This window comes from Poeciliopsis prolifica, unplaced genomic scaffold, assembly GCF_027474105.1.
Source record: "Poeciliopsis prolifica strain line A6 unplaced genomic scaffold, Auburn_PproV2 SCAFFOLD016, whole genome shotgun sequence".
In the NCBI taxonomy this organism is placed as follows: Eukaryota; Metazoa; Chordata; class Actinopteri; order Cyprinodontiformes; family Poeciliidae; genus Poeciliopsis; species Poeciliopsis prolifica.
The window spans coordinates 1007528-1110000 of record NW_026562391.1 but is presented as its reverse complement, the minus strand read 5'-3'; the positions used below and the strand labels follow the sequence as shown (position 1 = coordinate 1110000).

Genomic DNA, 102473 nt, shown 5'->3' with positions numbered 1-102473 from the left:
CCTCCAAACTAAATATTTAGCTTAAGTACTTTATAAACAAATTATTTAGTTTGGAGCTAAATATTTAGTCTTCAAACTTAATATTCATAAAACAAGCTAAAAATGTAGTTTATGTTTTATAAACTAAATTATTCAGTTTTCAAATTTAATATTTAGCTCAGATCAAAATATTTTGTCAACAAGCTAAGTATTTAGCACCAAACTAAATATTTAACTTGCCAACTTAATACTTTAAAAACTTAATATTTAGTATGAAGCTAAATGTTTAGCTTGCCAATTTAATATTTGGTTTGGAACCTCAACATTTATAAATGGATGAATAAAATTTTGAAAACATGATTTAGAAAAATTAAACCTTTTTTTCATAATGAAAATTAGCAGTAAAAATTGTTACTGGTCATTTCTGTTGTGTCTAACAAAGTCACTCTATACCAACAAGCCTTACAACATTGCTATCGCATGATCAAATTTAATTATCTTTTGTATCATAATTGTTAAAAAAAATTGACTGTTTTTTTTTCCCACAATCGCTGTAAATGCCAAGACAACGGAACATGTAATCCTGTGAGTTTGATTATATTCAGAACTTTGAAAACGGTACCAAGATCATAACCACTACAACCAAAAACATTAGTTTTGTGGAAAGTTATTTTCTCTAAAGGTAAATACTCTGAAGGTTTGGCTTTGTGTGGATTTATCTGAGGGCTTCTCTTCCATATCTTTTTAAGATCATTTTCTAAGATAACAGCTTGAAACATGAACACATTTTTCAAGCCTGGTTAAAAAGTTTATTCACTTTTAATATCAGTTCTTACTACGAGCTGTTCGCTGGATTAACTCATGAATTCATTTCTATAAAACATTGTAGTTTGTTAAACAGAGAAAATCTGAGCCTTTCATAAGCCCAAAAAGTTGATAATGGAGGGGCATTATTCCATAATCTACATATAAAAACATATAAACATGTTACTGTTAAATAGGCTGTTGATGCCTCTTGGAAGGCATTTAAAGAGAACTGTTCTCAAAAGAGTTCAACTTAAAACCTATCTGCTCTACAAGCACAGAATGGAGTGCTTGTAAATATGTTTTACTTAAAAAAGATCTGGAAATATTTATGAATATTTTACAGAATTGGTTTGTATGATTCATCAACTAATATCATATGATAATGTCATAAAAGTCAAATTAGCTTGATTTTTTTGGGGGGGGGGCTGTTTTCTAAAGGCAGCATCTTTTGGTGTTCTTGATATGAAGCACACCCACCTGGCAAGTTCTTTAATCAAACTGGGACTTTTTTTTTTGTTACACTATTCAGATCTAGTTTGATTTCATTTTTCCCTCCCTCTCCTCCCGAGTCTCTCTTTCTGTTCACCCTACTTTCTCACTTTCCCATATTTGCTTGTGTTACGCTCACAGCCATTGTTCGCCAACTTCTGACTTTTGCTTTGAGTTTTTGCTCGTACGCAGCATCTGACTGTATGTCCTCCGTGCGTGTGTGTGTGTGTGTGCGTGTGTGTTGGGTGGAATGGGGGTTTGCATTCAGCGATGTGTGTCCATCTGCGTTGCATCTCTGCTCATTGATTCGACTAAAGCATGGACTATGTTGGCGGTGTGCCGGCATGTCGTCGTTCTTGCATGAGTTTCACAGCAGACGGGCGCAGTGGGAGACGAAGGGGGAGAAGCTTGTCAGCCAAGACTGTGTGGTCATACTGCAGCTGTAGCTTGCAGAGTCGATGAAAGGGGATGATGCATGATTTTTGTTTCATTTAACCTTTACCTGCCAAGGTTAGACCCATTGAGGTCAAAGATCTCTGTTATAAAGGAGACCTGGTTTCATTTACCGATGAAGATGTCCAGTGAGTTCTAGAGTAGAATAGTGAGAGGACCCCGGATGGTTATAAATCTCAACGCCCCACGGTGTACACCATCTTCCATGCAGCGAAGCGTTCATATAATCTGCATTGGCACATCCCGCTAATTTCTGAATTAATCATTCAAGAATTAATCAAGTCTTGAAGGAGTTATTGCGGATAGCGATGGCTGTTGGCAGAAAATGAAAACTAGGACTACTGAACATTATATAACCTCTGTTTTTAGGTCAATTAAATTAGATAGTTGTATAGTTTTGGAAGAAAAAACGTCTTTCTTGATCAAACAGACAAGTTGCCAAGACCGACCTCAAAACAAAAAGCTTTTATTCTGAAATAAAAGTGCCAGAAAAGGCAGGTATGTCACATCGTGCCATCGTACTCGCGGCTGTTTTAAGTGTGCATGTACACCGGGACATAGACAGCTTCCTTCAACATGACAGCAGCTTTAGTTCATGTTTGTTCCTCTGCATGTTGTAACATGTTGTAACTGTAACTTGTCTTTCTTTGCTGTGAAAAGGTTTGCAAAAGCTTAAAACTGCTGAATGACCGTGACTCTTCACTTCCTTGGTCATGCTCGGCGTAAACCTCAGCGCAAACATTTTTGAGGCCTTCTGCACAAAGTGCATGATGGTAGAGCAGTAGTGTTTTGTATTTCTTGGTGCCCGGACATGAGCGCGTCGCTGGCTTTGCAGAGTTGAGGCTGTAAAATTAAAGATGTCATCTAAAACGAAGACATTTAAATAACAACTTTAACTTCAGCCTTGTACTGACTTATTGACAAACTACACTTATTACTGTAACGTTTTCTCAATAAAGTCAACTAAAGAAAAGGTTATTGTGTTTTTATGATTATTCATCTAAATGTAAAAAGTAAAAATGAGTGTCCTTTGAAAATACCACTTTTTCTAAGTCTATCTGATGAGAATGGCTTTCTTTGAGTTTGTGGTGGCTGTCAGGAAGTACAACAATCCTCTGTGATGTGCATGTGAGGCATGGGGGGGTTTTTCTCGTCCTCTTGCTTGTTCTCTGCCTCTTTCTGTCCTGTCTGTCGGTGAATGTCTCTGTTCGCTTCATTCCTTCATGCTTTGTGAAAATGTGGGATGATTTCCCTCATACATTTTGTTTCGATTGTTTTCGGATTCCAGGCATGAGTAACGAGCAAGTGTTGCGGTAAAAGAGTTAGAGGAGATTTATCATTTGAAACGAGTCGTTAGGTAGAAGCTGAGGAGTAATAAATCCAGTTCTAGGTAACCAACGCACACCGAAATTGCAGCAACACAATTATAATACAGATAGACGTCTAACACGTTCGTCACGAACAAGTCCTCACTTTCGCAACTGAGAATAAACTCCAGCTTTCAAGAGGAAATAACTTGCTTACCTCTCCCCTCTCCTTTGTGTGTCTCTTGCTCCCGTCATCGTCACAAATCTCCCGCCCTCATCTTCCTTTGTCTCTCAAGACCATCACCGACAACAGCCCAATGCGTCGCTCTACCTCCAGTCTGGTCCACGGGCGTTCAGGTCGCGGCGTGAGGCTGGACGACTACTCTCTGGAGAGGGTGGTGTCCGAGGAGGGGAGACACAGCGGCGGGCGCAGGCACAGGGACCGAAGTCATCGCACTTCGCAGCGATCGCTGACCAGATACACAGACGCCGACACAGGTGACTCGGTTGACCGCTCCTATTTTTAATTGAAGGATTAGCCGACGTTAAATGAGTCATACTGTGTCTGTTTTTTTCTTGTTTTTTTCAGCTGTAGAAAATGGGACATTAATCTTTTTGCAAAGCCTTTCAAAGTGAAAAATGACAAGGCAGCAAAACTCTGAACATGTTGAATATCAACTATTATCCTTAAGTAGTAAATGTGCAACTGCAGGATTTGCTATGATAAATCATTTCAGTTACAAAATTCCTGCAGGAGAACCGAAACACTTCCAACATTTCCACATCTTGTCTCAACACAATCACCAACTTCCATGTATTTCACAGGGACTGGCATGAACTAGTATATAATTTTAATCATTTGTGAAAGAAAAATTACACGATTCAAATTTTTTCACATTGAAGTGCACCGATAAATTGGACTGGATTTCCTTAATTTTGGGAGATTGGGAATCGGACGAAACTTTCAAGAAAAACAGACCTTATTTAACTCCAGAAATGTCTGAGAATTAGACAAAATATAACATTGTGGTTGTTAGATTTAGCATTTTTATGACTTTGTTTAAATATTTAGCAAATTTTTAGTGACTTTGATGCTATTTTTAGCAGCAAAATAATTTGTGTCCGTCAAACCCAGAATCAGCAGGTCAGACTTTGCACAGTGGCCCTCTAACAAAACCGTGTGGTTTGCCTTTATATTCAGTTTCTTGACTCAGATACCAAAAACATAGAAGACCAAGGAACACAGCAAGGAAAAGGTTGTGGGCAATATTTAAACAAAGACCACATCAGTATTTATATGAGGTCATTAGGTCCTGCGAAATTAATTTACATGGCTGAAATGTTTTATTCTTATAGTTGTAGAACTGGTGAATAATAATCCTCTAATAAGCTTGGTGGACATCCTGGGAGATTATAAAAGCTGGAACAGTTTTCTTTGAAATCCACTCGACTTCCTATTCCTCATGGATTTTTTTTTCCAGTGTTACTTTTATGTGTTTGTGCTTTAAAGTCTATCATCTTCCTTCTGTGAAACAGAAACCATGATCTTCTGTAAGCGCATCAAGAATCTTTCTTCTGTGACTGGTGCCTGAACTGAAAGCTTTTGTAACCTTCATGTCTGACTTTGACAGGTATCCTATCTATTTCATGTCTAGGTCTGGGTACAGACCTCAGCACCACCACACAGTCAGGCGACCTGCCTCCCAAGGAGCGTGAGCGGGACCGCGGGCGCACCAAGGACCGGCGTCATCACCACCACCATCACCGCCATCACAGCTCGATGGACAAGGAGCGCTATGATCGCCATGACTACCCACATAGGCAACCCCAGGACCGCCACTGGTCCCGGTCCCCCAGCGAAGGGCCAGACGGGAGAGGTCACAGACAGGTGAGCTCTAAGGTCACCAAGATTTAGCAGAAGTTTACCAAAAACAGTCCCAAATAGTTTGTCTGCTAAATTCCCACTCTTGTGAAATATCTTGTTTGTTTGTTTTTTTAATTGACAGAGTTCAATTTAATATACATTATGCTTTCTATTGTCCTCATTATTTTACCAAACCTCGTCTTATGGTAGGTGTTTGTTAGCTCTTTTGTTTTTCTCACCTGGTGAACCTGTAGACTCAGACACAAAGCATTTGTTACGTTTCCTGGTTGTGTTGTTTGCTTTGACAAACCAAACCCTTTGAGCAACCTGTTTACCTCCTGTTTACCGTGATGACGCTGCACCGAGAACCGCTGAAGGACACAACCTCTGAAGAAGACACTTTCTCCTTCACAAAATAGAAACAAAAATTGAGTGGCAAGACATTTTAGCAGTTGGAGGATTTCTCGTTTGTTTTTGGGAAATGTCCACCAGCTATTTCTCCTGCTAGCGTTAGACACGTGCGTTCCTTCATGTTGTATTTACCCAGAATGCCTTGCACAATAGTCCCATCCTACTTTTGGAGTTGTATCTAGTCCACTTGATACAACTCCAATCCATATATGCATTCATACCGCACTGGAGTTAAACCGAACCGAGACATTTAGGCAGACCAGAGTTAGCTATTTTTGTTCACACCTTCCCAAATGAACTAGAGTTTGATTAAAGCGGACTAAACAGGGCTGGTGTGAAGTTGAATAAAATACTAAGACTTTAGGAATGTAACACTACGTCCAGGTTGTACACCCATTTGTGATTGACTCTAGCTACATTTTGTAGCTGTGTTACGAACTGTTCTCTGACCGCTTCCCTCAGATTCTTAAATTCCTGCCCCTAAATCTATGACTCCCAGTTGTCCCATAATCCACGTTCAAAAGTGTCTTGCAACACAAAGGCTGTTTTGGTTGGACAGGAGAAATCAGTCCTCAGAACTTACCCATGTTTTCTCTGTAGATGATCATCAGTGTAAGAATCATTTCCATGACCTTACTTATGGATTTCATTTCATGTGTTTTTATGTTTTTTAAATTCTTAACCCTAACCCCTCTTTTCTGCAATCTCATGTTGTTTATTGCCTCCAATTTCATTGATGTTTTATCAAATTTTCTGTCTATCTTAGTCTAGTCCAATCTATCTCTTTTTATCTCTTTGTGTCCATTGCTGTGTTCTGTCGCTGTGCTGTGTTTTGATTTTCCTTGTTCACATTTTGCTGTAGGGGAGTAGTTCGGTCAGTGGCAGCCCGGTCCCCTCCACCTCGGGGACCAGCACTCCACGGAGAGGCCGCCGCCAGCTGCCACAGACTCCTGCTGTCCCACGCCCGCATGTCACCTACTCCCCCGCCGTCCGAAAGCCCCTGTACGGCCCCCCGGGCCCGGGTCGTTTGCGCTCCCCCTCCCCTCGACACTTCTCTCCGCCGGACCACGACCGGGGCTACCACCACCGGCCCCCGTCACGTCACGCCTCCCCCCACCACGGCGGCTCCTCGTCCAGGCACGGCTCGCCGCGCTCGCCTCGGCACCAGTCGCCACACTCGCCGCTCCACGGATCGCCTCGGTCTCCGCACCGGAACCGCTGGAGCGGCCCCCCGCCGGGGGACAGCCTGGAGGGTGACGGGCCCTTCTACGAGAGGGATTACGAATATGAGCGGCATCATGAGCCTCCCGCCTACGAGCAGAGCCTCTCCCATGGCAACCCTCATCCGCATGGTGGAAACCCTCACCCGCACCCACGCTCACCAAGGACTGCTCGTCACGGGCCCCCGCCGCCCCCTCACCCGCATCCACGTAGGGTTCCTAATGGTTACCGTTCATCCTCACCTTCCCCGCATAGGAGGGGACCGCCAGGGGCACCGCACCCTCACCACAGGCCTCCCCATGCCAGAGGGCCCCGCAAGGGCCTACATGAACCTTACAGTGAGACGGACGAGGATGACTGGTGCTAGCGACGGCATGAGATGCAGACAGCAGAAGATGATAAGAACCCATCACCTCCAGTGCTCTGGCACATTTGTAAACTTTGAACTATGTGATGGTAAAGTTTTGGAGAGCCCCTCTGCTCCCCCTTCAGACTCAAAAAAAAACAATGCACGGGTGGAGGTAGAGGGGCAGTGGTGCTGCTAGGAGCCTTTTACACATTTTGCAGAAAAATCTAATCTTTGACAAAGCAGCACGTGGTTATGCTAATCTCGAGAAAGTCCGGAGAACTTAGTAGGCAATGCAGGGCACAGGTTAACCTCTGGCTCTCAGAACTACAGTTCCCAAGACCAGCCGACACCATCGAGGTCTCGGCTGAAAGGGAAAAGAGAGTCGAGGGAACAGAGATCCAAGGAGGAGCATGGGGTTCTAAAGCAATGTGACGGGATGGTTTCAAGGCCTAACAGGCACTTTGCTCCGACTGGCACCTGACTGCTTAGGTGTGTGCAAGCTCTCACTGGCCGGACTACTTCAGAAAACAGAAAATAAACTGAAGTGAGGAGTACACCGCTTAGACTCTGCTCTAAAACAGACACGTTTAGAGAGAAAAAAAATGATGTAATAAAAAGCCAGGATCCCCCTCACTAACCCTTACATGCCAAGCTATGCCTCCAGATAATGAAACTTGAACAATGAAGAAGACAGAGAAACTTTACATGACAGTGACAATTAAAAAAATAAAATGAAATAAATAAATAAAGGGAGTACTTTTCCTTAATCTTTATGATCTCTCTCTGTGTCCAAGGGGACAGAACCTAGGAAGCTCCGCCTATACTGCAAAACCCAGCCAATCACAGCGCTGGCTGATGATATTCGATGAGTTTTATCATCTCTGTTTACTGTTACGGACTCACTTGATGGGGGATGGAACTGCTGCGACATCACTTCCTGTCCAGATGGCGGCGGATGCAAAGTGGTGACGCCCAACGTTGGCTTCACTTCCTGGAAAAGACGCACCGGGAGGACGGGCCCAGGTTACTGGAGAAGGGGACTGGTCACTCTGTCAATCCTTTCCCTTATCTATTGATCAACCCAGCATACAGAGAAACGGGGACCTGACAGGAAATGACATCACAGATGTTGGCAGGTGGCAAGAAGACAAGAAAGAGGGGATGGGGGAAAAAAAAGAAAAACCAGACTAATTTCTTCAGTATTTCTTCTGTCGATTACTACTTCTTGTTCTTCTTCGGACATTCGGAGCTTGGTTCTTCTGTTGCATTCGCTCAGCCTCCTTTGATCTTTTTCAGAGTTCAAAAATCGATGGAAACCTGCATGATTGATATAATCCATACTAGAGAGGAAATCTAAGCGGTGCGGGTGGGAGTGGGACCAGGGGGGCTTTATAGGAAACTTTAACTTTTAGGTTCACAATAGAAGTTGTCTTTTCAGACTCTCTCTCTCACTTTTTTTGTCTGATTCAAAAGTCGAGTCATTTTTTTAAAGATTCGTTTTTTGTTTGTTTTTTGTTTTCGTTTTACCTGACAGATTTTAACAAACAGGTTTTCCACTTGTCTCAGTTTTCTGTTGAAAACTCAGCTTCAGCAACCAGGCAAAGAGACGAGCAAAAGAAAGCAAAACGTTTACAGGGTCGTGCAGGTGTCCTGTCTTTGGAGAAACACACTTTTAAGAGAGAGAGAGAGCGGACAAAAGGGAACTTCTACCACATTTAAGTTGCTATTGTTGATGATAACAGAACTTAATAATGATTTCATTTCATTAATGTCAATGCAAATGAGTGACAATGATGATACTGGTGACGATTGACTGAATGTTAGAACCGTTGATGTAGACTTGCTGTCATGTTGATTGGAGTTCAGATATGCCGTGTTCATCTATTTTTTTTTTCCATCCCTTATGTTGGTATCCCGTGCTTAGTGATGTCTACAAGGTTCCCAATAACCTTCGTGCAATATTTTATTATTTTTTTGGGGAAATGATGGTTTTACGAGTTGCGTGTTGTAACACAGCTCTAAGCGAAGATGCATTCTCTCTCCAGGATAGTGGAGGGCAGAGGTCAGGGGAGCCTCAGTACCTGTCCTGCAGCGACCCGTAGGGTCTCATCAAGCCAACCCAAAGATCAGTAATGTGTAGAATGAAGGAGTACAACATATTGAGAATGTGAAAGCTGATTTTACATGTTTCTTCTTCTTCTAAGGTTGACATCATCCAACTTATTGCCAAAAAAAAAAAATCTATGAATCTCAAATCTTTTTTTGTTTGTTTGTTTTTAGGTCTATAGTTTAACAGTGGGGTTAGTTGCCAGCACTGAAAGCACAGCATTGGTGGTACAGGGTTGGTGTCAGTCAGCGTTTCGGCCACTAGAGGGCGGTAATCGCCACTGTTTTTCCCCTTCCACTGGACGGGGACTTTTTGGCCACATCCTGATTTCTCGCCGTCCTGCGGTTGACTTTCCACTTTCTATAAAAGTTGTAATAACCATAAATCCGATTCTTCGTTAGGAAACACGGATACGCCCTGAGAGCTGCCGGATCTTTTCATTCGTCATTCCATTTTCCCTGCTGCCCTTCCTGCGGCCCTTTCCGTGAAGTTCAGTGACTTTGTAGCAAGTCGGAATCTTTCGCTGCCAAAACAAAAAACATTTAAAAATGCTTCAGCAACCAACTTATTTTTTCCCATCTAGCTTTTTTGTCGTTTGCTGTTCGTTTAGCTTTTTAAAGACTAACATTTCACCACAGAAGAGAAATAAATACCTTGGAATAATATTTTAACCCCTTATGTTATGAGGGATGACAGTTATTGAATGATCAATAATTCTAGACTAAAAGAATAAGAGCATAGATAGACTTAGTTTATTACCTGAAGATGAATATAGATGTAATGTTCTAGATGTAGTTATAGATAAAACACAAAGTACAAATAGAATTTTAGATGTTTATTTATTTTGCGTACTAATGCTACATTTTCCACGCAAATTGCGAAAATCCGAGACAAACCGCATCACAGACACATTTTGACTCTATGCAGACCTTCTTTACATCTCCAGAGAGGAACCTGCAGCGCTGCAAAAACAAATCCATCAAACAGGAATCAGCACGTAAGAGATGACGTAAAGATCGACACCACGTTTTCACCTCGTCACGCTGCGTCGCATCCACAGTGAGGTTTACTTTTCACGTACCTCTGTTCCTGCTCCTTTTTTTTTTCCCGTGGCTCATCCGTTCTCCCTGATTCATATTTCTCTGCTTTGGCGAGATTATTTGCCTCCCAGCCGTGACTTTTTTGAGCTTAGCATGGTGAATCGGATTGGGGACGGGGCTTATGTTTTGGCAGTTCGTTGGAAGTGGAGGGGTGCTTGCCATAAAACCTTCTGTCCTCACCATCTAAGAAGTTACAGCAGGTGAGGATTGTTCTCCAAAGCCCCCTACAGAGCCACAGTGCCTTCTGTATCTGAGTCACATTCATCACCCCCCATGAGCCCCGCCCTCCTGCCCAGTCACAGTTGCTCTCGTCCGTGACCCCTCGCCCCCTCCTTGTGCAGTCGACGTGATCAACCACGCTACGCCTTAAGATCAGATCTCACCGGCTCCCATGCTAGCATTCAAAACGGGGAGTGTGACGATTTTGAGACTGGGCCACGGTCAGGAAGCAAGTCGATGGACTAGGCTAGATGCACATTCAGAATGGGCTGAACTATTTAATATTTCCCATTCAGGCACTCAGTTTTGTAATGGCTACCAAAAAAAAAGAAAACTCACAGTTTCAATCTGAGCCTTGCGGTTTTTGACTTTTGAAGACTCAACGGCCATCGTCTCCAGATCCCGCTAGCTGGCGAGCCCCTTTTGGCTTCGGCATGGCTCCAGTTTATGTCCGTCCCGTAGTTGTCCTGCGTACAGTTTCCTGATGATGTACTTAGAGGTTTACAGAGGTGCGAAGCTGTTTGCTTACTTCTCAGGTCCCTCTAGAGCTAGGTAGCTAGTTAGACCACGTAGGGAAGAAACCGCTACAGAACAGGCAGCTCCCAGTTTGAGTTAATGTATGGTTTTTACTTGGCATGGTATCTTGATGTTGATCTCACCCCTCTCCTTTCACCGCAAGTACATCGTAACACACTTCAAGCTCTTACATTTCCATCTAAAATCTGTAGAAACGACGCCGAAATGACACACCTTTCATTTTGGCTCCACTCGGTCGTTCAGAATTGTAACAGCGGATCCCAAAAGGTGGACACACAACATTGCCCTTGGGTGAAAGCATGTTGTGTGTGTGAACTTTTTCCAAAACACTTATCCCATTAGTTTGGAAAAAGGCAAACATCTAGTTGGTTTTGTCTGTTTTTTTCAGTATCTAGTTGCTTTATGAAACACAGTTTAGGGGGGAATGCAAGGTTTTTTGTTGTTTTTTTCTCAGTCATTGACTGTCTTTATGTCTGCTTTCTGTCACTCTTCACTGTTAATATCTGAGTAATCTTTCTTTTTTCATTTCTCCTTCCCCATGGGATGAAGGGAAATTTAACAAGCGTACCACCCATCTGCTCAGTCGGCTGTGAAATTGTGTCAGTGGGTCATTTGTAAGGTAACGTGTTGACAAAAACACAAAAAGGGCTCTCTTTTAAAAATGAAAAACAAACTACACTACACAGTGGGGATTAATGTACAGTAGTGCTGCCAAAAGTTGTGCTTATGTAGCTAAAGCCACGCTGAGGTCTCCCCTTTGTACAGCACTAAACGTGTGTGCATGCGTGTGTCTGTAAGGAGGCGGGGCATTGGAGCGGGGGGCCAAAACAAGACGAGTGGCTGTTACCGGAGGGGTTGGGGGGAACTGTTTCGGGTGGAGGGTGGCAGAACTTTCAGTGATGTTGATACACAATTTCACAATGGCACCGGACCACTTTTCAAGCTCACGCTCAAGTCGCCATTTTTCCACCATCACCTGATCCTCATCTACACCTACTTTGAGAGGGACGGGGCTACGGCTGTGACAGGGAGACATTTTACTCTGTGACTGTGTGTGTGTGTGTGTGTGTGTGTGTGTGTGTGTGTGTGTGTGTGTGTGTGTGTGTGTGTGTGTGTGTGTGTGTGTGTGTGCGTGCGTGCGTGTGTGTGTGAGTCGACATGTGTTCCATGGTCACATTTACTAAGGCTGAAACTATTTAATCAAGTTACATTCTCTGTTCACACTAACGCAGACACTGAAAAAACAAAGTAAAGAAAAATCTGAGATTCTTTTTGGGAAAAAAAAAACAACAATTAAGCTTTAATATGGTCTCGATACGTAGAATGATGTAAAAACCCAACCTTGCGCTGGTAATACACCAATATTGGAGGATTTGAAGGGAGTCTTTCTCTTTCTCCTCACTGCCACCATTAAACTTTAAAATAGAAACTCAGGCCGTTACTGGCTGAAATTAGTCTTTTAAGCCAATTTTCTTACATTTTCTTCTAGAAAAATAAATGCATATCCTAGCTGGACAAAGAGGGGGTGAAACATTAACGTGTGATAAGTACAAAATGTGCATGACGGGAACGAGTTGTGCACCGAACGTCCAAAATCACACAGGTTCCAAAACTGCAAGTTGATGAGATGAGCAGCAAATTCATCAGCTCAGCACTGCTTGTGGATGAGCCCCAGGTTGGATGTACCGCACTTATATCAGGATTTATCATTTCTTTACTAAATGCCAACACATATACATTTTCAGAAATAACAAAAAGACTAGTTTTGAATTAAATAGTCACAGCAGATCTGATCTGATTCACCAAAGCTAAGATAACATTGGTGCTTTAGCTGAAAAGTGAAAATTATCAGTTGTTTAACCTTTTAATTTATTTGATTAATGGCCTAATTGATTAGATGTTTCAGCCCTTATTGTGTGAGTGATGTGTGCCAATCATTATCATGCGTGTGTATGTGTGTCGTCACACCATCAGCTGCAGAAGGTAACCCTCAGTGCCTTACACTGTACAGGACATGATGACTCTCCACTCATGGTTATCACTGCATCATCATCTCCTCTGTTTCTCACTCTTACTCATTCCCACACTGGATGGGTAAGAACTGTGGTTATATGAGTGTGTGTGTGCGTGCGTGTGTGTGTGTGGGTGTGTGTTGGTGGATGTGTGAAAGAGTGAACTGTGGGGGAGTTGGTTGATAACCTTGTGGTGTGTCTTACTCATCCTCTCACCATGTCTCATGTCATCAGATGTACATTTTGGCTCTGTAATTTGTGTAGATATTCCATAAAGTTTCTGGAAAAACTCCACTGTGTTCATCGTCAGTAATTCTGTTCTGCTGTTTCGTTTATTTTCCTCATTCCCACTCCATACACGTTCTTCACGTCGTACCATTTGTGAACACTAGGTAGCAGGATTATGCTTTTTTTTAATCATTATTGTGTCATCATCAGTGAGACATAGACGACTGAATGAGTTAATGCCTGTCTGTGTGGGTGTGATTTCTCTCTGAGGGTTTCTCTATCTGCAACATGAATGCGTCTTTCTTCCACTTTATGGAGCCAAAAAATGCTTTAGAGCTGATAAATACGGGCATTGGTTATTTACCTGCATTTTGGGGGCTCTAGGATTCAGAAATTATTTGATATAAAAAATTATATAAATTCAAATTTTTTTGTTTTGAGAATTTGTTCAGCTACATGTAGCAGGCATTTATGTCATTATTTATTGCAAACTGCCTTGCACTCATTGAAATAAAGGCCTACTTCACACGTAGCTGGAAATGTTGGAAAATGATTATATCTTTATGTGTTCTGGCCTTTCATCCACACAAAAAATCTGTTAATTATTATCAAAAATAATTTATAAAAACTCCAACTAAAATGGAGAAAGTTTCCTGAAATGTCCTTTCTTGTCGTTATATTCTGATACGCTATTGAAAAGTAATTCAACATACACATCTGTCCAACTTCCTGCCTCAGTGTTTAATTCCCAACAGGTTGCTTTGAAGCAATCTGATTGTTTGATGTAAGTTTTAGCATTGCGCTACACTGCCCCCTATGTGTTTGGCATGTTAAAACAACGCTCACGTTTGGATTTGAGCGCGTTTGTGTGGCTGAAAACTTTTCTGAAACGGATATTTACAATATTCTTTTGAACAACATGAGATATTCTATTTTTAATAGAGAACCAGCTACGTGTGTAGAAAGCCTTCACTTTAATACTTCTAATCTGACCTCTGAAGCAACAAGTTTGGCTGCATAAACTTTACACAGACGTTCACAGTGTCTCCTATTGTTGCCTCCGCATCTCTGAAGAGCCCCCTCTCCATTTCCATTTCTCTCTCACGTCTTTCATCCTTAGTCTCATCTTCTCCATTTGTTTCCACCAGCTCACCCGAGACAAGTTGCTTCAAGGGATTTTATCCTCAGCACTTCATTCTCAAAGACGCCGCAGGCAGATCTATTTAAAAGAAAGAAAACACCTGAAAGTGCCAAATGTTTTGAACAACAGATCATATTTATTCGTTTTCCTGTTCGTGAAACTATCAGACTTAACATGTTTGGTCTGCCAATATTTTAGATAAACTGAGAAATAAACTTTTGAAAGAAAATAGCTTAAGATAGCCATAATCCACCAAATGATGCTAAGCTAGAAAAAAGTGAAAATCTTCCGGAGGAAATTGTTCGAAACATACAAATTTTGAGAGAAAATTGAATAAACAAAGGCTTCAGGTGAACAGTTTCCTACAAATTGTCAAACATTTCAAGCACAAAGTCGTGTTTCTTGTGCAGAGATGCGGCAGGAGGAACTCCCTGAAGTAACTGCGAAGCATCCATCTCATTTTAAAGCATACATCCAACACTCGAGCCAGTAGAAAACGAACCAGTGCCACACTAGAAAAACCATACAGGATTCATTCAGCAAGTTAGGGGGGTGTGATGGGGAAAGAAAAATACGAGCATACATGGCAATTTAAGATAAAAGAGAAGTATTTAATTACAGATTTGCATGTGCAATGTGCATGCCACTATGTGGGATTAACAAATCAACTTCAGGAACTAAAAAAAATAAATAAATAAAATTAAATATAAAGAAAAAAGGATATATATGTAAAAAAAGAATTATATATATATATATAGAGATAGATGTTTCTAAGAGCAATGTGTTTCTTTTTCTTCTATTTTTAAAAACAAAAAATGTGAAAAATCTTTGCAAAAAAAGAACAAAACTATATCATTTAAAAAAAACAATGACAAAAAATGGAAATGATTTTGGTGATGAAATCAAAGAATGTTTGTTTGTTATATTTGCCAGTTCTTTCACTGGAAGAGGGGTTATAAACAGTGGGGGCAACAAAGTTAGATAAGACTTTAACTAACCTTAGGAGGGGGGTGGAAAAAAAAAAAGAACAGAGGATTTTAAATAGCGGAACAATGCATACATAGCTTTTCTTTGATGAAAAACAATTCCCTTTGAGAGTAAAGAGTTGCCTGAACCTGAATCTGGTGATGTTATTCCCATTTATTCTGGCTATGAAGTCCCTTCTTTTTCTCCCTTTCTCTGACCATCTCTTTCTCTTCCTCGGTTTCTTTCTCTATCCTGCTGTTTCTAAAAGTGCATTTTGTAATTTAAAACTGAATTCTTCCTAAAGAACCAGAATAAACCAGAGAGAATGCATTATATCCACCCTTCAGTCTGCTTCTTTTGTCCAAGCCCTGAACACTCTTACGCTTTTAGAATCGGACTTGACTGCATTCTTGTGGTTTTGCCGGAAGTCTTCACAGATTTCTAGAAGTTTTGAACAGCTGTTATTGTTATTCATTATGAGGAAATTAGGTTTTTTATAATTTTGTGAACTTATTTTAGCCGATGTTAAACATTCAGAGGGCATTCTAAATGACTTGGACTAGACAATAAACTGAACTTAAAGTTGCATATTTGGGCATTTGTACACTTTCTCCTTTTCAACTGTGCCCAACTATGCTAATTATAGTGCAGTTGTCTTCATCTCTGCACCCAAAGTTAAGGAATATAGAAATAGATAAACGACAGAAACCAAAAGTTGCAAATATTATAGTGTATCATACCAAACGTTTGCCTTTCTGCATAACACAAAGAGCAGTGGAGAAAAAAGTAGTAATAACTCATGACTCCACGTTAAATATGAGCTCGTAAGGTGGAGGGTTATATGGCAATTTGTCCTTTGAGGAGAAAGAAATGTTGCTTGAGAGCAGGAGCTTGAAGATCTAATGAACCGGCACCCTACCGGGGGAATTAAAAAGCGCATGTGACGAACCCAGCAAATTCAACATAAGGAAAAATCTCCAATCCAGACACCTAAATTCTGCCAGAGCAGAGGTAAGTCTAAATTCTGCTTCACCTCTTAGCCGTCAGTGTTACTTTAATTTATTTGATTTTGGTTTGACTTATTGTTATTGTACAGTACACTGCACAACAAAATTAGTAGTACAGCTGTTCTTATGGCATTTATAATAAACAGTCAAAACATATAAGGAGAGCTGGAGATTTCAAGGAGCTGCTCTTCATGGTGGATCCAGCATTTGGGACAAGTCGGAGCAGCAGGAGCAGGTTCTGGAATTATGATTATCCTCTGCAGAATTCCCCATTTCTATCAATGTTGCTCCAAACATCGACGATTCAGAGTCCGACCATAATCCACGTGGATCCTGGTGGTCCCGACGTCACCTCCGGATGAAACGAGTCCGGCGGAAGTCGCTCATCACATCAACATGACATCAATGTCCCTTCTCCAGCAAAACTGCTCCACAATCATATTTAACTTGCCCGTTTGTTAAGAGAGTCAAAAGCTGTTGTGTCCTGACAATGCCGCCATGGAAATTGACAAATGAATAATTAATGGTTAAATATATTTTAAAAAATAATTTGAAAAGTAACTGAGTGATAAATTAAAATTAAGCTGTCAAAGTTCCAGCACATTTTAGCTTTAAACAGCATCAGCACTACGTTTGGTCCTTCAGTGGTTGAATAAAACACAGCATCAGTGAATGGAAGCAGCTGAAAATGTTGCTTTTCTCCATGTGTTTTTAGATGGCAGTATGTAAGTATAGTGAGTAAAGTCTGAACTCATGTTTGAATTTAAATGGAGAAGCTGCAGGCTGCTAAATAGGGTAGGCAAGAATAATTCAGCCTGTTTTATATTCAGCAAATTGTTGGTTGTAAAGTAGTATTTTGTTGTTAATTTGCCAGAATAAAGTGAATCAGAACCTGAAAGTGCCCTAAAAAAAGAAACAATGGAGAACTTAAACGAAATTGTTAATTTGGTAAATGCAGTCAAATTAAGTTTATCCAAGGAAATATACTAAGTTCATTTAGTTGTCTTATTAAACAAGCGTAAATAAGTAAGTTTGACAAACTTAATTTTATTGCATGTAATAATTCAGTGCAATTTCTAAATACATAAAAAACTCCTGCTCTTTCTGAAAGTCTGCCTTCAGGAAGGCATTTCATGGCTCCCCAGCTAACACTTTAGCAAAGTTTTTAGCAGCGTTGCACGGAGAATTAATTTGTATGATGAGCTCAGCAGTTCCACCAAGTCTTTGCTAATTGCGGCTGGCTAGTCTTAAGGAGCTGAGTGGCGAGTGGTGCTCTGTAAGACGGAAGCTCGGAAACTGCAGCTTTAAGGAGGAGCTTCATCATTGAAGGCGGGGCTAGCTCCACCCAGGCGCTTTGCAGAGCTGAAAAACGGGGAGACTAAAGGATTTCTCAAACATGCATGAAAGAAGCAAAGCAACGCCCTGGGTATGTTTCTGATGAGGGAAACACATTACATTAAGTAAAGCTCATGTAATGTCAATTTAACATAATACTGCCCCTTTATCTGTAAAACAAGCCACATGAAATGCTGAATATCGTTATTTTAAGGGCTGCTTATGGTTGGTTGACTTTGAGGCAAGTAACAGAAGTTTTAGAAGATGCAAATGTAAACAGTGTTGCAACAAAACCGACTCTGGTTCCTGTTTTTCTCCGTCTCTGTGTTTTGTGCTACATCACTGTTGAGAACAGTCTGTGGATGAATGCGTCTTACCTGCACATTCATGTGCATTCATGTTCTACGCGTTTCCCTCGGGTCTCATGTCTGTGGCATGCCCTCCCCATTCCTACTTTATTCACAGACCCCCCCCCCCCCTTCTTTTAATAATTACTGAATCAATATGCCCTCCTCCTGTTCTGTGTGCGTTCTGCCGCTGACCTGTCCGCTCCTCACCCACTCAAACATACATACACTCAACCCACACTAAGAGCACGAAAACACGCCAACGTGTTCAATTTGATTTGGCTGAAAAGATAAAATTATCTGAGCTTCAAGGTCACTAAAAGCATTACCTCAAGCCAATAGACTGCCCACGGCACCATTCACACACACACACACAAACACCATCAGATGTTTCATGAGCCCCATCCTTCTGCAGCTCGGTCTCAAAATAGTCTCCTCTTACATTTTCAGCCGCCTCTGGGGATCAGTGCATCACTTCCTGTCTGTGCCAGCTCCGCAGCAGCCACACGCAGTCAAATACACTCCCACGTGGACATCAGCGTCATCGTTTACATTCATAACAAGTTAACCTTCTCCCGAAAGAAAACATCAAACGATTCACAGATAAGTGAGCAAGGACAACAATGCTGTCATCTTCTTCTCCTTCCCCAGATAAACACACAAGTCAATGATGCAACTTCATGATCATTGAATCTCAAAATAAGGTCAAGGTCATTCACAAAAAGTCTTTGAGACTTACATTTTCTTTGTCAGAAAAATGGCATTTTGAACTCAGTGATGTTAATAAGGTAACATTCATGCAAAGTGAATGTAAGTTAAACACGAACATAAACATAAACCTAGCTTGCCGAGCATCAGTAGCATATATGAATTTTTGTTAAACCAACATCACAGGTAAGATGCAATATATACTGAATTGCTACAAAATTTCACAATGCTACTCAAACATAGCAGCAAAGGAGTAAAGGCACTTGATCTTGTGCTGCACTACACAGATGCTCTGTCTGCACTGGTGAAGATTTATGGTGTTTCCATCACCTTCTTTTCAACTCAGTAAGATCTGCCATACGACTGGGAGTGGAGTGATGACTCAGTCCCCTATGTTGGAAAAGTAGCTGAATTACAAATTTGTTTGCTAACCCTGCAGCACTGCAGCGCACTTAAATACATCAGTATCTTCACAAGCTAAGTCAAACAAAAACACAACTTTAATTTGTTCAGTCAGTGCGAACAGGAGTATAACAGTCAATGTAAAATAAGTAATAAGCTGAAACTGACCAAAACAACAAGTTGGCTACTTTAGTCAAACATGTAAAAAAAAAAAAAAACAACTTTCAAATGAGGCTGAATAGATCAGGCTCATTGTTATCAATTCCTGATTTAGGATTATATTTCAATATTGGGACTGATACAGATAGTAATGCGAAGTCGTGCATCTCTAGTAGGAATCAAAATTCGCCCAATAAAACCCTTCCTTTAGGTTCAACCTTTAATAGCTCATGATAGCGCTTAACTTTTAAATTAGCATAGTTCTTTTTGGAGTATTTTGTTTCATTTTAGATAATTGGTAGCAAACATTCATCACTTGATTGATATGAAATATGATTCTTGATTTTATTGGTGATTCCCATGTAATTTAACTGAAAATCATTTGTTTTTATTCTAATAGAATTTGAAATCCAGAGGAATAGAGTGCTACTTTTAATGTTAATAATAATAATAATAATAATAATAATAATAATAATAAAAAGACAGCCAGGAAATTCAAATAGATTAATTTTGAGCAGCTGCTTCTCTAAGGATACCTCTTCTACAACATTATTCTAACTATACAGTAATTTTTATACAGTTGCCGCAACAGACACAATTTTAATACAGCCTCATAAATAATTTGATTCTGAACAAATAACCATAATAGAATATGTTATGACCTCATGGTTTGTGCTCCTTTATGCTGCCTTTTAATGTCCATCATTTGTTTACATTTTAATGCCTCTTTCAAATAATAATAATAAAAAGGTTTTGTTGCATAAGATTGGCGATCTAATGCAGCAATAAAACGTGTCTGCACCTACGCACATCTGCACCCAACTCCTCTGTTCGTCACGCTGTTTATCTGCCTCCATCGCAGGCAGGACCGCGGCGGTGGATGGATGAATGCATGCATCCTGTGACATTTCCGGTCCTGTTCTTTTTTTAGCTCCGAAGCTGTCAGAGTTCCACGTCACTGCGACTGTCTGGCCTCTGCACTCTGCATCTTAATCATGCCGCCCTCCCCCAGCCTGTCTTTTGCAGGATCTGGGCAGGGAATTTGTTGCTGGAAACATCTCTGTTGAAAACGCAACAAGAATTTAGGAGAAATAGAATATTCTTTCTATGCAGGGGGATGTTGGAGGGTTGTTTTTCTATCTATCTATCTATCTATCTATCTATCTATCTATCTATCTATCTATCTATCTATCTATCTATCTATCTATCTATCTATCTATATATATATATATATAACCAGATAGATAGATATATATTTAGATAGATAGAAAGATGAACCAGAAAATTAGAAATGAACAAAAAGAATAGTAAAATGTGCATTGTTAATTTTCATTTGTATAAAATTTTGGATATGTTTATGCAACAATTAATTTTCATATTGTTCATTATAACTCCACATTATGAATGAAAAGCCTACAGAGGTCAGTCATACTTTTTTGTCTCTCCAGAGGAAATCTTTATTTTTTTTACTGCATCTCTACAAACAGATTGTTCATTTGAAACGTCTCCAATGTCCTGAGACACTTGTACATTATGAGATTGCTAATGTTGCATCACCTGTGCACATGAATGTTCTCTTTGGCAGCATAATTATCTGTACAATCAGTTGCCAAGAAAATGCATTGTTTGCTCCAAAACTGCAATTTCCAGCTATTTTATGATTTTGCAGACCTAAAGCTTCTTTCACTAAACATCTCCGTCATAAATGCTGGAAGCTGCTTCTAGTCGTTGCCTAACAATGTGTGAATCACAAAGGGAGGTGAAATTATTCCGCTCAGTTGTGAGCATTAAGACATGAAGGTGGCGGTCCAGGATGCAGCGCTGATGTTAGGGCTTCCTATAAAATTTGTTCTGGACGTTTTCCCATTCTCTGCATCTATCTATTAAGAAACAATTGCTTTCTTCACAGAAGAAGCTATTTTTCACACCCCTGAAAAAAAAAAAACACAATCACGTACTTAGTGATTGTCTGCTTTAGCTTTTAAAGCCCAAAGCAGATGAGAAAATCTTTTGTTACTCGGAGCTGCAGCAGTAGGAAGTGTACAATTACCAAGCCAGGCAGCACTTGATAGACAGAGGAAAGTGACAAATTGGTCTGTGAAGTGTTTCAGTATGATTGCTTGAGTAAGACCAGTCATAACACATGCAGAGAACATACGAGAGCAGCTTTCTGTTTTCTTGCTTAAGCATCCCGAGATGGAGAGACGGAAGAAACAAAAATAACAAATCCCCATCATCTTTCCCGCAAGGAACATTTTCACCTCGGTTCATGAAGCGATCGTTCCATTAAACCAGAGGGAGACGTTGGACTCGTCCACAGTGGGCCTCTTTTCAAAACATGCATAATGACGTTTGATTGACCGGAGCTCCTGCGCCTTCCAGGGACACGTTGTTTTCTGAACACTGTGTACCACTTCTGTCGAGTCTGGCCGCCGATGACTTGGAGCTGCGAGACGAGCAGCTCCCCGAGGAGCAGTTGAGGCACATCGATTTGCCAAATCGATGTGGACATCGTGCATCCGAGGGTTCCTGGCGACTGAATGCAAGAGCGCTTCAAACAGGATGGGGCTTGTAGGTTTTATGGTTTCATGAAAAATGTGAGAGGGAGGGTGACTAACACCAGCGACTTTTATCCTCTTAATTCCTCTGTGATGAAGAATCTGACTGTGTGGATGATGTAGAGCGTGCGTTCGTGACTAATCGTGACTGTTCAGGGCCAGGACAACGCCTTGGTTTTTCTCACATTTTCTTTGGGTTTTTTTTTCTTCTTCTTCTTCTTCTCACTTTAGTAAAACAGGTCACAATAATCTAGTCCGAAAGCCAATCTTGTTGTTTTGACGATTTTTTTTCCGTTTTTGATCGGCAGACTGACGAACGCCATCGCGTTCGCTGCAGCTTGAAGGGGGATTTCGATGGATTTCAAAAGGAAACACCGCAGGGCTGAGGGCCCAGATGGTTTGACCCAGATCCCAGATTTTGTTTTTGAATGCTTTAGCCGGTGAGGGATGGAGCTGGAAGATTTACGTAAACAACATCTATGTGGGCATAGTCTTACCAAAACAGAAGTCATTTTCCTCATTGTTAGGACTCAAAGGGAAAAAAAGAGGAGTTAAAGGTATCAGAACAAGAGGGGCGTCTTTGTCATTTGTTCATGTTTTAGGCTGGATTGATTTGATCTGGTTTTACTGTGTTTTGAATTGAGTTTTTAATTGGCTTTGTCATTTATTTTTGTGCCTTCTTTTACCTTACTTATCACAGATGATCCGCTGCTGAGGCTCCACAGCTGAAATAAAATAGCTGAGGACACTTATAATTACGCAGCAGGAAAAATGCCAACTTCTTCCCCGTAAATATATTTCGCACACGACTATTGACTCTGTGTTTTTGACTAGCTCCAGGAAATCAACACACAGAAGCAAACAATAAACAAAGTCCATAAATGAATCAGTGTGATCAAACTGAGAAGTCACACAGGAAAGAAATGACTAGATAGCAAAGAGTTGACAAGTATCTAGTGGGCACGCAGTGCTGAATCATATTAGCTAAGCTCCAACTTTAAAAACAAAATGTTTATCTATCAGTAAACGTCAATAAGCTTTTACAATATCCACTAACTTTAATTACCCTGCATCACAAATGACCTAACTTACGTACAAGTTTTTGTATTTTGCTTAAAACGTCTACAGGCTGTTGGGTATTTGGTGCTGATTTCCTTTTTCATTGCTGCCTTAAAAAAAGAAAGAAAAAAACCCGTATGTTCCCTTCCGTTAATGACGATAACCTGAGCAACCAGACCGACGCCATAATTACCGTCCAGGAGTTTCAGGGTGTAGACTGAAGGCGGCAGGCAGGAAGTCGATGATGAAGATAGCCTCGGGCTGTAAACACCACCTGCTGGCTTTATGACCCTTCTCCCCCTCCATCCACCCCACCACTCAGCAGTGGCGTTTGGTGCACGAGCTGTTCTGACTGTACGTTGCGTAACATTGACCCCCAAAAAACTCCCCCCCTCTCTGTCTCTCTTATAAATCTGGGTGAGATCATGTTGAGGATGTGATTCCGAATTCCTTCCTAATCCACAGGAAGCGACACGCCGAGGGGAAGCTGTTTGCGAGGGGAAGTCGTTTTTGTACGCGGGGAGATTAACGGCACCGAGTCATTCCTGGTGCCGAGTCGTGCCAGCCTCCGCCCTCTAATAAAGGATTAACCCTGTGAGCTGAGCGGCCTCGCACAAATGTGGGAATGTGGGTCGTTTTCGAGACTGAATGAAGACGCGGACAGGGCCGACTGTTTGGTCTTTCGACAAGTTTATTGCGAAACATAAACATTCATCTCATCACAGAATTAAGAAGCAGCTTGACATGTGAGGTCAGACATGAACAAGATGAATCACAGTAAAAAAAAAATAAATAAAAAATGAAACAATGTCCAAACGGGGTCGTGTTTTTGATGTCCGACGTGCGCGAGCCCGTTTGTTGGAGCACCACGTGAGTGCAGGATGTAGGACAGTCCGGCAGCAGTAGTATTGATTTCCCAAAGTCCACCAGAGCGGCTGAATGGGCCGCGGCTGTCCTTCCTCTTTCAGTGTTCGCGGTGGCTTTCCCGTCATAAAAAACTTCCCTGAAACTCAGGCCTGGCCTCTGAGTTTCTGCACGGGTCGACCTGTGTGTGGTCAGCGGCTTCTGACGAGCACCCTGCTGCTGCTGCTGATTCACAAACACACGGTCTGACTCAGCAGCTGCCGCTTGTTTTGGAGTCAGTAAACTGAAGATGAGTCATAGGGAAACGAGAGGCATCCACAACTTCCCCTTCAGTTTCTTCCTCAAACTTTCCAGCCCTCTGGCCTCCTTCCTCATTCTCTTTCTCCGTCTTGCTTCGGGGCTTTTACCTGCCCCGGCAGGTCCAGGCGAGTTTGGCCGACAACTCCTTCTGCAGTCCCTCCGTCCCGGGACCTGGTGGAGGTCATCTCGGTGCTGACACGGAGTTGACGATCATTTTAAACTGTCCAACAAGAGGCTGTTTTGTCTCTTTTTTTCAGAAAGCCGTGTTTTCAGAAGGCAGGTATGACTTGATTCAGAGACAAAGTGGCCAGGGACTCTCCGGCCCCGACGCGACAGCTGGCCAACGGAGCCGCATGCCTTTCCTCCCCGGGCTCCAACCTCGCCCTCTTGCTGGGAAGGAAGTCGGGCGCCGCCGACGCTTTGCCCCGGCGTTTCCTGGACTGCCTTGTCGGGCTCAGGTTCTCCTTTTCTTCGATGATGTCAAAATCATCATCGTAGTCATCTACCTTACTGTCCAGCTCCTCTGCGGCGGTCTCTGCCGAGTTTCTGTCCGACAGGGGCTCCGGCTGAGGCTCCGGAAGCACCGGGCTGGAGCTGGTGTCCATCGGCTCCTCCGGAGCTGGCAGCCCTGCGCTCGGCGCCTCGCTCTCCCGGGAGGAGTGGTAGATGTCCCGGGCAGACTTCATGACCAGGGACAGCAGGAGGCTCCGGTGAAGTCTCAGTCCCCCTCTCTGAGTCCGAGAGGCGTACAGCTTACTGATCGACACGGCCAGTATCCGCCTGGCTTCGATGTTGACTTCCATTGCTGTTGTGGCACTCATTGTTTGATTTCTTTTATATATATATATCTATATATAAACTCGTAATTACGCACGGGTCGACGCTGGTATCAAATGCAGTGAGGGTTGTTTTGCCTCGAAATATCACATCAGTTATGTCAGGGTTCAGTCTTCAGAAGTCGGTCTTCTGTTGTGCTCGGAGAAATGAGAGTACGCGAGTAGTTGGGCGGCGTTTTATTAAGTCTCTGACGTAAAGCGGACTTCATTCCTCAGTTAGTGACAAGCAGGCGCCTCCCACACCTGCTGTGGCTACACCCCCCCACGCACGCACACACACACACACACACACACACACACCAAGTCAGACACACCATCTGTTCCGTCTGACGATTTTCTCTCACACTTAATCTGTCGTTATTTAGATTTTTTTTTTTTTTTTTTTTTGCAAGAGGTGACTAATTGAATTAAATTCAGTGCGGTTATATTATCGGCCATTTTTCTCTTCCTTCTTCATTTCCTCCCTTTGTGCATTAAAGAGATGATGCAGATGCTTTGTATTGAGAAGATATTAGCCAGTGTTGAAATATTATACTTAATTCACACTATTCACGAAATGACTTTATATATATATATATATATATATATATATATATATATATATATATATATATATATATATATATATATATATATATATATATATATATATATAATATATAATTATTATATATATATATATATATATATATATATATATATATATATATATATATATATTAATATTATATATATATATATATATATATATATATATATATATATTATATATATATATATATATATATATATATATATATAATTATTATATATATAATAAAGCATGTTATAATTTATTTATTAATTATTATTATTATTAACAACAACAATAATAATAATACGTCTAATATTTATTATTATTGATCATAATAATTAATAATAATAGAGATAATAACCATTAGAATTTTAATATAGTTAACAATAGTAGTAATAGCAATAACAATGATAATAATTATAGTTTTTATTAGCATTACTACTGTTGTCATTATTATCCTTTTTCGATGTGCTGTAAGTTCGATTTCCTGTTCAGGAGAGGAAACGACATGTACCAAAAAGAGAAGACATCAGTCAGTGTTTACATTCTGGTAAAAACCCGGCCAGCAGTTCGAAGAATTTACGTGGGACAGAAGAAAAACGTGTCTCCGGTTACTGCGGGGACTTTCTTTCTCTCTTTCTGTCAAACACACACATGCGCCATGTCACTATGTCACACACACACACACACAGAAAAACACACGCAGAATAATACACAGAGACACACGGTTTCCTTATAAGTACTATCCGGTAGTAAAACAGCCCCGAGGGATCTCGCGCTCAGTGGAAAAGCCATGACGCGGACTGCTAACCCGCAGCCCCTCCCCCCTACACCGGTCCGCCAGTGCGCGCGCTCTCTTTCTCTTTCTCCTCCCCTCCCCGGAGGACGCGCGCGCAGCAACAGTGATGGCGTCATCCAAGCTCCATATTTGGAGCTGTCGCCGGTGTAAATAAAACGTAACCAGGCAGCGAAACGGCTGGGTTCAAGGAGTACGAGTCTGGCGAATCTGCTTTTATTCGCCTCTTTCGGAAAAATAAATAATTGAAGAACGATAAGTCAGAAAAGGGGACCCCAGTCTGCTTTTATCGAGTGCACAAGACGCTCATTTTTTATTATTTTTCTATGTCATTTTATTGTTTCATTGATCTTTCCAATTCTATTTTTCTTTTTTTCACATCATGGGTCTCAAACTCAGAGGTTGTTGTGCTAGTGTATAGTCAAACTCACCTCAATCAAATGACTTAATTGCCTCATTAGCATGCAGTCAGATTCTGAAGATTCATTTCTTTCTCTGTTTTTTTTTTTTTTTTTTGTATTTTTAATTCAGAAATAGATCTAAAACCCACGGGACATCTGGGCTAGAACTGAAGTTTGAGGCACAGGAAAAAAACGGTATACCTTCAAGTTATCTTGGGACTCCCAGGTCAACATAAAGCAGTGTTTGCCAACCCCAAAATCACAGGTAAAAAATAACAAAAAATAAAAAAAGACAGCTGCAAACTGCCCAGAGACCTTTGGTTCTACTTTAAATACAGATACTTAGCAAATAAAAAGCCTGAACTGTAACTTGGCCCTTTAAAACCATTTTTACTTCCTTGAATGCTGTTCTACTTTGTGACTAACTTTGTGATTCGTTTCCAAATAGTTCAACCATCAGGGACTATCTATGAAAACCAAAATACAAAGTATGCAGATTAATTCCATGTTTTGCTTTTCTTCTTCTTTTCTTTATGCGGGCTTTGAAAATCATGCGTCACCAAGAAGCAGCACAAGCATTCCTGGCTAAGCAATTGTTCAGTGTTGGAAAAAGGAAGAAAAAAGAAGTTGCAGCCATGAAAACCTCTCAGACAGCAGTACTTATGAACCCATATGATGAAAACAAAGTGCTGAACTCCAACAGCACACTATACCTTAATGCTTCTGCTCATACACTGTAGAAACTGTGGATCAGGAGCAGATTCATATAGAAGATCATCTTTCATTGTGGACAGAAACAAATGATTGGAAATAAAATGCCTTGTCTTGTGAAAAGACTTGAAATTTATTTATTTCTTTTTTTCCCAGAGAGACAGATTTTGGAGATTTACATTACATGTGATGTGCGAAAGCGAAGCCCTTGACTTTCACTCTGCAGCCAGGCGTTTGCCATGGAGACGGTGTTGTGTCTGATTATCCTTACACCGCCTCTGCCTGCGGCCAAGTGTGCGGCGCAGTGTACGAACACACAGAAGCAGGGTGGGGCCTGTTTCTTCTCCAAGCTGTGTTTCTCTCTGAAGAACAAACACTGGTTGGTAGGGCCGGGAGTTGACCTAGTTGCAGAAACATGGCATTTACTGGCAGACATTAAAGGAGGAAACATGGGAAACAATGAAGACGTTGACTTTTAGAAACAACAACAGAATTTCAGAGCGTTTCGAGGTTCATTTTATCTCCATATCCCTGCTTATTTTGTCTTCTTTTTTCTTTTTCTTTTTTTCAACCTTTGTAAATTTGCTTGCATACAAATTTACAAAAGGAATAATTGTCTCTAATCAGTTGCAGCTGATTATTTTTCTGCTATGGTGACCAACTGTATTGGTTTTGATGACTCATGCTCTGCTCTGAAAGTCCTTCGCTTGATTCAGCAAAACAGTTCTGATAGCACACGACCAGCAACCACGCAAGTAACACGGACGCTGTTGCAACAGTTACCTCCGCTGCAGCTTTCTAGTAATAATTACCAGAAGTGAGGGGAAAATAAAAACAACCATAGAAAATGGGAAGATGTTTCAATTTTTATGCAAACAGTTTGCAGAAACAGACACAATTGTTGACGGTCCAGCTAACGATGTGTAAAAAGCCATAGGCTAATTTAATATTTCATTGCAGCAGCACAATCTTACAATTGGACGGATTTATTTATTTGGGCAAAATGCAATTGTTTCAAACTTGTCAAAGGCACTTTTTCATCTTAATCTGTGGTGGTACACTCGATTTTGAGCAACCTTGGATTGGAGTTTGAGTCACCCGCTAACTTTAGACCCATCTTACACCCTCACACTCTTTCTCAACTAAAGTCTTTGAATGATTGTTTGTTGACAGGCCGGCCGGTGAGCTGCTTAAAGACAACTTTTTTAGTCTCCTAAAAAAATCTAGCAGCTTCTGCTAGATTTAAGTTGTGCTGTTAGGCATGGGGTCCCTCATGGCACACTGCCCTGCATGTTTTAGGTATTTCCTCTCTTCAGTCCAGCTGATTTCAATTGATGACTGATTAACAGGCGTTTGTTGAACTGCAATCGGTTGAGTCAGGCAGGGGAACCTCTAAAACATGTGGGACAGTGAGCCTTGAGCACCAGGGTTGGGAAACTCTGCACATGGCCCATTGCTGTTTTCTCTCTGCCTCTTTGTCTCTTTCTACGTTCTCTGATGTACCGATGGCCTTCAGCTATGTTTTCCCTTTTAACCATCGGAAGCGTTGCTGCCTTGACAAAACTAGAAGTACGTCCATCAAACTAGAGGCTGACAATCTAATCATTTCCTGCTTCTCAGTAATGAAAAGACAGATTTGATGGTCAATGCCCCTCTAAAATATCACTAATTCTCCCAAAATCACCCTGAAATTGACGACTGTCATAAACTGCTTTGTGCGCGTGGTTAGACTTGATGTACAAATAAAGTCCTTTTATCACAGTGTTTCAATCACATTCATTGGTAAAATTATGCAGGCATGCTTCGTAGAGGCTTTTAAAACTACGTTAAAGACCCACTCATTCACTTTATTCTGTGTGCCATAATTCTGTTTTAAATTGTATCATTTTCTAACAGTATTGGTTTATTCCTCATTGTTTTTGCTTTATCTGCTAGTAACGTTTTGAGCACACTGATTGAAAGTCCTTTATAAATGAAGTCATTATTTAGTCATAACACTTGCAGTAGTAGTAGTTTAACCCCTTAACAATCTTTTACCCAGGAATATAACCATAATGTGACACAGTAGCCAGTTTCTTTTAGCAACCAAGGTGCACACAGACCCTAGTTTATCCTGTCACACCTGGCAGTGAACAAGATGGAAAACCTTGAAAGCTCAAGTGTTTGGAGAACTGCAGCAAACAGAGCCATCTTGACTCCATAATAACAATTAGACTGTACCTGTTTACCAAGTGTTTGTGAGGAACAGCTGGGGTGGATAAAGGCCCTTTTTTATTGCCTTACCATCACATGAACATGTGAGGTTTGCTTAACTGCTCTGAGTCATTTCAAGTTGGGTTGAAATGACCCAACTTGAAATGGGTCATTTCTCATTGTTTTACTTTGACCCATTTCAAGTTGGGCTTGACACAAACAACAAATATGTGTGTGTGTGTGTGTGTGTGTGTGTGTGTGTGTGTGTGTTTGTGTGTGTGTGTGTGTGTGTGTGTGTGTGTGTGCGCGTGTGTGTGTGTGTGTGTGGGGTGTGTGTGTGTGTGTCATGCCCACTGTGATGTACGGGGGAAGAGTCTGTGACGCCGTAGGGCTGGTTCTTTTCCAAACTCCCCAGGAACCTCGGGTGCATGGCATCCTAACTATTTTTTGACAACATGATGAGATTTTAAACAAAATCACCAATGAATATTGATAATGGTTTGTCTTAGGTCTCTCAGAAGATCATGATCAAACACATTTGGCTCATTGGCTCACAGGATCCAAATTCAAATCTGTGTTCTCAAAAGCATTTTGTACAAATTAATGAAGTTACAAACTACTGAAGTGTAAAAACAAGTGTTAATTAAATATGAGTTTATTCTTTAGGTGTTTCACATTGCTGTAACCAGAGGAATCAATACAGCTTGCCTACACTACAAACAATGCTGCTGTTACTGCATTATAACTGGATGCTCAGAAATGATTGATATTGGTTGACGTTCAGCTTAAGTATCAGCATCTATGTACACAACCTGCTATAAAGAGTTTAGGGTCTAGGAAACATTGATTTAGGGAGATCAGTGCTGGTGAAATTCTTTGTATTACAGGAAGAAAAGAAGCCATGTTTCATTCCTGGTTTCCTACGCTGACGACACAAGGAAGACCTGAGGGCGCCACTGCGTAATGGATCTATTTTTAGACGCGCTGCTTTCTCACTCTGGTTGTTATCTCTGCACCACTTTCTTTTGTTATGCTATGGCCCATTTGCTCATTTTTCCCCCAGAAGAGATGATATTCTACATCACTGTCGTTGGGGATGGCTGATGTTTTCCTCGGAGCAGAAAGACACGAATCTGGACAGAAATGATATTTGTAAATCCCAGGATTTAAAATGTTCTAAAAAAAAGAAAAAAAGACATCAAGTTATTGATCAAATTTTCACTCAGGAAAGGACAGATTATGTCCTTTCAATTTTTCTTTCACAACATTGTAGGAAGTTTTTGAAGGCTTCGCTCTCATGTTTTATTTGGGGAAAGTACATGGAAACTAACATGTTCCACCATCTCGTGTGTGTATGGTGCGGATCTGAAGCATGACTTCCTGCTTGACTGCACATTCTGGTTTTGCAACTGGCATTTTATTTTCGATTGGCAAAGAAAGACGCACCTTCTTTCTTTAGGCAGTTCGTGTTAAGCTTTGACAACTAAATCTGTTCCTTATATCCAAACACATGCAAGAAATTCCCACTATTAAACATGGTGATTAAAAAGAAAACAGCATGCTGAGAGGAGTGGGTTTGTTTTTTCTTTCTTTTGATTTGTTTTGGGGGTTTTTAGCAGGGACTAGGTAGCTGAAATTAGAGGCCAAAGATTTGAAATTGTAGCATAATTTTTATCCATAAAACATTTTGAAAATCCCATTGTGATTCACCTCTGGCCAAACACACTGGCTTCCAATAAACATAGAAGTTTGTGTTTGTAACATGACCAAACATGGAAAAGTTCAAGAAATTCTGCAAGGAATGTAGAAAACTGGATAAGTTAAATAGATACTGAGTGTTTAATTGTTTACAATGCTTCCAATCTTTTTTTTTGTTTGTTTTTTAACCTAAATCATAAAAAACAATAAATAATCTCATGTTGTTATGATGGTGATATTAAAGTAAGAAACCAGAATTATAAAAAGGAATATTTCTAAACAGTAGCTCAATAAAGGCAATTTCAACTCCTATTTTTTTTTTTTTTTTTTTTGAAGACATAATGACTGTTCATTGCTGCAGCTTTTGTTACAGGGTGTTGGGGTGGAAGAGGAGGAAACAGGATGAAGTTGGGAGGAAGGAATTGGGGACAGCTTGGGTTGGATTTGAAAGAATAAACCACAGGAACAAAGACAATGGGTGGGACAGGATGCGAAGAAGTGTGGTGAGAAACATGCAGATGGGGATTTGGAGGATTTGCTGAGCTTGGCATCCCCTCCCAATGTAATGTAAAATGATATGCACTGCATTCCAAATCTATTGAAACCCTATGATTTTGTTTTTCACTCACATTTTCCCCATTTTTCTCAATTGATGTTTTTAAGTGAGATTTTATGCCACAGACCAACTCAGAGGAATGTACATGTATACCAAAGATGAGGGAAAAATATTTTTTTTTGTGAATTATTCACAAATTAAAATCTGATAAGTGATGTGAACATCAGCTTTGCTTATTTGGACACTGAAATTGCTGAAAATGGAGGCTGATGATCAGTCTGTGACCAGCAGCTGAAAGAAAAAAGACAACTAAAATTAAACTGTGGCCAGATCCTGTAAAAAAAAAAAATTAAATGCGCTTTTCAATATGAATATTGTCATATGTTTTAAGGTGCTGTGATAAATGCATTCAAATTTTTAAAAAAGAGAGAAAAATAAAGGCTGCACACTGACAACAGGCAGCCATTTAGTTGACTATTTATGTTGTATTTCAATTGTAAATGCGTCCCAAGTTTACCAGTATAAGCCTCATTCTGCTTTTTCGTTTCCGCCCATTGTCCTATTCTTGTACGGAGGAGATGGAGGGGCTGGTTGGCTTTTAAATTATTACATGTTAACTATCTCATGTCTGAATTTTAGTTTCCGTTGTTCCCCGGAGTTTTGTAATGTCTAAAGCGCGCCACGGAAAGACAAACTAGTGAACCAGCACCCAGATGTCGCTGTGTTACGTCGGTGCGTTTAATTTACGTTTACGTGTCGGGAGGGAGAGGAGGAGCGGACGTCTGCTTGTGCCTCACCCGTGCGCATGCGCGAGGCTTACAGAGGAAGGAAGCGATGTCGATAGAGGACCCGTTTTTCGTTGTAAAAGGGTGAGAAATAAGCAGAAAGAAACCGAAAAGCTGTTTTTTGTGAAGACGTGTACTTATAAATTCAAAGTATTATTAGTGATAATCCGAACAGGGACTCTTCGGGGCACTTTGACGGGAGTTATGCCAGAAGAGTTAGCACTTAGCTAGCTGTAACTAGCTTGCTCGCTTGTATACACACACACACACACAGTGGCACAGGGATAGTTTATGTGCTTATGCTTGCGAATGTTATTAAAAGACACGCTTAACATAACCTGGTTCGTTTTTGTTTTACTTGGCTTGAAATGTAATTGGCCTGACTGCTGCGAGTCAGTGCGGTGAAGTGATTTTGTGTTTTCTTTTAGCTGGAGGCGGATCTGTACACAGCTAAGAGTCTATGAAGGGTGCAGTGTATCAGCTGCTATGTTCCGCATTGTAATGCTGATGCCATGTGTGTCTTTGGTTTCCAGGGAGGTGCAGAAGGCCCTGTCTCGGGCCCGGGGTCTGTTTGATCGATGGGAAGAACTGTTACAGGAGGGCACGCAGGTGAGCTGTTCTGCAGCTCGTACCATTCTTGAAAGAGTCGTTGTGGATGGTCATGTTGTAAGCAGGGAGGGTCTCTGATAGCAGTCAGTCTTGCAACCACTCTGAAGAAGCCTCTGACCAAAGACTGCTGCTGAGCATTATGGACCAAACGAGAGAAAAAAAAAAGTCCACTTTTGGTCCGACCCAAACAAGCAGACATTTTCCTTTCTATTTCATACTTATGCATGACTTTGTGTTCATTCATGACATTAAACCGTTACAAAATACATAGAAGAATGTGATTTTTTTAATCTTAAATTTTATTTAAAAAGTACAAAATGAGAAAATGGTGACCTGTTTTAATAAATCTGGTGTGTTTTTCATCAGTTTTCTTTGTCTTTTAGAACCTGTAGTATCTGTCACAATTGCGCCAGAAATGCTGCGTTTTAAAACATTGTGTAGCCGTTTGGTTGGTGAACGTTGGTGTCTGTGGTCTCAGGTAAGCCGAGATGAGCTGGACTGGAGTGCCAACGAGCTGAGGAACTGTCTGAGGGCCATCGACTGGGACCTGGAGGACCTCAGTGAAACCATCAGTATCCTTTAAATCCAGAACCTCACACGTTACTAGATGTACTACTAGATATGGGGAAATATATTATGGGGTACACACAAATGTTATATATAAACATCTAGTTTATTTATTTAATTTATTTTACAGATATAATAATCTCTCTGCTTTTTAAATGAAACACCAATTATGTCAGCTGCTATAGATTATCATGAGTAGGTCGTCTTTGATATAAAAAAATAACCATTTTAAACGAGGATGTCCCTCAAAAAACCCAACCTAACCTGTCAAAAGCAGGCAAAATAATCCAAATATAATAGAAACGGAAGCAACAAACCTTTTGAAAATTTCAGTATGAACTGGTGCGTTTTAGGCTGGGAAGTAGGTGGAAAGAGAAATTATATTTGGAGGAAATATAGTCGGGTGTCATCTGACTAGCAGTGAAATATTTGAAGAACAGGGATCTTGGTCGATAATGAATTAAAGGGACCCTTATAGGGAATCCTGGGGCACACCTCCAGAGGAAACAAACTGAAAAATGGGATTTAAACTGGATGAACTGTGTTAAGCCTGAAAGTGATTAGGACAACCAGCCATGAGGAGTATGACTGGTTTCTGAATCAGTCTGGTTCAGACTGATATTGTCCTTAAAAATGATGCTTATTGAAGCATAACTGCTTGAGAAACAACGTTCTCTAGCATTTTTGGAACAAAAGGAAGGCGTAATGTAATATGTTGAAATGTAAACATTTTTGATAGGTCCTTAACTGGTTCAGGCATTGTGGAGTCAAATCCAGGGAAGTTCCGGCTGGGCGACAATGAACTCCAGGAGAGGAGAGACTTTGTAGAGCGCACCAGGAAGTCCGTTCAGGTAACTTCATCGCCACAAATTTGTCTGTAGAACTTTTGCAGTTTCATTTGTAAGGATATTAGTGACATTTTTGTGTTCTCATTTATCCACCCATATGTTGCTTGTTCAAAGAGTGATAAATTATTTCATAAAGTCTAGTACTTATCCATTAAAAGTTCGCTTAAAAGGACAAAAAAAACTGTCTGGAGAACTTGTCGAAACCCCGGAGTTCAGTACGTTCAAAATACATTTTTGTTGTTTAGATGTTATGTAAATGTCTTTATTTTTACATGTGCAAACGTCATCTCTTGGTCTAAGGTGTGGCTACTTTCAAAGCAGACGATCACCTTCGATGGGGTCGCCATGACAAAAAAAGAGAACCGCATGAACAAAGCCGGCTGTAATTTTACCATTAAGTATTGGCGATTAAACACACTGACTTGAGCTGCACGGCACTTTTTCTGTTTTTACTGTAAGCAGCCCCGAGTTCTCGATACACGTCTCTTTACGTAGATAAAGACAAAAAAATATGAGTCAGCTTCGAGAACCAGTCAAAAGTAAAGCAACCATTTATAAACTAGATCTGAGGAGAACCAAGTCAAACGAGACAACTTTCAGAGAGGAGCTTATTACTGGTTTTACTGGGACAACAGAGAGAAAACTCATGAATGGAATTTGTGAACTGAGGCAAACTTTTAAAATGATTGCTGCGTTGCTATTGGTGATATAATGGAAAAAGTTTCCTTGCAGGAGATGAAAGATGAACTGTCCAGCCCGTCCGCTGTGGCTCAGGCAGAGAAGAAGAACAGACAGGTCAGCGCTTCCTTCAAGACACTAAACACTCCACAGATTTCTCCGTGGATTGTTCAGAACGGCACAGCTTTGTTTTTGTCCTGCGTTTTTTTTTTTCGTATTTGGATCTCACGTGTGTTTATTCTGGGCCTGCTGGCTTTAAAGGAACAGGACCGCTCGACTGGACTGGAGGCTCACCTGGTGTCGGCCAACTCCAGGTACATTCAGGAGCAGCAGGAGCAGCAGCAGGTAAAGGAAAAGGCTGAATGTGCAAATTGGACAGGAAAGAATCAACTATTTGTTCAAAAAAATGTTTTCTATTGTTTAAGTTGCAAAGAAAATAAAACAAAGCTATAGTTATTGGAATTTGCAGACATCTATTTGTATATTTGTCAAAAGTACTGCATATAATGTTTACCTTAGAGTCCCATGAAGTTTTTTTCTTAGTTTTAATTTCCAACTTTTTTCTAAATCTGATAAGAAGTTTTGCCGATAATAATACAGAAACCTTTTGCTATTTATGTTTGGTATATTGTCAAACTTTAATCTTTAGGGGGGTAGAGGGCTCAGCTTTTTTCCCCTTTAAATTATATTTTTAAGAGCTCATTAGAAATTGGGCAAAAATTAAAGTTGTCTACAAAATATGTTAACATATAAACATGATGAACAGAAATTTGCATGCAATTTTTGGTAACACTTTATTTGACAGATTGTGAATATTTCATGAATATTTATGGCTTTTGTCATAAAGTGTCATTCGGTAAATCATGACACTTTTATTACAAAGTTGACATTATTCATAATGTCTTTGTTATGACAACTTGACATTAACCGAGAAATCATGATTTGACATTAATTTGTCATGAAAGTATTACTGATTAAAAAATTATGTAGCTTTATGTTATTAAAGCTAAAGTTTCATCAGTTTAACGTATGGAACAGCATATGCAGTATTTTATACAAAAGGCAACCCAACTTAAAAAAAATGTAAACGCTTCCTGATTAAAATTTTTGATGCGATTCTTTTCTGTTTTGTTATTACTAAGAGATGTTATGAAAGGTATCACACAGAGGACGTGGGACTCACTCTGCGGGTTAAAGATCTGCTTCTGCTTTCACACTGTGAATGAAGTGAAGGATTCCTTTCAGCATCAGACTGAATTAGATGTTTGGGGGTTTTTGTACTTCCTGTGGCGTAGGTTGACAGGGGTGTTCACGATGGAAGTGTGTCATTGTTACACTTCCTGTAAGTTTGTAGTAAAGTCAGAGATGAATTAGAAAAAGAAGCTGCTCGTTCTTTATGCAGTGAATGTAGTTTCTGAGCTCAATCAGAACTTGTATTGCTTTTTTTAGTGACAAAGAATAAGATTTGGATGAAATACTTACATCACTTTATGAGGAGCTCTTAGTTCACAGTTACGTGCAGCAATTTGGGGAAAGGTGACTGTAGAAGGTTGCTAAAGTAAACATCCGAAGAGTGGATGTTAGTCATTGATGAGACTGAAACATGTTTGTGTTTGTGGGTGTAGTTGATCATACAGGAGCAGGATGAGCAGCTGGAGTTGGTGTCGGGAAGCATCAGAGTGCTAAAAGACATGTCTGGACGTATCGGAGACGAACTGGACGAGCAGGCTGTGTGAGTGCTCCTGACTACAGAACGCTGCTCATCTGGATGGTTTCCGCTTTCTCAAGAATTTGTTGAAGTTTACGCTAAATGAACTTTGACCAAATAACCAGCTTCAATGTGATTCAGCGAGGAAAATATAAAGATTGTTTCTTGGTATATTTAAATTGGATTTTCTGCTAAAGGGAAGCTCCAGATTACGTGATTCTGTTAAGATCCATTGTTATAAACTGGCAAAAACAGATACATTTATTTTAACATGAAGCAGCCTTATGGTTGTGATCAATAGTTACCGTATTTTCTGGACTATAAGTCGCAGTTTTTTTCATAGTTTGGCCGGTAGTGCGACTTATACCTGGGAGCAACTTATGTTTGGAAGTTCGCACATCATTTTATCACATCACATGTTATTTTCACACTAAACTGCAAGAGGGCGCTCTAGGCCTGCGTTATTCAACCTTCGGAGTTAGTAGAGTTGTTTTCAAGTGACATCGAGGACAAAGATTTTATTGCATTTAGTGATTTAGTGACACGGATAGTTTGGTAAACTTATGAGCATGTTATTTAGTCATCTGAATAACTCTTAATATGTTATGCTAACATACCAGGCACGTTCTCAGTTCGTTGTTCATGTGTCATGTAATGTTAGCATACCGTACAATTATTCGGCCTGTTGTTGCCTCTATTCTATTTTTATTGCCTTTCAAGGTGACATGTCTCTTTCTTGGTGTTGGATTTTATCACATAAATTTCCCTCGAAAATGCGACTTATAGTCTGGAAAATACAGTCATTATTCATATCAGGAGCGGAGGTGAATTTGTGGAGCTTGCTAATATTTTCTATCCCAACATGACTAATCAAAAATGAAGAAACAGGTGAGCTGTAAAAACTTCCACAGTGGGTGTTGATGCAGCACAATCTGTCAGCATATAAGAAAATAAGTTCTTAGTTTCCAAGCAGTTGGATTAAGTTGTCTCCAATTCTGCTCCCACCCAGATTTCTGTGCTGGCTCCTTTCACATATTTGTGTTTTGACGTCATTCGGTTTAGTTTGTTTATCTGGTCTCCTGTTGTTGTAGCATGTTGGAGGATTTTGGAGATGAGATGGACCAGACGTCATCCCGCATGGATTCAGTCCTGAAGAAGCTGGAGAAGGTTTCTCACATGACCAGCAGTAAGCATCTACCATCCGTTTTCTTGGGGTTCGGGAAGCCATTCTCCCAAAAAAACCAATCTGTTTTACGCCGTTTGACTCTGTGCTTCGACACTTGAGGTTGATCTTCAAGTAGCTCCTATCGTGCTTTTCCAGACGATTGGTGAATGTCAATAGAAAGAAAGACTGAAGGTAGGTAGTGAACAGTACTAGAATGAAAGAAGGGAGGATGGAAGGAAGAATTGGAGAATGATAGTAGAAAGAAGGAAGCAAGGACACAAGGAAGATATGAAGGGATTGTGAAAGAAGTCAGGAAGGAGGAACAGAAGCTGGGAATTAAGAAAAGTGAGGAAGGACATGAAGGAGGAAATGACACTAGGAAGGATAGAAAGGACGATGGAGACGAGGATGAAAAATGGGGGAAACGAGCAGGGAAAGAAGGGAGGAAAGATTTGAAGGAAAGAGAAACAAGGGCAGAAAGAAAAGGTGCAACAGGAGGAAAGAGGAAACTAGACATAAAGGAAGATGCAAACTTTTACACATCTAGATAGGGAATAAAAGGTGGGAATATAAATATTTTACATATACGTTTAGTTTTTCCATAGCAGATCAAACCAGGGGGAAAAAAACATCCAATTTAATTCTGTACTTTTCTAGCTCACATTGGAACCATGAAGAAAACGTAATCCAGCAGGTTATAGCAATAATTGTTTCCTCTCTGCTGCCCCCTCCAGGTCGGAGACAGTGGTGCGCCATTGGCGTGCTGGTCGCCATCATGATTGTCGTCCTCATCCTCTTCCTTGCTCTCTGAAGACCTCTGACCTCTTGATGATGCTCGCCTGTCAGGATGAATGGACAGAAAACCACGGGAAGAAGGAAGTCTCCTCCTCCTCTTCCGTTCCCTCCTAAAATCACTCCTTTAACTCACACCGAGGAGAAAACTGCCACCTGCACTGAAACGTTAGGACGCGATTGTCAGATCTGTTTTTCACCGATCTGGCGGAAAGAAGAAGAACTTTGAGAGAATCCCGGGGGTGTTATGTTTTTCATATTTGTGCGTCGCAATTATTGATGCTAAGTGTTGGGCTACAAACTCAAATCCGCACATTTTCATGCTTCTGGAGATTATGTAGAGCAGTCAGTGAGAACGATGGGGTTTGAGAAATACACTCACGGAGGTACTTTGGTCAAATGTTTTAAGTATTAAATCCATTACAGTCTATCTCTTGGTGTTTTAACCCAACACAAAGAGTGGCGGGCTGTGGCCTTAAATATATTTTTATACAATGTTTGAACCGTGCGTCATGTTCATGTGCCTACCTGCTAATTACAGTGACAAATTACCTGCAAATGATCAGTCAGGCTCCCGGGACCGGGGAGTCCTCACATCCACGTCTCATCGAAGAGGAAAGCGTTAGTCAAAACTGAAAACACTGATTTAAAAAAAAAAAAAACACATAGAGAGAGAGAGATGCGCTTCACGGTTTGTGTGGAAACGAACGGATTCCTGAAGAAAACCGTTTTTATTTCCCGCCCTGAGAGAGACCGAGGGAAGCGGGGGCCGCCGCCACGCGCCTCCTCAACGCCGTCAGACGTGAACCCGCGCGACTGGCCGGGGCTTCATTACTCTCGCTGGATGATGAGAGGCGGCCTCGCCTCGGAGCGAATGGGTTCACCTCTTTTATTTCAAAGCGTCTGATAATTGCGGAGAGAAATGGTTGCTGGGCGAGATGCTTCTTTGTGCGGGCCTGCGTCAGGCTCGCAGCGCCCTCTGCTGGATGCTGAGGGGTTTTGTTTTATCTGTTCAAACGACACTAAGGTGTGCTGAAGCTCTGTATCATAACCACAATGCTTTAATGCGCGTGTTTGAAAGTAAATTAATTTTCCTGTGCTGTCTGCTGTAGGTTCAGTTTTTGTTTTTAACTCAAATTCAAATGTCTTAAATTGAAATTGTTGGGGTCTGTTCTGAGGGAAAACAAACTTGCATACCATTTGCCCACAAATGGGTCAGGATGCATTATTCTCTATGAAGTTTTGGCTTGAAGATAAAAGCCTTCCCACTGCCAGAGCCAAGTGAGATTTAGTCCTCTTGGTGCTTTTAAGTCTCCTAATCTGTGCTTTTTACAAATTCAGTGGAAAAAAAACCACAAAAAATATTTGTAAAATTCCTCAAAACATGTTTTGCACTTCAGTGTCACCTGTAAGATCTGTTGGGGTCAACTGGAGGTCAGTAACCATTAAAGCATCTGTATTGCTTTTATTTTAACTTGAGGAACTCATTTCACAAACATCTCATTTGACTGCGTTGTACAGCAAGAAACGTTTGTATTTGAAGTATCAAGTTCTTTGTTTTTATTGAATTTGCCTTCAGTCGATCCATAGATGAATGTGATGGAGGAAACTGAAGATTGGTTTTAGTCCTGCTTTAATAGGTTACATCAAACTTAATTCAAATTGAAACGCTTTAGTTATTTGGGATTCTTCTGAGTGACGTGTGGTTAAAAAACTGCCATTAAGTGTCTTGGATAATTGCCAGCCATCAGGATTTATGTACCTACAAGACGGCTGCAAAACAAGCATTTGATTTTATGAAACTGACTGATTGAAGTAGTTTTTGTGCCCATAAGCAATATGATTTTTCTTTCTTTTATTGTCACTGTTCATGGTCCTAAGCGGTTCCTTTTTCTTTTTTACATTTTGGCAGTTTTGAGTCCGGTCTGATCCGGTATAAATCCCTGAACATCGTCTGATTGCATCTTCCCGCTGTAATTTGTCTCATCCAATTTGTTCTCCATGAAGCAACCGAATTTATTTAGAGCAACCTTGTACACTGACTGACCTGCGTGTTTGAAAGAATACAGTATTTTGAGTCTCGGTTCCTACTGTGATCTCTTTTTTTTTTTTTTTCTTTTGTAAATGGTTATATATAAGAAAAGCTTTCGCTTGCTGGAAGGACGCCGTGCGAGTGAGTTTTAATTGAGAGGCACTTATCAAAACGGAGACTTCGTCACATCCTTTCTCTGGAGAGCCGAACCATCGTGTGAAATTGCATTTGGTTGAGCTGGAATGATCAGAGTGCGGGTCCCCTGTGCCTGGACGAAGCAGGAGCAGTTCTGAAAATAACCTGGCCGCTGTCCTGAGGCTGGCTTCTATAAAAAGTATTCACCCCTTTGGATGCTTCACCTTTTGTTTTTTTAATTGTTTTTACAGATTGGTCATGTTGAACAAAATTAGGCATTTTTTTTCTGACATCAACGTTTTACTTTAACGTTAGAGTAAAAACCGATTTCTACAAAATTACATTTAGCATAAAATAAGTGCATAAATATTCACCCCCCGCCCCCTTTGAAGTCACTAACCTATTTGAACAGAAGTCCAGCCGATTGCTGCTGGTCGTCTCACAATTAGGTGAAAGGAGATGGACTTGAGTGGAGAGTGCTGGCTGCCATTACAGCATGAAGACAAACAAACACCCAAAGCAAGTCAGAGAACACTTTATTGAGAATAGGAGTCAGTGGATGGATCCAAAAAAAATATAAATCTCTGAGGTTCTGAAGATCCTCGGGAGTTCAGTTAAATCCATCGGTAAATTTGTCTTGGTCAGGCCGTCCTTGCAACACTTATTGCCTGATTATGGATAATTATGACTCGGGGAGTTAATAAAAAACAAAATTCAGGTGCAAATTTTTAAAAAATTGCTCAACCAAAATGCCTCAAATATGTACTGTAAACTTATTGCGATACGGATGCACCGCTATGAAACTTTGGACTGATATCAATATTTTGTACATAGGTCAATATATCTGGCATCAATCACTACAATAGTTTGCAATGTTTCAATCACTGTGACCTCTTGACATTTACTTCTTATTTTATTGTTTTAGACTAGTTGCACCACTAACACACAATTTGTGTTTGGGAAACTTGTGTGAAAAAGGTAGGAGTGCGTAGCATACACTTCAAATCCAACAAAAATTGTGTCAAACATTTGCTAATGCATGATTTTGTCTTTCAAATGCTATTTTGAAGTTATTGTCAGATGCTTAAATAACTTAATGCTTAAATAAAAGGAAAGACGTCAAAGGTCAACCAGGCTCCTTCACATTCTTTAGCTCCGACAAGAACGGTGTCGATGGTTTCTGCCGTCCTCGTCTGAAAGAGTAACGTATTACGGTCTTACAAACGTCACAGTCCAACCAAACAAAAAGCGTTTCACATTTTCTATCCTTTCACACCCAAGTCTATAAAAATCAAAGGCTGACACAGAAGGAATTGCGCAGCATAAACCATTTCTGGGTCCTGGTTGCCCTTCGCTGGACAACTGGGAACGAACTCAACCGGGAGAAAAACCGACACAAAAACAGAACGTCACTCAGCAGTTCAGTTCAGTCTTGTTTTATTACAAATCTTTTATTAGGATATCCATATTTTTCCTCATTTTTAATCATCAGTCTGGTTTCTTTTCCTCTTTACAGTAGTTGATGTGCAATCATCTTTATTTCTGGGTCACAGTTAGGAATTCACAAAGTTTATTGGCACTTTGAACACATGAGGGGGAAGCTGGCGCCGACACGGGGCAGTTCAGGGTGTAAGGGACAATCGGCTTGCATGGAGGTGGCGGGACTGAGGGTAGGAGGTCTTGGGTGTGGGTGTGTGTGTGGAGTGGAGTGGGGGTGAAGGGCGGGTATATTCTTTGACTTCGATGGATGCTACTGCATTATTTTGTGTTTTTATTTATTTATTTTTCTTCTTACAAACCCTCTAAAATCTGTTCTCACCTTTTCATTTATCCGAGTTATGAAGAGTAATAAAGAATAATACCTCATGCTGCGAGTGCACACCTAACAATCAAACTTTGATAGTGCTTCTATTTCGTAATGTACAGTTTATATATTTATATATTTATACCGGAAACTGAGAAAAGAAGAAGTTCTGTAAGCCATCTTCGCCCAACAACACCAGAGACAATCAAGAGGTGGTTTATCTTTTTTTTTTTTTTTGTTTGTTTTTTTGTTGTTGCCTTTTTTCAAAAATGGCGGTAGACGTTTGCTATGGTCCTGTGACAGCCCCGCCCCTTCCCCTGCTCTGTAAATATGATTCTGAGGTAAGACAGTTGACATGAACTCTCGGCTTGCGTCCCGTTTCTGCAAAAGCCCTGCACTGTGTGTGTGTTCAAAATGGCCGTTTTGACCCTCAAAACGAACCTTTTTTTTTTTTTATACACACACACACACACATATATATATATATATATGTATGCATATATATGTATATTAACCTGCTTTGTAACGGCAGCCACAGCAGTCCAGAAAGCTGCTTGCAGAGCTGAGATTAAAGTCTGCTATGGCTGAGAGCTCCAGAGGTAAACTGGTGATTTTTTTTTTTTTGTCTTAAAACTGCATCAGCAACACAAAGACGCACACGCGTATCCTGACGGTGTGCAGGTGCATGGGCGAGCGTCTGCATTTCGGAGGTTTTCACGTTTTTGCGTTTTTTTTTTTTAAATGTGTACATATACAGTGTATAGAGCTTTATATATAGAAGTATGTGTTTTGTCTCTGGTGTGCGGGGATGTCGGGAAAGAGCAAAGTAAACAGACGTGGATTAAAAAGACCACAGAGAAGAAGAAAACAGAAGGAAGTCGTGACGATTTTCGGAGTCCCACAAGGCGGGTGATGGCGGCCAAAGCAGAACCGCCGAGGACCATGGGAGAAAAAGGCTGTGACGGTGAGAAGGACAGAGAGGCAGGGATGAGCTGTAAAGACGTCGCCTAAGTATTGCCATCTTGATTCAAGAAGGTCTTGCATTTCCTTCCTGCCGTTGTCTGTTCTCAAGTCAAGATTTTTTTTCTTTCCGTACACACGTGATCACGCCGTCACTGGCGTTCCTTGTGGTTTTCAAACAGGTACCCACACAGGGGAGAAAAAAAAACGCAAATCCACCCATTGTTTCGGTAAGTTACACTGGGATCAAGTGTTGAAAACATGTCTTTGTTTCACACTTTCCACCTTTGCTTTACCAAATCTGTAAGTCGAAAGCACACACAAGGTTTCCGACGGTGAGGCCACTGTAATTTTATGCTAAAAACGGGATTCAATCCAGAAAATGGAAATGTGTTATCTATTTACACTTTAAATGACAGGTTAAGCGGCGGCCTTCAAGTTCCGCTAAAATGTTTTGTTTGAGACCTTAAGGAGTGAATGTTTAAATCTTGCTTTCGTGTGTATGTAAAAAGGAGCCAAAATGTTTTGTAGATTTATTAAAGCTCAATATCTACGCATGTTCATAATTAAAAGAATACTGGATATTGTGTCTCCGTGCCTCTTTTTTTTTATGTTGTAAAAATTAGAGGGTGAAAATATGTTTGCATAGAGAAATGGTGGCTGTCAGCTGCATTAAGACGCGATTTCAACACTTTCTTGTAGAATTGGACTTTTTTCATTTTTTTTTTTATCTACACTTTTTGAAAGGTGGCGTGATTTCTTCAGATCATCTAAGATTTCGATCAATTGTCAGCTGAAACTAGGAGGTGGGTTTTTCTTTCCTCAAGTTGTGCAGATTTCCAGTCCTGTGTGAGAACCCTGTTCAAGTCACCACCTGCCTTATTCCACCCATCTGGACCATCTCCCCCCGAACCCCAAACCTAACCCCACCTGGGGGAGAGACAGCTTGAAATGTTCATCCTTCATCATTTCAACAATAAACATCTTTCAGAGGAGAGAGAAGGGGAAAGAAATCAAATAAACAGCAATAGTACATAAAAGTAAAATTAATAAAAACAAGAAACTTACATAGAAAACAACTCCTCATATTAAATCTACACCCTTTTTTTACTCCTTCCCCAATCAAAAAGTCCCGCTTCAGATGCCAGCATTCAAATTCCACAGATAGGAAGTGACAACAGTGAGCGTGCTCAGAAAGGTGCAGAGGGCTTTGGCTCCACAGGTAAGTTGAGCGCTCCCCAGAAGGTGCTTTTATTATTTTTTTTTCTCCCACTCTCTACAAGTCACTTTTTTCCCCTATCTGTGGGTCGGATGAGGTCAGGAGTTCACCGATGCAGACTGACGAACGGATGGAGACGTCGGACAAACAAACAAGCGGAGTGCTCTTGTTTGTTTTGTTTGAAACGTTTTGCAGTTCATGTCAGTATTTTTCAATCTATTTTGGCGTTGTTGGCGGACATGTTTGGAAGGCATCCTGTAGTGTCGGATAATAGCGGCGGAGGCTCTATGGCGTCCGCCATTAAGGTGCTCAGATGAATACAGTGATCGACTCTTTTACAATCATAGTTCACCGCTTTTTGGGATCCCCTCCTTCCCGCCACCTGGTGGGTTTTGGAAGTTGCTGCAGTGGTTGAGGCCCGCCCCCTACTCATTCCTCCAAGCCGCAGCACCTGGACCTGGCCACTAGGTGGCGTTTAAAGAAGGATTTTAAACATTCATGTAGCGGTAGCTTATGCTTTGGAGAAAAAGCTGGTTCACGAACCAGTTATTGTAAACTTGATTGGTTCAATTGATGCTTTTAAGAGTGAGTACATATTTATTTATGACATAATTTGGTTTAAAACAGTCATTTAGACTTGCAGAATTTACTTGAAGTGAGCCTCACAGCTTTTTGTCTTCTTATATCCATCCATTCCTCAGTTGGCGCACCCCCTGACCCCGACCCTGGCCGACAAAGTCCTCGGTACAGTAAAAACTAAACATCTGCTCCAGCAACACCCATATCCCCCTCACAATGCCCACAGCACCTCAGTCATACAATTTCAATGTAAAAATATGTGGTTCTCTTTTTCTAAACTATTTTACACCTAACTGTGTATCAACCGCTTACGCAACTCTACATACGGGCATTAAAAGATGAAATATTAGTAGCATCTCTTTTAAAAAATAGCTTGATAACTAAAGACTCAAATGTGAAACAAAAAAAGCAAAATGAAATTTAACATTAACACACACACAAAACATCCTGTGGCCCACCCAAACGCGAGACAGAACGTTGCCTTTAAATAGCTGCCCTACAAAAGGGCAAACAACACGATTAACAGCATATGGCACTAGGAGATCCCATTCCTAAGTTCCTATTAGTGATGCAGTTTTCAGTTTGATCCACCCTGACCATTGGAAACAAGAAGAAGAAGAAAAAAAAAAGGATCTGCTTAGCGAGCACAAATCACAGAGCTGCAAGGACGTGATTGCAACAGCCTTCAGTGGGACCGCTGTTGCTGAGTGAAGACAATTTTTTTGCATCGGTGAAGTGTTTCTAAAAAAAAGTCGGTTTCGGAGGAAGCACAGATGTAAGAGACTGTTCTACTACATGGGTCATTCAGGCTGCAGGAAATGAAGAGAGACCAAGACTTTCAGGAGAAAACTTAAGCTAACAGCAGCTTAGCTCCGTCTGAACTCTTCTGTTGAAAAACATGGTGGATTTGGAAACGCTTGGCAGCCTTTTGGAAATTCTCCAACCCACTCACAGAAGTTTTAGCAATGCAAACTGCACTAATCACGTTTAATGCGAAAATGAAATGTAACGACAGTTTAAATTGTTAACCCCATATTTATTTTCTGTTGGTTTAAAAGTAATTAGAGCATCCCGCTTCACAAAAACTGCTCCAACACTGTGACGCCACAGTTTGTTTCACTTTGCTTAATTGATGGCCAATGATGGCAGGAAGGCGAGACAGAGTATTTTGAATTCTGTGATTACAGTTTAATTTGTGTTAATTGATGTTGGCTGGTCGAAAACTGATCAGTGTGTCTCTTATTACGCATTTTGTAGTTCTGACAAAAACTGTCTAAACTTTTGTTATAACAATCTCCTATTATCTTTTTTCTAATAAAACACAAATACATGATTTATCTTATGTTTTGGAAATATTTCTTTGTTGAAATGCTGTTTTAAAATGTAATTTATTCCTTTTATTTTGTTCTCTTGCCTGCATCTAGGTGATGTTAATCCAATGAGCAGACAGTAAAACTGCACTGAAGTCAGTTTGTCTCACAGTAGTTCCCATCGACTCTGCTACATAAACTAATACTTATTATTGCTTCTTTCCAAATGAAACTTTCAAATATTTTAAGAAAAGCTGCAAACAATGACCTTTTGTCATAAAAACAAAATGTCCAGAGAATTGGGATTATGGTTATTCTTATAACCACTTAAAATGTGTTAAAAATCCAAAATGTCCAAATTAGGGGTGCACCAATTTCTGACCATCACTGATCTTAAAAAAAAAAAAACACCTGGCATGCCAATTCCAATTTTGTCTAATACAGGTAGGTCAGGTCAGTGGAAAACGTAGTTTTTCCATGTGTCAGCTGCTAACCAATCTCACAAATGAAAGAAAATCGAGGTTGATTTTTTCCTACGCCCCTCGTCCAAATAGTAAAAAGAAAAATTCTCACCAAGTGAAAATCTTTTCCCCTCTATCCATAGAACAGATCCTCGAAGAGCTTCCAGCACAAAGAGCTCAGGCAGCGTGTCATGCAGGGTGGCAGATCATTTGTTCCGGCTTTGTGGCTACAGGACCTGGGCTCCAAGTCCGTCGTAAAACTCTTGAGTCAAATGGAGGCCGACTAACAGCCAAAACTTGGCCCAAAGCGGGCCAACCCGCCGATGCCAAACATAGCACATGTAGAAAAATGAAAGAATGTTGAAATCACCCAGTCAAAACCTCAACTTCACTGAAATGTTGTTGCAGGTCCTTTAGCGGGCTGTTTGGTTCTGGATTTCTGTAGAGCTCGAAAGACTGAAACAATGCTGGAAAGATTTGTTCACCTTTTGAAACCAGATCATTTTGGCTTATTTTAGTCAACAGTCCAATATGTGTGTGTTTCCTTTTTGTACATTTGAGGATCCTGGTTGAGATCAGATCCTCATGCAGTGAAAAGAGGTGTACTTTCTTTTCACTGTGACTATGGTGAACAATGCACCTCTCCCAAGAATCATGTGCACGATTATTACTTTTTAATATGAGCCAAAGTAAACTGACACTGGTCTACTACATTTCAGGAAGTTTCCCGCAGTAATAAGAACAAGGACATTTTTTTAAATTGTCTTCTAACGCATTTTTTAAAAACAAGTCTAGATTTAATTAAAAAAATAAAATAAAAGCAATAATTACCTACCCTGCAGCTCAGTCATGTTTTCATCATTTTTCCCATTTTCTAACGTACGACGACAGACGAAGAACACACACGGTGTTTAATATAAAGACCACAGCTGGGAGGTGTGACCGCCAACATGGCTGAACGGCCTTTCCAGCGATGGAAAAAAAAATATCTTTACAGCCGAACTTTTCAGGACAGAGGGGAGAAGAATTCAAACCAATAAGTTCAAGAAAATGAACTGCGGGAGGGATGGATCTGTAGAGCTTTGTGGAGAAGCAGCTTTCAGTTTCTATGCACCACAAATCTGGAAGAAACTTCCAGAAAACTGCAAAAATTCCCAAACACAAAGTTCCTTTAAAACAAGACGAAAGTCGTTGCTGTTTAGAGTTGTCTGGATCACAGATGAACATATTTGATGTATTTTTGCTTTTGACTACATGTAGTGACTATTGCTTGTTTCATAATTGGTTATTATATTTTCATGGTGTAAAGCACTTTGAACTGGCCAGTCATTGAAATGCGCCACATACATAAAAATGATCAATTTCGTTTCTGCAAGCTGTGTTTACTTTTTGGAGTCACTTTAACTTTTTGTGCAGATGCACCAACTGGGCTTTTTCTGCACAGATTTTATTGATTTTTTTTTTTTGCTGAGTTGTTCATTCCCCTTTTGAAAGTTTCCCTTTTTTTTTTACGTCTTTCCACAAAATGAATAAAAAACACAAGAATGTGCTGAGGGTTCATAGACAGAGGTAGTTGTTTTTGAATCAAACAGTAGATTAAGGAATTAAGATTGTCCCTATTTATACTCGATGCACCCCAAACCTTCATGTGATTATTTTAGTACACCCTGTGGGATGGATGCATTTTGGATTGAAAATGGACGACCTTCTCAGTTTGGATGCATTTATCGAACAGGAGGTTAATTCCGATTTTTCAAGCTCGAGGGAAAGTTGGGGCGACTTCGATCTCTGGCGGATTGATCGGTGCCTCCCTGGGTTTTTATTATTTCTACTCCCCCCCACACTAAATCCTGCAGCATTAACAAAAGAGCACTGAGGTGTTTATCTTCCTATAGCAGACTGAGAGAGAGAGAGAGAGAAAAAGAGAAAGAGAGAGAGAATAGGGAAAAAAAAAAAAAAGAATCATCAGCCTCTTCTCTCTCCTCTCACTCTTGTGTCTTTGTCTGGTTTGAAGCCTGGCTCATGTGACGGCAGAGTGCCGCAATGCCTCATCTGTCCTGGGAGATTCTTAACAAACATCTCCTCCTCAGGAGGAGGTGCGGCGCGGCGCCACCTTCTCCTCGTCTTTCTGCTCAAATCCAGGATAATTACAATAATTGTCTGAACCCACTCGGTCACCTGCTTTAACAGTCTGGTTGGTATTCACCTCATGATTGGCTGCGTCTCTTCCCCGTGCGTCCCCGCGATTGGTCAGCGCGCGGCCGCCGTGGGACACTCAGTGCCTTCCTTCGTCAATACTCTGATTATTAGGAGGTGCAATAAGCATAAAAAAAAAAGTAATCTCTGATTCATCTGATTATACGTACCTACGCCCGACGACTTTTCAGATTTGCATTCAGATAGCTCACGGAAACACACACACACACACACACACACACACACACACACCACACACACACACACACACACACACACACACATATTCCCACACAGACAGCAACCTATTTGGCAGCTCCATCTGTTGTTGTAGACAGACCGCCCACACACACACACACACACACACACACACACACACACACACACACACACACACACACACACACACACACACACACGAGGATGCACTTATATTGGCAGGGATTTGCATTCTGTAAAGAAAATGGAGTCGAGACGAAAATGATGGCACGCGTAATGAAGCAACAAGGGACCGACGCCGTTCAGCTCCCTTGCTTTGCGTGTGTGTGTGTGTGTGTGTGTGTTTGCTGAACAGACAAAGAGAGAGAAAGAGAGAGAGAGAGAAAATTGTACGTATGGAGAAAGAAAGAGATGTAAACAAAAAGGAGAGAGAGGGAGGGAGTTGGCAGGAAGTTGCGGCTGCAGGTTTCTTCAGGACGCCTGATCAGGGCCTGGACAAGCCTCTTGTTTTAACAAAGAGCTTAAAATGGAAAAAATTTATGATTTTGCTTGGCTTTTTTACTTTAAATTTTTTTGCTGGGTACAGTACACGCACACTGCAGATGTGGGTAAAAAGAAAGGTACGCCACTCTGAAAAAAACAAAAACAGACACTCATCTCATCCTCTGTGCATATACCACCCACTTTCTCTCTCTCTCTCTCACACACACACACACACACACACACACACACACACACACACCAACACAGACCTTGTAGAGCTAAGCACCCAAACCACCCACACACAGAGGCAGACATGCGCAGTCGCAACGCGAAGCCAGACACACGTATGCAGCACATAGATCCGAGACGCACACAGAGCACGGACGTATGATCGCACGCACACACACACATGCGCCTGCTCTCCCTCGCGAGGAAGCAGACGTTAACGCGCCATAAATGGAGATGGAAGGAAGCGAGAGGAGCACATCCATACATTAATATGCAAACGCACGCTAAAAACACAGCCACACGTTGTTCGTCCTCTCTCACGTGCACCTTGCACACACACACACACACACACATAAACAGACCATACACACAAGGCAGTATGCATGCATGCATGCATTCATACCAAGATCATCCAAGCGTGCCTGCTCCCACCACCTCAGCCTCCTCCCTGTCTATTCGTCCCTCCTCTCCAGGGAGACTCTCGCTGTCCTCTTCCGTCGCCATCTCAGATATTACGTCCCCCGTTTGAGGAGTTTCTACACCCACAGCGCTGGATTTCATTTAAACAGCTGATTTACAAATGGCAAATAATAAACTGTGCACTCCTTGTCCTCTTAGTCTTCTCCTGATTAATTTTTGTCCTGCTTTACTTTGTCATTATTTTCTGATCGAATCTGTACCGTCCTTCAGGTACCGAACTTGCCGTAAACTGTGCTACAACTGAGCAATATGGCCTAAAATCAATATCGCGATTTACCGAGGAGTTCACGATAAATGGACAATATCACGACCCCCGTCACCCGCACCGAAATTAAAGGCTGTGATAAATACCTCGCAGTCGGGTTTATTGACGGTATAATTCTGGTTTTTCGCAGTAATTTTAATGCCACTTTAATGAACGTTAAAACCACAACTAAATAAATTAAGAAAGATTTGCACTTTTAGTTGTTATTGAGCAAATGGACAAACCCAACAAGTTATGAAATAACTTCTAACGTGCTGGCTCAACCCAAAATATCACCTAATGATTGGTGCTTTTTTTTTGAGCTCCTCCACCAGCTCCACCTCTAACAATCCGTATTTCCTCCGTTTCCTCAACATCACTGTCTCTTTTACATCGTTTTGGCGACCCGATGGGGGTGGAGTCACGTGACTACAAACCATACAGGTAGCGCTGCGTCTTAAAGGAACCTGATCCCAGGCTTCGCTTGTACCACGTGCGTTTTGTGCTTCTCAATCTGTTAGTAGAGAAATATTCCTAAAAAAAAGATTACTTATATAAATACATAGATATTTATGAACACAAATGAAATGGTGGAAAGTGGCAGAAAATCTGGTAAATTCCCAGAAACTTTACATCAAATTTGTGGGAGTTAGCTGGCAAATTTGGAGAAAATATCAAATATCACTTCTTTGTTGTAATACGAGATCCATTTAATGTTTTTACGTAATTATTAATGTATATCAAATGTTATTTTCCGACGAGCACATTTCCTTTGGTTGTATTTACCCAGAATGCCCTGTGCCATAGTGCGCTTCCTGCTTTTGAAGCCTTCTTTGGTCCGCTTGGCATTCTCACATGCATTCAAATCACTTCAATTGAACCAAGACCTGGTTTGTAGCCGGACCAGAGTTTGCTTCTTTTTGCTCAACATCAAAGTTTGATTGCGTATTCACATCCTCCCAAATTTTTTTTTTTCAAATCAACTACATAGTCGATTGAAGCGGATTAAACTGGGCCAGTGTGAATGTGCCCTCAAATTCCAGGTTTTTTCCCATAAACTCCTGCTGATGCACATGGGAAGTCTGAAAAATTTGTCCCATTATTTTACCTAAATGTATTTTCTAACCACGGGTTTCAAGACCTTGTTATTTCTTAACACTGATCTGGAAACTGTCAGTTCTGGTCTGAAGGAAAACCTCGGCGTTGTGTTTGAACAACTCTGATTCAATCTGACCAGGAGATTCAAGTTGATTCTTTTTCTCGCTCATCTCTTTCTTTTCAGCGTGGGGAAGACCCAAAGATTTGTTGAAGGTCACAAGCTCCTCAGTCAACTTTCAGGCAATTTACTTGTTGCTTTTTGTTTTGCTACACAGGCAATAAGGTGCTTCATTAAAACAACTAAAATAAAATATTGAACAAAAACAATCATAAGGAAAAGGAATGGACCTCGCTAGCTTATTGTTCTTAGTGATTTAGCCAAGTAGTTTGGATAAATAAACATGGCGGACATGCATATGAGGTCACTGTGCTGCTGTTTGTCTTTTTTGCACCTTCGATGTCTAGTGTACGGATGAAGATTAGTGACACTAAAACTCTGTAGTGCTGCTAAATATGTCTAAAAATCACATTAAAAGCACTGCTGCTGTCATCAACCTCACTGTGCAAAATCCACTTGGGCTTTTATCGATTGTCACCGTTCCTGTTGTTTTGAACGTTTTCATTGTTGCTCTGTCCATCGATACAGGAAGGTTTAGTTTTACTTTGGCGAGATTGTCTTTTCTTGTGGCCATTTCCTGTTTTATGGAGACAGTCACACATCAGCTCTAATTGAACACCATGTTCTCTAATTTTTAAAGTGAGTTGGCTAAAGACATTTCTTGACACCTTTTTTTTTATCTTTGAATTAATTATTCTTAATTAAAGGCTGGGTTTTTCTTGTTCTTACTTCCACGCTGCTGCAATAATAGGGAAACTTATTTATCTATGCGTATTGTGAAGGTTATCGTGGCATACGTCATAATGTTACGTTTTGAATATAACAGTACAGCATACATGTTCATGAATAATATCTGCCAAACACATGTTTTTTGTACCTTATCGCCACTGAACAGTTTATCATGTTTAAAATATTTCTTTTATAAGTTAGCTTAAAATCTCAATATTTAGCAGTAGCATTTTAATTACATAGGTCTTTTTTTTTTTTTTTTTATTTAATACTGGCAAATACACGTGTGAAAACATCGAGTTGAATTCATCAAACTTTCACATGAAGGAGAGGTCTCACTGGTTTTGGGTCTATGTAAAAAAAAATACAAATAAAATAAACTACTTAAAATATGATCAAACATAGCAGAAACAGTCATTTTGAGTTGGATGTGAACATAAACTTCAAATGTTTTGATTGTTGCAGTATCTGTTTTTTAAGTAATAAATGGCCATCCAGGCAATAATCTCGTTGAAATCAGGCATTTTGGCAACATTGTCCTGCCTTTTGTGTTCTGTCCAAAACATCCGAGATCCTTGAGGTTTGTTTGACACACCACAATGCCCTTCACGTCCAAACAAATAGTCTGCGCAGTCGAAAGCTCTTACTGGCTTTGGCGGATTAATCACGAAAGAAAGAAAGAAAAAAAAACTACTTAGACAGGCTTTCAATTTTGAAGGTCATTTGTTAATTTCCTTGAAAAATTTTTTTCGTCTTTTATTTAAATTCTTATATTCAGCCAAAACATCTGTTTCTATGGCGATGTGTTTTTTTTTTTGGTTGGTCTCCCGTTTATTTTGTTGCATCTTTAGTAAATAAATACCGTAACGTTCCTTTAAAAAGCTGACAAAGAACTTTCATAGTGTTCCCAGCATGCTCCGCACACAGAAACAAATCCACGTTCGCTGACCACTTCGATGTGTTTCGTCGGATTGCCGTGTTTCCCTGGTGCGCTGTGACCGATGGGACCGGCAGCGCCCCAATGTGTATTAGCGTGCAGATCTGAGCGGTGAATGAATCGACCAAGCGTGTGTGAAAAACGTGCCGTCTGACTTCCCACTCTTTCTCTCTCTCTCTCTCTCTTCCCAGCAGCGCACACACTCATTCATCCCTCCGTATACACACAGAGCTATATTCCCTGCCAAGAATTTGCGCTTCTGTCAATCCCCAGCACACAACCAGCCAGAAAACGCCTGAGGGAAAACCTGCGCTCTTAGCGCCGCAGCTGCAAATATTTCAATGCAAACGCGAGATAAAAAAGGACCTCACACACTCAGTGCTTTGCAAAAAGTATTAACACTCCTTAAACCTTTCCACATTTTGTCACATTTCAAGTAAAACCATCTTTGTGTTCTATCAGGATTTCATGTGATAGATCAACATAGAGTGGCGCAAAAAAAGCAAAGTGGAAGAAAAATAAACACAATTTTAGTAATATTAGTGTGGTTTGCTTTTGTATTTACCTGCTCCTACTTTCCTTTCCTTACTGTCTTTAAATACAAGCTAGACGACGCGACTGCCTTCAGGTGTTGTTTAATTCTCCAGTCTTTCCCAATTCCATAATCAACCAAAATTTACCACTTTGAAAATCCAAAGAAATTAAATCAAGCTAGTTAAGTTCTTTCTTCCTTCTTCTGTATGTAAATTTGGAAAGGGCTCTCACGATAAGATATCACAAAATCCCTTGTCAATATTTCGAAAGTAGCACCAAAAAAACCCATATTTTGAATGTTGAAATCCATGTACTTTCTTCCTTTCATAATCACAATCCTTTCGTTTCAGCCTGTTGCTAATGCTGAAAGGTGAAAAAGCTGAAGGCGTAGAAATACTTAGCAAAGCACATCACATGCACATCAAAGTAGCTTCGTGAGCTCGGAGGTGGAGACTTGCGGTATTTACAATTTCGAATTTTTCTTTAAATATATTTGTAAAAATGGGTGGTAAACATTGGAGAAAATTGGACGTTAGCTAAAAAATTTGGTTGTTTTTTTTTTTTTTTTTTTTGAGGGGTGGGGTTGGGGAGTTGAACATTAAAAAAAAAACCCATAAAAACATGCATCTTCTGCTTCACAAAAACGCAGCCTGATTGTACTTGTACCACATAAAATCATCGCCAACAAATTTCTTTGACTGCAATCTGTAGCTATGTTGTCCTCCCACAGGAGCCTTGGGAACAATAATAATAATAATAAAAAGAACAATGTAAACAAAAAACATTTTTGTAACAGGGTGTTGGGGGTTTCAGACAGCGGGGCCAGGAGATTGTAAACTGTCAATATACACATCGAAATGTACAACCCTCGACCTCATCGACGCCACAAAACACTAAACAGTCAAAGGAAAATGGGGCTCAGCACAATCTTTCAGTCGTCACTGCCTTACAACGCTGTAGTTCGGACGCTTCGCCTCGCATACATTCAATATCAAAACAACAGTGTTACCGGAGTTTGGGGGAGGGAAAATATCGCTCTCTCCAAACAGGATTACCCTCACTGACAGCCCTCCCCAGGGAATGTCGGTGATTGATTGTGAAGGGAAAGAGCCTTGGTGACAATAAAAGCTTAAAAAAAAAATGTGGAAAAACTAAAAGTTGAGAAAGGTTGCACAGGAATGAAGAGGTGAGTGTGTGTTCGATTTTGGGGAACTAGGGGGGCCACGCTCTTTACTCTGCAACCTTTCTCCACGTCTTTCTGTCAGTCTCTGTCAGAAGAACGAGAACATTCTGATAGAGAAAGACAAAAGCAAGCAAAAGGAAGGAAAGTACAAGAAACTGACCAAGCAGTAGCTGCGTTTCCAGGACAAATGTGCGCAAAACGGTTTTGATAATCTGCTGAAGTCGAAAAAGCACAATTTTGCAATGACGGTCTTTCCCATTAAATAAGAAACGCATTTGAAGCTGCATGTGAATACATCCGTTCACGCGATAAGTCGTTACAAACGTGGTGTCATCATCCACCAAGCGTTTCCCGTCTTCTCCCAACGTGTATTTTCCGCCGCAGGAACATCCAGTTGTTGATCATGCTGCTCGAGTGATGGGACAAATGTTCTTTCCGAAATACGCCAAGTTCAACCAAAAAAAATCTGAAAAACCCCTTCATCCTAGCACAAAGACGTTTTTATTGAAAAACGTGTTTGTTTTTTCCCCAGAATTAGCATATTTCCATTTATCTAATTTACTTTCGTAATTCCAATTTGCGCAATTACATGTCCAATGGAAACGCAGCTTGTGAGAGAAGAAACGCATTCCCAACCACCTGGCAGCTGGGAGGGAAGGGGGGGCGTTATGTGACAACCGTCATGGAGACCACGGCGGTCTAATGTTCTCGACTCTTTACCGCAGGAGAACGAGTCGGTCCGATCCGCCTCCGTGTGATCAAAATAAAGTGCTGCCGTCTCCGCCGGCCCCTGGCATGGCGTCAGCCGGCATGGTCCCGCTGGAAGCTTCGCTGTTATTGCCGGCCGCCGCCACGGCTTCCAGAGAGGCAGGGTCGAAACCCTGCTCCACCCCGAGCACGTCGGCCTCCATCTTCACGCTGTCGGCCAGGAAGGCCGAGTATGCGTCGCTGTCGGCCATCAGCAGCTTGAGCTTGGGGATCCAGCTCTTCCGTACGACGCGCCTGGCGTTGGTGCACATGTCGGCCGCGATGGCGTTCATCTCGCTCTCCTTGAAGCTCGGCGCGAAGTTCTGGCAGTAGACTGGAGGAAATGAAAGAAGAGAAAAGCGGAGACCTGTGAAGGGTATCACTTTAACAGCAAGTGCCTGACAAAAAAGCCAAGATATCACAAAAAAAGATAATACTGTGAAGACTCACATTTGACCGCATGCAGCACTCTGTTGTCCAATGGCTTCCGGCTGGGGTCGTTGGTCGATGAGCGGATGCCGGTTCCACAGCTGTTAGCTAGTGTGCTCCTAACCAGATGAAAAGGAAACAAAAGATCCCTTTAACCTCTTACTCACATATTTGATTCCATAAACTCTAATCGGTTAATTTTAAGGTACGAAACTACCAATAATGTAGAAAATTTATATTTAATGATGCTGTTAAAAGCTTGGAAAGTTCTAAAAAGCCCAAGAGTAGCAAAAGGACAAGGGGTACACCGATTGCAATTTTCTTACCAATCACTGATTTTAAAAAGCCTGACCTGCCAGGACCAAATTTTTTTCTCTTTGTCTAAAAACCTGCTAAAAATAGCAACAAAGTTGCTAAGTTGGCAACAGTGGTGAGACTGTTGTTAACAGCACATGTGAAATTTTATTTGTTTTCAAAACAAATAAAAATTTAGGGCTGAACGATTCATCAGATCAGTCATGATGAATCGACCACTGGGATGTTTGTCAAACAATTTAGTGATAGATTAATCGTTAATTCTAACATGCAGACAGCAAAAAAAAAAAATCATTTGCCATATTCACAGCAGTAATTAAGCCAGAAGTGTACAAAAAAATTATACATTTTGCGTTTAAGGTGGCCTTAGTCTGTAAATAACTTAACTCCTTACGTGACCTAGTTTTAGCTTCACCAAGTTCAAATTCAGTAATAAAAATCTCCCATTGAGCACCTTTTGACATCCAGTTATTAATCTGTTATTCCACAAAATAATGAACAGACCAGCCCTACACTGTGCTGACGTTATGTCAAGCTAATAGAGCTGAGCTTTTCACGTGACGACACTAAGAGTATTTTTCTAGCTGCAAATGGATCCATTACTGCAAATAATAAAGGCTGCTATTGTATATTGTAATGTATATTGTTAAATGAAAAACTACCAGAATATTTTTTATTGATAAATTGATAGACAAATTGAGAACTCAAATAATCGCTGGTCACAGTCTTATGAAAATTTGGGTGTGCATCTGGGATTCTGATGCAAAAATTTAAACAGTATTGATTAAGATCAATCTTCGTTTTTGAAATTCTTTTCATTTTTTTATATCCTTTTTCTTATCCAATTAATCGTCAGAAAAATCAATAGAGTAATAAAGTGATAAGAATTTGGACTGCAACATTATCCCAATCCTAATTTGGGATTATGTTGGTAAAATTTTAACTGTATTGATTATGATCAATCTACATTTTCCAAACTCTTTTCTTTCTTTCTCTTTCTTTCTTCTTTTGTTCTATTTCTTTCTCATGTCCTTCGCAGCTTCTATCATGTTTTCTTCTGACTCCATCCGTCTTTCTAACCACACCTTGATAAAAAGCATCTCCGCAGCATAATGCATGTTTCACCATGGGGGATTGCAAGATGAGCACTGTTTTCTTCCACACAGCACTTTGCATGCAGACAGAAATCTTCAGATTTTGTCACCTACATGACTATCTTATCATGTTTTGATTGAACACGTTTGCAGCGTTTCTAACATGTTACAGAAACATTCTCAAAGCTCTTTCCAGTGACAGCAAAGCTTTTAAAAATAAAGTCAAACAAAAGTTGGTGATATGACATGAGATGATTACCAACTACGTTGACCTCAAAATAAATTCACCTTTCATCAGAAAAAAATTGAAAGAAAGAGTATTTTTCAAATCAGTCATCAAAACGTTTCATCTTTAAAGCCTTCAAGAAGGTTCTTTGATAACAGCTTTTCTTCACTTGATCCATCTTCGCTGCTTCGCTCTCCCTCCCGCCCACCCGCTAAGAAAGTTGACGGCAATCAAAAGCCTCGGCATGGCAGCGAATAGGCAGGATTTCAGCCACTGACCTGTCAAAGAACGCCGCCAGCAGCCGCCTGAGCAGCACTTTGTGGCGGGTGCCAGCGCTGACGTGACAGTTCATGAGCTGGGCGCGCGAGATGAAGACCGAGGTGCCGCTGACCAGCTCCAGCTTCTCCGCCGGGTCGCCTTCCTCGTAGAGCTTCGGGTGGCAGCGGTTGCCGATCTGGCTGATGAGCTCGGCGGGCAGCGACGCCAGGTCCTGCCGGGACCGCCCCCCTTTGCCTCCACGCCCGCCTCCCGAATCGGGGGCCAAGTCTGGCAAAGCCTCCACCCGTTCTCCGACCACTGGAGACGAAGGAAAATTTATTGTTGCTGTGAAAATATTTCTTCCTACTGAGATCTGAAAAACACGGCAAATATTTCAGTTCTCCCAAATGTTTTTCAGAACCCTCCCACGGTCTTAGCGTGACAGCTCAGGAGGAACGCAGCAAATGTCACGGTCGGACACCGAAGCCACAAAAAATAAAAAATAAAAAATTCGGAAAAGCATACGTGGAATCAATGCAACTTCACCAGACTATGCACAGAGTAAAAACAAAACAAAACTGGTGCCCATCTCGATTGCAGGAAGGTTTTAAATTTTTTTTATTTTTTATTTTTTGGGATAATAATAGCGCAAAAAAATTCTAAAATGCAACACATTTTATTAAATATTTGTGAGCTTTAGTAAAATGAATAATATTTTTACATCCCATTAAATTAAAATCCCGGTTACCACTGCTTCCACTAAACACTTTAAGACAACAGCTGTGACAAAGTGCTCTACGGATAAAAGCAACAAACGTTCAAATTATGGAAAGGACTAAAGAAAAAGACAACAATAAAATCAATAAACGCTCAAATGGAAATAAGATCAAAACTCTCAAAATGAACCGGACTTTCCAGGCAAGCGAACCAAAGCACTAAGAGGTGGAAATGCACCCAAAAATAGCTAACTTAGGGGCTTCTTCACTCTGCAACAGGTTTCGTTACAGAAGAGTGTTGCGTGATTTCAACAGGACAGTTTCTGGCTTAAATCAATCCGAACGCGTTGGCCTATTCATTTCCTCACCTGCCGCTCCGGCGTTCAGCATGCTGTACATGGTGTACATGTTGCAGATTTGTCTGTACTGCTCTTCGGCGCTCTCGTCCGCGATCTCGTCCTCCTCCTCATCGTCGTGGTAGCTGATTGGCGAGTCACTGGTGTACATGCTGAGCGTGCCCGGGCTGGTGCCTTCAGGGGTGCCAACATTGTTGTTGTTACTGTTGTGGTTAGTGTTGAGTCCAGCTCCTCCCACTAAAGCGCCGCCGCCACCGCCGGCTCCCATCGCCACACCGGTCGCCGGGCCTCGGCCAGACGTGTCCTGCGTCGCTGCGTTACAAGACGAGGAAGAAGAGGAGGAGGACGAGTAGCGTGCAGCTTTCCTCATTCCACCTCCCCCGCCTCCTCCAGACCCCCCGCCCCCGTCCCGGTTGGCCCCCTCCCACAGCCGCTTGGCCACGGGGGTGCAGACCACAGAGTAGGGTGAGCCCTCCTGCCGGGGAGGAAGGAGGTATAGCCGGTTAATTATCATCACACTCAGACGCTTTAGCAGCTCATCAAATGCTCACGACTACCAAGGACACGGAACAAACAGCGACATGTCAAAGTCCGTTGTGTGGGGTGTCAAGCAGTGAATGAAAGAGATTAACAGTTGATGTTATGAAGGTTGGTTGTAGGATAACTTTGAGAAAAAGCACTTTAAAGTTCCAAAGGCACTGTTTCAACTTTTGAATATACCAAAGCCAACGCTAAGCGTCAGAAATCATTTAATTACTCAGACAATCATAACACAAACCGTCCATGGATACTGAAAAAATGCTTTGTAACCCCGCTTACTGTTGAGGTTCTTCAATCATTTTCCCTTTATATAATTTTCTGCAGAATATTAGACAGTGTTTAAGGCCTTTGGTCAGAGGGTACCTGCTGCTGCTGTTGAGGGACTTGCTGAGGTGTAGTGGCCGTTTGTTCCGACTTCACCTTGGATACCAGGGGAAGAGGCGTCAGACAAGAAGCAGGCCTTCCTACAGGCGCTGCAGCCACACCCATCCCCACACCCACCCCTCCGACTGTCTGGGTGACTGGACTCTGGGGCTCGGAGGACGGAGTCTCCTCAGCATGGAGACCCTGGGAGTCACAGCTTGGGGAAGAGACCTAAGAGGATTGGAAAATGAAAGTTTGATCCATGCACAGTATGTTGATTTTATGCTTTATGTTTTGACGGTTCAACATTTTTAGGAGTTTTGTCCTTCGTAGATCCTTCACAATAATTTTTGTGAATGATTATGGAGGGATGGAGGAGAAAAAGATGAACAGTTGGCTGAATGTTTGGAGTCACAGTCAGATGGATGAAGAAAATGGATGGATGATACATATGTAGGTTTTGTATGGATGAACACACAGACAGACAGATAGATGGATCATTTCTGAATGGATAGAATGACGGACAACTTTTGGGGACAGTCAGATTGATGGATGAAACTTTTAGACAATGGGACCAGGAATACCATCTTTCCACGCTTACCCAGTCCTCAGGCATATTTCTACTTTTATAGACTTTTCTAAACTGTACACATACTTTTGCGAACTTCACTTTAAGCACAATGCAATGTTTGTTCTAGTTCAAAGCTAAATGACAAACTGGTGAGAAAAGGTTCTGATCAATATACAGATCTATGCAGTGAGGTACTCCAAACCCGGTCAGATCACCACTGCTACCTGCAATGTCACTGTCATCGTTCAGTCACAACAGCATCCTGTATCAGGATTGTAATTATATTACGGTAACTAACATAGTTTTCTTTGAACAGGCTCGAGAATACGTACATACACATCTGCCACATACTTAGCTCATTCATTCACTCTGAAGTCACCTTGAGGAAAAACTCTGTGCCTTTCTCCATTATCTGTTGGATCTGGAGGAAACCGGCGGTGTACATCAGCAGGAACTGGTCTCCGATGTTCATGCTGAGGCGCCCCGTGTAGCAGAAGGCCAGAATCTGCTGGAAGCTCTGCGGCTGCACAGCCGGCGGCAGCTCCACCACAGAGCTCTTCCCGCCGGCATTGAACAGATCCCGGAAGTAGGAGCTGCTGGCTGCCAGAACTGCACGATGAGCCTGAGGGGTAAACAGTGTGGGGGGAGTGCGGGCTCGTCAAGGTTCAAGCCGCACAGTGATTCGGGCTGAATATATAAACAGACTGATGGAAACAATGTTGGATCCATTAGATTATGACACATTTGCTACGCCGCTAATGGCAAATTTGTCATCTGCCAAAATGCCTGCCAAACAATTAAGGTGATCCAATTTCATGTTTAGGAGATATGGTTTTAAAACACACAGAACTGTTTGATATTTTGTCATGTGACAGCCACAAATTTCAATATATTTGATTCTACTTCACCATCGTTTTGGCGCCCACTCTAGCTCAGCACCCCATCCATCGTATATAGTGCATACACACTTTTTGCACCACAGGATGAATGTTTTGGGAGGGGCTTAAGACAATTGCTCACTGGGTGTTTTACTTATTTTATGGGTAATTATTTATTTACTTTATAATTCTTCTCTCTAAAAGTGTTAAACAATAATTATTTTTTTCCTATCACAATTATTTTGGTTCTTTCTGCTAAAAAGAAGGAAGGTTGTTGTGTGCCCAAAGACTATTAACTTTCTGATTAGATGTTCATTTTGAATCTTCACCTATTTGATAATACATGCAAGCTTGAGGTTGTAATGTGACTAAGATATGGAGAAATTGAAGTGTTTTGTATGTAAATCCACATTAAAGAAAACTGAAAATAATTATTCAGCTAAAATGTAAAGTACTTCATAATCTACATTTTTCATAAGGCAAGACAAAAAGACTAAACTTTACAGAAAGTTATTAGACAAAACAACTATTTGAAGTTTTAATTACGGAGAAATACTGTTAATATACTAGCGAATAAAATATTTCATACAATCTGACCTTAAAGGCATGCCCCTTGACGACCACGGAGACGTCACAATAGAGGCCCTGCAGCCGCTGTTCGTTCAGACACTCCAGGACATTGTTGCCAAAGTTGGGGATCGCCATCTGCAGCGTCTGAGCCATAACGCTCTGCCCAGGACCACAGGGTCTGCGAAATTGACCACGGCAAGACAGAAAGTCAAAGGCGTACATGTGGCACACAAACAGACACATTTTATTGGAGTAGGAGCCGACCTGATGCAACCAACAAGCAAACTAGTGGTTTCCCAATGCCGATGCTGATGTTGAGCCGATACCAGCGTCAAGTGCTCATACTCAGAAAAGCAAGCCGACACCCCAAACCGATACCACTGTCCTGCTGGACTTTCCTCCTGGGCTGCACTGGGGTGCAACTCTGAATATAAACCACACTTTATACCAGGTGGTGGTGGGAAAAGACCAAAAAGCTATTTGTTGGTCCTCAAAAAAAAAAAAAAACAGATAGGGAAAATGAACGGAGAAGCTACATGGTGGCAAGCTGAAAAAATTTAGAAGTTGTGCTAGACTTATTTGTCTGATTTATTTTGACTAACAGTCAAAAAACGACGGAGGGAAGGATTGCGAGTGGCTAAACGAGGAAGCAAAACAAATGCAAAGGGCAGACAAGGCGGTAAAGAAGACAAAGCGATGAAAGGAATCTTCAGACGTAAAAAGTAGAGCAAAATGGCGACCAGGGTTGCTGACGTGCACCAAGTTTGATGAATTAGAAATTTGGTAAACAGCTCTGATTCAAGTCTCTTTTTTTCCAAATAAAAGAGAATTTGGAGGCAACTGGGCCAGTTATATAAGCTCTTATCTTTACCCTAACCCTGTTTCCTACTTTATAGAACTGTTTGGCGGGTTTTTGCCCTACTTTGACATTTATTTTGTCAGTTCTTCTAAGCGAAGAATAAAAACTGCTTACGTAACTTGTCTATTTCACTTCACCACAGAACAAAAGGAAGGAAACCGTAGATCTCCAAGCGAATAATGTATATCTATCATTAAAGCATGACCTGAAAATGGGTTGTACTTTTGTTTATAAATGCGCAGCACATATAAACTGTAGCTGGGCTCAGAAGTAAATAGCTGGGAACATAAAGGTGAGTCGGAACGCCGCTGAACAAACACGTCACATGGAAGACTGCGGCCTCCGAGCAAAGGATGCTGGCCAGGTTGGGCAGACAGCAGCGAGGATTTGGAGCACAGCAGTGATGCATTCTGTCTGACCCCGCTCCAACCCCAAACATCCCAGTAATCTGTAATAATATTTAACTGATTAGCCTTTCTCTTACGGTGGGAGCGAAACTCTCGGATCAAACCCTGCAACCTAAACAGCAGGCTTCACAGATTTACTCAGATCTTCTCGTACGTCTGGCAAGACCTGCTAACAGAAATTCACAATTTTCACAGCTTATTGTCTGACATTCTACACCAACTTGGAGTCTGACTGGAAATGATAATGAGAAGCTAATTGAGAAAAGTTTTTGTGTGGCTTTACATGATTAAAACAACGCAGTGAACAAATAAAGAAATCATGTTTCAGGCAACATAAAGAGAAGTAATAAAAAGTTGCCAAACAGACTACAATTAATCAATGTTCCAGTTATTAATCAAAAGCTGCTCTAAACTGGTGGATTTTTTATTTTTTTGCCTTGATTTAAAGGAACTCTGTGTTTTGTCGGTTTTGAAATTTTCTCAAGGTTTGTTTCAAATAAAACTGAACACTGCTTCTCCGTGTTTGTTTTTGATTCTGGGGATGCAAAGTAAATTTCAACCAGAAGATCTGAGTTGTCTGTAAGATTAGAAGTAAACAGCTGGGATTTAAGTCTCTAATGTGTTTCGGTCCTAAAGTCTTTGTGTTTCCAGATCTTGCTGCGACATTAGCCTGTCAATCCTAGAAATGGCCTTAAGGTGACAGAAGAATGACTTTGTAATTGTCTTTATGTGTTGTTGAAGGTTCAGGTCTGAGTCCATCACAATACCCAGATTTCAGACCTGATCGCTAGTTTCTGGTTGCAGCAACCGAGGTTGCACGCTGACTCCAGATTGTTCCTGTGCAATGACATCTCTAATAACTTCAGTTCACTGCAGATGGACAGACATAAAACCGCTAGAGACAGACACATCACAAATGATCAAACTTAACAGACAGGAAAAAAAAAATAGTAGAAGAACGATTCAGAATTGAAAGAGAGCTTAATCAAATATAGAAGGTAAGGAAGCTGTAGGAGGTATTTCTTATCACGTTTCTTCTAGTTTTACGATTTTGTTGTGTTTTGAATCATCTATGAAATTTCAATATCAGACAAAGGCAACATGATAAAGTCAACTGATAAAAGTTAAAGTTTGAATCTATATTGGATCTTTCTCTCATTACCCACACAGGCTCTCATCGTCCCCTGGAGGCATTTGATTAATGTTTCCAAGCGAGATCTAAGGAAACCATGCACTTTCTCCAACTCTGAGCAAGGTCCTGCCCCTCATTCTACATGTACGTTTGACCACTTGTCTCATCAAATTAATAGAGTCTGTTTAAGTTGGCTGATTTCCTGGCACAGGGCTAGCTTTGAGCCATAGTCTAAACATGTTTAATATGCCTGAGATCAGGCCCAGTCCAGAAGCTTACTGTTAGAATGCTTAATTAGTTCCAAACACACCAGTTTTGATGTGTTTGGGAAAATTGTCCTGTTCCAACCGTGTCCTTAGTTTTCACTGCCTCGCTGTCAAATTGATGGAAAGTTAAAGAATTAGCACCATTAGCACTGGCAGAGAAACTACCAGTGTGATGCTACGATGGTTGCAGCTAATTGCAGGTTTCTTAGGTGTGAAAACATACATTTTGTCTCCTCCAACATCCCTATTGTCATTGTGGCCAAATAACTCAGTCTGCTTTGTGTGACCATAAAAGTTTCTTTGGATCCTCGCTGTGAGCAATTAGAACTCCAGCCGAGCTCCTGTGTTAATTTTGGAGCAGAATGCTCTTTCTTCGTTGACATGGATGAAGTTGGCAAACCCACAAGTTTCTGAATCGGCCCAGACCCATAACTGTGTAAAAGATTTTATGTACTACACTTCAAGGCTACGCCATGAATCTGAAACAATTCAAATGAACTCTACCAATTTTGATACGTAACATTCAAAGGTCTTGCTAACAAATATAAAACGTGTGTGAGGATATTCAACCAAATATAAGTAGAGTATAACTTTCACTCTTTGTAGATTAAAGCTAATTCAAAGGAGTGGTCATTTTGAGAAAAAAAAAAAACTGTGACCTACTTATTTCATCATCCCAGGGTGAAAGTCTCCATAGTTTGAAGTCGAGAACTATTTTGTCAGTCTGAGTGGTAAATGCGTATCAACTTTTCGCCAGAATATGGTCAAACCCAGCATAGTCATTTGTCATGGCTGACTCCATCAGTGTTTTAAATATTCTCCACAAGTCTGCATGAAAAATATCAGAATGAACAAACTATGGTATAGCTCAACTCAACGTGGTTCCACAAACAGGCAGTACACATCTGAAGTAGGGACTGTAGGATATCAGAAAATCTTGCAATGGCAACTCTGTGACCTTTAGCACTTTAGATATTAGCACAGTTATTTTTGTCTGATGTGGGTATCTGCTGCCAGAAGACACTGTCCAACCGGCTAAATATTGTACAGCGGACCCCCGGTGATCGCGGGGATTATGGACGACAACCGCCTGCAAATAGAAGAAATCTGTGAGCACTTGAGACGCCCGCTGAAAACGCTTTTCGACAAATAACTTGTAGTTACATACCACAGGAAAAAAATGTGCGAATAGCGAACTTGCAACTAGGCGGGGTCCGCTGGAGTAGCAGTCAAATATATACACTTGGGATATATATAACCCCACAATTACTGCACTCCAAATAGTCTTTTGTAATATGATTATTGTACAAAATGAAATTATGGAGACAATATATTTGCAATATATCGTTCAGTCTTAATCTGGAGACCATTCCTCCATCAAACACAGCACTGACGTCCAGGTCTAAGTAGGTCTTGATACCAGCAACATAATGGCCGACAGCATGTCAAGCAGCAGTGCAGATGTTTCAACTCCTAGTTGTGGTACGAGAAAATCTTCCAGAGATTGTCAGCCTCATCTTAAATTCTTCCATGTTTCGCCATTCACAGAAAAGCCACAAAGCCACCAACTGGACGTTTCAGATCAAATTTCTGAAACTAAAATCTTCCTCTAATTGCCTTCTAAACTCTAAGAAGTCGGCAAAAATGAAGCACAAAAGTGACCAAGAGAGACAGCAAATGCAGAAATATCACCCCCCACCCCCCCCCAAAAAAAAAAAAACAATTATAATAGAGCAGCATACTGAATCGCACCATCTTGTTTTCAGAAAGAACAAACACAAATGGATTTTCTTTAATCAAAGTTCCCAGAGAACTCATGAAAACAGCTAAAAGTTTAGAAGTGAAGTGACGCTTTGGGATCGGGGAAAAAACAGAAACCTGTCAAAGCACAAACAGATGTGTGGAGCCATCATTTCACAATAGCATAGAGTGGAAAGAGGAAGAGATTTAAATTCCTACACAACCCAAATCAGTATAGCAGTATGCAGCTATGCACTAAATGCAACTTTGTTTATGCGGTGGCTTAAATTAAACCCGAATAAATCTGAAAAACGCACGACAGCGTCTCTGGTTGCAAATCCTTCCATCTCATCCAAACACAAAATGTCTCCTGGGACATTAACTTCAGACACATTCTGACATATAGGATACATAAAACCATCAAATATAACTCCCCCTGGCTTGAATTAAGTTATACATCATATACAGGAAGCAGGAAGGTTTTTTTTTGTTGTTGTTTTTTGGTCTTAACTCCTTTAAAAAGCTGCTCCTCTGCTACAAAAGCAAGGCGGTAGTGATGGGAAGCTACCAGGTGTAAACGTGATGCAGGATGCTGCGGGATGCACACTCAGCAAACCTTCCCCAGATGAACAATAAATGCTGGGGGGGTCAAAAAAAAAAAATCAAATAAATTTGACTGGAGCGTACCGACTGGGCATGATCAGCTGCTTTACGCCTACACAACACAGCACAGAGGGTAGACGGTCATTAACACTTCAACAAATAAATCATCAAATAAATCCTTTTAATCAATCTAATCACGAGGCAAGAGATTAGGCACGTCTTATTGTAACCAGAAAGCACTTCCTTCATATGTTTTTTTTTTATTCTGATAATGTTATATGATGCTAGATATTACATCACCGTGCTAAACTGACGGGACAAGATTACACACTCATTATTCAAATGAACTTACCAAGATGAGAGCGCAGTATAACTGATGGTGCTATATGTTGTTGATTCTTTTCCATATTTCTTTAAAATCGATTTTATACTGCGATCGCCTCGCTAATTTTACTGTGACATGTCGTTGAGTTGACAATTTCAATTCATTCTGGGATGTAAAATGGCGGCTTGTTGGTAAAATAATAATCTTGGTGAAATTTTTTGTTTTACCTAATCTTGAAAATTGAGAATATTTACACAGGTAAAATATTTACACATACCGTCAAAAATTTGGGACTTTTTGTTGCAGATTTCTTTTTGCTGAATTTGCACTCCGGACATGAGCAAAATTATCATTTTAACAAGCTATGGCGTTAAAAAATAACAAATATTTATTTATTTACAACATCTTACAGTCAATCTAACAAGGTTTTACTTTTATATGTATATTTTTTTTGTCCAACGTTTTACTGTTGTGCTTTACAGGATATTACTGTGCAATTCTAACTTTTTGTTACTTTAGTGAGTAATATATAACCTCTGTCAACCAATAGAAGATGAAGAATGAGGAAACAAAAGACTGCCTTTTTATTGGAAAAGCAACAACGTTCCTAAAAATCTCTGACCTCTCTCCGATATCTTCGCTATGGCTTCCAGCTGCCAAACCAACAAATGTCCCAGCGGAGTATTTGGGAGGCTGATGGTCGACGCGTGTTGCAGTTTGCAGGGACAAATACATTGTGATCAAAAACTGTTTGGCCCCTTACAGATTTTATCTACGTTGTCACGCTTCCATGCTTCAGATCATCAAACACAACTTAATATCAAATCAGAGAATTAACATTTTTAGATTCTGATGTTATTTATTAAAGTGAAAAAAAATAAAAGGTTATACAATTGGTGATTAAACATAACTGGTTGGGCCACCCTTTTGTGGCACCAACTGCCATTAAAACTTTGCAACAACGGCCAGTGAGGTTTTTGGTTTTTCAGGTCGTAGTGAAGGAATCCGGTTGTGCAACGGCGCCTAAAGTGGGTTGAAGGGCAGACGTTCACTAGAACGCTCCGGAACTAACGAAAAGTTCCTGTTTTGTCTTTTCAGTCCACAGAATATTTGGCATTGACAAAGACTGGAAAAAAAGCTTTCGTCAAATGTGCGGAGGGCGTTTGTGTCACTTTTTGGAGTTTTTCATCTTTTCCCTCCATGTGGGCATTTTAGTGCACCAATCTCCTTCTTGCTGTTGAACTCTTGGGAATAACTTTTGCAGACCAGAAACTTTTGCAACAGATTCCCTACTGTACCCTGTCTTCTCTGTTAAGACATGGATTATTAGACTAATGTGATGGCTTTGTTTGCCATCTCTTATTGAATTCATCTTGATCACGGAATTGTGTGTTAGTTTTGAAAAGTTTTGCCAGCTTTATATACATATGGCATAAATATAGGGAGACATTTGGATATCATAGCGAAACAGATACAAGTGAATTGCAGGTGAAGTACGAAATAGAGAAGCTAATAAATCAGATGCCAATAAATCCGTTACTAATAAATCAAACGCTAATAAATCAGCCTTGATTTCCTTTATTTTTGGGTGATCGCGATGAGTCGATGTTTACACGGGAACCCAATCTGATCCGCCGATCCTTGTCACTTCCGTAAATCAACTCTGTCGCTCTATCTAGCAGCTTTTCTGACAAAAAATAATCAGTGTCAGCCAAAATTGGAATCGGGAGACAGACTTTTTAAAGATTGGTGATCGAACAGAAAACTGCAATCGGTGCACCTGTAGTCGTAAAATAGCGTAAATAAGCGCTAGTGCAGTTCTAAAAGCACATCGGACGAAAGATATTTCTATCATAGAGAAGATGGCACAAAAAAATGACAACAAAAGTGACAAAAAGCAGAATGCACACAAAAAGGTAGGGAGAGGACGCAAAAAGCTGCCGACAACCCCAACGACACAAGAGGAATAACTCTAATAATCCTTTCGAAATTGAATTTTACATGGACCTGGGTTATTTTTTTTTTATTTGTTTAATGTTCATTTAAACTGGTTTTAACTTTAAGTCTGTCTCACAATCATAAGTGAGACAAGAGCTCGAAAAAGAAATCTACAAGGGGGCCAATATTTTTTCACAGCACAACATGTGCAGTCATAAAAATAATAATAACCAGACAGCTGTAAAGACAAAGCAAGTGCAATAAAACTGCAAAAAAAAAGATGTTTTTCTTACCGCTTTTAAAATATTATATTTATTTAAAGTTAGACGTTTATCTATTGCATTTATTCACTGTTACTTTTGATACTCTAGTTTCAGCGAAACAAACAACGGCCAGCAATACGACCATGTTTAATAGTTGAGTTCTTGTAAGCAGTCTGCAGACAGCTGCTGCTTGAAGCTTGCCAACTATAGTTTTAAATGAGCATTACCTATAATGAGAGCATAGTGTGGAAATTAAGATTGCCATAACAGTGATGGTTTTTTTTTTTCTTCTTCTCCTCCAACCAAATTCCCCTTTGGTGTGCACAGCGAATGCCTCCTGAGCAAATTTTTGCTAAAAAAGAATAAAGAATAAGGGGAAAAAAATCACAGAAAAACGACACCGTCTCCCGACTAAAACAGGAAGTTGCGGCTGAAAAGCGAAGCCGAAAAGGCGTCCAATCAAAGACGTCTAAATGCGGTCAGAAGGTCAGATGGAGTTAATCATACTGGCATCCAAATGCTGATATTGGACATCATCTAAACAAAAAATGGATAGCCTGTGTTTTTTTGTTTGTTTGTTTTTTCTGAGCAAAATAAATGCAAGCGCTGCAAATGGACATAAAGTAAATATCCATAAGCAATTAGTGGCAAGAAAAACCTCATTAAAAGGAAACCGTAGGAATGATATGAGTCATGGCTGAATTTTTAAGGGGGGAGGGTTGACTCCCATAACTCATTAAAATTTAGTTCATCTGCCTCACAGTGAAAATCAACGTTCACGCTTCGTTTTTAAAGCGACGGGGTGCATTTTGTTTATTTGCAAAGACACGTCTTTTTTTGTTTGTTTTTTTTTTCACATCCAGGCTGCTTGACTGATTTCATTTCAACATACACAGGGACACAGACCTATGGACATCCTACACCCACCACCTTCTCCCCCCATACGGGTCAGAAAGGTCACAACAACTTGCAGGAAACATAAAGGGGAGTTAATTCAAAACACTTGACCCTTGGCCCCCAGTTAACATGTGCCCCATTACAAGCTCTGGCTCAATGCTCTACTGTGTGTGGCATCTTCTCTGTCTGAGTGTGAGTGTGTCTGTCTGTCCTTATGTGCTAAAAAGTGTCTTTTTTAGCACTTTATGCAAAACCACCCATATGCATCCCTTCAATGTGCTGCAAGCGAATATTAAAAGTGTGTCCAGATAAAGCGCTATTTTCTGCTGGACTCACTGTACTTTTGATATCAACATCAATCTCGGCCAAGTCGGTGAGTTCACTACTTTTGGGAGGTTAAAAGGTATCCTGTTAGCAAGTAGCAGGCTAAAGCTAAAGCTAACACTGGTCAGGAGAAAGGAGCCGTCCCTCACGTTAAAGTAGCGTCAATCACGTAAAAGAAAATCAATTAAAATCGGCTTCCTCGTTTGAAGACGTTCGTGGCGTCAAGCGCCGCATTCGCCTGGGACACCGAGGGCGGACTGAGAGCAGCGGCACAATGTGGCTACAGCGTAGCCTCCCCCCCACCGAGCGCCCCGACCGCTCAAACTTCAGAGGCGACTTATCAGTTATGCACGTCGGTTACTCGTTGATTCATCTTACGTGGAAGTCGAGCGGAGTCTCGCCGGCGGACACCTCGGAGGCTGAGTCCCCGCTACCAGCGGCGAAGCGGGGCAAAGTCGGGGCGGCCGGAGAGCTGTCGGTGCCCCCGCTGTGTGCCAGCCGCGATGCCCGGTAGGATTTGGGAGAGCTCGGTTGGCCCGGGCCGGTGTGAGAGAACCGGCGGGAGGGGGCGGCAGCGGCGGCTGCGGAGGGAGAAAGGATTCAAAATGTTCCTCCCTTGTATTTCAAATGTCAGCTCCAACTTCACTTAAAAGAAAGAGCCCAATATTTCTCTCTTTTTGTCGACTGGGGAGAGGGGGCATTAAAAAAAAAAGAAAAAGGAAAGAAATTCCTCCGAACCGTCGAGGGGGTCGGTGTTCTCCCCGCGCCTCCGTGCCAGCAGCACCGAGCCTCGTCCTTCTCCTCCCGGCGGCGGCACAGCGGTGCGGCTCCCGTTCCGGTTCGGAGACGAGCTGGTCCCGTCCAAGATGTCGCTTGTGATGTCTCGCTTCAATTAAATTATTTATAATAAGCAATCTCGGCCAACCACAGAAGCGATGCTGGGCAGAACTCCAATTTCCAGTCTATTTTTTTTTCTTCTTTCTTCTTCTTCTTCTTTTTTTTAACCGGGGAGGAGTTTACAGCGGGTGATCTTGGCACTCCATCTTTAACCGACATCAACAGGTCATCCCGGGACACAAATGCGCCGCAACTGTGGGCGAGACAGAGGGATGGATCCGCGGCATGGCGAGAGCAGAGCGGAGAGGAGAGGAGGGGAGTGTTTACGGGAACGGCTGGGAGAAAAGAAAGAAAACTGAACTTAGCCGGTTTGTTCACCGCGCTTTGTGATTTTAGGCGACGTTTGCACTTGCAGCTCGACGGACCCCGAAGAGACAAGGTGGCTTTTGAGGAAGTTCAGGAATGCGGGAGAAAGATGAGCCGGGAACTCATAGAGCCACTCACCGACCGGAGAATGGAGAGCAGGGGCGCCACAAGAGATTTTGTAATAGGGCCTTGGGGGGATACTCGGGTGCCATTTATATTAATACAACAACAAAACAACCTTTGACTGAATCTTGGGAATGTCTTGGATGAAGTTGTAGGTCTTGGCTTTGAATCCCAGTCTGTGGTCGTTCATGGATCTCTCTCCATGAATCTGTGGGTTCCGAAAATGTTCGTTTGGGTGGGCAAACCAGGCCAGTAACAATTTTATGAGTGCACAACTAAACCCAAAAAAATTAAGATAGCCTATATATTTATTGTATTAAAAATTGTTATTCTATTTTAAATTTTATAAATATACATTCATTTATTTATTTTTTTAGATGTATTTCTTGATTGAAGGAGATGACTCATGCTTTTCTCGTGGCAAATATTTTTTCCTGGACGGGGCCATTAACCCTTTACTCCACCCTTAGGGGCGCCACTGGTGGGTTCTCTCCAGGTTCCTCCCAAAGTTCAAAACATGACTCTTATGGTTGAATGGCCTCTGTAAGCTGCCTGCAGGTATGAGGGTCTGTCCTGTGTGATGCCCTATGATGGCCTGGCACCCCATCCATCGCAGGAAGACTCCTGGAGATGGGGTGTGGAGGTACTTGGGTGCATGGTGCTCTTTAACATCATGATATTAATCATGATGTCATGGCTGATAACCATTATTGGCCACCAGGTGGAAATAAACGTTGCTTGTTAGCTGGCCACGTTTTACTTATCGAACCAGCACCGACATCTTGGAAAAAATGGCTGACATCGAGCGACACTGATGTGGACACCGATATGTTGTGCATCCCTAAAACATTTTGCCACAATTTATGGCACGTGGTGAAACATCAAGTAGGTATTGCTTGATGTCTGATGAAATTGGAGAGCAGTGCCAGAAAAAATGGCATATATCTAAAAATAGGGCCCCACGAAGAAAACAGAAATATAAATAAACCCTGGAACCTGTAAACATTTGACCCCTCCTGTATTAAAACCATTCACATTATATTATACAGATTTTTTTGGGATGATCATTGCCCCCTCGGGCCCCCCTCTTGATGGCGCCACTGAAGGAGGGGGCCAGCGCAACAGAAGTGTGAAGCCGGTGTGAAGTGGTGAAAGTTTGGAGCGTCCCCATCCCCCCACAACAGTTGCCACAACTTTACCATCCAATTCAGAGCGAAACGACAGCAACAAAAACAAGGACTCACAATAGCTTCACCTTCACTTCAGCAGCTCGCCAGACCTCCCTGTTCACCCAGATTCACGAGGACGCCTCCCCACCCCCCACGACAACAGCGCTGGAACGGGACAAGAAGACGCCTCCGTCCCGCACAGGCTGGGACGAGTCCCGGAACCGCCGGCGACGAGTTGATCCGAACCTTTCAACTCACCCCTCCGATGGATCCTCCTGGAATTTCTTCCCGAATGGAGGAGCGGTGCACCAGAAGAAGAAGAGGTCTAGTTTCTCCCTCCGCCTCGCCACAGACAGTCATTCACTTTGACTGTATGCTGTGAACCAGCAGCAGCACACCGTTCACGCACACAAACACACACACACGCACACGCACGCATGCAGGCGAGGATTGGAGCTCAGAACTATCGAGGAGAGGGGAACAGAGAGGAGCAAAGCGGGGATTTTTTTTTCTTTTTTTCTTAACCCTCCCATCCATCCCAGGGGCTGCAGACTGATCACAGAGCCACTGATCGACCTGACAGACAGGCAGGTAGACGGACGCATGGTGGGGAGGAGGAAGAGAGGCGGGGGGTTTGGATGCTGTCGCCACTGTTTCGCCAGTGGAGCCATTGTAATGAACTGATATATGGCACCTTCCAGCAATCAATGACTCGGAATGATCTGGGTGAGTTTAACTGCTTCCTGTCATTAACCCGGCTTGAGGTGACAAACGGAGGTTGTCGATGCACGTCATTAGTGTCTTATTGTCAGATAAGAGACGAGCTCATGTGTGGCAATGAAGGAGGAAGAAAAAAACACAAAAAGCGCAGAAGTTCTACTCTTAATGTGAGTAAAGTATAGGCTTTATATATGTGGAATTTAAATTTGGCGGGAAGGTCGGCTGCATCAGCAAACCGCACATAAGCAGAGTAATCTGATTACTTTTAAGAGGCCGACAGATAGGAGCCCAAAGGCGTCGCAGGAAGCAGGTAAGACGTGCCGCGAGCGTCCCCAGCCGACCCGACCGTCTGAGCCCCACCCACCACCAGTCCACCCACTCAAAGCCCCGCACACTCACTTTTGTCTCCTTGCCGGTGGAAGCGACTCCCTCGTGCCCTCGCCCAGCCAAAGGACGGCGAAAGCCGTGGTGGGGGTGGAGGCGGGTGCGGGTCGCAGGTTCGATGCCCCGCTGTCCTCACAGAGCGTCTAGACTCCGGGCAGGTGAAGCCCCTCCAGGGCCTCCGGGCGCTGCGCACAGTGAATACTAAACAGGATGAGACTGCACTCAGGAGCGGCGCTGCGCTCCCCGCTCTCTCTCCCTGTCATGCCAAATACTATTAACTCTATAATTCTCCTGTGTCAGATGTATAGCGCCACGCTCTCTGGGCATCCATTGTCACAGCGCCCCCATCCAGATGTTCCGGTTTGTGTGGAGAGGCGCAGTACAGTACGGAGGCAGGTGATGCAAACAACGGCGGATGGGTTACCGAGTCGCTTATTCGCAGGTCTATTATATGTCCTCAGATTCCGTTTTTTTTTTTTTTTTCTTGGAAAGGATTTACTTGGGGAAAGTCAGCAAAACTCAAAATAGGCTATGTCAGACTTGTAGGTGTACGGCTTTTCCTTTTAGCCTTGACTCGAAGGAGTTCAGCGTTTCGGCAGTTTTGCAGTTTTCTGGACACTCGTTCCGGGTTTTAGAGGAGCATCAGAAGCAGAGCGCCGCTCCTGCCGGTTCGGCTCTGACTCCGGGAACGCAGACGTGCCGCCGATGTGCCCGGGAGACGATCGACGGCGTTGTCCGTCAGGTTGAAAGCCAATGGGGTCATGAGGTTCGACGACGACCCGGGAACCAGGACCCGTCTCCCTGGATGACGGGTTTCTCCTCGGGGAGACTGAGCCGGTTTGCCGCACAGAAGAAGTTCGCAGACGAGAAAACGTTACAAGAACGTTCAGCTATTAGTATTGAAGTTCACTGAAAACCTTAGCTGTCTGCTGGGAAACTGAAGATCAAGGGACGTTTTACTTTCTGCATTTCCGCTTTGTTTAACTTTATTCCGACTGTTTCGTCTCGCTCTGATGACACACAGGGGGAAATTGCTAAAAAATAAAAATAAAAAATGAAATTCGTAGTTATTAAGAAACACGTTTGCAAAGCGGCCGGTCAATTCTCTGCAGACACTGACAGAGCAGGGACCCTGCAGGCAAGAGAGGCAGCGAAATTGAATTTTGTGCAGGCGACTTGTCCAATAAAAAGGCATCGCTGTCACGCCGTAACGCAATACATTTATGGAATGCAAGCGGCCTTATCTTCTCCCTGCAGAGATATTCTCAGGCCCGTACTTCCTGAATCGGGGGAAACTGTGGCGGTTCTGTATTGATTAAAACGCGCCGCCAACTGCAAGCGCGGGGATGTTGCATTATTATTCACGAGAGCAAGACTGACGCGTTTTATGCATGTTTACTGGGCGAAAAGTAGGCCAGATTCCTGCTGACTGATGAACCCTCTCACTCTATTTTTCTTTTAAACGTCATTCAGTTTCTCTGCGGCTCGATTGGCGGCCCCTGCGCGGAGGAGCTGAGGCAGGCCGTTGTGGCATTTAATGTCGGCTGTGGCACGTGAAATTAAACGCCTTCTCAAAATGTTTCATTTGGAGGTTTAAACACGCCACTATTTAATGTGTATTGCAAATATTTCAGTCATCCAGTGTGTCAAACTTATGTTTCCCATATGTGACCTCGGTTACCACCTTAGTTATGTGTGAAGAACCTTAAGTCCTCTGGTGTTGTCTTTTTACCAGATCACACATAAGTTTGTAAAGAAAATGATCAGAGGCACTGATGCAAATTAACCACAGTTTATTTAATCACAATAATGCTAGGCATAAATAGTCAATTCATTTTTATTGTACAATATCAACCACTTTAAAATCCTAAATCTATGCTGGTCCTGGAAACCTTACCGCTGATGACCAGTTACTTTGATTAAATAAAATCAGACTTCTTGGGGGAGAAATAATAATTTAAAAAAAACAAATGTAACTGAATACACCTAGGTGTTCCCAAACAAAAACACACTCGCGCAACAAAAGAAAAACTTCCGGTGAATAACACAAAACAAGAAACTCCCCTTCCACTAGTCTCCTCAATCTAGATAAAACAGCTTGGAACCAGGGACAGCACAGGTTATCTACAAGCGAGCCTGGAGGGCTGAACAGTAAAAACTCCCAAAAGAATAAAAAGTTTAATCCATAAATAACCAAAACAAACAAACCGAAACAGTAGCAGGCCAACCTGCACACAACAGAGAATAAAATTAAACAGATATTTTAAATAACCACATAATAATGAACTGCCTTTACCTTCGCTAAAAGCTAGCAGAACTCTGTATATCCTCTCCAAGAGGAGGTTTCCTGCAATAAAATGGAGCCATCAGAAATAATTCTCAACCCAGCGCACACTTCATGTTAACCATACCTGCAGAGAAATCAGCCTGGACTCTCACCCACTCAGCGATCTACCCGCTTTTAAATATAAATACCGATTGCTTGCCTCCGTAATGAATCAGCTGCGCTAAAACAGCGTCTTCCTTATATGGGCAACCGGAAGAGTGCATAATGGACATAATGCCCCGGCTACACATAGGAGAAATTCTGTGTTTTCTGCTGCGGCACTGCGTTTTCCAGTTTTGAATGTGTTGCTATACGGATTTCCTTAATTGGCTGCTTATTTGTGCATGGATTTGCCCTGATCTAAGCTATTCCACTGCTCCAATTGGTGGAAGTCAAAGTTATTTAGGGATAACAATGTAAATGGGGCTGCATCTCAACAAATGCCGTTCAGATTTTTGGGTTTTGTGAAACCTTTTAGAAACCATTTTTCTTCAACTTCACAATCGTGGAGCACTTGCAGTTAGTTTATAGCACAAAGTCCAAATGTAACGCATTGAAATTTGCTGTGAAAGTGTGACAATGTGGAAAAAGGCCCGCGTGAATGTTGTATGACACTAATGTATTATTTATGACACGATGGGCACAACTGAATCCTTGCCATAAAAGTGTTATTTCATTGTCGTGGTATTTAGGCATAACGTCAACTCCACTTTCCCTATGGTAAAGAGATAAAGTGGCCTTTGTCAGATATCCAATATGTCTCCTTGCTTCCTGTATATTCAAAATGACACCACACACGCACGCACACACGCACGCACGCACACACACACACACACACACACACACACACACACACACACACACACACACACACACACACACACACACACACACACACACACACACACACGAGGAATTATCAGCCTAAAATAAAAGCTTTGACTTCCAACAATGGGATATACAAAACTGGAAACAAGTTAGTACATTTAAGAATTACACTTTAAATATCAACAGCGATTACAAGTATTTATTATTTGATAAGAGAGAATGACCTCTGACCTCTACATGCAAGATGGAATGTGGATGGGAAGAAAAGGCGTTTCTCTGTCTTTGAACGCTTATTTCAATATTGAACGGTAAATTATATGGCAAATTGACTTGCCATACAACAGAGCAACCCGACGGTTCAGACCTTCTGTTTGAGCCGCGCAGGCTTCCGTACTGTCCGCTGGAGTCATGGCTGCTCCCATGTGCTAGTTTGAGCAAACTGCGAAGCAAGCAACGCAGCAGAGCTGAAAGCATCAACACTGCGGGACAGAAAGGCGCTTTATAAAGCAGAGTAGAAGAAGTCCGAGAGACGGAAGTGTCGCAGGTAAATAAACAAAATGGTAGCCAAGCTGCCTGCTGAGCTCGACGAGCATCATGTATGTGAGGCGGTCCGCTTGTTTGCTTCGTTTCCTAAAACACACGCAGCATGGCTTACATGTACAGGCTCTTCGTCACTGAGTTCTGCGTAAAAACAAATAAAATAAAACACCAAACTGAATTTAAAAGCAGGTAAGAGAATATCTAGAAACGAAGGAAAATCATTTTAACTGTTTTGAGGGACAGTTTTCCGCTCAAAACGCCTGTTAAATAATATAATACACTCATTAGCAGGTGTCTTACACTGGAAATAATAAAAAGGTACTCGTAGTTTTTGAGGTTTCTGTGTGGAGTTTTATCTTTCAACGTTTTTATTTCCTGGCCTCATTCATATCTGGAACACGTACTGCCAGAATTGGCTTTCAACACAGAAATAAAGACACAAATTTATCATTTTTAGTCGTGTTAATGTCGCATAATCCTGGTTATTTCATTGTCTATATTATTTACAACCGTATTGTTTCATAAGGTGCTTATATGTCACTCATTCTCACTTGTTCATTTTCTGTTTTTATTTATAAATGTGTCTTTGTAATTATCAGGTGAGGTTCTTGAGCATCACACTGATTACTTTGTCGTCCAGCATATTTGAGAATGGGAAAAGTTTGGCGTGACTCAAATTCGTGACTAATGATTTGCGCACTTTGGTAAATACTCTCCAGATGTGTAGATCCGGGTAGTGGAAGACCTGCTGGTTTAATTGGTCCTTGATGTGGTTCTATAAAGAATTGACACACACAAGCCACACTTTTCAGATGCATTTTTTTAAAAAGTTTTTTTTTTAAAAATGCATAAATGTCCTTCCTCCTCCTTCAGATATATGCTCTAATTTGTGTAACAAATAAAATAAAATCGTCTCCATGCTGGTGCGGACGGCCCGGCTGCTCCCTCTCATCGTCTCCAGTCGGCTCCGCCCTTCCCCTTCGGATTTAGCCAGTCAGACGTGTCGCAGGAGACGGAGCTCTATGGACCCCCAGGTGTCCGCTGCTGACCCCTCATCCGGGATTAGCTCTGATTCGACGCTTGCTTCAGAGGAACCGCCCACCGTCGAGCTATTACCCGGAGAGACCGTTGTGAAGGAGGGGAAGGCGGCCATCTTGTTTCCCAACGCCAACGAGGTGTTTTACAACCCGGTCCAGGAGTTCAATAGAGATTTAACGTAAGGCAACTTCGGTGTTGGAACAAAACATGTGGATTCCAAACAAAGGGATATATGCTATTTGGTTCTGCTTTTATATCTATGTTTTTGTATCATTTTTCCAGTTGTGCCGTAATCACAGAGTTTGCTCGAGACGTGCTGGCTCAACGGGGAGTGAAGGTGCTCGTTCCTGGAGAAAAAGAGCGAGTGGTGGTCTCTCTGTCGGAGGAGACCAACGAGGCAGAGACGTCGGAGAAAAACGGTGCAGAGGAGCCCAAAGTTACAGCAAGAGTAGGGGAAAAGTGTGAGGTATGCACCGAGTTCCCACTGGAAAAAATATAAAAAGTGAGGTGGATGTTACCAGCATGCAGTAAACACATGTTTATGCTGTTGCTTTTTGTTTTAATTGTGCATATGGAGAACCAGGAATATTGATAGATGTTGACTGGAAAGGAGCTACTGCAGAAGTGATGAAGCATTAGAGGTGCAGTGTTATGTAAAATCAACTTTTTATTTGAGATTCTTTCATGTACATTTGGAAATGTACATGAACCTCCTCCGAACTGTGACTTCTGAAGTTTCAGAGTTTCCTCCCCCACTCCGCTCCTTCAGACTAGCCAACAGCAATTAGCAAACTCCTGGTGGAGCTGTGCCACCTGAGCTCATTATACGGGTTATTTTCTCAGCTCAACACTGGTTTATAGAGGAGCCCTTGTTGTGTTGACTTCCTGTAGGTGGAGTTCCAGATTTCTTAGACAGAGGCCCGATTTCAAGGTGTTAAATAGGAAGTAAAATTTCTTCTAAGTCATTTGATATATATATTGATTTGATATTTATGTACAGCCTTTTTATAACAACTGACGTTAACATGGTTACTGTACTGTGCTCTAAAATAGAGCTTTTAAACATTGAACTGGTGGAGATGCAAATGCTTCTGAAGTGAAGCATAAAGTCTGTCGCGCTGAGAGGTCTGATTTCCACAGGGAGGAGTCTTCCTATCCGGAAAAATGCACACACACACACACACACACACACACACACACACACACACACACACACACACACACACACACACACACACACACACACACACTGCTTCAAGAGTAAAACCTCTTTTATTAAAGGCTTCCATCAAGCTGCTTATATTAATCATCTACTTGGTAATTTCACACTTTGGTGGCCCCAAGTGGTAAGGAGCGGTAATTGGAGAATTTTCTGAAAGTTGAAAGCATTTACTGTACGATACTGTCGCAGTTCTCACAGGAGATGAACTAGTTGGAGTTGGTGCTTTGCTTATTGAATTGAACTCTTTGTTTGTTTTGCTTTATTCTTTGTAGTTTTGGTCTCTTTAAAGAAAAAGAAAACACTTTGAGAGTGACTTATATTTTTAGAAAAAGACCATTTATTGGCCTTAAAAACAGAACGCAGCACAGAAAGTCGGCAGCAATAAACACAAGCTGGTAAAAATGGAGCTTAAAATATTAAATTATTTTTTAAATGGTATTTAATCCTTTTAAATTAATTCATAAATTATTTTGATAAATTTTTTTTTGTTTAATATTCAAAGCCTTTTATCTTGCTTTGTCCACCATTCTTCAGTATAAAATTCCAGTAAATCATGTTTCCGGACTAAAATGACCAGTACAGATTATTGTCTGCTGTTGTAAATGTTTTTCTGTTTTTTCCAGAATGGTCTCCGCGTCCTGGAGGGCCTGGCGGCCTCCGGTTTGCGCTCGGTGCGTTTTGCCCTGGAGGTTCCTGGCCTGCAGAGCATCACCGCCAATGACTTCTCCAACAAAGCGGCGGCGCTGATCGCCCGGAATGCCCAGTACAACCGGGTCAACCACCTGCTGCAGCCCAGCTGCAGGGATGCCAGGTTACCCGGCCGCTGCGTTTATGTGTCTCGATTTCCTTCAGGTTACATTTTGTGACCTGATTCAAGCTTAGATTTGAACTACTCTCCCCCTTTCTTTTCTAATTAAATCATTCTTTCTATTTATGTCAGTTTAATTTCAAATGTGAAATGTTCCCAGCAATTTTCATTCCTGTTTTTTTTGTGTGTGTGTGTGTCCAGCATGTTAATGTATGAAATGCGAGGGAAGAAAGAGCGATACGATGTCATCGATCTGGATCCCTATGGAAGCCCGGCGGCGTTCCTGGATGCAGCCGTGCAGGCGGTCAGTGAAGGAGGTGAGTTGTTGTTTGGACCGACCGTCGTCTGCTCTGGTTCCATTTCACCAATTGCAGTTTGTAGCTAATCACCGATCTTTTAAACGCCAACGTTTTGTTTTCAACCTGAAAAGTCATTAAATTTATTGGCTGCTTTCCAGACTGTTGTGCAGATTAATTAATTAATTAAGTTAGTTAATTGTGCAATCCTATTAAATGTTGATTTTCCATAAGATCCGTTAATAAAGTATGATTTAATTTCTGTCAGATTACTGATTTTGAAGCTCTATTCAAGTATTAAATCAGATTAATCATATTCTGTTCCAAGAAGCAGTGGAAATTTTAGTTTTGTGCAGATGTAGCACAAAGCTCAATTTACTATTACAAATTTTTTACTTGTAAGCTTACATAAATAAATTCTGTTTCCTGTATCTAATAAAAACCAAACAGATACAGCTGAATCTTTTTTCAGGCATCAAATATGTTCATGGTTCATAGATTTACCTAAAGACAATGTTCCAGTTTTTTCTTGTGAAAGAGGATTATTAATTTCAAACATTTGATTCCAGCTATTTCTTAAGACCGTCACATAAAACCGGAGCTAACTGCTGGACAGTGTTTTGTTTTTAAGTGTAAATTTAAAACAATATAAGTTCTTTGTTTTAAACAAAGCAAACATTCGTCTTGATCTAAAAAAAAATAAAAATTTTTACTGCTGAAAAATGAAAACAGTCTAGCAGGATGCTGTGGAGTCAGCTGAATTGAGTTCTGTTGGAGTGTCTTGTTGATCGGTGCCGACCGTCTTCTCTCCGCCAGGCCTGCTGTGCGTGACGTGCACCGACATGGCCGTGATGGCGGGGAACAACGGGGAAACCTGCTACAGCAAATACGGCTCGGTCTCCATCAAGAGCAAATATTGCCATGAGATGGTGAGTTCACTCACACGGGAAAACGGATGCGCCGTGGTTGGGATCGCGTTGTGTAAAATCGGGTCACTTACTGTGACACTAAAAATTGTCAGAAGCTGAACCTAAAACAAAAACAAATAGTTTTTATTTTTTCAGTGACGTTTCAGATAATAAGCCTCAAATCAGAGGAGATTTTTCCATTTCTTGTAGAATTAAATTTCCAGTTTGTTTCTTTTAAACCTTAAGGTTCTGTCTTTTATTTTATTTTTCTTACTTTTTATTTTATTTATTTGATTTGAATTTGCAAGAAAACAGAAGTATTAGTTTGACTGGAAATAGAAATGCACCAATTGAGCTTTTCCTGACTGATACCAGCTTCTGGAGATCTTTAAGGTCTGACTGTTCATGTCCAAATAAAACAACACAAATACATTACACTCATTAAACCATGTCTCTAAAGTTCACAAATCATTTTTTGCCTTATTGAACTCAAAAGAAGTGCATTAAAGTACACACTGCTGATGTTTTTAAGGACGGATGAAAAGGTGGAAGTTAGTAGTTTTAATAAAAAGATTCCCGCCTGATTGATTTGATTTATCTCTAATCTACAATAAATATTAAATAGACGTGGTCGCCTCCTCTGCAGGCGCTCCGTATCGTCCTCCACAGTTTGGACCAGCGGGCCGGAGTGTACCAGCGATACATCCAGCCGCTGCTGTCCATCAGCGCCGACTTTTACATCCGGGTCTTTGTTAGAGTCTTCACAGGACAGGCTACTGTCAAGAACTCTGCCAGGTACTCTCTCTGTCCATTTGTCTCTGTCTCACACACTCAAACCTGTCAGCTGTCCAAATAAAAGCCCGGGAGATGATGGATCCTGGAACTGGGCCGCTGCAGAACCCAAATCTGGAAGGAATGACCAAAACAAAACGGGACGAGAAGAAAACTGACAAATATTACAAATAAACCAGTGTGTTATGTTTCAACGTTATTTTCTTAAAATAAGTTTCATCTTAATTTTTATATTTTTTTCCATTTAGCTTGAGCTTGATATGTTTTAGCTGATTTTATTGAGTCTTTTTATTGTTAGCCTATTTTAACATAATTGCATGGAGTTTGAGTCTTTAATTTTTTCTGTTTTGAAAAGACCAGCAAAAAACAAAACAAAACAAAACTGTGTTTTTATCGTTTTCTAGATCTCTGGAAAATTAAGCCTTCAAACTTTGTCGCTTCTCCGTTTTTTCAAAAACAAAACCAGAATTTTCAACAAAACAAATCCTCTGTATTTTCAATTTGCATCATTTATCTTTAAGTTGAAATATCTCAACTTGATTTTTTTTGTCAAACGTTTCGATTGGTTTGGTTTCACGGAGTCTTTGAGATGCATTATTATTTGTAAAAATAAATAGTATCAGAAATGCATGGTTTTATCAGAAAAAAAAACAATTCAATGCATTTTATTGTGCCTTATTTTTAACAACTAGACCTTTTGTAAATGGGTTTTGTTTTTAGCTTATGTATATTGCTGTATAAGATGAAACTTATTTTATTAGCACCAGTATTGACAAATAAGGTGATACTGAAGCTTGTCAATATGTAAAGCCACTATTAACACACATCTTATGTCCATCCAGACTGAAGAAAAGTTAATCTGACAGGAATGTAAATGAAAACCAGGCAGGAGTGACGTCCGTTTGTCTCCCCATTTTTTCCTGGCAGTAAACAGGCGTTGGTGTACAACTGCGTCGGCTGCGGCTCCTTCCACATGCAGAGACTGGGTAGAAGAATAAGCAGCGGCAAGCAGTAAGAGAAAGACACACGATAAAAACTGAAACTGCAGTTTCAGAAATGCGTTCTCTCTCTACGGGCTGCAGGGAAAAACTGGCATCATTCTGTTCTTGTCGTTCTGGTCCGGTTGGCTTTGACACATCATCTGGGCAGAACCTTTTTGTTTTTGCATGGTGTCTGAGAAATATGAAGTGTTTGTGTGTGGTGGTGGAAGAAACCAATGAAGACTTCCCGAGAGTCCTTGTGAAGTATGCAATGTCCTTGTTCTCAAAACGACAAACCTCTCTGTTCTTTCTAAGGTTGTATCGGCTTTTTAATGTGGAATACCTAAACTAGGATCTTCATTGCACTTCCTAACCCGTCTGTTGCATCCTAATACATATTTTTGACATTTTAAGACTGTTTCCCTCCTATGTAAGTGATGAAGTTGAATAGTGTGCTTGCAGCATGAAGTATTCTGCTGCCACTGGGCCGCCGGTCGGACCAGAGTGCGAGCACTGCGGACAGAGACAACAGGTAGCACATAGACGTCAACACTCAAACAATAATAATAATAATGATGATAATACAGACATCAGACCTCAACAAAGTGGTTTTGCTCTTTCTTTTGTGAGCGCGAAGCTCGAAAAGCGCCCTGGGCGTTTGAACAGTCTTTTGGTTCTGTCTCGTAGCTGGGCGGTCCCTTCTGGGCCGAAGCCATCCACGACAAGGACTTCGTCCAGAAGGTTTTGGAGGCCGTGTCGGGGAACCCGTCCAGATTCGGAACGTCCAAACGTATCCGGGGCATGCTCAGCATGGTTACCGAGGTAACCCCTGGCCCGGTGGGGGTGCGGTGGGGGTGCAGTGTGGCTGCGGCGGTGCAGGTTGGGGGTCGTAGATGATGAACGTTTTCTCTGTTCGTCTCAGGAGTTGGAAGATATTCCTCTCTACTACACAGTGGACAGTCTGAGCAGCACAATACACTGTAACACTCCGCCGTTGCTCCAGTTTAGGTAGGACACAACGTTTTTATATCTCTGGAGTTTGTTTTTAGAAAAAAAAAAAAAAAGCTGTGCATAATTAATTATGATTTACAAAAAATATCCTAAAACAAATGTGGACATTTTTAGGAGTCTGGAATGTTTGTGTGCATTTTTAAAAAGTCTTAAATTCATGGATCTTGAATGAAGATGTTAAATTCATAAAAATGTCAGGTCTGACATTTTGGCTTGGCAGGAATATTTAGTCTTGTATACATATCTGGAAAAAATGTAGAGACCACTGCAAAGTGATCAGTTTCTTTGATTTTACTCTTTATAGGTGTATGTATGAGTAAAATGAATATTGTTCTTTTATTCTATGAACTACTGACAGCATAGCTCCGAAATTCTAAGCAAATATTTATTATTTATTTGCAGGAAATGAGAAATGATCGAAATAACGAAAAAGACGCAGAGCGCTGTGAAAAATGATAAACACATTTAAGATGTGAGTTTAATCTTATTTGAGTTGCCTGTGAAAAGTAATTAGTTTCATCATGTGGTCAATGAACAGAGGGAAAGGTTTGGGTATTAACACACTAAACTAGGAAACAAACATGACTAAATCTGAACAGTGTGGATGGTTAAACGGATGTCGCGTCTCGGACGGACGGACCGGGTCTGCTCTCCCGCAGGTCGGCTCTCCTCCACGCGGGCCACCGGGTTTCTCTCTCTCACGCCTGTAAAAACGCGGTTAAGACGGACGCTCCTCCCGGAGTCATCTGGGACGTCATGAGATGTTGGGTAGATGCTTCACAAAACACGTTTTCAGTCATTACATCCCAACAGAAATCCATATTCAAGAATCACACCATGGTGGGTTTTTTTTCCCCCTCCCCGTTTAGGAGAAAACGAATCCTGTAAAGAGGGAGAAATTGTCTCAGACCAGTCCTGCGTTCAAGATCCTCTCCACTGAACCCAGGTGAGACGAGACCCGATGTTTTACCAGGAGGTCCAGTGGATCGGCTCACGTCGGGACTTTTCTTTGGAAAATGTTTCCTTCTGTTGTGAAAATAATTTGTGTGTATTTTTATGACCTCCGTGTGTTTAGCCTGGAAGCCTGCTTCACCGTGAGAGAGGATGCAAACCCTCAGTCTCGTAGAAGCCACCTGACCCGGTTCCAGGAGAACCCTCAGGCCTTCTGGGGGCCCAAAGCTCGAGCCAAAGCAGGGTGGGTCACACAAACTCACCCATTCACACACACACATCTCAAGGTTTGTTTTTTTCTCCCAATAACTCAATTTAGAAAGTTAAAATCATTGAGCTTATTCATCTCTTTTTGGTGCACTTTTTTCTTCCACTAGACTTTCCATAAGTATATCCTTGGAAATGGTGCTCTGCCATGTCTGCGGTCTTCCCTATGATTTTGTAGCTCTTACTAATTTCTACTATTTACATATTTTTAAGTAAATATCCTATTTTTTTGAATTTCTGGCTTTGGCTTTTGTTTAGTTATTCGCCATAATCTTCAAAAATAATAGAAATAGAAATAAACACATGAAATACGTCAGTGGGTAATGAGTCTACATAATAGATTAAACATTCTAATTACGTTACAAAAAAATACTTTACAATAATATTCTAATCTATTTAATAAATCTAAAATGATTATGGCTTACACATCTGCTTGTTGGAGACTGAAGGTTAAAAAAAAAAGTTTTTCAGTTTGTGAAAAGAGACGAGTTCATCTTCGTTTGGTTACCTTGGTGACAATTAGATCGTAGTCCCACAACCAACCCTGTTAATTAATAAATCTGAAAGTATTTCTGTGCAGAAATAGGCGAACAATTCAGTTTAGTCATGCAGTCGTCATTTCTTCCAATCTGATTCCTCCAGTAGAACATGGCCGACCACTGGAGTTTATCGCGCTGATTGTTTCCGTCTGTTCCAGGGGCAGCATCTCTACTGACCTGCAGGACAAGAGGAAGAAGTTCCAGAACAAGAGGAAGAACCCGATCACTGACCCTTCGCAGCTCAAGAGCATCCCCTGCAAGAAGTTCAAGCAGGTCAGATCCGCCTCAGAGGAACCGCGACCCGCTCCTATCCGTTCTGATCTCGCTTTGCTTCCCTCTTGTCCAGGGAACGTGTGCGTACGGAGACAGCTGCTGCTACTCCCACCAGTCGGGGCCAACGTGTGATGAGAAGACTGAATGATTGCTAGCTATTTGTTTTCATTCTGATGAGTTTTATTTTTATTTTTAGATGAAATGGTGGAGTCTGGATACTCTGCAGTTAGTTTTGGACTGCTGAACAGAATGAAAAGAGTCTCTTTGGTTTTGCGCCAATAAAACATTTATTCTATTTAAATGAAGTTATTGCTTTGTCTTTGAATTACTTGGGGTGTACCGATGGCAATTTTCTGACCTACTATTGATTATTAAAAGAGCCAAATTTCAGATTCTGAACTTTTTCATTTTTTTTTTTTTGTCAGAAAGTCCTGAATATTGGAACAGTGGGGCAAATTTTGATCATCAGATCTTTGTGAGGATCGGTTTCACATGTAAATACCGGCTGGCCGGCTGGCGATCAGGCAAAATAACGGAGCTTATCGGTTCTGTAAACAGGTTTATAATTACTGGTACATCACGCCCCGGTGGATCCAGCAGCATAAAAACTCTAGAATTAAATTATAGGTGGCAATAAGATGCAAATGAGCAGATTTTTATTACAAAGTGTGCATCAGAGTTCCTTATTCTTCTTTATATACTGTATATAGCTAAATGATCCATCCAGCCATTTTCTTTCACTCTTACCCCATTGCGGTTGGGAGGGCTACTGGTTTGTCAACGGCCGAGAGGCGGGGTCACCCTGGACAGGTCGTCAGTCCAGCACAGATATCTAAATGATATAATTCTTTAAAAATCTGTATCTTTGCATGAAATGTTTTTTTAACTAAGATGTTCCTCTCAGGTTTTAGTCCAAAGCATTGAATGATTTGTATGACTGACAGAACCCACGGACAAACGCTGCTTGTCCCTCTAAACTGGTGGTTGGGACCTCGGGCAGTCGTTCATCCAGCGGCCCGTCGTGTTTTTGAGTGTAAAAAAATATTTAATGTTGACAGGAAATTTGAAAATATCACTTGACCATCTTGTGTAATTGAAAGATTAAAAAATTAATACTTGACACCAACTATAAAGCCTTAAAAAATCTACTTCACAAACCATTAAAAAAAAAAAAGCTTAAATAAGCTTATTTGCTTATCCTGGTGGGGGCACAAGTAAAGCCTGGTGGCCCGCCAGGCTTATAATACACTGGAGGAAACCCTGACTCTCATTCTAAACTGGAGCAGATTTAGATGAACAAAGTGCATATTTTAATACTTTCAGACAAAACAAAAGCTGTGAAAAGTGAGTTTTTAAGCAGCGTGTCTACAGTGCCGCAAAATCCAGTGACGGGAATCAAAAACACTCGTGGCCATAGCTTTCTGTGACGTTAGCTTCTCCAAGCTGCGAATACTCAAACATGTCTGAGAAGTTTAGCTTGATTTCTAATAAGTGCAACAAGCCAGTGCTGCTCATGATCATAAATTAAAGGTCGACCCTCATCAGTTCAATGTGTTCAAATAAACATCGTTACCTCTTATTTAAAGCCGTCTAGTTGTAATGTTTCACCGCTGCCACAAGGGGGCGTGAGCATTAACACGTCCTCCAAACACTTCGTTTGGGAGAGAGCCCGGATGTAGCTCTCAAGCCGATTGATTTTTGTCCACTTATCACGTCAACCAGCGTGTTTATTTTCATTTCTTATTTAATGGAAACAAGGGCATTGTGAACTTTTTTTTATTTTTATTTTGTTTTTATTTTTTTCCCAGACGTTGGAAGAGTATTGACAGAAATTTGCACGTGACGTTTGTCATGGAAACGTCTGTGAAGTTCCTGGAACCCACCTTGATTCATGACCCACTAAAGTGACCCCCTATCCCCGCTTTGTAAACCCATTTTATGACTTTTTAAATTAATTAATTTATTTATTTATTTTATTTTTATTTTATTTTATTTTTTTGCAGTGTGTGACTCATGCGAGACGTTTTCATTTTTACTGGTGATCGGTGAGAGATTAGAGAGTTTCCGGTGGCCGGTCTCCTCCTTCCTGTGTGCAGTGGGCGGACCCCGGGCCCCCCTCCCCGCCCCACACACCTCTCAGTCTGCATTAAACCCACCAGCTCCTGTCCGGGTGCAGCACACTGCAGTCTCCATCAGTCTCCTCCGCTCTGCGCTCTCCTTGCAGGTGGGAAATAGCTCCACGCACACAGGACGGTCACCATGTGAGTATCTACAGAATATCAGGACATTGAATAGCCTACCCTTTTTTTCTTCTTCTTCTTCTAAACTCCTCAGTAAGGTACATTTGATTTCTAATGCTGGTGAATTCCCTCAGGTAAAGTTCACGTTTGCGTCATTTATCTTTTTAAGCAGCGCGTGCATGCGCACGTCGCTGCGCACGATCTGAAACGGTGCGTTGATGCTTCAGTCATATTTAGAGACATTACTTCTTATTATTGTTGTTATTATGGTACATTTTAAAGCTCCCGGCATTCTTTGCCGGTCTAAGCTTTTGCAGACTCTCTCAGGTGAGGAAGATGGAGTCCTTCTGCTCCTTCCTGACCTTAAAACGCCTTTGGATTGCAGAGCAGACTGATGATGCAGCAGATTTGTCTCCCTCTCTCCTCGGTGCAGCAGCAGAAACAGGAACACGTGTCCAGTTTCATCTCTGCAGTGATGAAACCCAGTCCTGACTGCAGCAGCAGCAGCAGCAGCAGCCTCGTTCCTTCCTCCTCTTTTGACATTTTCTTTTTTTTTTTTTGTTCTTTTTTTATTTTACATCTTTGTTGTCTTCGTTAAACTCTCTGCCATGTTTTCTTTGCTTTTCCACTTTCTGAACGCTGTGTGCAACATCTGCAGCTACTTCTTTAAAGCTTTTTTCAGTGTGGCCTGAACCAAAACAATGAGAAAAAACAAACAGTTGTTTATATGAAAAATCATCTTCATGTGCTGTTCTCCTCCAGGGTTTTCGTCGTTGCCGTGGCTATTTTGTCCCTGGTGGTTTCCATTGAAAGCAGCGTGGGGTGAGTGGATGGCTTCAGTTATTAATGCAAACACAACATGGATCACGATCAGTCGCCGTTTCAGCCTGAACTCCAAACCAACGCTGAAGAAAATCCTGGAAAACGTTCCACCTACAGCGACTTTCTTTGAGTATTTACAGATGCAGCGCGAATCCATCAAAAATCATTAGAACTACAATTAAAACACTAAATCATTTCAGTAATTCTGCTCTAAAAGTCACTCTGTTCTCAGAGTGATGCGTCCAAGTATACCTATGGAAGGTTTAGTGGAAGGAAAACCTGTGCTAGAAAAAGACACAACTTTTGTTGGGGCTAAAATACAAAAATGTTAGTGCTGAGTCATGGTCTAAAAGGGTCAAAAGTGTATAAATTGTCACCTTTTTTAGGTGTTTGATTTTGATCAAGTGAATCACTAACACAGTTATGTAAAATCCAGACTGGAAAAGTTTTATTTCCTTTTAGCCATGAAGTTTCATGGACTAACAGACGTCCTGAAGCATTCTGCATGCCCAGATTTTACTGAGTGGATTTTATTAAGTGGACACATGTTGATTTAGAGTAATTCACAAATGTGTATTTAAGAGGAAAATCAGCTGAACACATTTGGCACAAATATGGCTCCCAACTCTACACAGGCAATGAAATATGTTTGATATCCACTTAAAAGCTATTTTCAAAAGGCACTATCGACTCTTCGGGCATATATTCTAATTTATTGAATCTGACGAATTCAATTTGTGATACACATGTATTGCATATCGCGATACATGTTTATCGTTATTGCAAAAATGTATCATGACCAGAATTTTCATTTAGCATTGTCTTGATAAATTCCTGTTAACGTTAAATAGAAAACTAAACCCACTTCTCATAAGAGAAGTTATATTTAATGTTTACTCTACTGTTCCACAAGCGCAACGATAAAGATGAGTACATTTGAAAATACGATTAAATACCGTTGCTGTCCGGTTTGTGTAAATGACACTTCTTTAACTAACCGTTGTCTTGAAGAAGACGGGAATGTTTTTCGAGAGAAATATTTCCAAGGTCCAGATTGCCCACCCTGACTATAAATGACAACCCCCCCCCCCTCTCCCGTGTTGCAGACCAAGCACCAACACCAGCTTCTGCACCGAGTCCAAGGAATGTCTGGAATATGAACTGGTCTGCAAAACAGACGAGTATGAAGTGAGTCTGAACCCCCAACAAGAAGCAAAAACACAACTTTTTCTTCCTCTTCTCACATTTATATGTGTGTGTGTGTGTTCAGGTGCGACACCTCTCCCCCACTCGCTGGGTGTCGACAGACGCCGAAGCCTACTTCATGGGAGTGGGAGCAGCCATGGCTTTCAGGAGACTCTTCCAGTACATCAACGGAGCAAACGACGAAGGCGAGAACACGAGAGGAAGAGGACGACTGAGGGCATTTAACACTGTTTTATTTGGTTTATTTATTTTTCTTCCCGGGTTCAGGCGTGAAAATGGAGATGACCGCCCCAGTCCTGGTGAAGGTCCCAGAGGAAACCAAGCTGTGGGAGCCGGCCGTCTACACGCTCAATTTCCCGCTGCCGGCGGCCTATCAGGACAAGCCGCCCACGCCCACCAACGACAAGGTGAGCTGGGACTGCAGAGGGATGCGGTTTCTTCTGCGATTGTCGGTTTGAAGGTTAGGCACTGCGGTGCAGAAGTCGATCAGGGCTTTTTGTTTAGAGATCAATAAGAAGCACCGAAGCAGAAAACTGAGTCTGACGCCAGACCGCGTTTCACCCAGAGGAAGAAGACTAACCGGAGTAAATGTGGCCCCTGAAAAGGGTCGTTTTCAGAGCTTTGCATCGTGTTGTGGTGTGATTCCTTCATCAAAAACATACCTGGAGTGTTGCTGATTCTTTCATGCATGTTTGAGAAATCCTTGATCAAAACAAATAGCAAAACACCCGGTGGAACCTCACACCTGCCGAGCTCATCATGTGAGTACGACGACCTTTCAAGGTCATAGGTGACAGGAAAAAGGACAAGTGTGTTTCTGCCAACAACTTGGACATTTTGAGATTAATCTCAGAAATGTCTGAGTTTTTTCTAGAAAAATTCCCAGATTATTCTCATAATTTCTTAGTTTTTTGGCAGAAATGTATTTTTCTTTCTATGGACAAAGGACCTTTACGTCTTGTAAGAGCTACTTCTCCGTGCAACTCTGGTAAAATCATTGGTAAAGGGTTAATAACGAAGCCATGTTGTGGTGACTTCCTGAGGGCGGAGCTTCAGAAAGAACAGGAGCTTCTTAAAGAGACAGATGCCCAATTTCATAGTGTTAAGTTACAAAGTAAAATTTCTCTTAAGTCAGATTTGATTTATATATAGCACTTTAATAAGAACTGAAGGTAAGTTAGTTTCTTGATTGTGCTACAAAATCATATTTTGTGGCTGTAAAATACATAATACTACCCCTTTAAAAAATATTCACATTTTTGTTCAGGACATTCGGTTTTTATTGGGCTTTTGTGGACAAAGTAGTGGATTATTTTTAAGTGGATAGAAAGTGGTTCACAGGTTTTCCAAATAAAAATTGTAAAAAGTAAGTAATACTTTATTTATATTGCAGGTCTTGATCTGTGGACCTCAAGGCCCTAATGAGGTCCATGAATCAGTCCATAAATAGATCCCAATATCTTCAAACGCACTGGCAGCCAATAAAGTTTCATTAGAATTGTCACATGATTTCTGACTTTGAAAAATCAAAAATGTTCAAATTTTTCTTGAAAATTCCTGAGATCAACCTCAAAGTTTGAGTTCTAGCCAATTTTGGACTTTTCAAACTCGGAGATTTCCTTGTTCTTCTAGACAATTTCTGAAGTTTTTTCTCACTGAAATTCTGTCCTTTTTCCAACCCATAATGGCCCTGATATGCCGCCGTACATGGAAGACAGCTTTACGACGCCGGGGCTTGGTGGTAGTTCTTGCTGCTCACTGGTGTTTTCCTCGCTCTGGCTGCCCAGGTGTATTTTACGGCGATGCCGGACATGGACGTGTATGTGAGGAGCTACGGAGGCTGGATGCTGTCGGTCACCTCCAGGCTTCACTCCCACCTGCTGACCAAAGAGCTGGAGCGAGTTCGCGCCTCCTACAACCACACCTATCACTATGGAGTTGGTTACGACAGGTAGGACGCGCGCCGCTTCCGTCCCGTTTGTTCTTCGTTCTTTTCAACGTTCTCCCCTATGTGTCTGCAGTCCCTTGAAGCTCCTGAACCGGCATAACGAGGTGTGGTACGTGGCTGAAGGGGAGCCGGTGTGCACAGACCCACAGGAGCCCACTCCCGCACACACTCCCCGGCCCACGCCGACCCGCCTGCTCGCGGACTCGCCCTCAGAGATGCTGTCCGACTCGCCCTACTTCCCTCCGTCCAACCTGTCCTCAAACGCCACCTTTAACTCCTCTTCCTCCTCACTGCTGCCCTCCGACCCCTCGGCCGTCCTCCCGTCCGAAACCCCGGCGAGCAATTCGTCCGAGCCTCACACCGAGGCCGCGTTCAGTCACCCTCCGTCCTCTGCCCTCGTGGTGGAGGACCCGACGGCGGCCAACACCTCCGCCCCGGCCTCTGCCGGCCCCTCAGTGGAGCCGGAGCACGAGGCCGGAGCGTGGAACGTCACAACCAGCAGCTCTGTGGACACACAAGCCAACCCTGGCACCGAGGTCCAACCAGGCGATGCCCATTAGCAGCACCGAAGCTATTGATGTTAGACATGCAGAAGCGATGCACTCTTTGGTTGTTTATTTCTCCAGTATGCAATATGCTCTCATTTTACCACAGCTTTGTTCCTGCTCCACCCAGAGTATCTGTTCACGGTGTCCCTCCCAAGTTATCTATAGGTAGACGTGAGGCTAAACTATATTAATCAGATTTAACTGTTAGGACTTCAATGGATATCTGCTTTAATCTGATAAACACAACGCTGGGATTAACTACAGTAGAGCGTTACGTCTGTAGAACGTGAATTGTCTTGATGAGACGAGGTTCGACTTTCCGCGCAGCTCCATCGCCGACTTTCTTCTTCTGCTGTACGTGTGGCAAAGTATCAGTGCTGTATAAACACTGTATAAACCAGCGTGCGCGTTCAACGGGATCTTTGCTGCACAAATAAACAATCACACTAAAGGCTAATTTTGCAACAAAGTAGAGCATTTTCTCCTGCATTTTATTATTTAAATTAGCTTCCAGGGAAGGAAAGACCCGTCTAACACTGTATGTGAAGTAAGCAGTCCTGCTTCAGGCGCTTAAACTTAACAGGGGGTTTAATTCTCACAAAGTCAAAAATGTATTTTATTTTTCTTTTAAAATTCCGTAACAAAAACAGCAATACGTTTCCAGCACCTTTTAATTTCTGACAGCTTTTGTATTATTTCAACTCGTCTATTATTGTTGGCCAAACAATGGTAATTAAAAGAAACCTGCAACCACTAGATCAAGTTATTTGTCAACGTTTTGAACTCACAATTCATGTAAAAAAAAAAAAAAACCCAACTTGAAAAGTAACACAACTGCTTTTTTGTTGTTTTTTTTTCTTGAAAACTGAGCATGGTTAAAAGGACGCCAACACAAGTTAATCCCTCTTTCCCAAAGGAACGTATCATTCACTTCACTCTGCTTCAAATAAAACCGCTTGACAAATCTTTCTGCTGTCATTAAACTGGCATTGTTCTTGAAAAGTGTCTCTTAAAAAAGTGTAACTATGTTCTCTGAAACTGCACCAAAGATCCCAGAGAAACACGCTGCATCAAACCAATGCAATAAAATGTGTGTATGTAACTTTAGAAACATCATTCCGCAGCGATGCATCTCAGAGCTACGTGGTAAATCTTCTGAGGAAGGCGCAATAAAATGGTACACTCTTGTTGAACTCCTGTTATGAATCATTGACTTTTGTTTTTTACTGAATTTTTTTTAACACCAACCCTGAAAGGATATAAAACCTCAAATTCCGCGTCAGAAAATTAGGACATTATTTTGGACCAATCGAAAACGGATCCTTTAAACGTCAAGCTAATGAAAAGGATGTACATGTCTATACACTCAAAGGTGACTTTTCAGCTGTAGAGAAGTTCCTGTGTGTTTCGTAAAAACTGCAATGGAAACACTTTTTAGCATCACCCAAGTCCCGTGATTAACACCCAGATGTTGCTACGCACGGAAAAGACGAAGAAGACAACAGGAAGTGGTAGGAGGATGATGGCGCTGCATGTTTTTTTTTTTTTTTCTTGATTTATCGCGTCAACAGACTTATTCACATGTGATCTTAATTGCGTTTCTAAGTTAATGGAGATATTTGGAGACAATAAAGTTTTGTGAGCATTTAAAGATCGAGAGACATTTTAAAGGCTGCGGAAAACCTTTGAAGTTGTTTTGCGTTACTTTGCTTCCACGTATGTCTTGTTTCACACTATTCTGACTTGAGGTTTTATATTATACATTTACATACAGTATATAATGACCTTATACATACATATATATATATATATATATATATATATATATATATATATATATATATATATATATATATATATATATATATATATATATATATATATATTCCTGTCTAATCTTTTTATATATACTGTATATATTTATAATATAGTCATTATTTCAGACTTTGGCAGGAAGCCGGAGCGCCCGGAGAGAAACCTGCAAATTTTTTTTATATGTCATTTATGAAATTTAATTACAAAATGTATGACTGACATTTTGTAATTACGTGTCAGAAATACATTTAATTATTTCTGAGCTTTTATTCTGAAATAAAGGCTCTAGGGAAGAGTTATGAGAGAGGGGATTCAAACCCAGGACTTTGTTGCTGCAAGGCAACAGTTCTCCCAACTGAGCCACTGTGCAACTGTTTTGTTCACAAAATTAATGTTTTATTCACATCTAAGGAGAATTTAGAGGCCAATTACCCAAACAGTCATGATTTTAGACTGTGGCAGGAAGCCGGAGCGCCCGGAGAGAAACCTGCAAACAGGAAACCTGTCTTATCTTTTTACCCATCCATCCCAGAAAATTTTCAGAAACTAATTTAGAAATTTCTAGCTCCTCTCAGCTTTAACGCTTTTGAGAGGAGGGGCTGGAGAAAACTTTTAATTCAAATCTATCTCTTCCTTTCTTTTTCATAGACATACAGAAATCCCCTCCTGTTCATGTCTTCACTGCAGACAGCCGCTGCAGTGAAGACATAATCATCAATGGCTTTTACTACCTGAGCTCCGTGAGGTATGCATGTGTAGAATTTGGATTTGTCAGAACCATTGCAGATGACTGATGACAATTTGTAGACTTCTGGTCCATGTTCTCCCTGTACAGTGAGGAACTGGTTGGGGGTCAGTTTATTGCGCTGGCCTAGTCTGGCTGACTGCGGCAGGTGGAACACCAACACATTGTTGTTCGTCAGGCAGTGCTTGTAACTCAGCTCTGCTCCACAGCCAGGACAAATTGTTTTGAGCCCTAAAGTTAACCACGGTCTAAAAAGTGTTTGGATGTTGTCCTCAAAACGAGGTGTTGGCAGTTCAATTACAGGGCCATTGCTTAAGAGCTCCAAACAATTAGCCTGGCATGTGGAGCAGCTGCCCTGACTGAACAACTCTGTGTCGGTCTTTCCACCAAACGAGTCCAGCCAGACTAAAACCAGCTCCACCAATGATCTTACTTCGAATTCCCCGCCCTTTCCCAGGTCCCTCGCTGTCAGTTCTTCCAGGATTGGCTTTATCTCCTCAGGAGAAACATGTTTGCCGGGATTGCGAATTGCTGATAGAATTAAACCAGAGCAGGAGGGAATTGGCGACGCCTCCAAGAAGATCTTCTCCTGAGCGAGACATCGCTTCGTCTCGCTCAGATTCAGGACAGATTGTAACGCGGCGTTCACCCAGCTGTTAGTCAAGTTATTTGAAAACTTGCAAAGGTTTTCTGAAACGTCCCTGTCCTCTTCGGTGTCCGGTGGAGCTTCTGTCATCTGCATGGTTTCTGCCCAAAACATTTGCTCCAAAAAGGTCAACGTCCCCCTCCGGGTCCATTGATCCTTGTATACTCATTCACTGTAATGTCTATGGGAAGTGAAAACTAAACACTTATTTCCATGCAAGGAAGGCCACGGGAAAAACAGCGAGTTCCCAAATAACTGTCTGGGGAAGTTCAACAACCCTGGAAAACTTACTTCACATCTTGGTTCATTAGTTGTACACCGTTTTCAGCTGCACAGAAAAACACCTGGACTGTGAATCAAAAAAATTACATTTATATTATGCATAAACGAACATCATTTAATATAAATAAAAAGTCTTCACCAGCCAGACTTGCATTGTCCCCAACGAGTTTGCTCTCTTCCTCAGAGAGAACTACCCCAGCCGGGGCAGAGCTCTCTGAGGGTGAGAGGGCTACCCCAGCCGGGGTAGCCTGGTCGTTGGGGACCCTCACAGACTCAGTGGGAGAAGAAACCTTCCCCGCCGGGTCGGTTTCTTCCATGTCCATGCCATCAAAATCTGAATCTGTGTCACTAAAGTATTCCAACATTTTCTCCATGCCTTTAGTGATCATGTATCCGAGTCCCCAGCCGAGCGGCAGGGCAAACGGCACGAGAGCGTGAGAGAAATTAATCATAGCTACGAAACACTGAGAATGTAGTTCGATGTCTGGATCCTGAATGTTCAATGTCTTGAGATTCCAACATTTAAAGGCTCAGAACATCTTTGATCTATTGTGATGTATGTGATGTCATCAATGACCTCATCAATGAACTCATTGTAGTTCTGTGCCACGGTCTTCCTTCTGATCATTGCAATGGAAACGATCAGATCAGTTCTGCATGACTCAAATTTATTGATGAAGTCGTGACTAAATATAGAACAAATTTTTAAAATTTATTTAGCATGAAGAGATTAACGATAGATTTATATTTGACTGAACTGTTGCATTCGTATTTATACCTAATATTCATTTTGTAAGCAATATTTCTACACTTGAATTACTCGTCTGATCTTTAGTGTGTTTGACACAGTGCAGTGTGGTAGTGAACAGCTGAAAATGTAATAAATGTTGCATTTTTGGCCCAAGTCAAACCGAGCTGTAACACTCAGGTTAGCTAGTTTTACCACTACATGCTATGCAAAATGGCTGCTGGAAAAGACAGCTGTTTTGTGTTTGACTTACAATTCAGAAACCACCAGCTGGGTTCTTGTTCACTGCGCAGGAGGCTCCACTTCTTCTGCTTTTTGGTCTGACTCAGGGTCAAAGATGTACGCTTGTCTAACTGTGCACCTGGTGGCAGCCATTTTGTCTAACTGCACACCTGGTGGCAGCCATTTTGTCTAACTGCGCACCTGGTGGCAGCCATTTTGTCTAACTGCGCACCTGGTGGCAGCCATTTTGTCTAACTGCGCACCTGGTGGCAGCCAATTTGGCGTAAGTGTAAAGGTTGAGTTGGGGGCGTGGCCAGAAGGAGCTTATTGGGATTTAAAGTGACAGAGACTCTAAAACAGCTCAAGGCTGATTCTGCGCATAAAATGTGATGAACATATTTTGAATGATTTTAAAGTAGAGTAACTTTTTAGAGTAACTTTTAAAGTAGAGTAAAAATTGTGATCAACACAGAGTATTAGGGCCCTACTAAGAAAAAATAAGCTATACTACAAGAAAAAAATCATAATATTATGACTTTATTCTTGGAATACTACTTTATTCTTTATTGTTTCAACTTCTCATGTGACTTTATTCTCATAATTTCACTTTTTTTAGTGTCGTAAATCAGAAATCTTTAAGGTTGACTTCTTAAAAAATGTTAAGAAATCAACCCAGAACTCAAAATGTGATACTTCTTCGAGGGAAAATCTTCCAAATGTTTTCTATATAATGAAACCAAGTTAAAGTTGTGTGTAATAAATAAAGGTTTTCTGCAGCTGTGATGCTGCTGGGAGACGTGGTGCTGGAGATCAACGGGTCACGGTGAAAAGCCCTGAGGATTGTTGAGGCGCTTACCAAGGTCAAATACACACATATGCTTCTACACACATTACACTCTCATACTTTCACACAAAGGCCTTTGTATTTGTAACAGATACAGAAACTGAATCATCTCCTCACTCCCATCTCCAAGAAAATAGAGTTTAAGGTGACGCAGGACATTGGATGACCACTGGGCGTATTCTTAGATTATATGCAACAAATCTTCTCGTTTTTAAGATTCGGGGCCCCTTGTTTTCACTTATAGTCTGTGATGGTGTAGTCTCTTTTTTAGCGCTAAAAAGAATAAAGAACGTAAAGTCTGATTGCTTTGTGTTGGCTGATTTCCTCCTCGTGCGCTTGCACGTTTTTGGTCTATCGGGTTTAGAATACATGATGATTTTTCACAACACTATCCTGAGTGTTAGAGCTCGGTTTGACTTGGGGCCAAAAATGCAACATTTATTACATTTTCAGCCGTTCACTTTCACACTGCACTGTGTCAAACAAACTAAAGATCAGACGAGTAATTCAAGTGTAGAAATATTGCTCACAAAATGAATATTATGTATAAATACGAATGCAACAGTTCAGTCAAATATAAATCTATCGTTAATCTCTTCATGCTAAATAAATTTTAAAAATTTGTTCTATATTTAGTCACGACTTCATTTATAATTTGAGTCATGCAGAGCTGATCTGATCGTTTCCATTGCAACGATCAGAAGGAAGACCGGGCCACAGAACTACAGTGAGTTCATTGATGAGGTCATTGATGACATCACATACATCACAATAGATCAAAGATGTTCTGAGCCTTTAAACGTTGGAATCTCAAGACATTGAACATTCAGGATCCAGACATCGCCTACATTATTAGTGTTTCGTAGATATGATTAATTTTTCTCACGCTCTCGTGCCGTTTGCCCTGCCGCTCGGCTGGGGACTCGGATACATGATCACTAAAGGCATGGAGAAAATGTTGGAATACTTTAGTGACACAGATTCAGATTTTGATGGTACGGACATGGAAGAAACCGACCCGGCGGGGAAGGTTTCTTCGGCAACTGAGTGTGTGAGGGTCCCCAACGACCAGGCTACCCCGGCTGGGGTAGCCCTCTCACCCTCAGAGAGCTCTGCCCCGGCTGGGGTAGTTCTCTCTGAGGAAGAGAGCAAACTCGTTGGGGACAATGCAAGTCTGGCTGGTGAAGACTTTTTATTTATATTAAATGATGTTCGTTTATGTATAATATAAATGTAATATTTTTTGATTCACAGTCAAGGTGTTTTTCTGTGCAGCTGAAAATGGTGTACAAACTAATGAAACATGATGTGAAGTAAGTTTTCCAGGGTTGTTGAACTTCCCCAGACAGTTATTTGGGAACTCGCTGTTTTTCCCGTGGCCTTCCTTGCATGGAGATAAAGTGTTTAGTTTTCACTTCCCATAGACATTACAGCGAATGAGTATACAAGGATCAATGGACCCGGAGGGGGACGTTGACCTTTTAGAGCAAATGTTTTGGGCAGAAAACATGCAGATGACAGAAGCTCCACCGGACACCGAAGAGGACAGGGACGTTTCAGAAAACCTTTGCAAGTTTTCAAATAATTTGACTAACAGCTGGGTGAACGCCGCGTTACAATCTGTCCTGAATCTGAGCGAGACGAAGCGATGTCTCGCTCAGGAGAAGATCTTCTTGGAGGCGTCGCCAATTCCCTCCTGCTCTGGTTTAATTCTATCAGCAATTCGCAATCCCGGCAAACATGTTTCTCCTGAGGAGATAAAGCCAATCCTGGAAGAACTGACAGTGAGGGACCTGGGAAAGGGCGGGGAATTCGAGGTAAGATCTTTGGTGGAGCTGGTTTTAGTCTGGCTGGACTCGTTTGGTGGAAAGACCGACACAGAGTTGTTCAGTCAGGGCAGCTGCTCCACATGCCAGGCTAATTGTTTGGAGCTCTTAAGCAATGGCCCTGTAATTGAACTGCCAACACCTCGTTTTGAGGACAACATCCAAACACTTTTTAGACCGTGGTTAACTTTAGGGCTCAAAACAATTTGTCCTGGCTGTGGAGCAGAGCTGAGTTACAAGCACTGCCTGACGAACAACAATGTGTTGGTGTTCCACCTGCCGCAGTCAGCCAGACTAGGCCAGCGCAATAAACTGACCCCCAACCAGTCCCTCACTGTACAGGGAGAACATGGACCAGAAGTCTACAAATTCTCATCGGTCATCTGCAATGGTTCTGACAAATCCAAATTCTACACATGCATACCTCACGGAGCTCAGGTAGTAAAAGCCATTGATGATCATGTCTTCACTGCAGCGGCTGTCTGCAGTGAAGACATGAACAGGAGGGGATTTCTGTATGTCTACGAAAAGAAAGGAAGAGATAGATTTGAAATAAAAGTTTTCTCCAGCCCCTCCTCTCAAAAGCGTTAA

General features: G+C 41.4%; 6 protein-coding genes across 25 annotated transcripts in view; 4 read left to right on the top strand and 2 right to left on the bottom strand.

The window, feature by feature from the left end:
• cacna1ab (calcium channel, voltage-dependent, P/Q type, alpha 1A subunit, b) overlaps window positions 1–6995 on the top strand; it is a 130102-nt gene extending 123107 nt beyond the window's left edge. For 12 of the 17 annotated variants that reach the window (XM_055041318.1, XM_055041319.1, XM_055041317.1 and 9 more), the window contains 3 exons: window positions 3332–3533; window positions 4667–4923; window positions 6173–6995. In XM_055041318.1, the coding sequence (XP_054897293.1) occupies window positions 3332–3533; window positions 4667–4923; window positions 6173–6898 (1185 nt within the window). In that variant the 3' untranslated portion in view covers window positions 6899–6995. The remainder of the gene's footprint in view (window positions 1–3331; window positions 3534–4666; window positions 4924–6172) is intronic. The other 5 variants (XM_055041332.1, XM_055041333.1, XM_055041331.1 and 2 more) reach the window with 1 other exon arrangement.
• A 16438-nt stretch (window positions 6996–23433) lies between these two features.
• Window positions 23434–24911, bottom strand: ier2b (immediate early response 2b). The gene has a single exon (XM_055041734.1). The coding sequence runs from the start codon at window positions 24748–24750 to the stop codon at window positions 24199–24201; it is 552 nt and encodes a 183-aa protein (XP_054897709.1). The 5' UTR covers window positions 24751–24911; the 3' UTR covers window positions 23434–24198.
• Window positions 24912–32485: 7574 nt separating this feature from the next.
• Window positions 32486–40932, top strand: LOC129367278 (syntaxin-10). The gene is made up of 9 exons (XM_055041605.1): window positions 32486–32563; window positions 33013–33088; window positions 33567–33660; window positions 34412–34506; window positions 35236–35298; window positions 35443–35526; window positions 36807–36913; window positions 37981–38075; window positions 38789–40932. Exons 1-9 carry the CDS (start codon window positions 32529–32531, stop codon window positions 38863–38865), a joined length of 726 nt encoding a protein of 241 aa, XP_054897580.1. The 5' UTR covers window positions 32486–32528; the 3' UTR covers window positions 38866–40932.
• Window positions 40933–55181: 14249 nt separating this feature from the next.
• On the bottom strand, window positions 55182–74724 carry nacc1b (nucleus accumbens associated 1, BEN and BTB (POZ) domain containing b). Of its 2 annotated transcripts, XM_055041590.1 has the most exons (9): window positions 72351–72418; window positions 71991–72193; window positions 62886–63036; window positions 61790–62032; window positions 60840–61070; window positions 59949–60411; window positions 58885–59182; window positions 56993–57090; window positions 55182–56876 (listed from the first exon to the last, which is right to left on the bottom strand). In XM_055041590.1, the coding sequence occupies exons 3-9, from the start codon at window positions 63009–63011 to the stop codon at window positions 56554–56556; spliced, it is 1782 nt and encodes a 593-aa protein (XP_054897565.1). In that variant the 5' UTR covers window positions 63012–63036; window positions 71991–72193; window positions 72351–72418; the 3' UTR covers window positions 55182–56553. The 2 variants fall into 2 exon arrangements, with proteins under 2 accessions (XP_054897565.1, XP_054897566.1); XM_055041591.1 differs by lacking the exons at window positions 71991–72193; window positions 72351–72418 and adding an exon at window positions 74366–74724.
• Window positions 74725–74765: 41 nt separating this feature from the next.
• Window positions 74766–88295, top strand: trmt1 (tRNA methyltransferase 1). 3 transcript variants are annotated; one of them, XM_055041588.1, is made up of 16 exons: window positions 74766–74833; window positions 79779–80121; window positions 80226–80409; window positions 81789–81976; window positions 82175–82290; window positions 83086–83198; window positions 83824–83972; window positions 84897–84980; window positions 85412–85481; window positions 85637–85771; window positions 85872–85957; window positions 86620–86728; window positions 86830–86906; window positions 87036–87155; window positions 87876–87990; window positions 88064–88295. In XM_055041588.1, the coding sequence occupies exons 2-16, from the start codon at window positions 79823–79825 to the stop codon at window positions 88136–88138; spliced, it is 1920 nt and encodes a 639-aa protein (XP_054897563.1). In that variant the 5' UTR covers window positions 74766–74833; window positions 79779–79822; the 3' UTR covers window positions 88139–88295. The 3 variants fall into 3 exon arrangements, with proteins under 3 accessions (XP_054897563.1, XP_054897564.1, XP_054897561.1); XM_055041589.1 differs by lacking the exon at window positions 74766–74833 and adding an exon at window positions 78741–78909 and having other exon boundaries at window positions 79867–80121; XM_055041586.1 differs by lacking the exon at window positions 74766–74833 and adding an exon at window positions 78741–78909.
• A 1622-nt stretch (window positions 88296–89917) lies between these two features.
• On the top strand, window positions 89918–95947 carry soul5l (heme-binding protein soul5, like). Its single transcript, XM_055041601.1, has 7 exons — window positions 89918–90251; window positions 90993–91052; window positions 92159–92240; window positions 92323–92443; window positions 92526–92665; window positions 94046–94209; window positions 94280–95947. Coding segments are annotated over exons 1-7 (1056 nt in total). The 5' UTR covers window positions 89918–90249; the 3' UTR covers window positions 94767–95947.
• Window positions 95948–102473: the final 6526 nt, after the last annotated feature.

What these genes read in the sequence shown, in the direction of transcription:
- nacc1b (XM_055041591.1), bottom strand. Translation starts at nt 63,011, where the DNA reads ATGGCTCAGACGCTGCAGATGGCGATCCCCAACTTTGGCAACAATGTC. An exon ending in GCACAGAGTTTTTCCTCAAG is followed by an intron (nt 61,071 to 61,789) that starts GTGACTTCAGAG and finishes CAATCCTCTTAG; the next exon opens with GTCTCTTCCCCAAGCTGTGA. An exon ending in CTGGCGGCGTTCTTTGACAG is followed by an intron (nt 57,091 to 58,884) that starts GTCAGTGGCTGA and finishes TCATCTGGTTAG; the next exon opens with GAGCACACTAGCTAACAGCT.
- LOC129367278 (XM_055041605.1), top strand. Translation starts at nt 32,529, where the DNA reads ATGTCGATAGAGGACCCGTTTTTCGTTGTAAAAGG. An exon ending in GCACCAGGAAGTCCGTTCAG is followed by an intron (nt 34,507 to 35,235) that starts GTAACTTCATCG and finishes GTTTCCTTGCAG; the next exon opens with GAGATGAAAGATGAACTGTC. An exon ending in AGCAGCAGGAGCAGCAGCAG is followed by an intron (nt 35,527 to 36,806) that starts GTAAAGGAAAAG and finishes TTGTGGGTGTAG; the next exon opens with TTGATCATACAGGAGCAGGA.
- ier2b (XM_055041734.1), bottom strand. Translation starts at nt 24,750, where the DNA reads ATGAGTGCCACAACAGCAATGGAAGTCAACATCGAAGCCAGGCGGATA.
- trmt1 (XM_055041588.1), top strand. Translation starts at nt 79,823, where the DNA reads ATGCTGGTGCGGACGGCCCGGCTGCTCCCTCTCATCGTCTCCAGTCGG. An exon ending in GCAGGCGGTCAGTGAAGGAG is followed by an intron (nt 82,291 to 83,085) that starts GTGAGTTGTTGT and finishes TCTCTCCGCCAG; the next exon opens with GCCTGCTGTGCGTGACGTGC. An exon ending in AAAGCTCGAGCCAAAGCAGG is followed by an intron (nt 87,156 to 87,875) that starts GTGGGTCACACA and finishes CGTCTGTTCCAG; the next exon opens with GGGCAGCATCTCTACTGACC.
- soul5l (XM_055041601.1), top strand. An exon ending in CCACGCCCACCAACGACAAG is followed by an intron (nt 92,666 to 94,045) that starts GTGAGCTGGGAC and finishes CTGGCTGCCCAG; the next exon opens with GTGTATTTTACGGCGATGCC. An exon ending in TATGGAGTTGGTTACGACAG is followed by an intron (nt 94,210 to 94,279) that starts GTAGGACGCGCG and finishes ATGTGTCTGCAG; the next exon opens with TCCCTTGAAGCTCCTGAACC.